Here is a 118,649-nt window from a genome sequence, read left to right on the forward strand (position 1 = left end):
AAGATTTTGTAATAGAAGATGAACATTCTAGAGGTATTTCTGTCCAATACTTTTATAATTTACGTATGTTTCTGCATGACTTTGAGCTAAGAATGCCCTTAAAAATCTCTGCTTTTACCTTGTGATCAAGTTCAGAAGAGGATTTAACATAGCATGCATAGGGGTAGGCAAACCTATATGTGAACTTATCAACATTCCCTAAGTAAAGTCTCAATGATTCCAAAAGGAAGAAGCGGAAGTGCCTACTGAGTGTTGTGACTGGAGCTCTGGAAAGCTCCAAATTTGCAATGTGGCCCACAGTGGAGAGAAGCGGGTAACTTAGCCAAGAGCAAATTGGAGTTGTGGGTCTTCCCCTGACCAGGGTGGGGGAAAAAGACCGGCAAGCAATTGGAAGAAAGACAAAGGTGGTACTGAAATGCAAATTTCTACAGATCCGGGAAAGGACTGGCCTCAGACTGGCAACCTGTGCCCGGAATTATTCCGCTGTGTCCCTTCAGCACACTCTAATCCAATGGGTGGTGTGTATGTCACTCCAGATTCACTAGCCAATTAGGACATCCAGACGGATCTGCCACCCAAAAGAGAAGGCGGGCTCTTCCGGGTGCGATCTTGCAAGTTCCTCTTTTAAATTTAGCTAGCAGTCTTGAATGTTTCTGCTTGATGTGTTCTGTGTGCCGCTCCTGGGTGCGGGGAGCTCAGGCAAGCCCAGAAGTTCCGACACGTTAAGTGCAGGGCAGTCTCCCACAAAGGGAGGAGCAGGCGGCTGAGCCCAGGGGGCTCTGTGGTAAACAGCAGCCTGACAGAAGCTGTTACTTGTGAGGTTCCCCTGTGGTCCTTCTCTCTCCCTGGGCCCGGCTGTGGGCTCGGAATAATCTCACTAGGGTGGCTGCATCTACACAAAGCATTTGGGGAAAGGGCTTCTGTGTAGAAATACCCTTGGCAGGATGCCAAACTTGGAGAGCCCTTGTTTCTATAGTTTCTTCTGTAAGTTTTGGCCTTAGCATTTAGGCATTTTATAGCTAGGTATAAGTCCCATTTCGAGTTAATTTTGTGGAGCCTGTAAAAGGCATCTCGTGTGTCGGATAGCACTCAAATATTAAGCTGTGATGTAGAAGAGTAAAATTGATGTAAAGGATCGACTAATGCTTGTAGTGGCGGCAAGTCGAATGTAGGTGAGGGAGGACTGCCCCTAAAACTCCACACAGGTATGTGCTATGCTAAAAAGGCCGATTGGAGAATAGGATGCTAGAATACATGTGGTAGTTTACCGGGATTGTCCAGACATTTGTCCACAAACCATAAGGTAGGAGACAACTCTGCTTTACAATCATGAATTAGCCCCATCCTGACTTCAAAGAGCAGGTCTCTAACAAGTGGCTCCAAGGGGCAATATAGGGCCACAACCAACTTTAAGGCCTGGTGTGCCATAAAGGTCTGGTTTTCTTCTTGAGAAAAGCATCGTTTTGTCACATGGGCAAGACTACAGCTGGTGATAACTCTTTGAAAAGGAAAAACACTGTTTGGTGAGGACTGGCCTGGTCAAGCAAGGCATAGAACAGCTCCTTCTAGGTCTCCAGAGCCAATGCCAACCTGGGGCTCAGGCTTGGGAGCTTCCCCTAAGGCCCTGAAGTGCTGGGAATAAAATAGAGCTCCTTCTCTAAAGCAAGGACGGTGCTTGGGAGAGCGGGTGGAGGTCTGGGGCCAGGGCCTTCGGGGATGGCTTGCTTCAGACCCTGAGATCCCACCACATGCGGCTATGGTTATCAGTCCCGAGTCCAGTGTGGGCTTGGTCAGGAACGTTTTTGAGAGATTCTCTCTTCCTGTTTTTCCAGCTTTCTTTTATTAGCTCCTTCCTGTGGTTTTCTCACTGTATAGTAGTTTGTGCTGACTTCATAGAAGTCTCCTATCTTGTTCCATTTTCCCCCTGTAAGAAGTATACAAGATGCTGTTCTCCAGAAGCCTGTGTGGCATAGACAGCCTATCCAAGACACCCCCATCACAATTTTGATACTTTCTTCTATTTATTTATTTATTTATTTATTTATCCAGGCAGGGTTTCTCTGTGTAGCCCTGGCTGTCCTGGAACAAACTCTGTAGATCAGGCTGGCCTTGAACTCAGAAATCTGTCTACCTCTGCCTCTGCCTCCCAAGTACTCAGATTAAAGGCGTTTGCCACCACTGCTTTCTTCTACTTTTCCAACCTTCTCATCTTCCGGCACCTCAAACTCAGGACCCCATCACCAAAGAGTGGCCTGCTGTTTCAATGCACTGGTATACTTAAAAATAATTCTGGTTATATCTTTTCTGTGTAAATCTCCCATCTGTGGGACTTGCAGTCTCCAGTCCATATTTAAATTGTTTAACCTGGGGCCTGAACCTAAGAGAGACTTACATGAGACAGCATATGTGGAATGTAAAATCTGTTCTTGGCTGTCTCTTCTCTAAGCATTAGCCAGAGCTGAATGCATGCTGTCATTAAAGAGATTTTTCTTAATTAATCTTGTAATCACTTAGGAGCGATTTCTTCTGGGGAAGGTGCAAAAATTCTAGGAGAGCTGCATCTTCTTCCCTGTACTAGAACTGTTTCTAAGAGAAGCTATGTTGACTCAGGCACCTTTGATCCCAGTCTCATGCTCCCCGGGCAATAACCTTGTTTTCCTATGGATGAAAATTCTTAAAATATTGAGATAAAGGATTGTACCACACCAGTGTTTTAAAATTCCTCATTTGAGTCATGTAATGAACTGTTCACTTCAGTAACAGGTGAAGGGTTTTGCCTGTGGAGCATGCCTTCTGCCTTCAGACCAGAGTAGGAGGAGCAGCTTACTGTGTATGCTCTTAGACGAAACAGGATAGCCAATAGCTAGACCACAGACTAAAGTTCAAAGGAGTCAGCTGCGGGCATCACCGTTATGAAGAAGGACTTAATTCACACAGGGTGAATGTCTTTGTAATTTTCCAGCATGTATTAATTTATGCATATTGGTTGTGGTGGCTATTCCTGGTAGTCAACTTGACTATACCTGGAATGAACTGCAATCCAGAAATTGAGGGCACACCTGTGATCCAGATCTTGCGGCTTCTGACTTGGATGTTGACATGGGATGACACAAGCTTTTTTGTGTGTGTGACGGGGAGAGTGGTTCGAGACAGGATTTCTCTGTAGCCCTGGCTGTCCTGGAACTCACTCTGTAGACCAGACTGGCTTGGAACTCAGAAATCCATCTGCCTCTGCCTTCCAAATGCTGGGATTAAAGGCATGTGCCACCACTGCAAGGCTGACACAAGCTTTTGATCCAGATCTTGTTTTGTTTTGTTTTGTTTTTTGAGACAGAGTTTCTCTGTGTAGCCCTGACTGTCCTGGAACTCACTTTGTAGACCAGGCTGGTCTCGAACTCAGAAATCTGCCTGCCTCTGCCTCCTGAGTGCTGGGATTAAAGGCGTGTGCCACCACTGCCCGGCTTGATCCCGATCTTGAGATTTAGGGACCATGCAAAGCTTGGATCCAGACAAGGTCATACACACCTTTAGTCCCAGGAGACAGAGGGAAACGATCTCTGAGTTCAAGACCAGCCAGGGTTACAGCAAGTTTCAAATCTGGGCAAAGTGGTACACACCTATAATCTGGGTCACACCTTCTGCTGGAGGCCTACATAAGGACTATGGAAGAAGGAAGGCCTCCTCCTCCTCTTCCTCCTCCTCCTCCTCCTTCTCGGCCCCCTTCTCTTTTTCCTCCTCTTCTTCCTCCTTGTTCTTCTCTGCTTTGACTTATTTGCCAGCACATCTGTTGGATTCTACTTCTTCAGTATTCCAGCTGATAATGAAGACCAGCTGAAACACCTACCCTCTTGGGACTGAACAACTACTAGATTTTTGGACTTCCCATTCACAGTTGCTCATTGTTGGGTTAGTTGGAGTGCAGACTATAAACCGTTCTAGTAAATTCCTTTAATATATAGAGACAGACATTCCATAAGTTCTGTGATTCTAGAGAACCCTGACTAATACACATGTGAATAAAAACAGACCCTATGGGTGGCTGTACAAGTTGACTAGGTTAGCTGGAACAAATTAATATTGAATTTCCATTTAAGATACTTATAAAGATATGTGGAGTCCTCATTGGCACAGTTAATTCAGCTCAGAGATTCTATACACTTGCCATTGCCTGTGCATCAGGTTAGAGTTCTCAGCAGCTATCATTGCACATCAGGACAAGGTCAAACACTATCTTGCTAATGTCATTCAATATGTCATTCACGGCGCAGCCACGGGTATGCCAATACTTCTTTGATGGATGGCCTCATTGTGGGGTCTATTGTCATTAATCTCATCATTAGGTCTCAAAGCTCTGGAGACAGGCGATATGGAATCCACCAGCTCTGGGATAGTATCATGTACTTTATGTTGGAGTGCGTTGTCCCTTGAAAGGGAAGGTGGCCGATAGTATAATACCATTCCAAGACTCCATATGTCGCTTGGAAGGCCACCATATTGTGTGTCATTGAACACTTCAGGAGCACAATATTGTGCTGTGCCACAAAATCCCTTGAATTTCTCCCCAGAGGCCAGTCTTTTGCTTATGCCAAAATCAGTGAGTTTTACATGGCCATCCCAATCCAATAGGATGTTCTCAGCCTTGATGTCTTGGTGGGCAATATTCTGACTGTGGATATAGTTGACAGCCAAAGAGAGTTCTGAAAACATGGTACATGCCTCTTCCTCATCTAGAGGCCGACGCTTTTTGATGTATTTCAGCAGGGATCCCCGGGATGCATATTCCATCACCAGGTAGGTTTTGTGCCTGGTTTGAAAAACTTGTAGAAGCTGTAATATATGACGGTGGTGTAGAGACTTCATGATTTGAATTTCAGAAATAACCAGGAAGTCTGAGATTTTTGCCCCTTTTCAACATCTTGATGGCTACTAGGGTATGGGTCATAAAGTGGAGAGCCAATTTGACTCGTGCAAAGGACCCTTTACCTAGGGTACCCAAGATGTAGTAATCCTGTGCCAGGGTGTCCCCTTCATGGAAACTGGCCTCGAGCTCCCTCGACATTATGGCACTTCTCTTCTCTTGGTCAGAGTCACCAGGAGCTATAGCAAGTAAAGATGGCAAAAATTTAGAATTACTTCTAAGAAAGCTTACTGCTAGAGATTCTGAGATTAAAAGTTAGAGATACCTCCAAAGAAAAGTCTGGCTATGCCTCAAGGCCGCAAAGAAACCAGAACAAAGCATAGACAAACACAGTGGATGGAAAGAATGAAGAAGGCTCAGAGCTGAAAGAAAGCAAGGGCAATGGAAGACAACAGTTTAGCCAGGAGAACAAGGATCCCCATTTCAAAGGATAACACATTGACAAGCTTACCCAAGACATCTGTTATGAAGGGAAAGCAGTGAGTTAACACTTGAATATCAGGATAGCTTTACCCAGAAATGCATGGGATGCAACCTGCCCAGAAGAAAAACCCAGTATATACACAGGATGGGGGCAAAACATTGCACTGCACCATGAATAAGAATGAAAATTGATCAGTTTTTCTGGAAATGGATGTACTTTGAGATCTCTGTGTTGTTACACAGAATAACATAGCCCAACAGAGACAAACGCCACCATTTTTTTTCTCATATGCAGGATCTGGGTGGTTTAAGGCTGGGCTAAGGGATAGGAGAGCTTTGAGGGGACTGGAGCATAAGAGGCAGAATGAGATAGAGAGTAACAGAAAGAGACAAAGTCAAAAGAGAAATCAGGAAGAGAAATATAAATGTTGGCCAGTCATGGACTCCACTCAGGCTTCTTCCCATATTCACCTCAGTCCTCCGAAGGCGATGCAGTCAAATCTCTGAGGTTAGGCTACCCTGGTCTACAGAGAAAGTTCCAGGATGGCCAATGCTATGCAAAGAAACCCAGTCTCCAAAGGTCAAGAAAAGCAAACTTAATTAAAGAAGGAAAGAGAAAGAAGGGAAGAAAAAAGGAAAGAAGGAAGGATGGAAGGAATGAGAAAGGAAAGAATGAAGGAAGGAGAAAGGAAAGAAGGAAGGAGGGAGGGAGGGAAAGAAGGAAGGAAGGAAGGAAGGAAGGAAAGAAAGAAAGAAAATGGATGGATATTACTCCACAAAGAAAAATGGAAAACCTAAACAAACAAAAACTAAGAAGTCAAAGCTATAAACAAAGCCCCCAAATGAATAAAGTCACATAAACAGAAAACCAAACCTCTGAGCTCACGGAAAGGAAACAGCAGGAAAGAACACACTTGTGGAAGTGTAGCAGATGTTCAATGTCAAAATCCAAGCAATCAGGAATGTACGAATCGAACCACCAACCACCAAGTCCTGCAGTTCACTACCAAAGAGCTCTCTGCACAGAAGGACACAAAACATCCCAGACAGTGCATTATATGATCAGCTGTCAGTGATTCCTCACAATGGCTCTCAGTGACATCACAGCATTAGAGACAACTCAGAGCTGGCACAACCCACAGTGGCTTTTCTCACTTCTTAGTCCAAAGGGGCTCTGTCTGTTACTGTTCATTTCACTGAGAGCAACACCGTGACAAGAGGCACCTGAAGGGAGGGAGAATCTTATGTGGCTCATGCTATGAGGGGTTTGCTGAAAATGTCAGGGTTCCTCCTCTGGGGTTTTAGTCTCATGCCAAAAAGAATGTTTCAGATGGTGTGGAGACAAGATAAAATGGATTTGGAGGGACATCTAGACGTTTCTAGAGGGAAAAGAGCAAGAAATATGCTCATCATGCTCATGGGCTCTCTCTCTCTCTCCCCTCCCTTCCCCTCCCCTCCCCTCCCCTCCCCCCCCTTTCTGTGTAGGTTTGCATGTTTGAGTGTGTGTTTCCAAAGAGATATGTAAAAGTACAGCAAACTTTTGAGATTTGGGAGCATGGAAACATCCAGGAGAGGAGGGGCACTCTGTTCCAAGAACAAGCAGTTATACTGAATTTCTTCGTGGGCAGAGATTTCTAAGGGTGGACACTTCCAAGGTGAGGATTGGTGGAATTTCATGTCCTGATCTTACAGAGGTCAGACATTGGTGGTTTTTCTCTTCAGGAATTGGTGGATTTTCTTGATCAGTTATTAGTCTTTTTTGTTTGTTTGTTTTTTGGTGTTTTTGTTTGTTTCACACTGTTTTTTCTACATATGGTCCATTGGTCAGGATGGGGAGTCATTTCAGGCCACAGGTTGCTTTGGCTTAGGTTCTATGCCACAGTCATGGAGCTCTTCAGGAAGTGTGGAAAGGACATTTTGCCCCCATGGCAGACCCTGTGTTGGTACTTCCTGTTGATGGCAGGCAGAGTCTGAAGAGGAAATGCCATTGCCATGGCATTTTCTGCTGAGGTATTTCACAGTGGTCACAGGCTGAGGTAGAAAAGTTTGTCCCAGTGGCTTTGGCAACTTCTGCAGCTTTACCTCAAGTTGTAACCTCACAGGATGAAGGCAGGGGCTGATAACAACTGCACACCTCTCAGGGACTTCAATCTGAGCACAGTGTAATAAAGCCAAAACTGACAACAGTCAAATCCCTAAGAAAAGTACAAACTCCTGGAAATAAAAGGAGAACATGACTGAATAATTATTGTGTCAATGAAGAAAATAAAGATTTTCAAAATGTGAAATAACAAAATTCCAACATAACAGAACCAGTGGGACATACTGAAAGTTGTCCTATAAGGGAAATAGATACCTGTGAGTGCTAATATTAAAAAAAAATCAGAAAAACAATTGCTTTAATTTAATGATCAATCTCAAAAATTTGAAAAAAAATTCAAACTTAGTTGTTCAAAATCATAAAAAAAATCAATAAAAGAGAAAAAAGAGTACAACACAAAAGACCAACAAACTTTCGAACTGGTTCTTTCTTCCACAGACCACCCATATTGGGTATGGGGGTCCCTGAGATGAAGGTCCTTGAAGGCTAGGTGGGTAAGGATTCGGCAGTGACAAACAGAAACAAACACAGAGGCAGTTTGAATCTGAGTATATTTTGCAACTCTCAAGCAAGGGCTTTTATACATTTAAAAAAAAAACCAAATATTACAACTTTTAGAAAATGTGTTCAGTGAAGCAATCATGAATACCATCATTATCATTTGGCACAGTAAAGCAAAAAATCATACAAGCATTTCAAGTCTGAAAAGATGTGTTCAGTGAATCACAAATAGAACAGGTAACATCATTATTATTTGGCACAATAGAAATCATCCAAGTATTACAACTCTGAAAGGATGTATATAGTGGGTCAGTCATCCAAGGCTAGTGATATATTTCCAAGAGCAGGTTAACAAATCTTTATGGTAAATTATTATTTAACATCTAGTGCCTGTTTATTAATAATCTTTAATGCATAAATTTAAACTATTTTAATTCTTTTAATTTAAGGCTTTCTTTACCATATACCAAAGCCCACCTCTGATGACACATGTGCAGCCATATGAAATTTTGTTGAGAAAATTTTTATCCATCATAATGCTATTATGTAATGTTTTAAGTGATTTATGAATAAAGCGCCAGTTTCCCTGGTGATAAGGTCATGGTTAGTGACCCCATCTCCAGGAATGGTTTCTTACCCATTATTCTTGCTTTAGATCTTGGCCTAGGCTACCAGGAAACTGTCATCAATGAGAAAAGGAATAACAGAAAACAAAACAGATAAATTGTAATAAGAACTATGGCTCAATATTTTGTTCCAGGCAAGAGTTTCACAACTGGTTCCAGGAGGCCTCCTTCTTTGGAAGTTTTTGCTTCAGTCTGTGGAACTTGTCACACAGATTCTACTGGAGTTGATGTGGCATCTTTCATAATATATATAGGAATAATGGAGCCTTGACCCAACTACCCTATTAAAAAAAGAGGGCCTAAATTAAAGGAATAAATGTGAACAGAGAAATGTTACAATAGCTACCCAAAAATTCAGAACTTTTAAGAGAATCCTTTTAAAACATGTACTCCATTAATCTTGAAATTTAAGAAAGGATGCATAATTATACCACCATAATTATATGAATAAGACAACAACTGAGACAGCCCCATAACATGTGAGATAGAGACAAATGATCCAGAAAAAGAAAGGAGGTGCAAGAGGAGGAAGAGGAAGAAGAATAGGAGGAGGAGGAAAGAAAAAAAGAAAGGAAAGAAATTAAGAAAGAAGAGAAGATACAATACTAAAAAATGCTCAGTAACATACTTGCAAACATAATACAGACATGTATCACAAAGATGGTCCATCACATTGGGTTGAACCACCTGAATGTAAGGATGGTTAAATACATGCAAGTTTGTAATGTAATAAGTCACATTAGTAAACTTAATTATAAAATCAGATCATTTAAGTACATGCAAAATAAGCGTTTGATAAATTCATTATGTCCTCATGATAAAAGTCTTAGGAGAATGGAGAACCACAGGGACCATACTTCAGCCCAGTAAAAAGATATATATGAGAAACCAACAGCCAACATCGTCTGAAATGGAGAAAAGATTGAATTAATCCCTCTGAAGTTAGTAATGAGCCCGGGATGTCCAGTACTCCCAATCATTGTCAATAGAACTTGCTATCTTCACCATTCTCAAAGTTCAGCTGAGGCAATAAGCAACAGAAGGAAATTAAAGGCATACAATCAGGAAAGAAGATATCCAACTATCCCTATTTACAGTGGACATGGTGCTAGACATTAGAGATCCCCAGATTTTGACCAGAAAACTTCTAGAAATGACAAATTTAGCAATGTGGCAGCATACATATTCAATATGCACAAATCATTAGCTTTTCTATACATCAACACCAAATGAGAGAGAGAGAGAGAGAGAGAGAGAGAGAGAGATCATGGGCACACTCCACTTTACCACAGACTCAAAGAAAATAAAATGCATGGGAATGAACAACAAGGAAGTGATGGGAATCTACAATGGAAGCTTTAAACCTCTGAAGGAAGAGATAAAGACATTGCAATGATCCTGGATTGGTCAAATGATGATTATACCAAATGAATGAATATTATACCAAAACTTTTTATAGATTCAATTCAATCTCAATCAAAATCCTCATGTCATCCTTCATGGAAATAGAAAAAAAACTGAACCTAACCTTCATATGGAACCTCAAAAGGTCTCAGAGTGCCAATACAATCAGAAGGAAAGAGGGAAATGTTGCAGGGAATACCAATTCAGATCTTAAGATGTATTACAGAGCCATAATAGTAGGATCAATATGGCCCTAATGTATAAAAGAGCAAATAAATAAAATGAAAGATGCACACATGACTGCATGCTGTGTGTTAATTCCACCAGAAAACACAAATGTTCTTTTAATTTAATTTTTTATTTAATATTTCATTTTACTTACTCATTTTACATACCACTTGCTGCTCCCCTACTGGCCACTCCCTCACATCTCCCTTCTCCATCTCCCTTTCCTTTCTGAGCCCATGGGGACCACCTCTGGTTATAATCCCACCCTGGCACATCAAGTCTTTGTGAGGCTAAGTGCATCCTCTCCTACCAAGTCTGAGAAAGGCAGCACAGAGAGACAAACATGTCCCACACATAGGCAACAGCTTTTAAGGTAGCTCCTGCTCTAGTTGTTTGGGACCCACATGAAGACCAAGCTGCATATTTGTTATATATGTATGGGGAGGCCTAGGTCTACCCCTGTCTGTTCTTTAGTTGGTGGTTCAGTCTCTGAGAGCCCCAAGGGTCCAGATTGGTACCCGGTTGGTCTTCCTGTAGAGTTCCCATCCCCTTAGGGCCCACAATACTTCTTCCTATTCTTCATTAAGAGTCCTTGAGCTCCATCCACATTTTGGCTGTGGGTGTCTGAATCTGTCTGAGTCAGCTGATGGGTGGAACCTCTCAGAGGACAGCAAAGCTAGATTCGTGTCTGCAAGCATAACAGCGTATCATTAATAGTGTCAGGGATTGGTGCTTGCCCTTGGGATGAGACTCAAATGGGGCCAGGTATTAGCTGGCCATTCCCTTACTCTCTGCTCCATTCCCTACGTCTGCATTTCTTATAGATAGGATCAATTTTTGGTTGATAATTTCAGGGTGGGTTGGTGTCCCTATGGCTCCTCTGGTCTTCCTGCTTTGCTACAGGAGGTGGCCTCTTCAGGTTCCATATTCCTAATGCTTTGAGTCACAGCTAAGGACATCCCCATTGATTCTTGGGGGGGGGGGCTCCCTTATCCCAGGTCTCTGGCTCTTCCTGGAGATATCAGAAGCAGATTTCCATTTATTCTAATGGTCATTTGGACATGCCTCTTGTCCCTCCCCACACCTGATCCTGAATGGAACATTCCTCTCCCTATTTCTCTCCCACATAGTTCCCATTTTCCTCCCTCCATCTGCCTATTATCAGTATTTTATTCCTCCTTCTAAGTGAAATTCAAGCATCCTTGCTTGTACTTTCCTTCACATTAGCTTCTTTGGGTTTGTGGAATGTAGCATGGGTTTCACGCTACAGATTGGTAGATTCCTCTATTGGTAATATCTGTTGTTTATTGCTATTATTCACTTATAAGTGAGTATATACCATGCAAACATGTAAAACATTTTCTTTATACATCCTTCACTTGAGGGTTATCTAGGTTGTTCCCAGTTTTCTGGCTATTATATATAAAGCTGTTATGAAGAGAATTGACCAAGTGTCTTGTGGGATGGGGAGCATCTTTCGTGTATATGCCCAGGAGTGGCATAGCTGGGTCTTGAGGTAGACTTATTCCAAGTTTTCTGAGAAACTGCCAAATTGATTTCCAAAGTGCTTGTACAAGTTTGTAATCCCACCAGGAATGGAGGAGTGTTCCCCTTGTTCCACATCCTCACCAGCATGTTCTACCACTTGAGTTTTTGATCTTAGCTATTCTTAGCAGTGTAAGAGCTGTTGAAATTAGCATTTTCCTGATGACTAAGGACTTTGAACATTTCTTTAAGTGCACCTCAGCCATTTGAGATTCCCATGTTGAGAAATCTTTGTTTAGTTTTGTGCCCCATTTTAAAATTGGGTTAATTTGGATTGTTGCTATTTAACTTCTTGAGTTCTACATCTCTGTCAGATATACGGTTGGTGAAGGTCCTTTCCCAATCTGTAGGCTACTGCTTTGTCCTGTTGACAGTGGTTCCTTTGCCTTACAGAAGCTTTGAGGTTTCATGAGGTCCCATTAATCAACTGTTGATCTTAGAACCTGAGCCATTGGTATTCTGTTCAGGAAGTTTTCTTCTGTCAGAATGAGTTTAAGGCTATTCTCCACTTTCTGTTCTATTAGGTCTTATGAAGATGATAGAGGCCTTTACTGAGGAAATGAATAATCCCTTAAAGAAATACAGGAAAACAGAACAAAACAGGTAGTGGTCTTTAAAGAGGAAGCAAACCCCTCAAAGTTATACCAGAAAGTATAATCAATCAGGTAAAGGAGAAAAATGAAACTGTACAAGACCTTAAAAGTGGAAATAGAAGCAATAAAGAGAATACACTGAGGGAATTCCAGAGACAAAAACCCTAGGGAAGAAAACAGGAACAAAAGATGCCAGCATCATCAACAGAATACAGGAGATGAAAGAGGGAATCTGAGGTGCAGAAGATACGATGTAAGAAACTGATACATAGTCAAAAAAAGATCTCATATACTTCTTTTAGTATTCTTAACACCAAGGATATTGTTGCCTCCATGAATTTTAACCTCATATTTACCAAAGGAACACCTGGGGAAAATGGAGTTTGAGCGCTCACCACAATAAGGGCTCACATCCTGGGTGTATCACTAATAGCCAATACTGGCTGATTTGTTGGATGACCCAGTACTGGCACAAAAACAGACATGTAGACCAAGCAACAAAATCTAAGACCCAAAAAAGAGCAAATATAACTCCATCCTTTTAATATTTGACAAAGAGGCCACTCTCTCTAAATGTGTACTGAAGAGTATCTCTGTTCAGCACCGTGTGCACATTACACTTACAGAGAAGAAGGTGCAATATTACACTAAGGGGCTTGGAATTCTAACAGTGGGTTTATCTTTGCACTCCATTCTGAGCTACTGAGTTAGCAACAGAACAATTTTATAAGGGTAAAGCAAATCACAGGTCTCTGAGGCTCTCTAAGATGGCGGAGAATACTCTTCCAAAACCCTCAGAACTCTTACTTGGTTTCTGAGCCAGAAAACAAACCAACTGTTCTTGAAAGCATTCTATCATATACTGGCAATACAGAAGTGACAACTATTCATCTTTTGATGTGAACAAGCACAGGGACTTCTGAAGAGAAATGATTTATGTGTGTTCTTTTGTGATTGGGTTACCTCACTTAGGACCATATCCTCCAGATCCATCCATTTGCATAAGAATTTCATAAATTCATTGTTTTTAATAGCTGCATAGTACTCTATTGTGTAAATGTATCACATTTTCTGTATCCATTCCTCTGCTGAGGGACATCTGGGTTATTCCAGCTTCTGGCTATTATAAATAAGGCTGCTATGAACATAGTGGAGCATGTGTCCTTATTAAAAGTTGGACACATGGGTATATGCCCAGGAGTGGTATTGCTGGATCTTCTGGTGGTAGTATGTCCAGTTTTCTGAGGAACCGCCTAACTGATTTCCAGAGTGGTTGTACCAGCTTGCAATTCCATCAGCAATGGAGGAGTGTTCCTCTTTCTCCACATACTTGCCAGCATCTGCTGTCACCTGAGTTTTTGATCTTAGCCATTCTGACTGGTGTGAGGTATTCCACAGGTATTCTCAGGGTTGTTTTGAATTGCATTTCCCTGATGATTAAGGATGTTGAACATGTTTTTAGGTGCTTCACAGCCATTCGGTATTCCTCAGTTGAGAATTCTTTGTTTAGCTCTGTGCCTCATTTTTTAATAGGGTTATTTGGTTTTCTGGAGTCCAACTTCTTGTGTTTTTTATGTGTATTGGATATTAGACCCCTATCGGATGTAGGATTGGTGAAGATCTTTTCCCAATCTGTTGGTTGCCTTTATGTCTTATTGATAGTGTCCTTTGCCTTACAAAAGCTTTGGAATTTTATGAGATCCCATTTGTCAATTCTTTATCTTACTGCATAAGTCATTGGTGTTCTGTTCAGGAATTATCCCCTGTGCCCACCATATCTTGAGGCTCTTCCCCACGTTCTCCTCTATATAGTTTCAGTGTCTCTGGTTTTATGTGGAGTTCCCTGACCCACTTTGACATGAGCTTTGTACAAGGAGATAAGAATGGATCAATTCTCATTCTTCTACATGCTAACTGCCAGTTGTGCCAGCACCATTTCTTGAAAATGCTGTCTTCTTTCCACTGGATGTTTATATCTCCTTTCTCAAAGATTAAGTGACCATACCTGTGTGGGTTCATTTTTGGGTCTTCAATCCTATTCTATTGATCTATTTGTCTGTCGCCGTTCCAGTACCATGCAGTTTTTTTTTTTCACAATTGCTCTGTAGTACAGCTTGAGGTCAGGCATGGTGATTCCACCAGAGGTTATTTTATTGTTGAGAATAGTTTTTGCTATTCTAGGTTTTATGTTATTCCAGGTGAATTTGCAAATTGCTCTTTCTAACTCTGTGAAGGTTTGAGATGGAATTTTGATGGGGATTGCATTGAATCCGTAGATTGATTTCGGCATGATAGCCATTTTTACTATATTAATCCTGAGCAAGGGAGATCTTTCCATCTTCTGAGAACTTCTTTGATTTCCTTCTTCAGAGACTTGAAGTTCTTATCATACGGATCTTTCACTTTCTTAGTTAAGAGTCACATCAAGGTATTTTATATTATTTGTGATTATTGTGAAGGGTGTTGTTTCCCTAATTTCTTTCTCAGCCTGTTTATCCTTTGTGTAGAGGAAGGCCATTGATTTGTTTGAGTTAATTTTATATCCAGCTAATTTGCTGAAGTTGTTTATCAGTTTTAGTTCTCTGGTGGAATTTTTGGGGTCACTTATATATACTATCATATCATGTGCATATAGTGATAGTTTGACTTCTTCCTTTCTAATTTGTATTACTTTGATCTCCTCTTCTTCTCTAATTGCTCCGGCTAGGATTTCAAGTACTATATTGAATAGTGAGGGAGAAAGTGGGCTGCCTTGTCTAGTCCCTCATTTTAGTGGGATTGCTTCAAGTTTCTCTCTATTTTGTTTGATGTTGGCTACTGATTTGCTGTATATTGCTTTTTTAATGTTTAGGTATAGACCTGGAATTCCTTATCATTCCAAGACTTTTATCATGAACGGGTGTTGGATTTTGTCAAATGCTTTTTCAGCATCTAATGAGAAGATCATGTGGGGGTTTTTTGTTTTGTTTTTTTCTTGTTTTTGTCTTTGAGTGTGTTATAAAGTGGATTACATTGGTGGATTTCCATATATTGAAACATCCCTGCATCCCTGGTATGAAGCCTACTTGATCATGATGGATGATCATTTTGATGCGTTCTTGGATTCAGTTGGCAAGAATTTTATTGAGTATTTTTGCATGGATATTCATAAGGGAAATTGGTCTGAAGTTCTCTTTCTTTGTTGGTTCTTTGTGTGGTTTAGGTTTCAGAGTAATTATGGCTTCATAGAATGAATTGGCATTCATTTCTATTTTGTTTCTATTTTGTGGCATAGTTTGAACAATATTGCAATTAGGTTCTCTTTGAAGGTCTTATAGAACTCTGCACTAAACTCATCTTGTCCTTGGCTTTTTTTTGGGTAGGATACTATTAATTACTTTCTATTTCTGAAGGGGATATGGGGCTGTTTAGATTGTTAATCTGATCCTGATTTAACTCTGGTATCTGGTGTCTATCTAGAAAATTGTCCATTTTATCCAGGTCTTCCAGTTTTGTTGAGTATAGGCTTTTGTAGTAGGATCTGATTATTTTTTTTTGGATTTCCTTGGGTTCTGTTGTTATGTCTTCCTTTTCATTTCTGATTTTGTTAATTAGGATACTGTCCCTGTGCCCTCTAGTTACTCTGGCTAAGAGTTTATCTATATTGTTGATTTTCTCAAAGAACCAGCTCCTGGTTTGGTTGATTCTTTGTATAGTTCTTTTTGTTTCTTCTTGGTTGATTTCAGCCCTGAGTTTGACTATTTCCTGCAGTCCACTCTTCTTGGGTGATTTTGCTTCCTTTTCTTCTAGAGCTTTTAGGTGTGCTGTGAAGTTGTTAGTGTATGTTCTCTCCAGTTTCTTTGTGGAGGCCCTCAGAGCTATGAGTTTTCCTCTAAGGCCTGCTTTCTTTGTGTCCCATAAGTTTGGTTATGTTGTGGCTTCATTTTCATTAAACTCTAAAAAGTCTTTCCTTTCTTTCTTTCTTTCCTTCTTTCTTCCTTGACCAAGTTATCATTCAGTAGAGTGTTGATTAGTTTCAACGTGTATGTGGACTTTTTATTATTTATGTTGTTATTGAAGATCAGCTTTAGTCCGTGGTGATCTGGCAGGATGCATGGGATTATTTCAATATTTTTGTATCTGTTGAGGTCTGTTTGGTGACCGGTTATATGGTCAGTTTTGGAGAAGGTACCCTGAGGTGCTGTGAAGAAGTTATATCCTTTTGTTTTAGGATAAAATGTTCTATAATATCTGTTAAATACATTTGTTCCATAACTACTGTTAATTTCACTGTGTCTATGTTTAGTTTCTGTGTCCAGGATCTGTACATTGATGAGTGTGGGGTGCTGAAGTTTCCCACTATTATTGTGTGAGGTGCAATGTGTGCTTTGAGTTTTACTAAAGTTTTTTTAATGAATGTGGATGCCCTTGCATTTGGAGCATAGATGTTCAGAATAGAGAGTTCATCTTGGTAGATTTTACCTTTGATGAGTATGAAATGTCCCTCCTTATCTTTTTAGATAACTTTAGGTTGAAAGTCGATTTTATTAGATATTAGAATGGCTACTCCAGCTTGTTTCTTGGGACCATTTGCTTGGAAAATTGTTTTCCACACTTGTACTCTGAGGTAGAGTCTGTCTTTGTCACTGAGGTGGGTTTTCTGTATACAGAAAAATGTTGGGTCCTGTTTACATAACCAGTTTGTTAGTCTATGTCTTCTTATTGGGGAATTGAGCCCATTGATATTAATAGTTATTAAGGAAAAGTCATTGTTTTTTCCTTTTATTTTTGTTGTTAAAGTTGGAATTCTGTTCATGTGGCTATCTTCTTTTAGGTTTGTTGAAAGATTACTTTCTTGCTTTTTCTAGAGCATAGTTTTCCTCCTTGTGTTGGAGTTTTCCCTTTATTATCCTTTGAAGGGCTTGATTTGTGGAAAGATATTGTGTAAATTTGGTTTTGTCATGGAATATCTTGGTTTCTCCATCTATGGTAACTGAGAGTTTTGCTGGATATAATAGTCTGGGCTGGCATTTGTGTTCTCTTAGGGTCTGTATGACATCTGCCCAGGATCTTCTGGCTTTTATAGTTTCTGGGGAGAAGTCAGGTATAATTCTGATAGGTCTGCCTTTATATGTTACTTGACCTTTTTCCCTTACTGAGTTTAATATTCTTTCTTTGTTTTGTGCATTTGGTGTTTTGATTATTATGTGACAGAAGACATTTCTTTTCTGGTCCAAACTATTTGGAGTTCTATAAACTTCTTGTATGTCTATAGGCATCTCTTTCTTTAAGTTTTCTTCTATAATGTTGTTGAAGATATTTACTGACCCTTTAAGTTGGAAATCTTTCTTCTTGTCTATACCTATTATCCTTACGTTTGGTCTTCTCACTGTGTCCTGGATTTCCTCGATGTTTTGGGTTAGGATCCTTTCCACTTCTCATTTTCTTTGACTGTTGTGTCAGTGTTCTCTATGGTATCTTCTGCACCTGAGATCCTCTCTTCTATTTCTTGTATTCTGTTGGTGATGCTTGCATCTATGGTTCCTGACTTTCTTCCTAGGTTTTCTATCTCTAGAGTTGTCTCCCTTTGTGATTTCTCTTTTGTCTCTACTTCCATTTTAGATCCTGAATGGTTTTGTTCAACTCTTTCACCTGTTTGGATATATTTTCTTATAATTCTTTAAGGGATTTTTTGGTTTCCTTTTTAAGGGCTTCTACCTGTTTACCTGTGTTTTTCCTCTATTTCTTTAAGTGAGTTATTTATGTCTTTCTTATAGTTTTCCATCATCATCATGAGAAGTGATTTTAGATCCATATCTTGCTTTTCTGGTGTGATGGTGAATCCAGGACTTGCTATGGTGGGAGAGTTGGGTTCTGATGATGCCAAGTAACCTTGGTTTCTGTTGCTTCTCTTCTTAGGCTTGCCTCCCGCCATCAGATTATCTCAAGTGCTCCCTTATCTTTTGGAGACACAACACAGATTTCTATTCACACCAGATAGGGAGACTAGGACAGAACAAAGTGCAGAGCAGCAGAGTTGAACTTGGTAAACTATACATTTCATTGGGGTTACTTAGAGAATTATGGGTGAGAGGTTACTTACAGAAGCAGAAATGACTCGAAGACAGAGGCATCAGCAAAGTCCACCCAACACAAGTGACATCTCACAAAAGCTGGGAAATGGGAGCATACTTACAGGCTACAGATTCCTCCACAAATTGGAGAGTTTTGGGGGGTAGCTCAGTTGGTTGGAGCACGTCCTTTTCAAGTGACTCAATTGGTCTGTATATCTTCTAGGCACTTTGGCTGCTTTCTGCTTCTTCTTGGCAGTTAGTCTGGTCTGAAAGTCTCCTTTGCAGCTGGCTTTGTCTGAGAATCTTCATTGTAGCTCTGCTTCCCTAAAGAAACTCTCAGCAGCCACTATTGTTTACTCTTGAGAGGGTGCCCTAGTGTATCTGGTCAGTTTCAGGGACTTCCTGGAGCTACTTTGAACTGTGTAACTTCTGGATAAGGAGCTTCCCTGTAGGATGTAAGGTATTGGTCTCCTAGAGCACTCCACCCTGATCCTGCAGCTCTTACATTCTTTCTACCACCTCTTCTGTAATGGTCCCTGAGGCCTTGCAAGGGGTGACTTCCATATCTGTTGTATCTAAGAATTAGGGATGCCTTATGTATCTTACATGTGTTGAGTCTGAAAATTAGGCCACAGAACCACAACAGTCACTTGATCACATGAGCTTCAATGGTGCTCATGAGTTGATGCTGACATCTTCTATGATCTATGACATAAAACCAAGTTGTTTATAAGGAAATTTGACAGGCACACATAATACCATCTAATAAAACAAAAGAAGTCTAGGGGTCTGCAACCCTATAGGTGGAACAACAATATGAACTAACCAGTACCTCCAGAGCTCATGTCTCTAGCTACATATGTAGCAGAAGATGGCCTAGTCAGCCATCATTGGGAAGAGAGGCCCCTTGGTATTGCAAACTTTATATGCCCCAGTACAGGGGAACGCCAGGGCCAAGAAGTGGGAGTGGGCGGGTAGGAGAGTGGGGGGTGGGGAAGGGTATGGGGGACTTTTGGGATAGCGTTTTAAATGTAAATGAAGAACATACCTAATAAAATATATTTAAAAAAAATAGAAGTTGCTTCCCCATTGTGACCACCCCATCTAGAGGTTTTTGTTCAAGCCAGATATGAACTCCCTCCTGTGGAGTGGGCCTTAAATCCAATCAGAAAGCTATTAGTCTTACCCATAACAGCCTCACTACTACTGAATGAGGGGAACATTCTTCTCATTTCTGTCTGGAATGTCAGTGTGTTAGCAATCAGGGTCCATAGGTAAGCAGGAATGTGGGTGACAGTTCTTTACCAGCAACCTTCATGGTATCCTCTGACACTATGATACAGTCCAGCAAGGTGGGAGCTTCTAGTTCTGTTCCAGCTTAATTGAAGCAAGTCCTATATGGTGAAGGTCAGGCCAAAGCACCGTCTTCAGCAAGCAGCAAGCACAGTCTTACTTTCTAGTTCTGGCATACAACCAGCAAGTATAGCAATAGAATTTATGGTTTGTGGGGGCTCTAGGGTTTCCACAGCCATCAACTCTCAGGTAGGCAGCCCATCCATGCAGTGGGGTTTTCATTTAGTTACCATGAGCCTTCTGGAAGTATCACTGTTCACACAAGTAGGCTCCCTTTTGTACCTTTTCCTTTCAATTATGCCCCTGGTAGGACTCTGAAGTAGGCAGAAGTACCATTGTACCTGGGTGTCTCTCTAATGGCTTGTCAAATCTGCAAAACACTCGAAGCTGAGCATTGTGTTATCCATGTAACAAAACTTTTATCAGAGACTGGACAGTACACAGCAATGTCCTAAAGCACCACCCCATAACAAATGGTGGGATTACAAAGATGATGCAATTGAAGCACTCAAAAAGTCTGTTTCATCTGTTTTATGCAAGTGTCAGGTGATCCCAGATGTTCACAATTAAGAAGATACTAAAGTTGAACATAAGCAATATCAAACACAGCATGGAATGAATTCATCTGTTTGTATCAATATCAATTCCTCCACAGTTCAAGGTGGGTACAAAACATGGAGAAAATCTAACTTAATTAGCTTAAACAATTCTCAGTCGTTTTCTTTGAGTTGTTATGTTCTTGTATCTTGGAGCTCCTGGATGGAGTCTTCATACATTTCTCTATCCATGACCAACTCGCTGGATCTGAGTTGATGTGAATAGACCTACTTGGGACCAAAGGGACACATGGCCTTGCTCTTGCCTGATGCACCTGCTAGATCCCTAGGCCTGGAGAGTGCAGGGTTGTCACTGTAGCTGTTGCTATAGCTTGAGCTTCACCATTCAACAAATTTGATTGAGAGTCTATAGCATGAACTTTTTCTAAAAAGAAATATACTTAGTCTTCAGGAATATTCACCTACCTACCTCTAGCTTGATCATCTTCACCTGAATTCTTTTATCACAGATGCCCTCTGCCAACCATTCCTCATGCTTTAAAGCCTTCCAGAAGCCCTTTAGCACAAAATTTGGATTTTCAGCAATGTTTTTCTTAGGAACTCTGGCTAACATAAAGCATTCCAGGTTTATCTCTAAGTAACTCAGACAGACCTCTTCCTCTGCTTTACCATACTCTTAGTTCGTCGGTGGCCAGGGGGTGGGGGTGGGGCTTTCTCACTTTACAGATACTGTTTCCTTGATGGTCACTCTGACCTGCAAAAGCCTTTTCTACAATATAAAGTTCTTACCCCCACCAAACTGCTCCTCACGGTTCTTAAAGTTCTTTACTGACCTGGATATTTGCTGGGTCAAACTTTGCTTAGCTCTTCACGTGAATGTTCTTTTATCTGTCCTCGTGAACTGGGGTTCAAATATAGTGTCTCTTATTCTAAGTTCCCTCAGAACTCAGATCTCCTGTTCCTGCTTCGCTGGTCTTCCAGCCCCTGCCATTTAGGGGGCCTTCAGATGGAGTTAGCCATGTGTTACTATTGGCTGTGATATGCCAATCTATTAGGCATGTACTTCCCTCAGACAGTCTCGGGTCATGCATTCTGACCCTTAATGAAGGATGGGAAGTTGTGTTTCTCAGTTTTCCTCCTTTCACAGCTGTCAGACTGATTCCATTTGATTTCTTTCTTGTCCCAAAGCCCCATGAGCTAGATTGCACCAGGCTCTTTTATTGCTAATTTAAAAGCTTTCCCTAATTCCTGAAGTTTAAGTGCTGAATATTTCCTGATAACCCTAGGTTCTTGTAAGAGGCCAACAGTAAGGCCCTTCCTGCTTTTTTTATTACAGATTTTTCTCTCCTTTCCCACCAAAGTTTGGACTTGAAGGGCATATTCTATTTCTCTTATCACCTTTATCTCAACTGTTCTTTTCCTCATTTTGTTGGCCAAACCAGAGGTTTAGATGAGGAGGATGCTAGCCATATCTCCCTTTTCCTATTTCAGTACATTCTTTAAACAAATGACCCTCACGATCATATCTGGTGGATGTGATATGGTGTTTCTTATACTAAATAAGTTTTCCTAGAGGTGTCCAGTTCCACACACAGTATGAAGTTTTTCCACTAACACCCTGAATCTTATAGTTGCCCTATATATATTTTGGCTACTCCACAACTTCCATTTGAATTGATGGAGAACCCAAAAGTTAAATGGCAGATTTTCTTCAGAATTCTATTTATCTGAGTCACATCTACAAAATGGTATAGGACCTAACTAATTAGTTATGTATATTGGAAGACACAGAGTCCCAAAATCATGTAAGTACTAGGAAACGTGAATGTGCCTTCATCAAGGAAACACCAGCCATTTCCTCAGAAGAAATCCCGAGAGAAGATCTACAAAATAGCATTAGAAATATTTTTAATCGCGTACCAAATCCAAGAATAAAAGCTTCTTTAAAGCAATGAAAATATGGCCATGGGTCGGATGCAGCAGGTTAGGTAGTGTGGTTGCGGTGGTGGAATTTGCTGAGCATTTCCTAGACCTCAGTAGGCATATCGGTGGCTTTTCCCAAGGTTGCCAAGACCCGGCAGCGAGAACACAAGAGAACGAAGCCAGCCTGGCTTTTGAAAACACCTGGGTTCTGGAAAAAAAGAAAGATTACAAACTTCGAGCAAATGACCATCATAAAAAACAAGATTTCTTCACAATTCTCTGGAAGAAGGCTCTTGAAAAAATTTCAGAAGAATTCTACATTAAAGTGACTCCGGCCAAAATCCAGGATGGAGTTCGTATTTTTAAAGAGAGCAAGGAAGAAGTAACAGCTGAGCAGCTAAGCTGATGAGAACTCAGAACATCAAGTACATAGAGAGGAAAAGGATTGCAGAAGCAAAGAAAATTGAAAGACTGAAATCAGAGCGCCATCTGCTGGATTTCCAGGGAGAAGCAGCAGAATAAGCACCCCCTTCCCTTCCCCTCTTCATCTCAAATGCTGGGATTAAAGGCCTGTCCCACCACCACCCAGCTGAAAATGTAACTTTTAAAGATAAAAAAAAGTTATATGTAAGAGAACTCAAGGCTCATTCTAGATTCCCTCCAGTGGCTTCCCAGAAGACAGGTAACTAGTGAGCAAGAGTGGACACTGATAACCTCATCAAATTACAAATGACACCACATCAGAGTCCCTTCCGCCTGGATGGAAAGGACTCCTTCAGGTACTTCTAACCACTTGTTCTGCAAAACTTCAAGAGCTAAATCTTAGATTTATATTTCTCAACTCAAACTTTTACCCACTTCTGAGGACACACTCAAATGGACTCCAGGAGAGCTGAGTAAATCTCATCTTCTATCACAGTGGTGAGTGAACACCATACACACAGAACTCAAACCATCCTCACAATATTTATACCTCTCTCTTCCCATACCTCTAAAACCCTTTTAGATTTATATATATATTTTTAAATTGTCTAAGTTACCTGGAGTTTTCCTTCGTGTGTTTCCTAAATGATAAGAAATCTAAAGGTGCTCACTGCATCAGAGGCCACAGAAAAATGAAACGGGAGAACTGATTTCATAGAGTTGTCCTCTGATCACTACACGTACACCGTGGCACTTGCACCCCACCACACAAGTCACCCTGTCTTGCACAAATCATACATATATACACCCATTAAATTTAAATAACAGTAATCTTAATTTTAGTGAAACTACATATGAGGAAGATATTATCTCTCACCATGCTTTTGTTGTAGTTACTTGCTTATCTACATGTTTTTCCTTAAACTAACTCTCCAACCTTAAATAATGAAAAAAAAAATAGGGCTGGAAAGATGGCTCTGCTGTTACGAGCATTTGTCGCTCCTGCAGAGTACCTAGGCCCAATTCCCAGCACCCACATGGCAGTTGACAACTATAACTCTAGTTACAGGGGCCCTGGTGCCCCTTTGTGACCTCCCCACACAACAGAAAATACAAGTAAATATTTTAAAAATAGAGGCTGGTGAGATGGCTCAGTGGGTAAGAGCACCCGACTGCTCTTCCAAAGGTCTGGAGTTCAAATCCCAGCAACCACATGGTGGCTCACAACCATCTGTAATGAGATCTGACGCCCTCTTCTGGAGTGTCTGAAGACAGCTACAGTGTATTTACATATAATAAATAAATAAATAAATATTTTAAAAAATATATTTTAAAAATATTATCCAAAGGGGATAAAGAGGTGGCTCAATGGTTAAGATCACTGACTGCTCTTCCAGAGGTCCTGAGTTCAATTCCCAGCAACCACATAGTAGCTCACAACCATCTGTAATAGGATCTGGTGCCCCCTTCTGGTGTGTCTGAAGAGAGCGATGTTTGCAGTTACGTAGAATAAATAAATAAATAGAAAAAAATTATAATTTTTAAAGTTATTCAAGACTGTCAACACTTTCATAAAATAATTCTCTTATTTTCAGTATAACATTCAGTTTTTAAATTGACAAGGGCACTGGGCGTGGTGGCGCACACCTTTAATCCCAGCACTTGGGAGGCAGAGGCAGGCAGATTTCTGAGTTCGAGGCCAGCCTGGTCTACAAAGTGAGTTCCAGGACAGCCAAGGCTACACAGAGAAACCCTGTCTCGAAAAACCAAAAAAAAAAAAAAAAAAATTGACAAGGGCTTATTTTATATCTTCCAAGTGGAACTCCATTTGGGAAGGTAACTATATTTGAAATGCAAATTCTTAGACCCCCTAAACGATAAAACTTCTTCCTACTAATAAAGAAGAAAAAAAGTAAATGAGTCCAACCTAGGGTTACTATGCTGCTCTTACTGTTAAATATGATAAGGTACAGCTTGTCACAACCATCCATAGCTGCAGCCACGGTGTTTATGAGTTGGAGGCAGGGGGATCAAGAGTGCAAGAGAAGTCTCTGGATAGCAAGTTTGAAGCCTGCCTGGACTCCAGGAGATCTTTTCTCAAAAACCAGATAAGGGCTAGAGAGATGGCTTAATGGTTATGAACACTGGCTGCTCTTTGAGAAGACCTGGGTTCCAACCCCTCCACACACATGGCAACTCACAACCTATCTGCAGCTCCAGTCTCAGGGGATCTGACACCCTCTTTTGGACTTCGTGGAAGTCTGCATGTAATGATACACAAACATACATGTAGCCCAAACACCTATCTACATAGAATAAAATGTAAATGATAAACCAAACAATAAAAAAAAATTGCCAGCAAAATGGCTGGGTGGATTAGGACACAGACTTAAGGTTCACTCGTGCTTATTAAATATCAAGGGAAAGCAGAACTCACTGTTTTGCTTTCAGTGTTGTGTAGAGAATTATGAAAAGACTAAATACCACCTTTACATAAAAGGTACCACTACTGCTGAATAAAACTGAATAGTAATTCCATACATATTATTTATTTTTCATATATTTCTTTAGTAAAACATTCGTGTCACATTGAGGAGGACAAAGTTATACATATGCTGTAATCCGCACACCTAAAGTCCTGACAGGCTGTGACAAAAGATTGGGCACAAATAGTTCTTCCTCTACCGTCAGTCAGCTGACACAGGGGAGAGTCTTGCGGAAAGGGGTTTGGGGTAGAAATCCAGTCGGTTACTAGAACTAGGTACATGCTAACTTGCTTTTTTTTTTTTTTTTTTTTTTTTTGTCTTTTTGTTGTTGTTTTGGTTTTTTGTTTGTTTTGTTTTGTTTTTCGAGACAAGGTTTCTCTGTGTAGCTCTGGCTGTCCTGGAACTCACTTTGTAGACCAGGCTGGCCTCGAACTCAGAAATCCACTACCTCTGCCTCCCGAGTGCTGGGATTAAAGGAATGCGCCACCATGCCTGTCTTGCTAACTTGCTTGAACCTTCAGCTTCCTTATCCCTTAGTTTCCGTTTGCCTGCATGTCTGCCTGCCTCACAGGATGGCTGGTATGAGAAACCAAAAGAATTACAGAAAGGGACTTTCAACATACGCTTAGGGGTTGGGCCTTGGCTCTGTCGCAGGTAGAGATGCCTGGAACCACAATTTGCACGCGCGTGTGTCTCGTCGGTCAATGGAATCCTTGACCCGGATGTACTACTGTACATCTCCGCAAACCCCGCCCAGAAGCAGTGGTTAGTAACCGGAAAGTCTCACGTTTAGCGGGCGTCCCGGAAGCGGAAGCAAGTCCGTTTCTTTTCTCCGTCCCTTACGTTCGTCCTGCGTTGTACCTGTTGTGCCAGGGCGGTTCGCTGAAGCGGTTCGGAGCGTGAAGAAGAGTGGAACCCTGAGTTCCCGGAGCATCAGCAGCCATGGCGGATGTGACTGCCCGCAGTTTGCAGTACGAGTACAAGGCGGTGCGTGTGGTCTCGAAGGACCGGTGCAGACAGGGGAGGTCGTGGACAGCCACGGACACTTGAGCGGGAGATCAGAGCTGGGTGAAGGATGGATTAAAACACGAAGGAAAAACCCCGTGGAATTTGGGGCGCTTGAGAATTTAGGAGTTGGGTTTTCCCCAGCCCCCTCAGCGCTAAACTCGCACCTTCTTCTCTTTACCCGCAATGTGCCCAACATTTTACCCAAATGTGGGCTGTTGTGGATGCTCTTAGGAGCGCTGGTCGTTCACCTTCTCAGACAGCAATAGTGCTCGCGCATCGTGTAATGCTATGTTATTTCTTCTTAAGAGCATGATTTTTTTTTTATTCCACTGTTTTCCCATCATCTGCTGTCACTGTAATAACAGGATTCAAAACTATACATATCAAAGTTTTGATAAAGTATGATCTTTTCAGAACTCAAATCTTGTGCTCCAAGCTGACCGCTCTCTCATTGACCGGACCCGCCGGGATGAACCGACGGGAGAGGTTCTGTCCCTGGTTGGGAAGTTGGAGGGAACCCGAATGGGAGATAAGGCTCAACGGACCAAACCACAGATGCAGGAAGAAAGACGGGCCAAGTAAGTACTAAGGGGATGCTGGATGCTATTTTTCCATCTAATGTAAAGCCCATCTTTAGCATTAGAGCAGTAGTTTTACTCAAGTTTATATGGAAGATGAGTGGTGTGTGCACAACAACCAAGGTTTAGAGCTTCTTTGGATTTAGGTGTAATGAAGTGGAACAAAATCTATTGATACCTTTTACTGACTCGTTTCTGATTCATAGATGTTAATTTTCTTCCGGTTATCTTTTTAAAAGATCTGTTTTATTTTTAATTACGTGCATGTGTATGTTCGTGTGGGTTTGTGCACACGTATGCAGATGCCTGTGTGGAGGCCAGAGAGGGTTTGAGAGTCCCTGGAGCTAGAGTTACAGGAGGTTTTGAGTTACCCAGTGTGGGGCTAAGAACTGAACTTGGGTCCTCTTGGAAAGCAGTACTGGGGTGAACAACTCGACTCTTCTCTCCAGCCCCATCCCCGACTGTTTTCAGGACTTGAGTTAATCTCCTCTCTGTAATTCACCTCCACCATGTTGTTACAAGCTTCTCTCCCCAACCCTTCTCTCCTTTTGTTGCCCAGCACTTCCTGATGATTTCTGTTGTCTTTTCATGTTGGTGGGTTCATTTCAAAAGTTAAATACTACTTACTTTATTTTGCCTGCCTTGCTTTTCTTTTCTCTTCTTCTCTTTTCTTTTCTCTTCTTTTCTTTCTTCAGAACAGAGTATCTTGCTCTGTAGACCAGGCTGGCCTTAAACTCAGAGATCCACCAGCCTCTGTTTCCTGAGCACTGGGATTGGAATTAAAAGTCCTGTGCCACCACCTCCCGGAAAATTGTGTTTTCTTTCCCCTCCGTCCCTCTCTCTCTCCCCTTTTAAAAAATATTTATTTTATGTATATGAGTACACTATAGCTCATCTTCAGACTGTAGCTGCCTTCAGACATGAAGAAGGCACCTCAGAAGAGGTCATCGAATCCCATTACAGATGGTTGTGAGCTACCACGTGTTTGCTAAGAGTTGAGCTCAGGACCTCTGGAAGAACAGTTAGTGCTCTTAACCGCTGGGCCATCTCTCCAGCCCTCTCCTCTCTCTTACTATGGAGTCTTAACAATCCCCAGGCCCTGTTTGATTTGAGTGCTTATGTTTTAGAAGAGCTTAATTATTGTTCCTTGGTCCTTCAGTTTTCAGAGTCTGACGTCTTTTCTAGTTGTTTATTGGGAGTCATTAAGAGTAAATTCCACTGGAGCCTAGTTTCTCTCACTCCTAAAAAGTGATGGATGCATCTAAGGTTAAAAAAAAAGTCTAAATCATATTATAAAATCTCATATGGATATAAAAAGATGTACATTTTAAGATAATGGAGACTGTATCTCATTGTAACAGCATATCAGAAGATGGCACATTTTCTTTCTATAAATCTGTCCCATAAAGAAGTGCTTCTTCAAATCACTAAGGTCTGGTAGGAGTTAATCATTTTGATTCATGTTCCTGCCTTCACATATTAGACGTATAGAAAGGGTAAGCTTGGCTTAGGAATGGCCAGTTCTTCCATTCAGCATCATGTTGTATGTCCTTTAGGAGGAGAAAACGTGATGAGGACCGGCATGACATGAACAAGATGAAAGGCTACACGCTGCTGTCTGAGGGCATTGATGAGATGGTGGGCATCATCTACAAGCCTAAGACGAAGGAGACCCGAGAGACCTACGAGGTGCTGCTCAGCTTCATCCAGGCTGCGCTGGGAGATCAGGTGAGCCAGTCTTACCTCTGGATTTTCCCAGTAGGATGGGGAGGGCAGTACCATTCGAGCAGAGAAGTAGTGAACATGTTCCAGGTCAGAGGCAGGCTGCTGAGTGCCTCTTTCACCTAGAGACATGTGGCAAGCTGTTGTGCAAGTTGTCTTCTGCTTCTGAAGACCACCTATGCCCCCACGCCCAAGCGCTCGGGCTGTCTCCAGGAGCTCACTAGTTTTAAGCACATGAGGCAACACTGTGTTAAGTCCTCAACAGCTCCCTCTAGGCTTGAAGGTTGCTTTTGTTTGTTGGTGTGAGATGAGGTCTCCTGCAGCTCAAGCTGACATCATACTCACTATGTATTTAAGCATGACCTTGAACTTTGGTTTTGTTGCTGCTTCCCATGTGCTAGGATTGCAGACTTGTGCCACTGTGTCCTGTTAACGAGTGTTCAAAGCCCAGGATGCTGCATATTTTCTTGTTTGCTTTGTATGTATATACACCATATAGCCCCAGTACCCTTAGCAAAAGAGGTTTCAGATCTCCTGGAATTTGAGTTGTGATTTTTCTTTTGAGCCATCATGTGGGTGCTGTGAATTGAACCCAAGAGCAAAAGCAACGCAGTCCTAACTTGTGAGCCACATCTCCAGCTTGTGTAGTTTTGAAGATGCATGCTTCTTTACTTTATATTGTCACAAAGCTGGTCAGTGCCCTTCTACATATTATTGTTGTACGTTGTTTGTATTCTCAGCCTCGAGATATTCTTTGTGGAGCAGCTGATGAAGTCCTGGCTGTGCTGAAGAATGAAAAGCTTCGAGACAAGGAGAGAAGACGGGAGATTGACCTGCTGCTGGGTCAGACAGATGATACCAGATACCATGTGCTGGTAAACCTGGGCAAGAAGATCACAGACTACGGTGGCGACAAGGAGATACAGAATATGGGTACCTGAGCTCTTTGTGTCCAGACCATGTTTTGTGGTTGTTGGCCTTTCTGTTGAATACTCAGCATCTTTGTTAAAATTTTAGAATAGCATTGTTTCCATAGCTTATGTTGTGTTGCTTAAAGAGAATGGTGATCTGCAGGCCTTTTGGCACAGGCTTATCCCAACAAGTCAGCCTGGTTTGCATAGCAAGTTCCAGCTGCAGGGTTCCTAAGCAAAACCCACCTAAGAAGAATAAAGTGGAGAGTTATCTCTTGATGTTTGGTTGTGAGCCTTATCCTTTAGTAGCTGAACTATCTCTGCCACCCTGGCAGCCATTTTTAAATTGAGACCTATTGTGTAGACAGTGAGAGAGAGCAGGGAGGGCTTAGGAGCTGAAGAAGCAGAGCAGGGTAGAATCCAGGTTGGCAGGCTTGAGAGGCCTTGGTGCTTGTTTTCGTGTTGGTTAAGTCTGTGTGTTCTGGCCTGAGAGTAAGCAAGCCAGGCAGCTGAGGAAATGGGCTTGAGTGTCTCCACACTAACCACTGCCCTCTCTTTGTAATCCCACATCTCCTCAGATGACAACATTGATGAGACTTATGGTGTGAACGTGCAGTTTGAGTCTGATGAGGAGGTGAGTGGCTTTAAATGGATCCCTTCTGTTGTGTGATGTTACCAAGGTAGTGGGAGCTCTTCTCATAAACTGAAATTCCTAGCTAAATGCGTTTTACAGTGTTTTGTGGTATACTTACAAATTTTGTGTCATTCTGCTTAAGAAGTTATTGTGGTTCACGTTAGGTTCTTTTAGAAGCTAATCTAAACTAGTAGGTGTACACTGACAGTTTATAATAAACCAGATAGACCAATGAAAGTAGGAAGGAGGACTGAGAAATGCCATCCTGTGGGCACAGTGCAGTTATTGCAATCATGAACTCAAGCAGCTGCACTTACTTACTGTGGGCCTGTCCAAGACTGGCCCTGTCAACACCCAGTCAGAGATTGGGGAGGAGTCTTCTCCCTGCTACCTAACTATTGGTTATTGATAGATTATGGAAAGGGGGTCATTATCTTCAGTCCTGTAACCACTTCTAAGCCTTCTGGTCTCTGATGGTTAAATTCAGTGGGTCACAAATAACACAAGGAGGCATGAGTGTGAGAAACAGATGTGTAGGGAAGAGGAGGCTCCGTGAGGTGTGGGGAGCTGCAGTAAGAGAGCTTGGTATGGGGGCTGGCGAGATGGCTCTGTGGTTAAGAGCGCCGACTGCTCTTCCGAAGGTCCAGAGTTCAAATCCCAGCAACCACATGGTGGCTCACAACCATCTGTAACTAAATGTGATGCCCTCTTCTGGAGTGTCTGAAGACAGCTACAGTGTACTTAAATATAATAAATAAATAAATCTTTAAAAAAAAAGAGAGAGAGAGCTTGGTATGCATTGTGTGCGTGCATGAAATTGTCAGAACCCATTTAATCAATAAAGAAAAAAGATAAAGCACATCTTCAGTGACGTTGTGTCCTGCTGGAGTGTTTTAACCATAGTATAGTAATTCACGGCTTTCGAGTTGTGGGCTAATTGCTAGTTTAAGAATGCATATTCACCTAAGAGTATGGATGTAATTGTACTTGGCTATTTAGCTGTTGTAGCAGCTCCTGGGGTTAAAGCTTGCCACTTCTAGATTATAACTAAATATGAATAGTGGGACAATTGAAAAAGGAAAGTTGAACCAGGAATGGTAACACAGTGCCTACATTCCCAACAGTCAAGAGGTTGAGGCCAGCTAGGCTACATAGTGAAATTCTCTACATGTCTCTTAAGTCATTTTTTTTTCAGATTTATTTATTTTATGTATGAGAACACTGTAGCTGTACAGATGGTTGTGAGCCTTTGTGTGGTTGCTGGGAATTGAATTTAGGACCTTTGCTCTCTCCTGCTCAAAGATTTATTTATTATTGTAAATAAGTACACTGTAGCTGTCTTCAGACACACCAGAAGAGGGCATCAGATCTCATTATGGATGGTTGTGAGCCACTGTGTGGTTGCTGGGATTTGAACTCGGGACCTTCAAAGGAGCCGTCAGTTCTTTTAACAGCTGAGCCATCTCTCCAGCCTGTCATTTTTAAAGTTGGTTACTTTAGAGTTTTCAGTGAGTGAGTTTGTGTTCTGAAAAAGAAAGTACCAGTCCTGAAATGTCCTGGAAGATAAGATGTTACTGGAGTCAGGGTGAGCACTGAACTGAGAGCCAAGGAATCTTGAGTTTGAGCCTGTATCTTAGGCAGGTCATTTTGCCTCGGTTTCTGTTTTAGTAAAACAAAATGCTACTTCCTACAGAATAGTTAATTGGTAGAGTTTTTCTTTTCTCTTCCTTTCTTTCCTTCCTTTCTTTTTTTCTTTCTTTTTTTTTCCAGACAGGGTTTTCTTTTGTGTAGCCTTGGCAGTCCTGGACTAGCTCATTAGATCAGGGCTGGCCTCAAACTTACTGAGTTCCACCTGCCTCTGCCTCCTGAGTGCTGGAATTAAAGGCATGTGCCATCACTGCCCAGCTGTTAATTTGTAGTTTTAATTAGGAACAACCTGATACAGATTTCCTTGCTCGTAGCAATTTATTTAACAGATGTTAATTATTGAACATGATGTTTAAGTCCACAGTCCACAGTTGAGATTATGCAAACTAAGCATGATGTCTACATTTCTGGCTCACAATCTACTTTCCTGTGTATTCGTCTTCATAGCTCCTCCATTAGCCAGTAGTCTTAGTTTGATATTATCTGTGTTTCAGAAGGAGCATATGATCCCAGTGTTTGATATTTGCAGCTAAGGTGAGAAGCAGAAAAGAGGATAGATACATCTAATAAACCCATTCCAAATGGTCATTCCATTGATATTCCTGGAATATGGTTGATACACTATTGGCTTTACCCCAAAGCCGTTGTTCTAAGTATGGAGCTTACTTAGAGTGATAGAAAGCAGGACCTGTATGACACAGGGCCAGTTCTACATCTGTGTTGAGATTGTATTACAGGTAACATTGTCTCCATAGGAAGGTGATGAAGATGTGTATGGGGAAGTCCGAGAAGAAGCTTCTGATGATGACATGGAAGGGGACGAAGCTGTTGTGCGCTGCACCCTCTCTGCTAATGTAAGTACAGTTTGTTTTAGTGTAGGCCAGCTTGCTTCTAAGTGAAGGACTTCCTCTTACTAAGACACTCACTGAGCCGTGGTTGGTTTTTCTGGGTGGTGGCTACTGTGGATTGAACCCAGCTTCAGGCATGCTAGGCCAGTGCTCCACCACTGAGCTAGTGTCATCGTTCTCAGCTTTTGGGGTTTGGAGTTTTGTTGTTGTCCAGGCAGGCTTCAAACTTTTGATGTCTTCCTCATCCTTCCTCTTGAATGCTGGAATTATGGCATGGACCACTGTGCCTGCCTTCCAGACTTCCTTTTGATGGGTATTTGGGTTGTTTTTAAAATTTGATACATAGATAACATTGTAATGACAAGAGTATTTGAGTGTTTTGTTTGTCTTTTAAGGTAGGGTTTCCTTGTGTAACCCTGGCTGTCCTGGAACTTGATCAGTAGACCAGGCTGGCCTTGAATTCAGAGACCCGCCTGCCTCTGCCTCCCAGGTGGTGGAATTAAGGCATGCACCACCATTGCCCTTCTGAGTATTTTATTTTTGTTTGTTTGTTGTTCTGGGGTTGAACTTACTGTCTTGTGCATGGTGAATGCTCTAGCACTGAGTTATAGAGCAGTATTTAAAGAGACTAAAAACATTTTTATTTTGAGAAAGGGCCTCACAAAGTTGTCTGAGCTGGACTTAAACTTACGCTATAGCTCATGCAAGTCTTGGAGCTTTGTCAACTCAGCTTTCTAAGTAGTGGGGTAAATTTACAGACCTGTGCCAGTGGTGTTTTGTGTGTGTGTGTGTGTGTGTGTGTGTGTGTGTGTGTTTCTGACATAAAACTTGCTGGGCAGCTCAGACTGGCCATGAATTTGGAATCTCCTGCATCAGCCTTCTTAGTGCTGGGATTGCAGGTGTTCCACCAACCTCAGTTTGAGCCTTATTAAACAGTCAGTATTTTGATTTTCTTAGGACATTAGTCAGTTGTTTCTCTTCCCAAAGACACATGTTAATGAAATCTTAGTCTGGTGTGCTCCTGAATGCAGTGTAATAGAGCTGCTGCTTTCTGGAAAGGCCTCAGCAGGTAGCCTATGGGATGGTAGGTAACTTGGGTGGAGCATGATGAAGAGACCTAGTGAGCCACATGCCTGATTTCCTTCTTAGCTTGTAGCCTCAGGCGAACTGATGAGTTCTAAGAAGAAGGATTTGCACCCTCGGGATATCGATGCCTTCTGGCTGCAGCGACAGCTCAGTCGTTTCTATGATGATGCCATTGTGTCACAGAAGAAGGCAGATGAGGTGTTGGAGATTTTGAAGGTATGGATAAAATAGTACTTGTATTCCATGTGTCTTGTCAGAAAGGGTCAGTGTTTGGAAGGCAGCTATGCTTACTGCAGTGCCGACAGTGCAGGGACAGTGTTTGAGGTTGCAGATGGCTGTACTCATACAGTCTTATTTTCTCTCTCCAGACAGCAAGTGATGACCGAGAATGTGAGAACCAACTGGTTTTGCTCCTTGGTTTCAACACGTTTGACTTCATTAAAGTGTTGCGGCAGCACAGGATGATGAGTGAGTAGACTATGCACTTTTCTTGCTGTGTGTGTGCGCACGCGCAAGAGTCTGCTGGATTGTGTTGGCTTCAGTATCTAATTACCTTCTGTTTGCTCAGGAATAAAAGGAGGTTTTATTTCACTGTCTGCAACTTTCTCTCCCTATTGTGTTTGGCAGTTTTATACTGTACCTTGTTGGCCAGTGCTCAGAGTGAACCTGAAAAGGAGAGGATCGTGGGAAAGATGGAAGCTGATCCAGAGCTCTCCAAGTTCCTCTATCAGCTCCATGAGACTGAGAAGGAGGACCTGATCAGAGTAAGGACTGTTTTGTCTGTCCGTCTTGTTCCTTGTTCAGTGTTTGAGGTAATGAACCATATCTCTGCGTTCTCTGGAGTTGCTCAGGGTGCAAGTTAGAGTCAGCACACTCATTTCTGTGGTTGAGATCCTGTTTTCATCCCCAGTGCCATGGGGAACCTGTTTACTACAACCTGGGAAAAGAGCATGTCTGCTTAATGTAGAACACCATTCCTCCCTGCCTTTGGTGGTTAATTGTTGACAGTCTGCTTCTGACGTTCCTCTTTAGAACACTGCATCACCACTGTGTTTGCTACCTCTGACTGATTTATTTACTTATTTTTATAGTCTCTGGCAGGTCTCAAAATAAAGTGATGTCTTTGGTTTGGGGATACATGATTTAGCACCATGATTGAAGCCCAATCCAGAAGGGACTGCACGGGACAAGCACTCAGGCGAACAATGTACATGATTGTGCTTTTTCTTCTCCCCTGCTGCAGGAAGAAAGGTCCCGGAGAGAGAGAGTCCGTCAGTCCCGAATGGACACAGATCTGGAAACCATGGATTTGGACCAGGGTGGAGAGGTGAGTGCCGGGCTGTCCGCAGGCTGTTGTGGCTGGAAAGCTCACCTGCTAAGCCTGTTTGTGCTTTGCCTGTTTCCAGGCTCTGGCTCCAAGGCAGGTTCTGGATTTGGAGGACCTTGTTTTTACCCAAGGAAGCCACTTCATGGCCAATAAGCGCTGCCAGCTTCCTGACGGGTCCTTCCGACGCCAGCGTAAAGGCTATGAAGAGGTGCATGTGCCTGCTTTGAAGCCCAAGCCCTTTGGCTCAGAAGAAGTGAGTGAATCGCCTTTTCCGTTCTCTGTGTCTGTCTTCCAGTTTGGCGGTTAGCCATTAACTAAAATGTCACCTAGTCTCAAAGATAATTTATTCTAGGAGTGGAAACTATTCCAGAGTTTTCCCATTCCAAGACCAGGAAGCAATAGTGATCTCTCTGTACAGGTTTAGAGTAGAGAATTATGAATGGCGATTGCCAGGGAATGAAATCATGGGGAAATCAAAGTGAAATCATAGTGATCTTGTAAAAATGGGCAGCCTGCTGAAGGATCCAGGAGCATAAAGTGTGGGATGTTTCTTCCTTTAGCAATTGCTCCCGGTGGAGAAGCTGCCAAAGTATGCCCAGGCAGGATTTGAGGGCTTCAAAACGCTGAACCGGATCCAGAGTAAGCTCTACCGTGCTGCCCTGGAGACTGATGAGAACCTGCTGCTGTGTGCTCCCACTGTAAGTACTGATCTGCCTCCTTTTCTTCCTGAAATGTTTTGGTAGCAAATTAAATACTAATCCTTAACTAGGACTTATTCTTTGCAATTGAGTCAGGGTCTCTCTATGTAGCCTTAGACCTGACTTACAATATAGACCAGGCTGCCTGTAAACTCATAGAGATCTGCCTGCCTCTGCCTCCCAAGTGCTGTGATTAAAGGTATAGCATGCCACCTCTGGCTATTCTCTGTTCTGTGATGGACAACCCACTGGGGCAGTGTTACTTGGGGCAGTCCCAGGGTCAGTTCTGTTTTGGTGGTAGCCCATAGCAGATGAAGAGGCTTTGTCTCTGCCCCCGTCTAGGGTGCGGGCAAGACCAACGTGGCCCTGATGTGTATGCTCCGAGAGATAGGGAAACACATCAACATGGACGGCACAATCAATGTGGATGACTTCAAGATCATCTACATAGCTCCCATGCGGTCCCTGGTCCAGGAGATGGTGGGCAGTTTTGGAAAGGTAAGTCGTATAACTTCTCCAGAAGATACTAACTGCAGCTGGTCATGTGCTAGGGAGGGGCCTATGCATTACTGCTTCTTTTGTTAGGGAAACTCTAGATATTTTTTGCCATTTCCAAGGTAGAATTTGACCCAAGTAATTTCTGAGGCAAAATTGTCTTGACCTGACTTACATGGACACCATCTTTGTTGTATTTTCTTAATGGACTCACTGCATCTTACAATATTTATGTGGAATGAATATGGTTTATAGCTTGTGGGTTTTTACCCCAGTTCCACTTTCCTGCTTCATGAAGGGCTTCCATAGATCCTTTGCCTCTACCCGAGTGGGATTTAAGTAACATTTGTTCATCTTTCCTGACTCACCAGATACTTAACTTCTCCTTGTCCACAGCACAGAAATGGCTGCCAGGCCCTTCAGGCACCGTCTACCATTCTTAGACGTTAGGCAGGCTCCCTGCCACTGAGCTGCATCTCCAGCCCCATCACTCAGTATTGCTGATGATGATTTCTTTCCCCAGCGCCTGGCCACATATGGCATCACTGTTGCTGAGCTGACTGGGGATCACCAGCTATGCAAGGAGGAAATCAGTGCCACACAGATTATCGTCTGCACCCCTGAGAAGTGGGACATCATCACACGCAAGGGCGGGGAGCGCACCTACACCCAGCTGGTGCGACTCATTGTCTTGGTGAGTGGGAGAGAGTGGGAAGGAAAAAACAACTGTGTCAAGGAGTGTTTGGCACTCTAGTTGGTGGCATGAACTTGGGAGAGTGGGGCCTAAATACGAGTCAGACTAAAGTCCCATGCACTAGCCAGCTTTATTCATTCAGACAATTTATACTCTGAGGGTTAACAAGAAGCACATGACTAAGGTGTTCAGTTGCAAGGACAAGGCCACACATGGCCAAACATGTTTTTCTAGAGAGGCATATGAATAACAATAGTGATATAAACTCACTTCTATACCCCACACCTGGGAGGAGCATGGAAACATGTTCCAGGAGTGACGATCATAAGACTCTGGTCATTTTTTTCTTGGAGTTTTCTCACAAGCACCCAAAATCCACACATGACTATTCTTGGACTGTGTTAGGACCAGGGAGCATTGGATTGCCTGTGTTTACTGGTTCTGTTCTTTTTTTGTTCCTTTTTTTTCCCCTATCCTTCTCCCTCTTGTTCCAGCCCCACTTGTTCTGGCTCCGCTTGCTCCAGCCCATAGGATTTTTATTTGTTTCTCATTATGGATGACTGTGAGCCACCATGTGGTTGCTGGGATTTAAACTCATGATCTCCGGAAGAGCAGTCAGTGCTCTTAACTGCTGAGCCATCTCAGCAGCCCCTAGTTCTGTTTCTTTTTTTTTTTTTTTTTTTTTTTAAGATTTATTTATTATATGTAAGTATACTGTAGCTGTCTTCAGACACACCAGAAAAGGGAGTCAGATCTCATTACAGATGGTTGTGAGCCACCATTGAACTCAGGACCTTTGGAAGAGCAGTCGGGTGCTCTTACCTGCTGAGCCATCTCACCAGCCCCCTAGTTCTGTTTCTTAATGCCTTTCTTTTCTTTTCTTTTCTTTTCTTTTCTTTTCTTTTCTTTTCTTTTTGGTTTTGATTTTCTATTTTGAGACAGAGTTTCTTTGTATAACCATGACTGTTGTGGAATTCTCTTTGTAGACCAGGCTGGCCTTGAACTCACAGAGATCCACCTGCCTCTGCCTCCTGAGTGCTGGGATTAAAAAGTGTGTGCCACCATGCCTAGCTTTCCTTAAGGCTCTTCTACGTGCATTTTCTTCATAAGAGTCACTGTGAGCTTTGCTGTTGCCATTAAAACCATAATCTGTATGTAACGGAAGCCTCTTAGACATGCATGCTGTTTGCCACATGCCCCATTGCTTTCTATATCTGATTTTTTTTTTTTTTTAATTTGGCTTTTGGGAAAGACTCTCTATGTAGTCCTGGTTATCTTGGAACTTGTTCTATAGAATATGAAATATTTTGAATCAAATGAAAACACACAAAAATAATTTTGTCCTCCAAGACGATAGAAATGTTTCTTTATAAAATAATCCATTGTCACAAAGGATAAGTAAGGAATTGGGACTTTGCATTCCCTTTACATAGAAGTATCTACAGGGAGTGGACTTTGAGCCTGACGGTTGAATCTGTTTTGTTGTTTTTGCTTTTTGTAATTAATTGCATGTGTTTATTTTCTGTGATGTTGCATGGTGTGTGTGTGTGTGTGTGTGTGTGTGTGTGTGTGTAGGTCAGAGGAAAACTTGTGGATGTCAGTTCCCCTTCCACCATGCGTGTCCTCTATGAATCAAGCTCAAGCCGTCAGGGTTGGCAGCCAAGTCCCTTTACTCTTTGAGCAGTCTCCCTGGCCTCCAGCTTGATTCTTTAAGCTGTCTAAGAAAGCAGGAAAGTAGTTCATAGTCTGTGTTCAAAGTGGAAGTTGGCAAAACTATAGCTATAAGTTTTTCTTTTAATGAACACAGTTATATAGATTGGTTTATGCACTTCTTATAGCTATTATTGTCCTGCTGTGGCTGTGGCAGAACTGAGTTGTTTTTTTGTTTTTTTAAGATTTATTTATTATCATAAGTACGCTGTAGCTGTCTTCAGATGTACCAGAAAAGGGTATCATCAGATCTCAGTATGGGTGGTTGTGAGCCACCATGTGGTTGCTGAGATTTGAACTCAGTACCTTTGGAAGAGCAGACAGTGGTCTTAACTGCTGAGCCATCTTGACAGCCCAGAACTGAGTATTTTTTAACAAGGGTTACATGGCTCACTAGCCTACAGTATTGCGTGTGTGGTACCAGATGTTCAGCCCTTGAAGAAAAGGTTGCTCACCTCTTTTTTAGAGCCTTGCTCTCTGACAGCCGCTCCTACGGGTGCTGAGTCCCTGGCCTGCCCACAGTATCCGCAGTTCTCCCAGTGCTTACTGTATCTCAGAAGCACTGCTGTTGGCGGTGTAAACTTACTGTGCGTAAAGCCCACAAGGGAAGGCTTCTTTGCTCTAACCTGGTCAGAACCGTCATGTATTTGTAAGGAGATTTGTGGTATCATCAAAGGACTCACTCACAAGTGTTAAACAGTCCACACTCAGTGTATATTTCTACTAAAAGCTGTCTTTGTTCTTTAGGATTCCTTGGCTTAAGGGTCCCTCTCTTGTCTTTACTCGGCATGTTAAGACTGTATACTTGTACAGTTTGCATCTTTCTGTTCTTTAGGATGAGATCCATCTTCTACATGATGACAGAGGTCCTGTCTTAGAAGCTTTGGTGGCCAGGGCCATCCGAAACATTGAGATGACCCAAGAAGATGTCCGACTCATTGGTCTCAGTGCTACCCTCCCCAACTATGAAGATGTGGCCACCTTTCTGCGAGTCGACCCTGCTAAGGGCCTCTTCTACTTTGATAACAGGTATAAAAAGAAACTGGAAACTTGTTACCCAGGCAGTCTTCCTGTTCCCTACTCTTCTCTAAGGAGCATACTATTGAGTTTTAGGGTTCCTGTGTGTATTTTAGAAAGCATTGTTTCTAGGTCAATGGAAAGTAACTTCTCTCACAGTGTTCTCTGCCAGAAATCTCATTTGTATAACTGTTGAACTTCTAGCTTCCGCCCCGTGCCTCTGGAACAAACATATGTGGGCATCACAGAGAAAAAAGCTATCAAACGTTTCCAGATCATGAATGAAATAGTCTATGAGAAAATCATGGAACATGCTGGAAAAAATCAGGTTTGTGGATGGTTCTTGAACCTTTTCCTTTTTTTTTTTTGGTTTTTCGAGACAGGGTTTCTCTGTGTAGCCCTGGCTGTCCTGGAACTCACTCTCTCACTCTGTAGACCAGGCTGGCCTTGAACTCAGAAATCCACCTGCCTCTGCCTCTCAAGTGCTGGGATTAAAGGTGTGCTCCACCACGCCCAGCTCCTTTTCCATTTTTAACTTAAACTAATAGACAAGGTAATAGCATGACTCACCAGTGATCAGAAATAATATGAGTTACTATATTACTACAGCTGCTTTAAAAGATGGTCAGGGTCTGGAGAGATGGCTCAGTGGTTAAGAGCACTGACTGCTCTTCCAAAGGTCCTGAGTTCAAATCCCAGCAAACCACATGGTGGCTCATAACCATCCATAATGAGATCTGATGCCCTCTTGTGGTGTGTCTGAAGACAGCTACAGTGTACTTACATATAGTAAATAAATAAATAAATAAATAAACAAACCTTAAAAAAAAGAAGAAGAAGAAAATGGTCAGGAGCTAGGAGAGTCAGCACATGCCTCTAATACCATAGCTTAGGTTGCTGAGGCAGGAGGACCTCAAGCCAGCTGGAGGCCAGTTTGGATTATACAATGGTACCCCCCTACCCCTATTCCCCTCATGGTCCCACTCCCCTCCCCCCCAAAAAAAATCCAAAAAATGACTGGGGACTTGGAATGGAACTCAGTGGTAGAACATATACATAGCATGTTGACCCCGGTTCATTGCATTTTCCATCACTGCATAAATGGGAGATGGAATACTGTCAACAATCACTCATAAACTGGCCAGTTTATGGGGTAGATAGATGGCTCAGTGGTTAAGAGCATTGTCTACTCACAAAGGACAATTGAAGCTCAGACCAGTCTATCAACTCTAGATCTGACCTCTCCTAGCCTCTGTGAACATCAGGCATATATATGTTGTATGGACATATGCGCATATAAAACATTCATTTCATAAAGTAAATAAAAATTAACAATAACTAAATAAACTTATAACTTAGAAGAATTGGATCATTTCCTGAAAACAACTATCACTATAGCCTAGATGAAAGATAATTTGAATAGTCCTGTGATCGTAAATGATAACTTCATAGTTGATACTATCCTCCCCCAAATTGGTGGAACTAGAAAAACCAGTCTGTCTATAAGATAGCAAAACTGTAGCTGAAAATTATTAGAACCTAGTGAAATCAGGCCAGTGAGATGGCTCTGCAGGTAACGGCGCTTGCCCCCAAGACTGGTGACCTGAGTTTGATCCCCAGAACATAATTGGTGATGGAGAGAGTTGATCACTACTCTGACACACAAAATAATTTTTTTAAGATTTATTTATTATATGTAAGTAAACTGTAGCTGTCTTCAGACACACCAGAAGAGGGCATCTGATCTCATTACAGATGGTTGTGAGCCACCATGTGGTTACTGGGATTTGAACTCAGGACCTCCAGAAGAGCAGTCAATGCTCTTAACCAGAAAAAGAAATGCATAGCTTCTTACTGCCTGCCTTAGTTAATACTGCTAACTAGTAGTAGTGTGCCACTACTGCCCGACATATAATTTCATTCGTTCGTTTGTTCACTTATTTATTTGTTTTCTTTCTCTTTTTTTTTGAATGTTACTTTGATAACAGTTTTTAGTTAGCAGTATTAAATAAGGTAGGCAGTAAGAAGCTATGCATTTTTTTTTTCTGATAAAAAGCACAGGAGTTTATATGACAGGGTAGGACTTCAGGACACTAGATCTCAGGAGGACTGTTTCATATAATGTGGAACTAGTTTCAAACTATTTAAATATTTTTATAAATAATGTAATAGTTTTGGTATTATTTTGAAAATACACCTTTATTTAGCTTAGACTTGCTAAGGCTCTGACCATATTCTTGATTGAGGTCTTTGAATCTCAATACACTGTGTATTTAGATTTATTGTTCAATGTAGAATTCTAGGGTTAGTTTAGTTTCTTAGCTGTGAGACTGTGCCACTATCCTTGGTACATTCCTTCCCCTGTGTGTCCTGGGCTGGGCTTAAACTCTGTGTAGCCCTACTCATAGCCTGGAATTTAGCTGTGACCTTGAGTGCAGAATTAGAGCTGGAGTTACCATGCCCAGCTTCCCTTTGGTACTGTCAGCCCTGTTAGACTTCTTTCCAAACTAGCATGTATTTTTGCCATAGACACTTTTCTAACCCATCGCTTCTGTTTCTAGTGGAGCAGCTTCTGCTTCCTGTAGCTGGTGCCCTGGTGCTCTGAGAGCAGCTGCTGAAGGTGCACCTTTTAGCTCTTGCATGATTCTTCTTAGGTGCTCGTGTTTGTCCATTCTCGAAAAGAAACTGGGAAGACAGCAAGGGCAATCCGTGACATGTGTCTGGAGAAGGACACTTTGGGTCTGTTTCTTCGCGAGGGTTCTGCCTCCACTGAAGTCCTTCGTACAGAAGCAGAGCAGTGCAAGGTAAGAAGGGACCATCTGCTTCTCTGGTGACTGGTTCCATATTGGGTAGAGTCCTTTGGGACCATATGTACTGAGTGCTTCTGTTCAGGCAGGTTAAAAGTCATTTTCTTGGGGCTAGGGAAATGACTCAGCAGATAAAGGTGCCTGTCGCCAATCCTAATGGCCTGAGTTCAATCTCTGGGACTCACATAGTAGAAGAAGAGAACTGACTTTCATACACATGCCACACACAGGCATATATACAAACCTAAGAATATAAGTGTGTTAAAAGGGACTGTGTGGTTATGGGACTTCCTTTTGGCCTTGGAGGAGTCCTAGCAGGAGGCCGGCCTCACTCTGTTTCTGTTCACAGAACTTGGAGCTGAAGGATCTTTTGCCCTATGGCTTTGCTATTCATCATGCAGGCATGACTAGAGTTGACCGAACACTTGTAGAAGATCTTTTTGCTGACAAGCATATTCAGGTGAGGAGGGGCAAACCTAGTAGAAACAGACTTGTCTGTAGCTCTGCCCTGAGAGACTTGTCTGTAGCTCTGCCCTGAGAGACTTGTCTGTAGCTCTGCCCTGAGTGTTATCTCTAACCTTTTGTTAAAAAGAGAGTCATTTATATGTATTTGTGTGTGTGTGTGTGTGTGTGTGTGTGTGTGTGTGTGTGTGTGTGTGAGACTTGAACGAGTTTATGTGCACCACATGCATGCAGATGCTCTCAGAGGCCAGAGGAGGGCACCAGATCCCTTGGAACTGAAGTTACATATTCTTGTGAGCATATGTGGGTTCTGGGACCTGAAGCCTAGTCCTCTGCAAAAGTAGTACATGTTCCAGCCACTGAGCCGGTCTCCGTCTCTAAACATTTTGAGATCTGGACCAGCTAGCCTAGCCCAGGCTGGAAGGTTGTGATAGTTATGCTCACTCTCCCCACACTTCATACACTGCATAAGAGAGGATGGATGCTTCATAGAACTCTACAGTGTAATTCACAGTGTCAGGACCACATTCTTTCCCTCTTCCAGGTTGGTAGATTTTGAATGTTTTATAACTGAGTTGATAAATACAAGTTTAAACTTCTGACCTATGTCTCTGGAACCTTGGTATGTTAATTCTCAAATATGTAAGAGACTGAAGAAATGCTTTCCTTTTTGCTCCAGTGTCACATTGAGTACTGAAATATACATCCACTCCTGCCTCCGGTTAAGCTCAGGCACCAGACAAGCGAAGGATATGGCCCTGCTATGGTGGGGTCTGTTGTCCTTATTATCCTTCTTTACAAACTCTGCAGGTTTTAGTTTCCACCGCAACTCTGGCGTGGGGTGTAAATCTTCCTGCACATACAGTCATCATTAAAGGTACCCAAGTGTACAGTCCAGAGAAGGGGCGTTGGACAGAGCTGGGAGCACTGGATATCCTGCAGGTACAGAGCCTCTGAGATGATTCTCAATGGGATGAACTCCTGGGCCTGGGGTCCAAGGATGCTGCAAAGATGGCAGATCAAGACCAAGTTCTAAAGTGTGTAACTTGTTGAGTCAAAAGCGTTGCCATAACATTTTCTTTTATTGCTTCTGCCTTAGATGCTGGGCCGTGCTGGACGGCCGCAGTATGACACCAAGGGTGAAGGCATCCTCATCACATCCCATGGGGAGCTCCAGTACTACCTCTCCCTCCTCAACCAGCAGCTGCCTATCGAGAGCCAGATGGTCTCCAAGCTGCCTGACATGCTCAATGCGGAAATTGTTCTGGGCAATGTCCAGAATGCAAAGGTAGGGAAAGCTTTGTCTTCAGAGCTTCACACTTTTCCTCAATGACTCAGGTGACTTAGAGTGACATAACTCCTGTGAGGATGTTTGGGTCCAGCAGTGTCTCAAGCTTTGGACCACAGCTCATGCAGGGCAAGCTTCGTGGGTTTGTGGTATATAGTTCCTTTTATGTTTAAGATACTTGAAAGGGTTTTTTAAATTGAAATACTGAAAACATTCAGAATACATTGTAATGTGGGTCCTTGTGCTTAAGAATTAAGTGTCCAAGTGGTGGCACATGCCTTTAATTCCAGCACTTGGGAGGCAGAGGCAGGCAGATTTCTGAGTTTGAGGACAATCAGGGCTACACAGAGAAACCCTGTCTCGGGAGAAAAAAAAAAAAGAATTAGTGTCCAAGCTATCTGTGGTGCTTCTGTTTGGACTTGAGCAGGTCGTCATGCTAAACACCATGAGCTGTCTTGCAGGATGCAGTGAACTGGCTGGGCTATGCCTACCTATACATCCGAATGCTCCGGTCCCCTACCCTCTATGGCATTTCTCATGATGACCTCAAGGGAGATCCCTTGCTGGACCAGCGCCGACTCGATCTTGTTCACACTGCTGCCTTGATGCTGGACAAGAACAATCTGGTCAAGTACGACAAGAAGACAGGCAACTTCCAGGTGATTAGCGTGTGATTTTTGAGAAAATTTTAGCAAATGTTTAGGTCCTTGATTTATGTATTGCCCATCTAATTACCTATGTCTAGTTAGATTAAACAGTGCCCTGTGAGCTATGAACTTAACTTTCAAATGTTTATTTTCTTTTATTTTTTTATTTTTTTCGAGACAGAGTTTCTCTGTGTAGCCCTGGCTGTCCTGGAACTCACTCTGTAGGCCACGTTGGCCTCGAACTCAGAAATCTGCCTGCCTCTGCCTCCCCTCAAGTGCTGGGATTAAAGGCGTGCGCCACCGCACCTTTCTTTTAAATTTTTATTACTTTATGTGTATGAGTGTTTTGTTTGCATGTTTGTCTGTGTAGCACATGTCCCCATGGAAGCTAGAGTGCCTGGTCCCCATAGAGGCCAGAATTGGGTAGTGGCTCCCTGGGACTGGAGATGCTCCTGAGCCACCATATGGGTGCTGGGAATGGAACCCCAGGTCAACTGGATGAGCAACCTCCTCTCACTGAACCGTCTCTCCAGTCCTTAGGTTTGAAAAGTTTTAAGTTTCAGAAATCAGGTTGAGCTAAGGCATATGTTTGCTTTCATAGTATCACTTCTGCATTGGTCAGTTTGTTGTATCATCTTTCTTATTGTGCCGAGTTGCTTGAATCGAGCAGCAGTTGTCCTCGTAGGACAGTCACTTGATGTTAGAAGCTGGGGGCTGATCTCTTACTGAGTCTTCTTTCTTTCTAGGTGACAGAACTTGGCCGGATAGCAAGTCACTACTATATCACCAATGATACTGTGCAGACCTACAACCAGCTGCTGAAGCCTACTCTGAGTGAGATTGAGCTTTTCCGAGTGTTCTCCTTGTCCTCAGAGTTCAAGAACATCACTGTAAGAGAGGTGAGCCTGTGAGCCTGGCAGGCCAGGAGTTTAGGACCCTTGCCAGGCTGCTGGATTCTTTTTTCCTTCATCCTTGCCCTGTGGATTTTCTAAGACCTGTCTTTCCTTGAGACAGGAGGAGAAGCTGGAGCTGCAGAAGTTGCTGGAGAGAGTGCCCATCCCTGTAAAGGAGAGCATTGAGGAACCCAGCGCTAAGGTAAGCACGTCTTCACTTTGAGATGAATCTTGAACTTGGTTTCACAAATGGTAACTTGTACAATTCTTTCTCCTCTTGGGGAGTGTTAGAGGTTGACCTGTTATGTGCTGTACGACTGGTCGGACCCCTGCTTCCCAATTGTCCTACTCTGCTTCTTTCTCACATATATTTTATATGGAATAATAACCATTTCATGTGTAAATCAGGAACCATGGAAGGTTCTGTCTGGAACATGTTCCCAGAGCAGAAGTGCAGATAATTTCTTTGAGCAGTCGGTCAGTGACCAGCCTCCGCTAGCTCCTTTGCTTCTTTGCAGATCAACGTGCTTCTCCAAGCCTTCATCTCACAGCTGAAACTCGAAGGCTTTGCGCTGATGGCTGACATGGTGTATGTGACCCAGGTGAGGAGTTGCACTGAGTGATGAGCAGAGTCTAAATAGTTCCTGGGTTCTCTGTACTGTGTTCCTCAAAGCAAGGTGGCCAGATACTGCTGGTGGGCCAGCTGCCTGCTGCCACTTTAATTCACCACTCTATTGTGCTGATATTGAGCGTGCAGGAAGGGCGGGCTTTATAAAGTGCTAAGAGGCTCTGTAGGTCCTTGTAGAGAGAGATCCACAGGGCATGTCACCTTCTCCAGGAAAAGTGACTTCCCACCATAGCTTCATGGTCATAAAACATGACAAAATATTTTATTAATTTCTCTGTCTTAACCTAAAAAGGTAGGAGGCAGAAAAACTCTTGTTTCTGAATTGGTATGAGTGATCTCCTCAGATCTCGAGCTCATCAAATTGTGGTAGATAAGACTTCACAACTGGAATACTTGTCTTTCCCTAGTCGGCTGGCCGGTTGATGCGTGCAATCTTCGAAATTGTCCTGAACCGAGGTTGGGCACAGCTTACAGATAAGACCCTGAATCTCTGCAAGATGATTGACAAGCGCATGTAAGGGCTCAGTGAGCTAGAGGCTGGTTGCTGTGAATTTGGGCCTTAGTGCATTTGATGTTCAGTCCTGGTGGCTGAGATATGGCATGAACCTAGGTGAAAGCTGGGAAGTGGGAAGCCCCTGTAGAGGGTAGGGCTGGGGGGGCAACAGCTGGATTGGCTTTCTGGTCTTTCTGCTGTCAGTTTCAGACATCTTCCTCTAATGTAGGGTCTGTGTAGTTATTCCAGACTGTTGGAAGCAGTGATGAAAAACGTGGGGAAGGCAGTTTATTTACAGTGCTACAAAAGAGGTGACCCAGCTCTGTCTCCTTTCTGAATAGGTGGCAGTCCATGTGTCCTCTTCGCCAGTTCCGAAAACTTCCTGAGGAAGTAGTGAAGAAGATTGAGAAGAAAAACTTCCCCTTTGAGCGGCTGTATGACTTGAATCATAATGAGATAGGTGCGTGAAGGTCTTGTCCTGTCCTGCAGCCCAGTCACCTTTCTCTGTCAGCCTCCTCCTTCCTGTTCCTAGACCCTGGGCACTAGTTCTCATGTTTATATCTTACTATTGTGTAAGGCCACTCTTACACTCAGGACTTTGAACTGTTAGTATTGCACTGAGGCTAAAGTGGGGAGCCTATGCACTGGCTAGAATCTGCTCCTTTCCACAGTCGCCTTGGGCCCTGTTTGCAGATTTGCTAGGCTGGCTGGGCCCAGCCCCAATACTCTTCTTCCTCATAGGTGAACTTATTCGAATGCCGAAGATGGGGAAGACCATCCACAAGTATGTCCATCTTTTCCCCAAGTTGGAGTTGTCAGTGCACCTGCAGCCTATTACACGCTCTACGCTGAAAGTAGAGCTGACTATCACACCAGATTTCCAGTGGGATGAAAAGGCAAGGCTTGATGGTCAGATGGGTGGAGTTGGAGTGCCTGAGTCTCCCTCACTGGCTCGTCAGGATTTCTTTCAACCATGCTTGGGTTGGCAGGTCCATGGTTCGTCAGAGGCATTTTGGATTCTGGTGGAGGATGTGGACAGTGAGGTGATTCTGCACCATGAATATTTTCTGCTGAAGGCCAAGTATGCCCAGGATGAGCACCTCATCACGTTCTTTGTTCCAGTCTTTGAACCACTACCTCCTCAGTACTTCATTCGAGTAGTGTCTGATCGCTGGCTCTGTGAGTATCTCCTCTCTGTGTCTCCTAGGAACATACCTTCTAAAGATGGGAGAGGGCTTTTTGCTTTGTTGTAGCATTGTCTCTTTTGAAAGAGTGATACAGACACAAGCTAAGGTCTCCACTGTTCACAGATGAGCTGTGGAGGTCTGCTGGAGGGTTGCTTCCTAGCCTTCCGTTTCTTTCCTGACAGCTTGTGAGACGCAGCTACCTGTCTCCTTCCGGCATCTGATCCTACCAGAGAAGTACCCACCTCCAACCGAACTGTTGGACCTGCAGCCATTGCCTGTGTCTGCTCTGAGAAACAGTGCTTTTGAGAGCCTTTACCAAGATAAATTTCCTTTCTTCAATCCCATCCAGACTCAAGGTAGATGTCAGAGTCTTTTCTTTTTGGTTCCCATGCTTGCCTTTCCTTTTCTAACTGAGACAGGGTTTCTCTATGTACTAGTGCTGGCTATGCTGGAACTCATTCTGTAGCCCAGGCTGGCCTTCAGCTCAACAGAGATCCACCTGCCTCTGTCTCCCAAGTGATGGGATTAATATTGTGCCCCTTCTCCGCCCATACCTGCCATCCATGCCTACCTTTTTTGTTTTTTTCATGCCTACCTTTTTAAGGTTACCTAGTGATAAGTGTGTAGTGCGGCCGGCACTTTGGTGCTCTGCATACCTGCCTGAGGAGGGTGAGAAGAGTAAGGTCTTTCCATGTTGAGTTTTCTTACTCCTGCTCCAGGTGCTAATGCGTGTTCCTGATGCTTTGGTGTTCATCCAGAGTATGACTTTGACTGGGACCTCACTCCATCATTGTACATGATGACTGTTCACAGAGCAAGCCCTGTGCCCAAGTACTTGGCTGAGCACAGGACCAGTGTTTTCTCTCTTCTTCCATCAATCCTTTAAAAGGGTTACTACTTAGCGCCACAGTTAATTTACATTTCATGATGAGGAAGCTGTGGCCTAGACAGGAGCCCTAATTAAAGCAACTCGTAAATAGCTCGGCTTGCTGTCAGGGCTCCCCTTCAGTGTTTGATTATTTGTAGAGACTGCAGGAGACTTGCTGATGGGGCAGAGAAAGGTGTCTTGTTGTGTTTGTACTGTGGCACCGTCCTTGAGAGACAAAGATGCTGGGGTTTTTTTGCTTCTTTCTTTCTATAAATCTCTTAAGACACCTGAGCTTGATCTCGGAGTCTTTCCTTTCCTGCTTTGTAGGAGAAAGTATTGTGAGACACAGACAGCTGGACCAGCGTTTCAGGCTTCTCTGTATACTGCATAGCTGATTGACTTTGTGGCTCATAATCTTGACGAATGATCTGTTTTACTCCCCCTACCCGCACCCCCCCATGTTTACTTTACACCTTTTGGTTTCCAGTATTTAATACCGTGTACAACAGTGATGATAACGTGTTTGTGGGGGCCCCCACGGGCAGCGGGAAGACTATCTGCGCGGAGTTTGCCATCCTTCGGATGCTGCTGCAGAATTCTGAGGGACGCTGTGTCTACATTACCCCTATGGAGGCTCTGGCAGAGCAGGTATGTAATATGCTGTGGGACTGACTGTAAATTTCCCAGAAACCATTCCATAGGTGACCCCAGGAGGAGGTTTTCTCATTTCTGACAACTGCATTATCATTTCTTTTTTGTTTGTTTTCAAGTCAGGGTTTCTCTATGGAACTCTGGCTGTCCTGGAACTTACTCTGTAGACTAGGCTGACCTCAAATTCGAGAGATCTGCCTGCCTCTGCCTCTTGAGTGCTGGGATTAAAGGTGTACACTACTGCCACCACCAAGCACATTATTGTTTCTTAGAGAAAAGCTTTCCTGTCATTTAAAGGCTATTGTAGTTCAAACAATATCATTAATATAGTATGGTGGTACATGATTGTCATCTCAGATGCTTAGTAGGCTGAGGCAAGAGGTTTACTTGAACCCATAAAAAGTTTGAGGTTGGCCTGGGCCCCCCATCTCAAAACAAAAAGTAGAGCATAAGGTATGAGAGTGGCAGCTGTCTGTTGTGTCTCTGTTTCCTCCTAGCAAGTGAGAGGTGAACATGTGATCGACTGTTCTTATGTCTCCCTCCCCTGCCTGTCAGGTATACATGGACTGGTATGAGAAGTTTCAGGACAGGCTCAACAAGAAGGTAGTGCTGCTGACGGGGGAGACCAGCACAGATCTGAAGCTCCTGGGCAAAGGCAACATCATCATCAGTACCCCTGAGAAGTGGGACATCCTCTCTCGGAGGTGGAAGCAGCGCAAGAACGTCCAGAACATTAACCTCTTTGTGGTGGATGAGGTCCACCTTATTGGGGGCGAGAATGGGGTATGCTTGGCTTTGTAGCACAGAGAAGGACTGGGCCGCACCCAGTTTGTGTTGGGCCTGAAACTAGGGACTAGGGTCTTCACAAAGATTTCAGCCTATTGCCTTATTTCAAAAGAGTGATCTGAGTTTATATATTATGTTGCTTAGTGAAGGTGTCTCTTTGAGGCAGGGGAACTATAATTGGGACTGCCAGAGGTGGTTCACTAAGGGAAGCTCAGGTAGAGGGTGGGAGCCTGGGCCTGAAGTGACTCTTTCTCTTCTTCCCAGCCTGTCTTGGAAGTGATCTGCTCCCGGATGCGCTACATCTCCTCCCAGATTGAGCGGCCCATTCGCATTGTGGCACTTAGCTCCTCACTCTCCAATGCCAAGGATGTGGCTCACTGGCTGGGCTGCAGTGCCACCTCCACCTTCAACTTCCATCCTAATGTGCGCCCTGTACCTTTGGAACTGCACATCCAGGTAGGACAGCCTTCATTCCTCCATGGCCTCAGGGATCCCTAGGTACCCAGGTCTAGTAACCTCAGTGTCTTTTTCCTTTGTCTCCAGGGCTTCAACATCAGTCACACACAGACTCGCCTGCTCTCTATGGCCAAGCCTGTGTACCATGCTATCACCAAACACTCACCCAAGAAGCCTGTCATCGTTTTTGTCCCATCTCGTAAGCAGACCCGCCTCACTGCAATAGACATCCTCACTACCTGTGCAGCAGACATCCAGCGGCAGAGGTAGGGTGTGCTCTAGTTTCTGGGATGAGTGGGTGCTTGAAGATCATGTTAAGTGAAGTCCTGGGTAAGGGCAGGGACTAAGTCTGGGGTCTCCCACAGACTGCAATGCCTCTGACTTGTGCTTGTTCTTGTTCTGCCCAGGTTCCTGCACTGCACCGAGAAGGACCTGATCCCTTACCTGGAGAAGCTCAGTGACAGCACACTCAAAGAGACCCTGTTAAATGGGGTGGGCTACCTGCATGAAGGCCTGAGCCCCATGGAGAGGCGCCTGGTAGAGCAGCTCTTCAGCTCCGGTAAGAAAACCTCATCACCCAAAGCTCTCATGGCTGTGGCTGTCAAACGAGGATGTGGGTGTCCTCTCTTTCTTTCTAAAGATTTATTTATTTATTTTATGTAAGCACACTGTAGCTGTCTTCAGACGCCCCAGAAGAGGGCATCAGATCTCATTATGGATGGTTGTGAGCCACCATGTGGTTGCTGGGATTTGAACTCGAGACCTTCGGAAGAGCAGTCAGCACTCTTAACCACTGAGCCATCTCGCCAGCCCCCTTTTTTTTTTAAACAATTTTTTATTAGAATTTTCTTCATTTACAATTCATGCTATCCCAAAACTCCCTTATACCCTCTCCCCACCCTGCTCCCCTACCCACCCAATCCCGCTTCCTGGCCCTGGTATTCCCCTGTACTGGGTCATATAATCTTTGCAATACCAAGGATCTCTCCTCCCAATGATGGCCGACTAGGCCATCTTCTGCTACATATGCAGCTAGAGACACGAGCTCAGGGGATACTGGTTAGTTCATATTGTTGTCCCACCTATAGGGTTACAGACCCCTTTAGCTCCTGTGGATGTCATTTCAATAAGGAATAGAACTTATTAATGCCAGCAGACTAATGTATGTCTTAATTCATTAGATTCCTCTAAAATACTTTTGTTGTCATTGGAACAGATATTTCTCCCAGCTAGATTAGAAAACAGGCACAAAAGCTGGTCTCATTTCAGAACATGGTTTTGTGGAGTTGGGCCGTTGGCCAGTAGACCTAAGTTCTGTGTAGATACCAGACTGGAGGGGTTAGAACTTAAGAGATGGCTGTGGATTTGTGATTCTCTCCTGGCTGGTTGCCTCTTGCCTGCTACCTTTGTTGACCTGTGGCATTTTATGTGTTTTTCACTATTCTGGCACTTGTGGCAGAGCCTTGGTGTAGCCAACTCTGCCAGAGTCACTGTTACTCTGACTCTGAATCAACCTGGTTTGGATTTGTTCAGGGTAAGTTTGACTTTGCTGCCATGGCCTGAACCAGCCACATTTGGTTTGGTGTTAGCTTTCATCATCAGAGGGCCAATCCACCATGCAGTGAAGGTTTTGCTTTCCCTGGATTTTGAGTTTTCTTGAATTGCTTTGTTTCTTCTAGGATAGTCTCAGAGCAAAAGGCACCAATAGTGCGGTGCTACCTTTCACAGTACTTCATTATGGTCAGACCTTGTTCCTACACAGCCTCAGTCTGATATTTGAAATGTAGCACAAGGTTGGCCACTGCCTGCCAATGAAGCAGATACTTTGTGGGAACCCTGCCCTCAATCTTCCTCTCCCTTACGCTGCTCAGGGGCTATCCAGGTGGTGGTAGCTTCTCGGAGTCTCTGCTGGGGCATGAATGTTGCTGCTCATCTAGTGATCATCATGGATACTCAGTACTACAATGGCAAGATCCATGCGTGAGTATAGTTGCTGTGGGCATTAACAGATCTCCCTCCTAAAGTGGATGTAAATGTGCAAGTGCAGGTATAGAAAACTAAACATGGGCCAGAGCTCCAGATCCCGGGACCTGCTCTTACATCTCTCTCAGCAGTTTGGAGAGATAAGACCTTATATATAAATGGGAAGAAAGGAGGTTGTTGCTAACCCACTCCCATATTAGGAAAAGTGGGTTGGTCAAGTTCTCATCTTCGTCATGACAAGAAGTATAAGATCAGGCCGGGCAGTAGTGATGCATGTCTTTAATATCAGCACTTGGGAGGCAGAGGCAGGTGGATTTCTGAGTTTAAGGCCAGCCTGGTCTACAGAGTGAGTTCCAGGACAGCCAGGGCTACACAGAGAAACCCTGTCTCGAAAAAACAAACAAACAAACAAACAAACAAACAAAAAACCCAAAGTATAATAAGCTCAGTGTTTCTCAGAACCTGAGTAATTTAACTTTATTGTTTTCTCCAAAATGTAGATTATTTTGAAATTAATTTTGTGAGTTTAAAATGTCTGATCTGGTTTTTGCTTTAGATTTTAGATTACTTTTTAACCTGAGAAACACACAGACCTTAAGTTTGACTTCAAGTTTGACCCTTTAATAGATGTTATTTTGCTTCTGGCCCTTAGATGGGTTTGTGGCTTTGGTTCAAGTTCCTTGAGTAATACATTCCTGACTCTTTCACTCTGAAACTAAAATAATGTGTGGGTAAGCAAGTGAAATGAATTGCTAAGCACACAGGTTTCTGTCCAGTTTTGCTGTAGTTTGACCTTATCTCCCTGCCTTTGCATCTTCCGTCCCTGTGTCTGAAGGCAGGCAGGCCTCCTGACTTGTTTCTTCATTTGTTTCTTCTGCCACCAGCTATGTGGATTACCCCATCTATGATGTGCTTCAGATGGTGGGCCATGCCAACCGGCCCCTGCAGGATGATGAGGGGCGCTGTGTCATCATGTGTCAGGGCTCTAAAAAGGTCAGTTATAGGAAACTTTGATCTTTTAACAGATTCTTGAGTCCCTTTATTTTAAAATAAACTTTTCACTCCTTTCTGCCAGTTACTTTTATAATAAGCTGGAGCCACAGAGAATTTTGCTCGTTTCTGCCGCTGGTGGTGATTCCATGATATCACCCATGTCTTCCCACCTGTTGTCTTTTTTCATGCACTGCTTATTGCTCTATCTATGTGACTTGGCGTGGCCCGTTCCTGCTTTGTATTATATGATACTGTTTTCTAAATGTTTCTTCTGTTTGGCTATTCTGTCTATTATACAAAGGCCATTCATTCCCTGATGGATTGCCCTTGACCCTTTATTACCACGTTGCTATTTATTCTTTTTAATGCCTTCCCTCACCCATTCCACAGGATTTTTTCAAAAAATTTTTGTATGAGCCATTGCCAGTAGAGTCTCACCTGGACCACTGTATGCATGACCACTTCAATGCTGAGATTGTCACCAAGACCATTGAGAACAAGCAGGATGCTGTGGACTACCTCACCTGGACCTTTCTGTATCGCAGAATGACACAGAACCCCAATTACTACAACCTGCAGGGTCAGTGAACTGAAGAGCACACACTGCCCTCCAGGGTTTTCATAGCCCTAGCGAGGCAGTGTCCTGAGACTTCCCTCTTATATCTCCACAGGGATATCCCATCGTCATCTGTCTGACCACCTGTCAGAGCTGGTGGAGCAGACCCTCAGTGACCTGGAGCAGTCCAAATGCATCAGTATTGAGGACGAGATGGATGTGGCCCCTCTGAACCTGGGCATGATTGCTGCCTACTATTACATAAACTACACCACCATTGGTGAGGACCAGTGGCACATGGCTTCTGGAGCCTGTTGGGATGAGATGTGCTAGCCAGCATTTGTCAGAGAGACGATAGTGCAGGACGGCAGTGCAGCCCAGGCAGTTGATCCTTGTTATTGTTATTCTGCTCCTCACAGTGCCCTTCCCCCACGTTGGCTCTTCTCACATTCCCTTATTTTCTTTTCTTTTCTTTTTTTTTTTTTTTTTTTTTTGAGACAGGGTTTCTCTGTGTAGCCCTGGCTGTCCTGTTGCTCACTCTGTAGACCAGGCTGGCCTCGAACTCAGAAATCCGCCTGCCTCTGCCTCCCAAGTGCTGGGATTAAAGGTGTGCACCAACACACCCGCTTTTTTTTTTTTTTTTTTTTTTTAAGATTTATTTATTTTTATTTATATGAGTACACTGTTGCTGTCTTCAGACACACCAGAAGAGGGTATCAGATGGTTGTTGAGCCATCATGTGGTTGCCGGGAATTGAACTCAGGACCTCTAGAAGAGCAGTCGGTGCTCTTAACCGCTGAGCCATCTCTCCAACCCATTCCCTAATTTTCTTTCAGAGCTCTTCAGCATGTCTCTGAATGCTAAAACCAAGGTTCGAGGACTTATTGAGATCATTTCCAATGCAGCAGAGTATGAGAACATTCCAATCAGGCATCATGAAGACAACCTCCTGCGCCAGGTGAGGGCATCGGCTTTAGTAGACCATTCAGGAGTGAAAATTTGTCTCATTAGCACATGGCTTCCTGTCACCAATATCCTCATACATTTCTCATACCACTCTCAACCTCATACATCCTTCCGACACTATAGTTCTCCATCCTTCCTCAGAGTCTGGCTGGACCACACGGTGTATTTGGCCTGAGTGGATCTCAGGTAGGGTACTCCGTTTATCACGAGCTCTTTTTCTTTCACGTTCTAGTTGGCTCAGAAGGTCCCCCACAAGCTGAATAACCCCAAGTTCAATGATCCACATGTGAAGACCAATCTGCTGCTGCAGGCTCACCTGTCCCGCATGCAGCTAAGTGCTGAACTACAGTCAGACACAGAGGAGATCCTTAGTAAGGTAGTGTGACGGGTTTGGAGGTTCACTGGCCGGTGGGTGCTCAGAAGGCTGGGCTCCCAGCCCACCTGCTCTTATACCCCGTCTTCATGCAGGCAATCCGGCTAATTCAGGCCTGTGTGGATGTACTCTCCAGCAATGGGTGGCTTAGTCCTGCTCTGGCAGCCATGGAACTGGCCCAGATGGTCACCCAAGCCATGTGGTCTAAGGACTCTTACCTGAAGCAGCTGCCACACTTCACCTCAGAGCATATCAAACGTTGCACAGATAAGGTGAGCTAAGTGCTGGGTGATGCGCTTCAGAACATTGCTCCTAATCTGCAGGTGGAATGTGGGCAGCAAATATTAGCAGGAGAAACTGGTTGGAGTTCCAGCTGAATCGAAATGCTGAGAGATGCCAGAAGTGGTCTGCATTCTTTCCAAAGCTGTTTTTAGATGACTGGCAGTGTGGGAAGTCAGATGAGCAGTTCTTTGGAGCTGGTGTTGCTTGCTTGTGGCCTGTATGCTCTGCTCTCCTGACCTGCATACCCACTGTAGGGAGTGGAGAGTGTTTTTGACATCATGGAGATGGAGGATGAAGAACGGAATGCATTGCTTCAGTTGACTGACAGCCAGATTGCAGATGTGGCCCGCTTCTGTAACCGCTACCCGAATATTGAACTGTCCTATGAAGTGGTGGATAAAGACAGCATCCGCAGGTGAGCAGCCAGTGTCCCAAGTCCTGCCCTGGGGTCTCTGCCCACAGCCACAGTGCTCACATACTGCTTTGTTTTCAGTGGCGGACCAGTTGTGGTGCTAGTGCAACTGGAGCGAGAGGAGGAAGTCACGGGCCCAGTTATTGCACCTCTCTTCCCACAGGTATGGTATGTCCTGGGAGCTGGCTTTGCCATGAGTCCATTTGAGGCCTTGTTGACTGCCTAGGTTTTGGGCACGGGATACATTTCGCATGAAGGGAGGGTAGTTTAGGGGTAGTGAATTCATAAGACTGAGTTTTAATCTTGGAACCATGGATTATATTTCTTTATTGTTTTGAAACACTTTAGATAGCTGGTTGTTAACATCAGGCAATGTTAATATCTCTCTGACTTTTAAGATACATTTATCTACAAATGGCTCCAGGACTCTTTTAAACTTTTGTAGTCTTTTTCTCAACTATATTTCACTCTGGTTCTAGTTGCAATTGAATTTTAAAATGAACAGAAGGAAATCTCATCTTTATGTGGGAGAATTGAAAGTTGGATGCAAATGTTAGATGCACTTCATGTCCTTCTATAGACAAGCTATTCAAGTTCCTAAGGAAAGTACCACTGAGGCACATGGGCTCTTCTGTGGCCAACAAAGAGGGCTTTTCTAGAGTGACAATGTCAGAAGAGGCCCCACAAGCTCGTTTGTATTCTCAGTGTTGCAGGTTCATCTCCATGTTAAGATTTCAGCTAGCTTGCCTTGTACATGAGTTTCTTAAGAACTTGAAGCTTATATGCTCCGAGGCTAAATCTCTAACAATGCGTCTTAGATTCAGTGACAAGCATTAAATTAAAAGGTGCACTGGGTTATAACTGGAAAAAATCAGTCTATGTATTTGAAGACTAAGCCCTTTGGGGACATCTTTAGACTGCTTAAAAACTCTTAAGGTGGGCTGGCGAGATGGTTCAGTGGTTAGGAACACTGGCTGTTGTTCTTCCAGGGATTCTGAGTTCAATTTCCAGCAACCACATGGTAGCTCATAACCATCTTCTGCATGTAGGTGTACATGCAGACAGAGCACTCCCACATCAAAAACAAAAAACCTCTTCAAGTGTTCCGGCAACTTTTAGAGTTTTAATCTGAGTTCTGTTACTCTATTTCATAGCCACTCTCACACTTGCCTGTGGCCATCAAGTTTTACATGCTCAAGTTGTTGGTTTTGGTCCTTGTAGAAACGTGAAGAGGGCTGGTGGGTTGTGATTGGAGACGCCAAGTCCAACAGCCTCATCTCCATCAAGAGGCTGACCCTGCAGCAGAAAGCCAAGGTGAGTGTATGCAATTGCCCTGCACCTATCCCTGGGGCTGCATAGGGCTGCTTCCTCCCAGGTCCCCACTAACCTGATTTCTGCCTGTTCTCTCTAGGTGAAGCTAGACTTTGTGGCCCCAGCCACAGGTGGCCACAACTATACCCTGTACTTCATGAGTGACGCATACATGGGCTGTGACCAGGAGTATAAGTTCAGTGTGGATGTGAAAGAAGCTGAGACAGACAGTGATTCAGATTGAGTCTGAGGCACTGAACCTGAAAACAGGAATGTGGACTAGGTCTGTCAGGCTGAGGTCTGGCCATTCAGGCCGCTGCTGTCCCCAGTCCACATCCAGTTACTGTCCCACTTTGGACCTTAGTTCAAGGTCTGGGTCTTGTATTTTCAAGTGTCATGTCAAGCATGAACTGTACAATATTTGGAGGCATGGTTTTCTAGTTCCTTGAGTCAGACATTCTAATAAATAATTTGAAAAAACTATATGTCCTTAACAGTGATACTAAATTTTCTTTAATCAAAGGTCATGGCCAAAAAAAAAAAAAAAAACCCTTTTTGGCACTGACCTTTTCTATGGAGTACATAAAGAACAAACTTGCCCTCTGATTGGGTTAGTCTGAAGGACAAAACAATGGTACATAGCTTCTCTTCAAAGTTACTCTCATAGCAGGAGCTGACTCCCATCTTGGCCAGAGAACAAAAGGTAGAGGCTCCTCTTGATCTATGTTGTAAAATTCTGTAGCCTTCCCTCCCAGGAGGCAGCACTGGGGTGGTTAATATACACCAGGTAGATTCGACTTTTGTCTCCTTATCACAATCTCAGACATGGTATTTCAATGTCTGCTTTCTGTTCTCTGGGACACCATGAACAACATGAATAATGCTGAAAGGTGATTCATTTTCCCCTCGGCCAGCCGTTTTAAAATGATCTCAATACCCCACTCCCCCTTCAGAAAACTAAAAGCACAGCCCCCAAAGCTTTTATTACCTAGGTTATATTCATTGATACTTGTTACATTAAAAATTAAGGCAGTTTGTTTTTTAAAAAAAAAAACTTCATTAACATATTTTAAGAAAAATAAATCCTGGGAGAAGAGTAGCATGGTACAGTGTTATAATCACTTTACGTCTAGCTTAAGAGAAGCCAGTTAGCGTGTCTGCTCAGTCTGTTGTATGGTTGAGCTGAGCATGTCAACTTCAGGTTGGGAAAGAAGAGTTTCCAAATCACTGTGGCTGTCCTTAGATACTACTGTATGGTACTGTATGTGGAAGTTTCCTAAAGGCAGTGTAGGCTCCTCAGCTGTACCCATGCATCCTGTACTGTTAAAACCACTGCCCCATCTTAGAGTCACAAAATGATTTTGTAATGCCAGTGTATTGGTCATTTCAACAGTGACCCACAAAATTCCACAGACCTCAAAATATCCATGCATTTGCTAGTTTCAATACCATTAAAGTTTGTTGAAACACAAGTTTTCAGAAATTCTAATTTTGTCTTTTAAACATTTACCATCAGCAGTGAACACTATCAGTGAAAGGTTCAGTATGTTCATTTTTCAGGAACACAGCTAAATATACAAGCCTAAATGCTAATCTTCTAGTTCTGACTTTAAAAATACATGCCATGAATAGCTAACTTGGCTAGTAGCAACTGTCCAACTGTTTTTCCTCAAGACTATCTTCATTTCAGAGGGGCTAGGTGGAACTTTCTCATTTGTCAGTATCAGAAATGGTCTCAATGTCAATTTTAAGTCATGTTTGTTGTCTTGAGTGAAGCTGGCTCCATTCTCACTATGAAGAAGATAAAGAAGACAGATAGAGACTTAACTGGTGCCATTCCTTGATCATGATACAGTGTTGACCTTCCCAGGAATCTACAGACCACTAGTCAACGCTATGTCTCCACTGTCTGCAAAAATCTAAGGTCACAGTTGTACAGTGTAAAAAGTTAAGTGAAGGCTCCAGTTTTGGAGACAACTCACACCCAAACCTGTAAGCATTTCTCACTGTCTAATCGCATTCTTCTAAAAGGCTAATTAGACACCTTAACTATTCTTGGCCCTGAAAAACACCAAAGATTTGATTTTTGGTTTTTCTATGGTCACTGTCTCCTTAGCTGTCTTGGAACTCACTTTGTAGATGTTTTGTGTCCCTCACTGAAAACCTCCTCTTTATAGGAGTTCATTTCTTTTCATATCCTCAGAAGCCCACAGCATAATGTCTCAAGAGGCATATGAGGGTTTCTAAGGAAAAGCAGAGGTGTCCTTTTACTATGAACAAACTTACATTTTTGGGGGGAAATTCCTCTAGTTTTGAATGTCTTTGTTTTTTGAGAAAAGGGTCTCATCCCAGGCTGGCTTCAAACTTACTATGCAGCAAAGTATAGCCCGTCTTTGCCGATTGAGTGCTAGGAAAACACTACAGCTAGCTTGCATGTTTTAAATGCAAGAACTACTCTAGAATTGGGACAGTGGAGCTTATTCCCAATAGTCAAGTTATAAGAAATGATAAATGACCTTACTTATAAAACAGGAAGTGGAGCACAGATGGATTATTTCTATAAAGATCACAATTTCAAAAGCTCTTATTCATATATATTGATTATAAATATATTTTACCCCCAAAATGTAACACCATGCCCTAAATCAAGCAAAACTTTAATACAATATACTGCTGTTCTGTGGCTCTCTCCAATGGCTTCCTCAAGGAAGGGAAACAGTGAATAGTCCTGAGCAAAATGAAGGTCAAGGATGCTTCAGGTCTTCTTGACGACTAGAAGTCTTAGGACGTTTTCTGTGGGAATCAAGACTCCCAAGTCAAGCTATAGCTCAGAGACCTGCAGGCTGGTGATACTCCCAGAAGGCTACCTCCCCATCATCACTACAAGAGGCCAGGAGCCCTGGCTCCTTGGGATTCCAAGCCACACAGTTGACATCCTGGGAATGGGCCTGACGAAGATGGGCTGTCAGAGAGAAGGTGGGCTGCTGTGGGTCTGAGCCTGGGTCTTCCTCAAACACTCGGATGGCATCATCTCCACAAGCTGTAGCCAAGGCCCCTGTCAGCTGACACCTGAGAGAGAAACATACATGTCAGGGGGTAGCCGATGACTCCTGCCTCTCCAACCTGGCAAATTACAGGTGTTCAACAGTCCCTGGCCTAGTTTCTTCCTAAACCTCAGGCCTCAGCTAAGTGTCTTAGAAAAGCTTTCCTAACTAAGATCCACCACATCTACAAAGGCTCTTCCTCCTACTCCCACCTGTTTACTCCAGCTATAGATGAGATTGAGTCATTTTCCCTGCCGGCACATGCAGTCAGTTGGCTATGTCACGGCATCCTTAAACCTCTTCTCTTTCTTTTTCTTTCTTTCTTCCTTTTCCTTTTTTTTTTTAAAGATCTATTTAATTTATGAGTGTTCTATCTGCATGGACACCTGTATGTCAGAAGAGGGCATCAGAATTCATTATAGATGGTTGTGAGCCACCATGTGGTTGCTGGGAGTTAAACTCAGGACATCTGGAAGAATAGCCAGTGCTCTTAACCACTGAGCAATCTTTCTAATCTCCCTTAACCTCCTTTTAATACTAACAAGTTTTCTCATAACTTAATCCTCTTTTTAAAGTCAAGAACTTTAAGCACTAACAATTCCCCCATTGCCCATCACTGTATAAAACTTTTGAACCTGAAATGTTCATTTCATCTTAGTAAATTATAAAAGCAGCAAAAAATCCATTTGTCTAGCAATGAATGTTTGAGTTTGTTTTTTAAGGAAGATTTTTGTTATGTAAGGTTTGTTTGTATTTTTTATGCATAGGTGTTTTTGCCTAGATGTATTTCTGTGTACCATGTATATATAGTGCTCACTGAGGCTAAAAGGTTGTCACATCCCTTGAAACCAGAGTTACAGATGACTGCTAGGTGCCATGTGGGTGCTGGGAATAGAACCCAGGTCCTCTGGAAGAGTAGACAGTGCTCTTAACTGCTAAGGCATATATCTCCAGCTTCAAGTAAGTTTAATTTTAAATACCAAAAGGGCTGGAGAGATGGCTCAGCAGTTAAGAGCACTGACTGTTCTTCTAGAGGTCCTAAGTTCAATTCCCAGCAACCACATGGTGGCTCACAACCATCTGTAATGGAATCTGATGCCCTCTTCTGGTGTGTCTGAAGAGAGCAACTGTGTACTTACATACATAAAATAAATTAATCTTTAAAAACCTACCCTCCCCCACCAAAAAAACCCTCCTTAGCTCAAAGTAAATTTCAGTTTTAGCACAGAAAATGTCATAAACTTTGCTTTTACTTAGTAGGGGTGTGTGTGGGTGTGTGTATGTGTGTGTGTGTGTGTGGTAATTTTCCTTGACGTCAAAATACTCGAGTCCATTTTCTTTGTCTTGTTGTTTTTGTTTTTTTTGAGACAGAGTTTCTCTGTGTATCCCTGGCTGTCCTGGAACTTGATCTCTAGACCAGGCTGGCTTCAAACTTACAGAGATCTGCCAGCCTCTGCCTCTGCCACCCATTGAGTTCATTTTCATGGGATAGATATTCCCAATGTTAAATAAAGCTTGAATATGCAACAGATTTTTTTTCATGGTTTGGAATTATTTCTAAGATCCAAGACTTGGGTCCAGAGTCACCTCTAACGTCCTCTATTCTAAGAATGGGCCACCTTTCCTAGTTTCGGTAAGTTAGTTATCAAGCCACAAACTCCCTAGTCACAAATGCACATATTCAATGATCATCTCAGGATGATCCAAAGGTAGGTGAATCCTAAAGGCTGGTGCTGCCAAAGCCTGGGATCTTATTCCAGACACAGTCAACATCCTGCTCCTACAACCCCAGGCCAGACAGTTACAAGCCAGCATGGGAGGTTTAATATGGAGAAATGCAGAGCAGCACAGGCCGTGCCATCTCTAAAATCCCTGCTACGGGGATGGGATCAAGTCTTACCAAGCAACGTCGTAAATGGTCCTGGTGTGGAAGCCCGACAAAGTGCAGATACATTTCCAGCTGGGGTCAGAGCCACTGCATGCCACCCCTGTGTAACAGACTTTTCTTAAACCCAAGACATCCTATGTCCTGAGTAGTTGTACTATTACAAAGGAGATCCTAACGTGCCCTTCCTCATCCCCTTGCCAATCAGAGTCCTTGTACCAACTGTGTTCCCACGCTGCTTATCTGCCTTACACACGGGAACCTTCCAAAAAGAAAGTATCTGTTCTACCTTAGGCCAGACCTCACCAACTAAGCTGCAGGCCACCCACTAGCCGACCCACCCCATCGACTTCACTCCTCCCTTCCAATCCTGTCTTCACACTCTTCACATTCAGTTTGGATATTCCCACCATCAGCCAGCTCATCAACTCACGCTGCTGGGTGTTTGTTTTTTGAGTCAGGGTCTCATTATGTAGCCCTGGAACTCGGGCTGGCCTTCAACTCACAGAGATTCAGCTGCCTTACTCTCCAAATACAGAGATTAAAGGCATGCACCACCATGGTCAGCTTTTTTGATTTTTTTTTAGAGACAGGGTTTCTTTGCCAGCCCACCCTGTCCTAGAACATGATGTAAACCAGGCTGGCCTCAAGTAGCCACCTGCCTCTTGTCCCGCAAAGCTATCCCTGGTTCTTTCAGTGCTTCTCTTGGGACTGACAAACTGAATCCAATCTGTGATTCATGGCAGACTGCATCTTTTAGATCATATATCTGGCAAACTAAAAACCTCTACGAAAAGGAGTTTCCTTTAACTCCCAGACCCTCACCTTGTTCATTGCCCGGTAGATACTGGCGCCAGATGCGTACAGTTCGGTCATCACTGCAAGATGCCAGCCGCTGGCCGCTGGGATCAAAGGCTATGCTCCAAACAGTGGACTCATGACCTTCGAGGGTGGCACAGCAGACCCAGTCATCCCCTTCTTCCTGGTATAGCTTCACTGTGTCATCATAGCTAGCAGAAGCTAAAAGCTGAAAGAGAAAGGAGACCCAGCAACTATCTATATGGTCCAGGAGGTGCCTGTGGTTTGAATATGCTGGGCTCGGGGAGTGGCACTATTAGGAGGTGTGGCCTTGTTGGAGGAAATACGTCACTTTGTGGGTAGACTTTGAGACCCTCTCCTAGCAGCCTGGATCAAGATGCAGAACTCTCAGCTCCCTCTCCAGCACCATGTCTGCCTGCATGCTGTCATGCTTCCTGCTACGATGAAAGTGGACTAAACCTCTGAATCTGTAAGCCAGACTCAGTTATATGTTTCCCTTTATAAGAGTTGTCTTGGTCATGGTGTCTCTTCACAGCAATCAAACCCAAACTAAGATACAATGGTTCCCATATCAAACCCTGTCAGAGCAGGACAGTCCCAGCGATCCCTCTAAGAACAAGAGTGGTTCTGAAGAGTGGAGGCAGGCTGGGCACAAACCTCCACAGCAGGTTCTTTCCCACCCTGTCTCACTCTTACCTCCTGGCTCGGGTGCCAAACCACGTGCTTAACGTCCTGCGTATGAGAGCTGAGGACACTGACACACTCATACTCATCCTCTTCATCAACTGTGGGAGGAACAAATTAGACCCAGAGGTGACCAGTCAGGGACAAAGCTGAAAGCCAGCGAGCTGGTTTCCTGCTGTACCCAGAGGCACCTAGACTCACCTTCCCAGACCCACACGCTCTTATCTCTGCTGCAGGTAGCCAAGAGGTTGCCAGATGGGGCCCAAGCCACTGACTTGACCTCATTTTCATGGCCCTCAAGAGTGGTCACACACTGGAAAGGGAAAGGATATTGAGTTAATGGCAGCTAAGAGTCCTAAGCCCTAGTAAAATATCTAAGAGAGCAGTTTTGTTGTTGTTTGAGAAAGGGTTTCATTCTATAGCAGGATGACCTTGGTGGACTTACAGCAATCATCCTGCTTCAGTGTCCCAAATGCTGGCATTACAGTCATGAACTACCATACTCAGCTACTATTTCTATAGTGTAGAAATTAAGTTAAGGCTGTAACTAATATGACCAAGCCCTGGGGTGCAAACAGGTAATAAACTGCTCCCATCCAACCTGTTTACCTCAAAGTCATCCTGGTTCTTCTTCCAAATACAAGTGGTGGCATCAAAGCTGGCAGATGCCAGGTAATTTCCACACGGGGACCAGGCCACTTTCCTAACGGTGCGCTGATGGCCTTCAGAAAGGACAGACTTGCAAATCCAGCTGTCACCTGCAAGCAGAGAACAGGCTAGGCTTTGGAGCGCCATCGATGCCATTCACTAAGTAGTACTTTAAGTGGGACCCTGTTGCTGGGACAAAGTCAGTCACCATTATTACTACGATGCAACCGATCAAGATTCTGAAACTGTTAAACTGCTCTTCAGGCGACTTTCCTCATTTTTCTACCTCAGCAAATATCCCAGTTCCCGCAGCAAATATCCCAGTTCCCGCAACAATTCCAGCCTCTGTTGACGCTGGCACACTCCTTCCCCGACACTTTTCAGAGTAGTGTTTTCCTCGGCACCAGGGCCACAAAGCCAAGCCAGGCCTTACCCTCGGTGCCCCAGATGCGAATTTTACGGTCGCCTCCGCAGGAAGCCAACAGGGTCCCCGAGGGGTTCCAGGCCAGGAACCAGCAGCGGGAATCCGGGTGCGCCGGGACGCGGCTCTGCAGTACCAGAGAATCTTTCATGGCGACTGTTTTAGGGTAAGGAGAGCACACCGAGAGAAGCAACGCGCCAAACGCGCTGGGCACTATAGAACCTTGAGACCGTCAGATGTACAGCTTCTGCAAAATATGTCGCCCTAGGAATTGACGTGCCCGCTGTTGACGCCGCGTGACCTTCTGGGACTTGTAGTCACTCCCCTCATCCTCCGTAACTGGAAGCCTCGCGGGACAGTCCGGAACTACCAGTACCCTGATGCCCTGCGCAAGAACAAGCGGCGCGCGCACACAGTGACGCGCACGGAGGGCAGGGCGGAGGGCCGGAGAAGAAGGAGGCGGGGGTGGGGTGGGGTTGGAGGAAGCCGGAAGTGCATCGGCCAGGGTCCGTCTGGGCGTTGCGGGTTTGGGGCCTGGGATCGTTTGGCCCGGGCAGCTAAGAAGCCTGTGACCGGGCGGAGCGGCGCCATCCCAGCCCTGAGGCCTGCTGACCGGTGAGGAGCAGGGACTAGAGTAGGGAGGGTTACTGAGGCTTAGGTCGCACCCCAAAGTGCGGATTCCCGATCTCGGCGGCCCAGCTGCATCCTCCGCCCCTCAGCACCCCTCTGTCTGATAACCCTGGTCCAAGTCTCCTCCGGTCCCCTTGCCAGTAGCCGATCCCCTCCCCCGGCCCCCCAGTACCTCCGCCCGTTCATCCTGGCATGTCTACAGCCAATGTAGTCCCCTGCCATCTCCGAGCCCTGATCCAGCACCCCTCATCCAGAGCCCTCGGTCCCCGCCCCCCGAATTCCCGCAGTCCTTTGGTCTGTGCTCAGCCCTGGGTCCCACCCCGCAGTCTCTGGTGCGGGCCCTGACAGCTCCGGGCCAGCCGCCCATTGCGTTGCTCTCCACCTGGGTACAGACAGGCTCTGCGCGCCCCGCTGAGGTCGGCGGCCACCACCAACGACCGCAGAGCTACAGCGGGCAGCCCCGGGCATGTATGCCCCTGGAGGTGCCGGGCTGCCGGGAGGGCGCCGGCGGAGAAGCCCGGGAAGCAGCGCTCTTCCCAAGCAGCCGGAGCGGAGCCTGGCCTCGGCCCTGCCTGGCGCCCTGTCCATCACAGCGCTGTGCACTGCCCTCGCGGAGCCCGCTTGGTTGCACATCCATGGAGGCACCTGTTCCCGCCAGGAGCTGGGGGTCTCGGACGTGCTGGGCTATGTAAACCCGGATCTGCTAAAAGGTGAGAGCGCTGAGCTCCTGCTCTCTTGGCTTGAGGGGCGGTGCAGAACAGATATGAGGCTGGCTGAAGTATAGATAGCCAGAGGCAGTCATTTGTCAAAGGAAACAGCCCCATTCTTGCTTGGTGTTCATGCCCACCAGGTGGCTCTGTTTGGGGGTCTAGCCTCTCATTAATTTTGATGTTATTCAGCCAAGCACCTACTCCTCACCGTCATGCTAATCCAAACTGCTGCTATTTTAGGTTTCTGCCAGAGGTAGGTAGAAGAAAAAAGGGTGTTTGTCAGGTATTACAATTAGCCTCCCCTTTCTAACGGACATGTGAGATGCAGAATAGTCGTTTGGGGCAGCTCGATCGATGGAGAAATCAGAACTGTTAATGTGACCAATTGTAAAAGACATTTTAGTATTCTATGATAATTGGATTTACAATAGAGGGGACTTGTGGCATCCCAGGTCATCAGATATCAGTTCTATTAACACCTTCAACAGTTGAAACTTGGTTTTCCATGCCTTTACAGGTATGCCATATTAAGACGGTTGCTTTATTCATCAACAGATTTCCCAGACTAGCAGGCAGAAGAAAGCATCTGGTCTGTTTATTGGATGAGATAGGAGTCTAGGGCTTAGAGGAGGGCCTGACTCAGGAGCCTCCTAGCTCCTCCTCGGTTTCTAGGAGTGAGGAGAAAGGCTGTGCAGTATGAAAGCAGAAATGTCCTTCCTGATTTTAAACATAAAAGTGGTCAGTGGGACCCAATGGTCACATCTTGTTGCCTTCAAGTCCTTTGAACTAGTCTCAAAAGTCCTCACCTTTCTTCTTTGACACTCTTTAGTTCTAGTATGTTCCTATTAGATATGTGCAAGGTGTCTCATGAATGGCTCAGGCCCTAGGATTTGGTGAAAAGGTCAGCGCCCCCCTCTGCATTGAAATAAAAACCCTGCTGTAGGTCTATGCTGAGAAGCCCTATCCTGTCACCTGGTGGTGTCTTTGGAGGTGAGTTCTTGAACAACTTGCTTCTCTTTGCATATTTGCACATTCAAGACTTTAGGATGGTTTTTTATAGAAAACAGGATGAAAGCTTCTGGTTGAGATATTTTTTACCCTCTTCCTGAGTTTGTCTCTTTAAGACCAAGATTGGGGCTGGTGAGATGGCTCAGTGGGTAAGAGCACCCGACTGCTCTTCCGAAGGTCCGAAGTTCAAATCCCAGCAACCACATCGTGGCTCACAACCATCCGTAATGAGATCTGACTCCCTCTTCTGGAGGGTCTGAAGACAGTTACAGCGTACTTACATGTAATCAATAAATAAATAAACCTTAAAAAAAAAAAAGACCAAGATTATAGGCTGGCTAGAGGTGTTCTTTAGCATATACCTGATGGCGCAAAGGCTGTGGAGTTTGAATCTGGATGCCTTTCCATTTCTTTGTGCTCACCTTCATTCAGGCCTTGTGGCTTTGATACCATGGTGTTTCTGTTTCAGGAGCTGAGTGTCACCACAAACTGGGAAAGAGTTTATGATGCTTGTCCTTTGCGGGTCATCCCTGGGATGGGAGGGTCATAGCATTCAAGAGGTGGAGAGAGGCAGTCTGATTTCATCCTTGTGTCAGAGATCCAGGAAGAAAAGGGAAGCGAGCTCTCCAGGCTTGCCCTGCAGAGCGGCATCGCTGACACTGCCTCCTATCAGTTGATGCCAGAATCCTTAAATGTTTATCTTTTGTTTTTCTTCATCTGTTGTAAAGAAGGATATCATGACACCCTGTGTGTACATTGCCATCAGAGGCATGTTAAAAGAAAGTCAGTTCTTGTGCAAGTCTCTGTTTGTTCACAGATATATTTGCCCTAAGAAATTATCCAGACCTTCTCAAACGTTGCCTTAACCATTCCATTGCATTTGCTACATTTGCTACATGTTTCGATCTCTTAGCCTGTGTGCGTTTGCCTTCTCTGCCCACTTCCTTGGCCATGGAAGCCAGGATCACTTGGCTCCTGCTATAAATAGGAGCATTGGCAGTGGGGCCTTGTGAGCCACTGCAGAAGGCAAGGAATCTGGTGTCTTGGAGCTTCGGTCTTCTGCTCTCTACCTCTGTGTTTTGGGTGTCTAGTAGACTTTCAGGCATGTGGTATCCTATGTGACTGTTGATTTTTAGGCCGACCAGATAATCTACTCTGAGAGTCTGGAATAGTCCAGTTCCAGAAAGGAGTAGTAGAGCTGTGCTGGGCAAATATGGTGTTTATTGATCCTTGCAGAGAGACTCTTCCTGCCAGGACTCTGCAGGTAACAGAGTGAGGTGGGCTAGAAGGCTCCAATGCGAGCAGTACCAGGCATAGAGCTAAGCACACTTCACATTTGCCTTAATTTCTTATTCACAAATGCTCATGTTTAAGTAAACCTATTCAGAGACACAGCCTATCCAAGTTGTGACTCTGACGTCCACACTCTTATGTGCCCTCTGAGATTCTTTTCCTTTCTGTTAGAACTATGTTCAATTTACCATTTACTGTTCATTGGTTTTTGTTTTGTGTGTGTGTGGGGGGGGGAGTGTTTGTTTTGTTTTTGTTTTGTTTTTGTTTTGTTTTGTTTTTTGCCAGTAAAGAAAAGCTTTTATTAGGGCTGAGGAAATGCACACACACAACAAGGCACACAAAGAAAAAGACCCTTTTCAAAGCACAAAGGAGGTTTGGGAAGCTGAAGCTGCTCCTGTTAGTTTTTATCACAAGCCCAGGCAGAGCTGTGTTTTTTAGCTCCACACTATCTCTCAAGTTTCAACCTGGTGAACCTGAGGCAGAACCACTCACTCTTGCCATGTGACCAGATCCGTGAAGGCTTTAGGAAAAGCCAGCTCAACAGATTCTTTTCTGAATCTTCTCACACAGCTTCTCTGGGCTTAGGTCCAGAGAAAGCTTAGAAACACCCAGACGTTTGGTGTCAGGAACAGAGACCCTGAAAGCCCTCTCTGACTCTCTAGTGTGGCCAGCAAAGGGCAGCCCCACTACCAGCTTCGGAAGCACTTTTGGAGAATGAGGAAGCTTGGGATTTAATGTCAAGTGACTCAAGGCTGACAACAGCCACTGGAGAACCAAGGATCTTCCAGGGAGGGCCTGTGCACCTGATGGGTGGTGACAGATACTGTTGCCACCACCAGGCCCTTGGGGGCTGTCCTCAGGTGGCTTGGCCAACACCATTGACATCTGTAAGATGTCATCTGGACACTAGAGCAAGCTGTTAGTGGTCCATGTCAGGTTTGGCTTAAAGCCAAGAGTTGCAGTGAGGGGGTGCCAAGCTGGGAGAAGGTGCTCAGAGGGCCTGGGACAGTGGCAATTCCTCTAGCCCACTTGAACCCCTTTGTGGAAGGAGGAAAGGAAGAACAGTAGGAAGCTGGTCTGAAACCACCTTAGCTTTACTGCCTTCAGCACACATGGGTCAGGAGGAGGTCAGACACTGACAGGTAGACAGGAAGAGACAGAGCATTCAAAACAAATCCAGCCCTGTGACTCACCAATGACCTTGGCCAAAGTCAGTTCCTTAGGATCTTATTACATAGCAGCTGCCTTCTGCGACGACTAGAAGGGGTAGTCAAGCAGTGTTTACCAAAATAAACAGGCCAGAACACAACTGGAGGGAAGACACAACATACTGTGAAATGTAGTGTACCAAACTACTGGTTAAACTTAAAGTCAAGCCCCAGCCCCACACAGTCTTTCTGTCTTCCACAAGAAGTCGAGTGTATCTACCTACCTGGCATTGGGGACTTTTGTGTCTCTGTCCAGATATACTCAGATGCCCTTGGTGCTGCAGAGGTTTAACACCATATGAAGCCAGTTTTGTCTTAAGTCCCTGTATGATCCCTCAGTGATTCACACTTTCCATGCCTTTTTGTTGCTGTTGCTGCTCCTGCTGCTGCTAGAGTGGGTTTGAGTCCTTACACTACTTTTTTCATGAGCTCAGCAGCTGCTGTCTTGGACAGCATTCATACTAGTCCATCTGACCCTTTTTTTTTCCAATATACCTCCTTAGAGTTTGATTGATTATTTCCATCAAGGAAATAAGAAAAGCTGCCAGTGAGTGCTTAGCGGTTTCCAAGCAGCACAGTGCAGTGTCTGCGGGTCGCTGTGTGATCTGGAGGAAGTAAGTCATCTAACCTTCTGGAGCCTCTGACTCCTCATTTGAGCTGTATGATGCAGTGTCTGGGGGTCACTGTGTGACCTGAAGGAAGTCATTTAATCTTCTGAAGCCTCTGACGCTTTATTTGAAGAATCACATGATGATTTCCAGGGTGGCAGTCAGGCTTAGCAAAAATAATGCTTGACCATCTGTGTGCACAGGCTCCTGGACCTTCAGCCATGTTTGCATCTGGGAAGGGCAGACGAAGGGGAGTCTTTCTTGAAGCTCTATCAATGTGCATATCTTGTTTATTACAATAAAAGTGTTTTAAAATTGAAAAGCACACCAGGCGGTAGTGGCACACACCTTTGATCCCAGCACTTGGGAGGCAGAGGCAGGCGGATTTCTGAGTTCAAGGCCAGCCTGGTCTACAAAGTGAGCCCCAGGACAGCCAGGGCTACACAGAGAAACCCTGTCTTGAAAATACAAAAATAAAGAATAAAAATTGAAAAGCACATAGGTGTGAATACATATTTTTAACGATAATAAAAAGAATATCCTGTGTTCAGCCATCATCAAAAACCAGTCTTTAAAAGGTACTCTGCCCCCTTCTTTACACAGTGCTTGGTAAAAGTGAGTAATGCAAGTGAACTGCTGCAAAGTGGCCTGTGATGTCAGCCCTTATACCCTGCCTCTGGCAGGGATTTTTGGTGGTACTAGAATACTTAGGTTTTGCCACAGCATTCCCACATGCCATGCAGACCCCCAAAAGAACTGATCAGTTTTCAATAATGTTCAAATCAGAACCAGGAATCAGCCCTTCATTTTTCAAGCCTTCCTTCCTAGGCCCCTTTAGAATTTCCCTGAGTCTGAAGTAGGCAGTGCTAGATACAGTGATAGTTGATGCTGGCTTCTGGCAGAACTCATGGACAGGCAAGCTCCATGGCAGTAGGTAATCACCCAAGCTGGATGGTTGGTCCCAAACACATGCTCGGCAGTTAAGATCATGACCGATAGCTCTGAAGGCAGCCAGATGGAGCCATCTGAGTCTTGTCTGGGTCTAGCCAGCATCTACCTGGAAAATTTGAGTCTGAGGCTGTAAACATATCAGTCACAAAATGCTTGGCATCTCCCGCTGCCCAAGATCCCATGATAGGCTGCATCTACTGGATTGAATCTTTTTTTTGTTGGCAGTGGGTCTACCACTTAGCTCCTTGGACTTTCTTCCATCTGTCTACATTCTTGTGGTGTTTGGGAACCAAGTACATGAGTGCAGCAGCACCTCAGTGATCAGGATGTATGTGTACTAGAAATTGAAAATTGTTACCTTCAGATTCAGAATTTGACATTAAAGCTCAAGAAAGGAGTCTGTAGCCTATAAGTTTGATCAGCTCAAAGGAAAACACTTGGCAATAAAACACACCCTGCCTTTGGCTCCTTTTTCTATCAGCCTTATTCTCTTCTATGCTTCGGAGGCCATCACAGTTTGCATACCTTCAAAGGAGACTGACAGTATTATTTAACTGAAAAAAATTTAGAAAGTTATTTAAATACTGTAAGGAGATACAAGTTGTTCTGTTTTGGTGCATGTTTGTCACCCTGGGGACTCCTGAATGTTGTCTCTCCTGTTTTAGCATTTTTCCTTGGTTTCCTCCCCTTTTTGGTAGCATATACGTGCTGTCGTTTCTGGGTCTTCCAGGGCCTTGTGGTATGACTTCCTAGCTTTTCCACGGCTGACTTGCATTTCAGCTGTCTAGTACTAACCAAGTCTTCTCTCCCTCTTTTGTGGGGGCGCTTCTAGAAGTGGGGATTGAGACAGGGTCTTGTGAAGCTCAGGCTGGCCTCAGATTTGTGAGTAAAAGAAACTGGCCTTGAACTCCAGAACCTCCTGGCAACACCTCCCAAGTGCTGTGATGACGAGGGTGAGCCAGTGGCCAGCTCAGCAGTATGGACTCACATCCTTGTTAGTCTTCACCACTGTCTAGTTCCAGAACCTTTTCATGATCCCAAGCTGAAAACCCACAGCTAACACACTGCTTCCCTTTCTCCAGCTCCTGGCAGCCTTCAGCTCTCTGTGTCAATGACTCTGACTTCTTGGCATCTCATGAACATAATCATATAATCTTTGGCCTTCTGTGTTTGACTTAGCTTACTTCACTACCTTAGTATCTCCAAGTTTCAATGTCTGTTTTGGAATGAAAAAGGAAGGAAAGAGTGAATAAGTGGAGGATGAGCAGTTACAGAGGATGAGCAGTGGAGGATGAAACAGCTCTCTCTGGCTGTTTCAGCTCAGAAATCACCGTCTGGCCTAAAGCATCCTTTAGCAAAACAGCTTAATGTGCCAGTTTAATTGTCAGGATCTTGAAAAACATGGCTTTAAGCTAGGTCTGGTGGCACACGCCTGTACTTCAGGCGGCTGAGGCAAAGTTTGAAGCCAGCCTGAGCTGCACAATGAGACTATCTCAAAAGCAAAAGGGGTGTGGGAGTGGGCACTGTCAGTCTGGAAAGAGTCGGGCATACAGGAAGTCCATTGGTTGGTGCCATAAAGTTATGTGTGATGGTGCATGCCTGTAATTCTAGCCCCTCAGAGGTTGAGACAGGAAGGTCACAAGTTCAAGGTCATCTCCTATCCCTGCTTAGCAAGGTTGAGGTCAGCCTTGGATACATGAGATCCTGCCTCACAATGGCTCAGTGGTTAAAGAGTGCCGACTGCTCTTCCAAAGGTCCTGAGTTCAAATCTCAGCAACCACATGGTGGCTCACAACCATCCGTAACGAAATCTGATGCTCTCTTCTGGAGTGTCTGAAGACAGCTACAGTGTACTTATATAATATAAACAAACAAACAAATAGAAATTAAAATCAAAGAGCATGACAATGCAACATAACAGTCAGCCTAGACTAACTAATCTTGTTGGAAATGGACTTGAGGTGTACAGATAACTCCAGTTTGCAGCAGGGTGTCAGGAGCACATACTATGCACTCCAGGGCTTCTGTCTCCCAGAGACCCCAGGGGGATGGGAACCAAAATCCTTTCAGGTACATTGCTTGCCTCAGGGTGTTTTTTGGGATGAAGCCACCATTCTCTGTCCACAGATTTCTGCATGAACCCCCAGACAGTGCTGCTCCTGAGGGTCATCGCTGCTTTCTGCTTCCTGGGCATCCTGTGTAGTCTCTCTGCATTCCTTTTGGATGTCTTTGGGCCCAAGCATCCAGCTCTGAAGATTACTCGTCGGTATGCCTTTGCTCACATCCTCACTGGTAAGCCCAGGGTCTACTCACAAGGGAGAGGACCTGCCCTGAAGCAGGGTGGTACATGGGACTGTTTCTCTGTGGAAAGCTTGTTTGATAAGCTTTAGCTTTTCAGGGCCTGGGGTGCCTTAGTGTTAGTGTCTATCATTTGTGAGTAACTTGCCCAGTATTAGAGGGAATGTTAGAACTCCACAGGAATCTCATGACTCTAAAAATGACGATTTAAGTTGATAGGCATTCAGGGCTTGATGTAATCATGGAAGGAGTTGGGCTGTCTGCCTGGAGTATGCCAGCAGAGTGTGCCTGGTGTGCATCGTCAGCTTCTCCCCACTCCTTGCCAGGCCTCTTCCTCTGCTGTGTCTAGCCACTTTCCTCAGCCAGGCCTGGGCCTATGTGTTGATTTGGCTTTTGATAGTGATTGACTTTCAGTCCTGGCTCAATTTCTAAAACTTCACGATCTTGTCTGTTCCTTCTTAGTGCCCAGAACCATCCAGGAGCTTTATCTAGTTGTATTCTTTCTTCTTTTTCTTTCTTGGGGTCATGGGGTGGTGCTGGAGACTGAACCCAGGGCCTTGTGTATGTTAAGCAAGCTGTCTACCATTGAACAGTAATTCTTAAGATAGACGCTATCTACTCAGTATGGATCAGAGAACTGTCCATGGCAAGAGTCATATAGCTAAGAAAGCTCTTAGGGTCTTGGCTGGGCAAATCCTTTGAGACCTGGTGAGAGGTTATAATTAGCTCCTTAAGCATCCTATCTGCTGACCCTCATCTGTGCTGTCTCTCTGTCTCCCAGTCCTACAGTGTGCTACCGTCATTGGCTTTTCCTATTGGGCTTCTGAGCTCATCCTGGCCCAGCAGCAACAGCATAAGAAGTACCACGGCTCCCAAGTCTATGTCACCTTTGCTGTTAGCTTCTACTTGGTGGCAGGAGCTGGTGGAGCCTCAATCCTGGCTACTGCAGCCAACCTCCTGCGCCACTACCCAACAGAGGAAGAAGAACAAGCACTGGAGCTACTATCTGAGATGGAGGAGAATGACCCCTACCCAGCAGAGTATGAGGTCATCAACCAATTCCAGCCACCCCCTGCCTATACACCCTAATGCCAGCCGGGGCTCTCTTCCTCAGCAGCCCATCCCCCAGTGCCACAGCTCCTCTTACACCCAGAGGAGCCACTTCCCCCAGCAGGTCTCATTGGTAGGACCCTGACCATCTTCACCAAATCTTCCCCAGGAGACACTCTGCCTTTAGGTTTGTCCATGTGTCCCTGCTCTGCAGAGCCGGGACTCTGATTTCATATAATGTACTCTTTCCCCTCCCAGTACCCTCTGCTCCTTTCCTATTCACTAGCTCCTTCCAACCAGGGATGGTCAGATAAGTTTCCTCTCTCTGTGGGCCATGTCTTTGGGACTGGGACTTTCCTTGGGTTGCTGCTGGTAGTGGTCAGTCCCTGAGAGAGGTACCAACAGAGCACAAGGGGAAGGGACTATGCCATGCAAGTTCACTTTGCCAGGCCCAGCATTTGTGCCACTTGTGTATCTCTGGGCTGACCCTCATTCCTTCTAGAGTGCCCAGGCCCAGTTGTCCACGTTGTGGATTCTCTGCACTTTAGTCTCCAGGCACTCCTCATACATGATCTGGTTTTCTGGAGAGAAGGAATCACTGCTGGGGAGCAATGCAACTGTTCTCCTGCCCTGCCCTGGCTTCCTGTGGTTAGAACCAGGCAAGGAAGCAGAACCAGACAAGAGACTGCTCCTATCAAGGACCCCAGTGAAGGGGACTGAGTGCCCTAGCCTCTTCACCGTTTAATGTGAGTGGTTTTGAAAGAAAAAAAACAAAACCAAGCAATAGCAGCCATACTCTTTCTAAAATAGGGATAAGGCTGTTGTTGTTCAGAAATGTAGCCCATCCCTTATGGCTCTGCAATATTTTGGACCATAGCACCCTCTGAGCCTATAGTCACGCCTTCCCAGTTTCCAACAGTATGCAGGCTTTCTGTCCTGGCTCCTTCTTCCAGGCAGCTGTGACTCCCTGGGGCCTTTCTGTGGAACTAGGGCCACATGGCCCCCACGGGGCTGAGAACTATGGCCTGCTGGCTGGCCAGCGTGGTGCTCCTCAGAACTATGGCACTGAGATGTAACCTGGCCTCAGTTCAGGGACAGGGGCCAAGCAGGGCAGGACCCTCCACTCTCCACATAGGTACTCCACCCAGAGGCCCACCAGGTTGGTGTCAGGGCCCTGTCAGATGTGCAGGCCTGGCTGTAGCCTTCAGAGTCAATGTGGCCCTAGACTGTGACTTGGGGCTACAGCTTGCTGCATGCCCCTCTTCCGTTTTGGAATGTATGCTGGTCTTGTGGTGTGCTACTGGGCTGTTACTCTAGGTATTCTGTTTGCCTTGGGTCCAGTTTTTTTTTTTTTTTGAGGGGGGGGGGTGTTGGGTTTTTTTTTCCCTGGTGATCTGGGGCACAAGGTAGGTAAGACCTGAGAGGCCTGCAGCATGGATCCAGGTAGGCAAGCTGTTCTTGTTCCGTTATGAGCATCTCTGGAGTAATAGTCTAGTGTTAGCTGAAGGGAAGATGAATTCCAATCTCTGCCCTCCCATAAGACAACAAACATTTTGAACAAGAATGGAGAATGAATACAGTTGTTGACCTGTGACTACAAGAAGACTGTCAACTCGCCATTCTTTGGCCAGAAAGAATGGTGAATATGTGGACAAATGCCTATGCAGATGAAGACCAAGCGTGCCCACAAGAAGGCATCTGCTTGGAGTTCCCTGCTGCAATGCCAAAGTGTGCCCCAGTATGACTCTCCCATTTTCCCAGACCCCTCTCGGAGGCAAGAAAGGCTGCCAGGTGATGCCTGAGCACAAAGTCAAGGAGCTAAATTAAGGCTACCTTTCTGTGAAGTTCTGAGCTCATCATTGGCAGGTTGCTGAAGTGTGTAGCCAGCTCTCTCTAACATGGCACCTGAGGGAGCAGGCCAGAAGATCAGGCACCAAACATGCATGCCAAAGTGAATGAGGACTTGATCCTGCGGACCGTTCCTTGTGATTTGGAACCCACTTTTTACTAGCTTCCTGTTCCTGGGCCTTTCTTCCTCCTCTCCCTGCCATTCTGACACTGATAGTTTGTCATATAAAGGTCCCTGGTTGTGTTTCCCCCCCAAGGGGAAAAATTAAAATGCAAAACAAAAACCAGGAACTACAAATGAGAACGCAAATGCCAGTGGCTGCCTGTCATTTCTGTTACAATTCTCCAGATGTTTGTTTTCTTCCTCCCAGAGAAGCAGAAGGCATTCACTGACGAAGCTTGTAATATGAAACAAAGTGAGGAGGGACTTGGCATGCGCCTGCACCACGCACATTTGGATCCTTGGGAGCCTCCCACTCCTGGCACCTTTCACAGAGGAAGTTCTCAAAGCCCACAGCTAGATATAGTAGGTTGCTCTGCCCAAAATCTCAACTACAGACCTTGAGCCGCCTCTCTCTGCATGTCCTGATTAGCTGCAGAAGAGCTGTTTCAGACCTCTGCTGGTACTTACTGGGAGAAGCCTGAAAATAAAAATGAGCAAGACCTGCAGAGTCGCTCTTCCAGGCAGTTGATGGGTGATACCTTGATGGCTACCCACAGTCTTAGTTCATTCATTCTCAACCCATACACTGGACCCCAAGTGTGTGAAAGCATTTAGGGCTGTCTTTGGGAAATATTCCATTCCTAGCAGGATGCATGTCTTTCCTGGAAACTGATAATCTTCTCAATACATGTTCGTTCACACACTTATATGAAGGGTCCATTGGATTATGCACAAAATGAAATTATGAGCCCCATGAAAGAAATAGAGTGCCTGACAGGACCTCTCTCCTAGGATTCTTTCCTTAGCTCAGGAGATGGACTCAGCCACAAGGAAACAGTGAAATGAGTAGTCTCCTGGACACTTTGGGAAATCCTGTGCTAGAAATGGGAGGCTGGATCTAACCAGAAAAATTACCAACGTCTTCCAGGTGGGAAGCTGATGGAGCTGGGTTGGTGTGCGAGAGCATTTCAGGGAGGGGCTGTTCCCTCTGAGGGAATGGCAGTAGTGGTCAGGTTGTAGTGTGAAGTGGGACGCTGAAGGCCTATCTGATGTTTCTCAAAGCAATGGGAAGCCATAGGAGGGTGCTTAAAAAAAGGGATCCAGTTTTATGGTGATGTGGAGGGGCTATTGATATTAAGTAAAGTACCTGAAAGTGTGAGAATTGGGGGGACAGGTATACATCATGTGGAGGACCCTCAGGCCTGGTAGGAGGAGAGAATGATCACTGCCAGGTGCTGGGGTAGAGAGCCCAGGAACATCCTTGTCATATGCACTAGAAGATGGGATCAACCTTGTAGCTCAAGTGTGCCTCAAAAGAGAGCTATGTTGGGTAAGGACAGCAGAGAGAGGCCTCTGAAAACACAAAGTGGCTGTTGTATCTGGGGGAAAGGTCATTCTCTCTAGATGACTCCAAAATCTCCAGCTGGTTTCTTACTCAGAGGTACCTGGGCCAGGACAGTATGGAATACAAGGTTCTGTGGGGAGAAAAAAAAGAACTAATAAACTTTATAGCCTTTGTTTTCAAATAGCCTGTAGTCTTCCTGTGCCTTTCTTGTGGGAGTACCATTGTAACTAGCTCAGGCAGGACATACAGAGAAGATGACTCCAATCTGGGTGAATCTGCTTGAAATGAGACAAACTCTTTGGGGATGTCAGTTCCTTATGAGATGTGGGGAAATGCTTGACTTCAATCCTGGAATAGGGGCTCTTTCTTCAGAAGAGATTCAGAGTGGACTGGCTTGTCCGTTATACTGAGTGGGAAAACCCAAGCCTGGTGAGGTGCCTTTTCCAAAGATGCTGAAGGGGAGGTAGAGGCCATCTCTGCCCAATCATGTGTCTGAGGGGTTAGTTAATAAAAGAACTTCCAAAGAGGCTGTTTCCGGTCTACTCTTTACATGGCTCTCTCAGAGTGCAGGACCTGTAGGTGTCTTCATTTGAACTATCTTGTCCTGACTATCCCTAAAAAATGGCAACCCGCTTCCTAAGAGAACACCTTGTGGCGAGGTAGACCATGTACCCCATATGTTTGTCTGTTTTGCTGCCTTCTTGGAGATGGCATCTCTAACTGAACTATTTTTGTTGGGGTTTTCTTTTGTAAAAACCTCAGGGTGGTGGGTAGCCTTTTGTGTGAACCATATGGATGCCCCTTATTCTTCCCATAATTCTTCCCCTTACAGTCTAACATAAGGGCAAAGAAAATATTTGCACATGGATACATACATATTTCTATTTGGTTGACAGACTTAAGTGTTAATTTCACTAGGCCAGAAGGTCATACTTTGGGGGTTTTTTTGGTTTTTGGTTTTTTTGAGACAGGGTTTCTCTGTATAGATAGCCCTGGATGTCCTGGAACTCACTCTATAGATCAGGCTGGCCTCGAACTCAGAAATCCACCTGCCTCTGCCTCCCGAGTGCTGGGATTAAAGGTGTGTGCCACCATGGCCCGGCCTCTTTGGTTCATTTTTGATGCAGGGTTTCGATGTGTAACAGCCCTGGCTATCCTGGAACTCAGTAAGTAGACCAAGTAGGTTTTGAATTCAGAAATCTCCCTGCCTTTACCTCTTGAGTGCTGTGAATGAAAGGCATGCACCACCACCACCTGGCTTTTTGGGAAGGGTTCCATATATTTTTCTGTTCTGTTGTTTATTACTATTTTTGAAAGCATTTCATGTAGTCCAGGTAGGCATCCTACTGGCTATAGAAGGGATGACCATAAACTCCTGATCCACCTGCCTCCACTTCTGAGTGCTGGGATTATAGGCTATTTAAGTGGGCGGCACTGAGATCAAATCCAGGACTTTGTGCATGCTAGGCAAGCATTCTACCAACTGAGCTATGTTCTCCACCTTTTTTTTTTTCTTTTTTTTTTTTTTTTTTTTTCCTGTAGATAGGATGTTGCTAGTAAACTCTGGCTAGAAGTCACTTTATAGATCAGACTGACTTCAAACTTACTGAGATTCACCCACCTAAGCCTACCCATGTTTGACTCTTATTTTTTGTTAATATTAACATCAGCAAATACTTGAACCCAAAGTTTTTTGTGGAGGATACTAAAATATTAACACATAGGCTAGGTATATAGCTGGTAGAATGCTTGCCTTTGCATGGACAAAGCCTTAGGTTTGAGTTACAGTGCCACAAAGATGTTAACCCATTCAGTTCTTGCCCTGAAGGCTTAGACCAGCATCCAGGAAAGGGGAAACCTGATGAGATTGAAACCTGACAGTCAAGGAAAGCTCAACCCAGTATAGTGAATCAGCCCTGTGACCCCAGCACTCAGAAAGGAGGCTGAGGCAGGAGGATTGCTGTAAGTTTGAAAGCAGCCTGGGCTATATAGGTTTCCAATACAATCTAGGCTATAGGGTGAGGCAATCTCAAAAGAGAAAAGATAAATAAAAAGGGAAGGCTTCTTGAAGGAAAGGGCACTTCAAGTTGGGAAGAATGACTAAGCTTGGTGAGAGATAACAGGCTGGACCACAGCTGAAGCCACTGTGTAGGTGCTGAAACTGAACTCTGGTCCTCTGCTCTGAGAGAACAGCAAGTGCTGTTAACACTGAGCTATCCCTCTAGTCCTCTCTTTTTTCTACTTAACAGGGAGAGAGGACTGGAGAGATGGCTCAGCAGTTAAGAGCACTGGCTGCTCTTTCAGAGGTCCTGAGTTCAATTCCCAGAGACCACATGGTGGCTTACAACCACCTATAAGGGGATCTGATACCCTTTTCTGGCCTGCAGATGTATATGAAGCAGAACACTCATACATTAAATACATATATTTTAAAAAAAGGCGGGGGAGAGAAGGAGGTGAGTAAAGGTAGCCATTATTCCATATATCCTCTTTACAATGTACTTTAAAATGTATTTAGGAGTGTTATGTGTCAGGCTGGAGAGATGGCTCGGAGGCTAAGAGCATTGACTGCTCTTCCAGAGGTTCTGTATTCAACTCCCAACAACCACACGGTGGCCCACAACAATCTAATGCATTCAGTTCCCTCTTCTGGTATATCTAAAGGCAGCTACACTGTACTCATATACATAAAATGAACAAATATATCTTTAAAAAAAATTTTTAAAAAAGAGTGTATGTGTCTGTGTGCAAGTAGCTGCCATGTGAGTGCAGGTACCCTTAGAGGCCTGAAGTCATATCCCCTGGAGCTGGAATTACTGGAGGTTTGCCATAGACCCTCTGGGTCCCTTTGCGTGGAAGAGTCTCTGAGGCAGGTGGGCAAGGCGTTGGCAAGTGACAGACAGACCAACATGTGAGATTGTGTAGAATCTGAATGTAATGTCACAAAGTGAACACCAGTCTTATATAGTACAGAAAATACAAAGGGTAGCAGGCAAGGTACATTGAAGTTACCAGGTACAAAACAAAGGAATGACTTCAAAAGGATTTACAGAAACCAGGTAGATGTTTACAGTAAAGATAAAGCAGTCCTGCCTATGGTCAGCTTAGAGACAGGTAAGGATTTCACACTCTAGTGCTATACCTTTGAACCTTGTGAAGGCTAGCACCAGGAGGTTCTGCTCTTGGAAGACCTCATGAATAATGTAATATTACAACCCCCCTAATTCCTAGGCCTTGCTAAATTCTTATATGAGTGTAACTTTTAAGTAACTAGGAATCTCCATTTGTCAGAAGAATTTACCAACTTGCTTCTAATATGCAATGTAGCCTGTACTGAAGATTTCTATCTCAGTGGGATTCTCTGGCTCTTTCTTGGTAGTCCCTTGTTTGAGTGAGATTTGCTACTGTCCTTAGTAGACCAGCTCTGAGTTGTAATGCTTAATTAGTTACTGAATAGGTTAACTTCCTTACTGCATTCTTATAGGATTCTAAGCTCTCAGGCTTCTGGGACCTTGGAACACTGGGGAGATTTAACTATAACAGAATTTTTCCATACACCAGACTAACTCAGGAATAGGGTATGAGTATATGGGTAAATGAGAACGCCAAAGCTCCAGGAGGTGAGTTTCCTTGAAATTCTTTTCCTCGTGAGTGCTTTCAGACTTTCAGCCTGTCAAGCAGACTTGACCGTAGGGCGTGGCAGAGGTTAAGAGTGGCCTGATATGAGTGCTGGGAACTGAGGGGAACTGAACCTGGATCCTCTGTAAGAACATCTGTAGCTGGTCTTTGCTAGTTTGTGGGTTCTTCTTTTTCCCACCCTTTATCCCCACAGGTTTCACTCCCTAAAACTAGATAGGAGAGAAAACAAGGATGGGGGGAAAGGAAAGAGGAAGAGATCCCTGAATCTAATTTCTTTCTTTTCATTTCTTCTTTGACCACAGCTACTACCAAACAACAAGCCTTCCTAAATGACCAACAACCACCCACCACATTTCTCAAGGCTCTCCAATTTATGTACTAGCTGAAAAGTTCCCAGGATTCCAAATGTCACACAGTTGCAGAAATCTGCAGCTGGCAAGACCATGCTTCTGGTAGAGCATAGGTCAGCTGCCGTGGGCAATCTGAAGCAGCCTTACATCCCACACCTGGGTTACAATGGAAGAACCTTCTTAGACTAATTTTGTATTTTTTAAAGAAACCAAAATCCCAAAATTCTCAGAAATGTCACTACAAACATCAAGTGCTCTTAACCTCTGGGCCATCTCTGCTGCCCTCGATGTACGTTAGTTTCCATAATCTCATTTGAGCCTCACAACCCACGAACACAAGTAGGGCTGCATCACTAGCTGTGTTTACACCTTAATTGCAGTGCTTTAGAGAAGGGATATAAAATAAAGGGTGGAAGAAGATCCTCCACAGAACCACTGTCCATTCACCATGCAGACAGTAAACCAACATGGACACTGCCATACCTGGCAAGCACTATGTTTAAGGTAGGAGCTTATGGCTCCTTCCATGTGCCCCTTTGCTCCTGCTAGCTGGCCCAGATCTCAGAAATGGAGTGGATTATCAGTTACTTAGGTCATAATCTAATTGCAGCAATGGTTCCAAATGTGGTTTGGTTGTTGGAGCAAGTCAGTGCATCCCCTAATCAATGTGTGGTTAGCGATATGATTTGCCCTCCACAGCTTCTAGTCAAGACCATCAAGAACTGTTTATTCATGATCCTCCTGCCTCTACCTCCTGGTTCAGAGGTTAAGAGCACTGACTGCTGTCCCAAGGGACGTGGGTTCAATTCCCAGTACCCACGTGGCAGCTCATAACTGTCTGTAGGACATTCTAGGGGATTATACTCCCACACAGAAATAATGTAGGCAAAACACACAAAAATGAAAAAAAAAAAGGGGGGGGGGCTGGTGAGATGGCTCAGCAGGTAAGAGCATTGACTGCTCTTCCAGAGGTCCTGAGTTCAAATCCCAGAAACCACATGGTGGCTCACAACTACCTATAACGAGATCTGACACCCTCTTCTGGTGTGTCTGAAGACAGCTATAGTGTACTTAGGTATAATAATAAATATTTTTTTAAAAAAAGAACAGTTTGCTCCTTGCAACTGTCAGAACTGAAAGGTTCATTCTCAACTCTTTTCAACCCCTGTACCTGTCACAGCCTTATCTCCAAGATACCTTGTTCTTTTCTGTCCCACACTGGTCTATCACACTGGTAACAGGCTGATTGGAATTAGCAACCATTCCAGCTACCTTGATGAGAAACATGTGCTGAAAGGGGAACTTCCTCCACAAGACTTCTAGGGTCCTACTGGTCCAGGGCAGTGGCTCTCAACCTTCCGAGTGCTGTGACCCTTTTAATGCAGTTCCTCAGGCTGTGGTGATCCCCAACCATAAAATTACTTTTGTTGCTACTTCATAACTGTAACTTTGCTACTGTTGTGAATTGTAATGTAAGTCTCTGTGTTTTCCTATGGTCTTAGTGAGCTCTGTGAAAGGGCCATTTGACACACAGGTTGAGAACCACTGGTCGTAGAGTGTAGCAAGCTATCCCTTTCTTTCACATTTTTATTATTTTTGTGTGAGGGTGGTACACGCACCATATGAAGTTAGAGGATAACTTTCAGGAGTCAGTTTTCTCCTTTCACCTTTTGGGTCCTGGGCATTGAATTCATGTCACTGGGCTTGGTAGGAGGTGTCCATAGCCAACAAGCCATCTGTTTTGTTTTGTTTGTTTTGTTTTTCAAGGGTTTCTGTGTAACCCTGGCTGTCCTGGAACTTGCTTTGTCGACCAGGCTGGCCTCAAACTTACATAGATTCACCTGCCTCTGCCTTCCAGGTTTTGGGACTAAAGTGCACTTTTGGACAACATCTGGCCTCTCCAAGTCATCCTGATGGCCTAATCTACCCCTTTCAAGGTGAAGGACAGGTTACTGTGGTCCACTCCTACCACTAAAAAAGAGGCACACTGCCTAGTAAGTTTGGATTTGGAGATAGCATACACTTCATTGGATTCTTTGATTCATTTTCTTTTTTTTTTTTTTTTTTTTTTTTTTTTAAAGATTTATTTATTTATTATATGTAAGTACACTGTAGCTGTCTTTAGACACTCCAGAAGAGGGCATCAGATCTTGTTACAGATGGTTGTGAGCCACCATGTGGTTGCTGGGATTTGAACTCCAGACCTTCAGAAGAGCAGTCGGGTGCTCTTACCCACTGAGCCATCTCACCAGCCCCTGATTCATTTTCTGAACACTCAACAAGTTATGGTTCTGAGTAGGTCCCCAAACAGAAGGTGGCATTCTCAAAAGTCTGCCTGCCCAGCAAGCCACCTGGTCACTACTATTTCATATGCATGTGTGTTTTACCTGCAGGTATGTATGTGTACCGTGTGCATGCCTGCTCCCCAAGGAAGCCAGAGGAGGGTGTCAGATCCCCTGGATAGGGGTGACAGGTGTGAGCTACCATGTGGGTGCTGGGAACTGAACCTGGAAGAGCAGCCTGTGCTTTTATTTGCTGAGCCCCTCTCCAGCCTCTCACTTTGTGACTGTTTAATTTTGTGTGTCTGTATGAGAATATGCCACATGTATACGAGTGCCCCAGAAACCATCAGATGGCATTAGATCTCCTGGAGCTGGAGTTACAGGTTGTAAGCCGCCTAATATGGTGAAAATGAACTCTGGAAGACCAGCAAGCATTCTTTTTTTTTGGGAGGGGGGAGTGTTTGTTTCTGTTTTTTGGTTTTTTCAAGACAGGGTTTCTCTGTATAGTCCTGGCTGTCCTGGAACTCACGCTGTAGACCAGGCTGGCCTTGAACTCAGAAATCCGCCTGCCTCTGCCTCCCACGTGCTGGGATTAAAGGTGTGCGCCACCATCACCTGGCAAATTATCCAGTCTTAATGAAGCCCTCGATGCTATGTTCTAGAGGTAAATACACTCATGATTTGCTAGTTGCAGTTTCTGTGTTCTGACCTCAACTGTAAAAATCTTGACTCCTCATAACACTCTATTTTCCTAGAAAACATCAAAGCTGATGATGTGGGAGGTTTTCAGAGAAGACAACTATGTCCTTCCAGAAGACAATTCCTACATCCTGCTTTATAAGGCAGATAGCATCCCCAAACCATTCACAGGTTTGGGGTTGGCACAGACCTCACTGGCTCGGGAAGCAGTTAGCAGTGAAGTACAACCCTCTCATTGCTCAAGAGGCCGGTACTATTTCCTATTGCTTACACATTTCTCTCAAGAAGAAATAAACACATTATCAATCTCTACTCTAAATTCTGCCTGGATGGAGCAGGAGAAGCCTAAATTTCAGTCACCAGAAATTATCCTTCCCTTTGAACCTTTGGAGAAAAATTTGTTTTAGTACAAATATCTAAGATGGCACACAATAGTGAGGGTATCCGTAAAATTCTAAATCCTCTGTAAGGAAGTTTCTTGCTGACAGGCAGGGAGAGACTGCTGCCTCCCACTGGCAGCAGAGTAGACTAGAAAGGTCCTTCTAGGCAGCTTAGAGAGTAGACTTTGTTCACTGTCCCATTCAATTCTCAGCTTCTAGGCGGTGCTCTCCAAACGCTTTGCTTTGCATCTTTTGCAGCAGGGTCTCCCTGTATCCCAGAATGGCCGAGGACAGGAAGCAGTCCTCCTGAGTGCTGGGGTTGGTTACAGGCAGGAGCCACCACACCAGACCTCTCTGATATTTTAAAGCTCGTTCTGTGTGAAAAGGCATGAGTGGGCACTGCAGGAATGTGCCCAGCTCCAGATGGAATGGCAAGTCTCTCCAGTATAATTATGCACAAGTCCCCCTCCCCAGCCCCAGTTTCCTTGTTTGAAGAAACTGCTTTGGGAGCTGTCTGCAGGTTCTCCTTGTTAGAAACGCTTAGGGTCAAAAAGAAAAAGACTGCCACTCCAATTGAAGTGTCTAGACAAGGCAACCTAGGAAGTGCACTTGGTTTTTCTTCTAACTCAGATGGTAGCTGTGTCTTTTCCCATCGGCTGAGGGCCAAGCTCACGATCTTGCTTTGTACACCAGACTGTCCTCATACTCACAGAGAGCCAATCTGCCTTTGCCTCTGGAGTGCTGGTTAGGTTTGTGCCACCATGCCCTGCTAAGATTCTTAAGTTAAAAAAAAAAAAAAGAAAGAAAGAATTTACTGTAAAGCTTCTTGTGTTAATAGCAAACATGGGAAGAGTAAGACCACTGACCCAAATCAGCATGGTTAAATTAATTCATGTATGAGGGCTGCCTCCCTCTAAGGTGGGGTTCCAGAGATCAGCCTTGGATGTGAGGAAGACAAGGCTTTTATAGGTCAGTGGTAGGGAGTTTCCAAACGGGGGATTTGGTGGGTAAAATGGGCCGGGTCACAGAGGCACACTGTAAGCATAACAAGTTAGTTTTACAAGGGTCCCTAAAACAAAGGCACGGTTGCAAGGTAGGCCTAACAAGGTAGTCATAGGTGGTTGTATAGCCTTTTGAAATAGAGGTAGGGTTGCAAGATGGTTATACACAACTTTTAAAAAACAAAGAAATGACTACGATTCTAGGAAGAGACAGTACAGAACTATTTGTGGTTAAGGTTATAGGTGGGGCATAGCTCAATCCTTGAGAAACAGGTTTAATCATAAAAAGGAGTGAACTGGCTTGTCTTTACTATCTGTAAGATGACTTTTAAGACTAAAATGGAGGCAGACTGATTCTTCACTTAAGGGGCAGCTATTATTTCCATCTTATAACTGGACAGAGAATTTTTATTTATTTATTTATTTATTTATTTGAGACACACTGTTGCTCAGGCTGGCAATTTTATTTATTTATTTATTTATTTATTTATTTATTTATTTGAGACACACTGTTGCTCAGGCTGGCAATTTTATTTATTTATTTATTTATTTATTTATTTGAGACACACTGTTGCTCAGGCTGGCAATGCTCCTGCCTCAGCCTCTGGAGTGCTGGGATTACAGACATGAGCCACCAGGCCCTGGCTTAGAATACTGATGTATCCTGAGACTCCATGTAGTAACCATTAGGTTACATACACGTGGCCAGACAGGTTTTGGGAAACCTGGTTACTCTCCTACCTTGTTGCCTCCTCCGAGTCAGAGACTGCTCAGGCCTAACGCATTTTCAGAGAGCAACGGGTCACCCGCCCTCGAGTTCTCTGCAAGGTGTTCTTCGGCCCTAAGGATGGACCACCCGTACTCTCTCGGAGCCGGAACCCAGAACCGCGTCCCTGCCGCAGATACTTAGGAGGGCTCGGGGAATCAGGGCAAGGGGGACCAAGGAAGCTGCCCCTGGGCTGTGATAGGTGCGGGGTCACGTAGGGCGTGCACCGCCCCTCCCGGGACTGTAGAGAACAGGGAAACAGGCCGGGCCTCTCAGGACAACGGAACGCCACCGCACCTGACCGTGCCTCTCCTCCGGACCGGGTGAGACGTCCCTAAATGGCTGCACCGCCGGGTCCGAGGGTCACTCTCCAGGCGCCCTTGACAGGCCCTCCCGCCACGCCACCTAGCTTGCTACCAGGCAGCCCGGAGCAAGGGCGGAGGAGCACTTTGGCTTAGCCAATGAGCGCCCAGGGTTCTGAGATGCGCCCAATCAGAGTGCGGGCAGGACAAACAGGTTAGGTTGCGCGCACTCGGCGCGAGAGGCGGACACAGGCGCACGGGACCGCTTCTGCTGTGGCCTGGGACGGCCACCGCTTTGCTTCCCGCGCCCTGGCCGCGGGGGCCCCGCGAGTTCCCGCCGTACACACAGACGGGCGGGCTGTCGGGACCGAGAGGGCCTCGTGCAACGGCGCTCTCCTCGGAAGCCACGCTACCTCAGCCGCTTCTGCAAAAAGGCATGAGGGACGGCTCCTGGCTTCTGGAGCGTGAGGTGGCCTCGGGGTCAACCCGTTAAGGGGACTGCGCGGACGGCCCGGCCTGCCTTCCCCCAGCCCTTCCTCTCCGGGGCCCCGCGGCAGGCGCGGGAATCCACAGAGGCCGACATGTTCCCGAGGAGGCCACCGGCCACCCTGGCCGCCTGGCTGGCGGGCGCGCGGGGCGGGGGCCTGCTGTCCGCGCTGGCCAATCAGTGCCGCTTCGTGACGGGCCTGCGCGTGCGGCGAGCGCAGCAGATCGCGCAGCTCTACGGCCGCCTGTATTCCGAGAGCTCGCGCTGCGCCCTGCTCGGACGCTTCTGGCGCCGGCTGCGAGGCCGCCCCGGCCATGCCTCTGTTTTGATGGCGGCGCTCTCCGGTGTTTTCGTATGGGACGAGGAGAGAATCCAGGAGGAGGAGTTGCAGAGGTGAGCCTCTTGGCTGCAGTTGGCGTCCCTGTTCCGTAGAGAAGGGTGGGCCTGGGCGGGAGGTTGGTGGGCACCTTGGGGCTTGAGCTGTTGACAGTGCCCAGTTTGCCCAGTGGTCTTTTGAGTACGATGCAATAGATTGAACCCATTTTAGCACCCCGTGTTACTGCCCCCATGCCTGTTAAATCCACTTGTCAGGTTAAAAATAACCACAAGAGAGACGACTTCGAATGGGTAGTATGACACTAAAGAAAATACTCCAAAACCAAATTAGATATCTGAGGTATACAGGTGATTTTTCGGGTAATCAGTGTACCCAGAAAAGTGCAAATTCAAAATAGGGCTTAAAATAAGCCCAAGGGTGTGTGTGTGTGTGTGTGTGTGTGTGTGTGTGTGTGTGTGTGATGTAGCATGCCATTTATAAAATGACTGCGATCCAGATGGAACTCGGGCTTTGCGCGGACAGCCCACTGTCATTGTGACTTGTGTCTTGGCACATTCAAGAAGCTGGGAGGGATTTTGTCTGTTTGCACAAAGCAATGGCCTGGATATTCTAACCAGTAAGAGTTAGGTTAGGTTTTTTTTGTTTGTTTGTTTTGTTTTTACTGTTTTAGAACTCTTCGAATACTGTACCATTATGTTTTGTCTGTGGAAAAGCCCATTGGCATTGATTTATTTTTGTTAACCTGTAGTTCTGAGACTTTATAACTTTTAGATAGATAATCTTTAAAGGAAAGTGCTTTTACATTACATTTCTATATTCCTTTTAAACAGTCTCAAATTGTGCTCCTTACCCCTCCACCTAACACCCTCCATTCTAAACCGTAGTTTCAGTAACCAACACCAGCTTCTTCTAGATATTTCTTAAGGAGAGAACCTGTTTTACTTTTTTTTGTTTTTGATCTTAACGTTACAAATGAGAGCAGAGCTGAGCATGGTGGCTCATACCTTAAACCTACCTACCTCATACCTTTGGGAAGTAGAAGGAGGCAGAGTTCAAGGCCAGCCCGGTCTACAAAGAGAGTTTCAGGACTACACAGAGAAATCCTGTATTGAAAAACAAACAACGCCTGGCAGTGGTACCAAAAACAAACAAACAAACAAACAAACAAAAAACAACAAAAAAAGTCTTCTTTTTTTTCTGCGGCCATACTACCCTCAACACCCTCGACCTTGTTAAAAGCCATTTTTCTTTCTTTTTTTTTTTTTAAAGTTTTATTTATTATTATATGTAAGTACACTGTAGCTGTCTTCAGACACACCAGAAGAGGGAGTCAGATCTTGTTAGGGATGGTTGTGAGCCACCATGTGTTGCTGGGATTTGAACTCTGGACCTTCAGAAGAGCAGTCGGGTGCTCTTACCCACTGAGCCATCTCACCAGCCCCGCCATTTTTCTTACTAGGAAGATAGTCCCAATTATTTTTTCTAGCATGAGACTAGTTTTCAAATCAGTATTGCACAATTTGAAACTTACCATATGGATATTAATAGCAAATAGGTCACAATATAAACATTACTCTATTCTCAGTTTTTTTGTTTGTTTGTTTGTTTTTGTTTTTTCGAGACAGGGTTTCTCTGTGTAGCCCTGGCTGTCCTGGAACTCACACTGTAGACCAGGCTGGCCTCGAACTCAGAAATCCACCTGCCTCTGCCTCCCAGGTGCTGGGATTAAAGGCATGCGCCACCACTTCCAGCAAAAGAAGACTTTTTAAAACAACATTTTAAAGTCATAATCACAGGCAGTCCTGTGTACGCAAACGTTAAAGCATGAAAGCTGTTTGGTAATTTTTCCCCCCCCCCAGAGCTGAGGACCGAACCCAGGGCCTTGTGCTTGCTAGGCAAGCGCTCTACCACTGGGCTAAATCCCCAACCCCTGTTTGGTAATTCATAGTGTTCTTTTCTGTTCAGTATTTTGTGCTCCCTCTCCCCTCAGATTTTTTGAGGTAGGACCTGTCCATTATTTGCCCAGGTTAGCCTTGAACTTATAGTTCTCCTGCCTTGGCCTCCTCAGTGCTGGGATTTCAGTTGTGTACCACTACACTGTAGTTTCTTGTTGGAGAGGAAGCTAGGATGCAGGTGTGTGCAGTCAAGCTGGAACTGCAGAGTATGTTCTTCTCAAGGGCTTCGCATTCCATGTAGTGAGAAGATTATAGTTTTGCTTTCTAGCCTTTTGGTGCTTAAGAACATTTCACAGGCTGGGTGTGGTGGCGCTTGCCTTTAACCAAACACTCAGGAGGCAGAGGCAGGAAGATCGCTGAGTTTGAGCCAACCTGGTCTACATAGTAAGATCTTGGAAAGCCAGAACTACATAGAGAGACTAGGTCTCCAAAGAAAAGAGTGTATGAATGTACATCTTATCAAGTACAATCTAACTAATCTTATTTAACCTTACAAAATAATTTTGAATCATTGGTGCCTTAGCTATAGAAATAATTTTGTTAGTCTTCCCCACCCCTCTGCAAGTCAGGTTCTTACTCTATAGCCTAGGCTGGCTGGAAACTCATTATATAACCTACACTAGCCTCAAACTAGGACCACTCCCTCTGGCAAGAGAAATTAGATCTTTCTCATTTTATATTTTTATTATATTTATTTATTTATTCATGTGGTAAGTGTTGCTTTTGAACACTACAACCTTTGTGTGGCGATCAAAGAACAATTTGTAGTTGTTTCTTCTGGCATGTGGAAACCTGGGATCAAACTCAGGCCCTCAGACTTAGAGGCAAATGTGTGGTGGTTCTCTCCCCCTCCCCTCAACATCTCTCAATACCTGTCTAGAATTTTTATCCAGTTGGCTTCTTTTTGTTTGTTTGTTTGTTTTTGTTTTTTTCGAGACAGGGTTTCTCTGAGTAGCCCTGGCTGTCCTGGAACTTACTCTGTAGACCAGGCTGGCCTCGAACTCAGAAATCCTCCTGCCTCTGCCTCCCAAGTGCTGGGATCAAAGGCGCCCAGCCCAGTTGGCTTCTTAAGCAAAATAATTTTGCTGACTATTATTGGTGCTAGCTGGTGTTCTGTGACACTGGGAAAAATCCCATGGAAAAGTACAGCTCTGTGTGTGTGTGTGTGTGTGTGTGTGTGTGTGTGTGTGTGTGTGTGTATGTGTGTATGTGTGTAAGTTACAGAAACAAAAAGAGGAAGGATGTTAGGAAATATGAAAATATAGGGGGAAATGTTCCATTGACCTCATTTTTTTAAAAAGTTAAGTTTACTGCTCAGAAAGTTTGAGGAATTCTACTTAATGAGAAATTAGTTCTAGTAAATTTTCACAAAGAAAATTGGCCATTTCCCTTTTTCAGTTTTTTTTTGGGGGGGTGCATTTAGAATACATTAAACTTTTCAGTGTATTTTTTAGCTAGTGAAAAATCTATCTGGCTTAAAGGAACTTAATGGCCACAGTCAGTTTGGTGTCTCCTACAGACAAAGCCTTAGATTATCGAAACAACATAAATGGACCTTGAGATTTGTTGGATTTGTTTTTGTTATTTTACCATTAACTAACTGCTCCAAAAATGCCATGAACTAGTTTATGTCTTATTTCAAGATATGTCTCATATCAGTAGTAGCTGAAAAAACTCTAATCTTATTTTTGTTTGTTTGTTTGTTTGGCTTTTGCTTTTGTTCTTAAATTTTATTTAACTTTATTCTGAGGCAAAGTCTCACTATGTAGCTCTGGCTGTCCTGGAATTCACTATGTAGACTAGGGTGGTCTGGAAATCAGAGAAAGATCCACCTTCCTCTGACTCCTAAGGCATGGGATTAAAGGCATGCTCCACTATGCCCAGCCAAAATTCCCTAATTTGGACAGTAGTGTGGAATTGGAGGAGCTTTGGTTAGGTGAAGCAGTTGTTGTTTGCGCCGCTTGCTGGGGTGGCCTTACCAGGATTATTTGGAAGCCTGGATCACATTCTGTGGTAAGTGCAGCACCCTGGCTGAGTCCCATGTTGGCATGCTTACCCTGTTTTCATTGTGTGTCTTCAGTTTCTTCAGTACATGCCTCTCTCAGATACTGTTTTGGAGAAAGGAAAGCATCTCTGTCTCCCCTTCATCCTTGTACTAATCTAATCAGCTCATTTTGTTACTATTTCAGGAATAATCTCTTTTGCCCTTTTCTCTTTTATTAAGTCTTCTTACATGGGAAGATTTAGACACTTATCCTGTCTCAACAAGATTAGATACCATAGGAGAGAGGCGTTTCCTTTCTCCACATGCTGTCTATGATATTGTTTATGCTCTTGTGTGCTTTGTCAGTCTTATTACCATTTAGAAGTTGAAATCTTTCAGGGGTAGCAATGGCCAAGTCCTCCTCCATCATTTGTATTGTGCTTTTCCAATAGTACATGTGTGTGGGGTGCTGTAACTGGCTTTGAACTTACTATGTGGGTAAACCTTGTACTACCCCTAGAGTACCTGCATGCTAGACAAGCACTCTTACTTAATTGAGCTGCATCACTAGCCTGAGCCCCTGGTGTTAGTAAGACATTTAACTAGGGGAAACAGATTTCTGCTTCTTGTCATATTCAGGAATGGTGCTTGTTATTTAAGAATGCATTACTAATGCCCAGCTGTGATGGCACATGCCTTTAATCCCAGCACTTGGGAAACAGCACTTAGGCAGATCTCTTGAGTAATGAGGCCAGCCTGGTCTACAGAGTGAGTTATAGGACAGTCAAGGCTACACAGAGAAACCTGTTTCAAAAAAAAGAAAAGAAAAGAAAGAAAATGAGTGCTTTTCTAAAGCCATTTGCACATGCCTTTTAAATCCCAAAATTCTGGAAACACTGGCAGGTAAAAGATCTCTGTAAGATAGATGCCAGCCTGGCAGTCTGGTCTACATTGCAAGTTCTTTCTATAGAGAGACCCAGTCTCAAAAAGGGGATGGCGGTGGGGGAAGAATGCTTTAATTAGTCCTGTACAGGGCCCTTGCTTGTTGCTAAGTCATGCCTGGAGTTCTTCTCTGGGGAATTGGTGCTGTGATTGTGCTTTTGTTTCTTCTGCAAGATCTAATTGCCTACCATTAATAAAATATTGCCCATATTTCTTTTCTTGGGCCGTTATAGGGCTAGCATTGAATTCTGTTTTATAGTTTCCAATTTAAAACTTTCAAAAATGATAAAACTTTTGTTTGTTTTTTGAGACAAGGTACAGGGTTTCTCTGTGTAGCTCTGGCTACACATGTAAGCAAACACCACCGCCCAGCTTGATGAAACTATTTTTATCAGAACGTCTGTACTGGTCAAGGTTCTTGAGTACAAATGCTAAAATGATCTTTGTTAACTCAAACTAAAAGGAATTAACTGGATGCGTCCTTGTTAGCTGACTGTTCAGATCATTGACAAGAAAGCTATAGAGTACAGGCTGGCCAAGAGAACAGTCAAGGCTTGCTATAGGGATAATCTTCATATAGCAGCCTTGTGGGCATTTTCACTTACATTTGTTACTCTAGACTCCTTCCCTGTGAGCAGTCTGTAAACCTTCTGGGCCTTTGCCCCTCCTAGCTAGGAGTTCTAAACGTACCTAAATTAGTTGTGCTCAAATAGGAGAGGTAGAGTATGAGCTTGCACCCTCCTATTTGGATTCCCCGTAAATAGGGAGGGGATTTCAGGCAGTCGGAATGACAAATATCTGCCAAATTAAATATTTTTTGCCTAAATCTAAAGTTTAAAATCTAGTAACTTTGAATTCTAGAAGTAATAGGAACCTTCAAGAAAAGAGGTCTTGCTGAATGGTGGTGGCAACACACCTTTATTTCCAGCATTAGGGAGGCAGAAGCAGGAGTATTGTTGAGTTCAAGGCCAGCCTGAGCTACATAGTGAGTTCCAGAACAGCCAGAACTACAGAAAGAGATCCTGTCTCAAAAAACAAGGCGGGGAGGAGAGGAGGCAGAGGTAGGTGTGTGTCTTCCCTTTACAGGTAAAATGTAAAATGAATCTCAAATCACACAATTAATGTGTACCAGAGTCAGGACTACAACAAACCTCTCTAGGACTGCTAAACTGCTTGAAAATTTAGTCTTGGAATGCCAATAATTTGCTTTTATTCCCCACCTCACTCCCCCCTTTTGAAAAAGCAGTATTTTGTGTATCTTTGGTTGGCCTGGAACTTTAGTCTAAAATGACCTAGATCATTATAATCCTCCTGCCTCATTTTTTTTAATGTTAAGATTACTGGCATATGCCATTGCTCCTGGTATGTTATTGGCTTTCTGGTATATTAATATAATAATTTTAATTACTGATGTCTGCTTCTATATTTTTATTCAGCTTATTCATTAAACATTTCTTGACTATTTACTACTTACCAGGAGTTGGAACCGTAGCTAAAAGAGATTCATAGTTTAGCAAAGGAGGCAGATGTAAAGATACATTTTTCTTTTTTAAAGATTTATTTATTTATTATTATATCTAAGTATACTGTAACTGTCTTCAGATGCACCAGAAGAGGGTCTCTGATCTCATTACAGATGGTTGTGAGCTACCATATGGTTTCTGGGATTTGAACTCAGGACCTTCGGAAGAGCAGTCAGTGCTCTTAACCACTGAGCCATCTCTCTGGCCCTGTAAAGATACATTATTACAGCATACTATGATTTATCTCTGTAGAGAATAAAATAAAATTTATATAATTAACTTTGTAGAAGTTACTCTTATTTTAGTATGTCAGTAATTGTGGTTTTCCTTGGTCTTTTGTTATACAACACTGAGGATTAAATCCAGGGCTTATAAATACTACACAAACACTATATTTATTACCAGGTACATCCTTAGACTCTGGATTCTTTTTTTTTTTTTTTTTTTTTTTTTTTTAAGACAGGATCTCACTAATTCAAGCTGGCCTCAAACTCTCCATCCTTCTCACTACCACCTAAATGCTATGGCAGGTCAGGCATGTGTGTGTTCGTGGCTACACCCAGGGCTGGCCTCACTTTTGAGTTGTATCCTTTTATGTATGTGCAGCCTACTCAACCAGCAGGTTTTCTTTTCTGTTTACTATTTAAAGTTATTTATAAAATACAAGCCATGTTTTGTTTTATTTATTTTCTTTGACAATTTCATTCATGTATATAGTAGTGTATCTTTTTTTTTTTTTTTTTTTTTTTTTTAGACAGGGTTTCTTTGTACAGCCCTGGCTGTCCTGGAACTCACTCTGTAGACCAGGCTGGCCTCAAACTCAGAAATCCGCCTGCCTCCCAAGTGCTGGGATTAAAGGCGTGCACCACCATTGTCCGACTACAGTAGTGTATCTTGATCATATCTATTTATCTATTCCTAACTCTACCATCCTATTCTGTCTAGAACCTCAGAGAATGCCACTTGTACCTTCATGTTCTCTTTTCCTTCATAATCCACATAGAATAGTAGGTGCTGCTTTAATGTGCATGGTTGTGGCATCATAGCAACTCCAGGAAACAATGACTCTCCTTCCTCCAGCAAGCATAGACTGTCAATAACTCCTCAGTTAGGGGTGGGGCTTCATGAGCTCCTACATTATCCATGCTGGAATGTTGCCTGGCTTGATCTTGTACAGGTTACCACAGCTGTTGTGAGTTCATGAGTACAGTAGCCACATCATGTTGAAAACAGTGTTTCTTAACTTCCTTGAGCCTTGTGTTAGAAATAAGTCAAGGATGGCAGAGAAAGAGACTACCACTGAACTGAACTGTCTCAGCAAGGCAAAAGTTTTCTCTTCTAGAAGATGCACTGCTCATCAAAGCATAAGAGCAGGCAGCTGGGACAGAAAGTATGCTTGGTTTTTATAGTTTTAACACAAATTAGCAACTGTATCTTTTCCGCATTCATTGATTGGGGTCACCACACCTCACTCTTTTGAGAGAGAGAGAGAGAGAGAGAGAGAGAGAGAGAGAGAGAGAGAGAGTGTGTGTGTGTGTGTGTGTGTGTTTGTTTGTCCAGAATGGGAAAGGGTTTTAGTGAACCAAGGAGAAAGGAATTACTACTCTGATAGGGATGGTGGGGTCACTGATCCAGGCTATTAGGTTCTTGAAATGCAGCAGGAACCCTTGTGTACTGGGTGGAGAAGAACCAAGATCTTTGCATATAGGTGGGGAAGATGAGAAAAGACTAGTGATAGAGATGTCTCAGTTAAGGCTAAGCACTCAAGTTGTTTCTCTCAGCACTTTGAGTCTCTACATTATATGCTGCCTACTGGGAAAAATATTTCTCTGACCATGAAAGAGAGAGTACCACTCTGTGGGTATAAACATAAATATTGATCATTTAGCAAAATAGTAGTAGTTGATTCCCCCTAGGGCCTATGACCTCCCCAGCTTGGGGCCTTTGACCAGTTTTGTAGTAACACATTTAAAAAAAAAATACATGTTTCAGATATAAAAGGTTTAAAGAATAAGAGATATTAAATATAATGTAACTTGTTGGGCTTTTCTATGTCTACCCCAGTTACTGAATGCTGTCACGGAAGCTTATTTATGCATTAACGCCTAGGCCCTCAAGTGAGCCTCATTCCCAACTAGCTCATAGTTATTTCATTTATGCTAACCTAAGTTCTGCCACATGGCTGGTTACCTCTCTTCTGTTTCATATATCCAGTCTTCCCACCCCTGGCCCCTGACTCTTTCCCAGCGTTTCTCTTTCTCTGCTGAGTATTCCACTGTCTATTCTACCTTTTGCTATAGGCCATTGACTTTTTTTTTTATTTTATGTGTATAAATACATTGTAGCTGTCTTCAGACACACCAGAAGAGGACATCCGATCACTTTACAGATGGTTGTGAGCCACCATGTGGTTTGCTAGGTATCGAACTCAGGACCTCTGGAAGATAGTCAGTGAACCATCTCTCCAGCCCCAGGCTATTGGCTTTTTATTTTAGCCAATCAGAAGATGCCTTAGGCAGGCAAGAAAGGACGGAGACATATTTTCACAACAGTGCAAATAAACATTTTCCTACAATATAATATTATATTTAAGAAATGAAAGCAGGCATAGATGCCTTTGGAAGGCTGCAGTGGGAGGATCAAGAGTTTGAGGCCAGCCTAATGAAACCCTGTCTTAAAAAAAACCAAGCAACACCATCAACAACCCTCCCCCCACACACACAAAAACTACAATGGAAATTCCTCTGTACTTTTTTGTGAAATTTTCTTACCTCCATGGATATGTCCATAATTCCAGTTTGTTGGTTATTATACCAATATATGTCTATACTTACTGATTACCAAGTAATATATAACCATACTATGTAGTATCACATTTTAGGAATTTTATAGCCCTTTGGGCAAAAGTACCAAAACACTAAATCCAGCAGCATACAAAGGAGATTCTGTGCCATGAACAAAATTAATTTAATATGCTACATTAAATGAGTAAAATACAGGAGTTCAGATATAACTCACTTGGTAGAGGGAGCATGCAAAAAACCATCACCGTATAACCAGGTATGATGGCACAGTCCTGTAAACCCCAATATTCTGGAAGTGGAGATATGATGTTTATTTTTGTTTTGTTTTCAAGACAAGGTTTTTCTGTGTAGCCCCTGACTGTCCAGGAACTCACTGGAGACCAGGCTGGCATTGAACTCAGAGATCTAGTTGCCTTTTCCTCCACTTTCCAAGTGCTGGGATTAAAGATCTTCACCACCTAGAGCCAGGCATGGTAGCGCATGTCTTTAATCCCAGCACTTGAGAGGCAGAGGCAGGCGGATTTCTGAGTTTGAGGCCAGCCTGGTCTACAAAGTGACCCTGTCTCTAAAAACCAAAAAAAAAAAAAAAAAAAAGGAAAAAAAGAAAAAAAAAAAAAAACACTTCACCATCACCACCACCACCCAGCTGGAAGATAAATTTAAGGCCACCTTAGATGCACATTGAGGCTAGGCTGAGCTACATGATACTATCTTAAAGAAAAAGAAGGGTCTGGAGAGATGGCTCAGTGGTTAAGAGCACATGCCTCTCTTAGAGGTCCAGTATTCAGTTTCCAGCATCTACTTTGGGCACCTCACAAACCTTGAAACTTGCTCCAGGAGATCTAGGCCTCTGTGAAAACTGCACGTGCGCGCACGCGCGCGCGCACACACACACACACACACACACACACAGACAAGGTCTCCACTATGTAGTGGTCTTAAACTCAGAGGTCTGTCTGACTCTCTAGAGTACTGGGGGAAAATTAAAAAAAAAAAAAAAAACTTAGAGAGGTAGCATTTGTTTAATTCTAACCTCATTTCATAATTTAACAAAAAAGCATAGGGAGTGGAGAATGATTTGGAGGTTAATACCACTGTTGATATTCCAGAAGATCTGGGTTCAAGTCCCAGCACCCACATGATGGCTAACAACCATCTATAACTCCCATTCCAGGGAATCCAGTGCCACCTTTTAGCCTCTGAGGGTGCCAGGCACTCAAGTGGTACACAGATAAAAGTATAAACAAAAGCACCCCCATATATTACCTTTACAAAAAAAATTACACTCAACTGATTGGGAATTGAAGGGAAATTCCTTAAATTTATAAAGGGTATCTAAAAATAGCTTACAACCTACTGAGAAAATGAAACTTCCTCTAATGTCAGCAGCAAAACAAGCCACTGCTCTCGGTCCCTCTTTGAGCAGTGTTCTAGAGTTTATAGCAGGGAAATTGGCAAAGAGAGAGATGAAAGGTACCCAGACTGGACAGGAATAAGTAAAACTACAGCAAATATTGTTTTTTTTAATTACTTGTGTTTATTCTTTTTTAAGATTTACTTATTTCATGTATGTTGAGTACATTGTTGCTGTCTTCAGATACACCAGAAGAGGGCATTGGATCCCCATTACAGAATGTTGTGAGCCACTATGTGGTTGCTGGGAATTGAACTCAGGACCTCTAGAAGAGCAGTCAGTGCTCTTAACTGCAGAGCCATCTCTCCAGCCCTGTGTTATCAGTTTAAGTACTTAGGAATTTCTGAAAAATCATTAAATGTTGAAAACTATTAGCACTAATAAGATTGCAGGTTGAACAAATCAGTAAACAATGAGTAATCTGAAAGTGAACAGAATTTCATTTACAACATCAAAGAGAATAAAAATTTTAATTTAAGAACGAAGCACAAGACTTTTTAGAACTCTGAAACACATTGAGGCTGGGCATGGTGGTGTACACCTTTAATCACAGCACTTGGGAAATAGAGGCAGAAAGATCTAAATTCAGGGCTAGCCTGGTTTACATAGAGTTTAAGGCTAGCCTGTGAGCACAATATACCTTGTCTCAAAAACAAAACATTATTGAGTGTTTAAAAAGCAAATGGGGCCAGAGATTTAGTGCCTCTAACAGCATGGGCTTGATCCCCAGACACAACATTTTTAAAAAGCTAGATGTGTCCATACCTATAGTCCCCAAATTCCTACTGGCAGTTGGGAGGCAGAGTAGGAGAACTTGCTGAAAGCTCAGGAGAGATAACTAGCCTGGTACCTTACCTCAGGAACAGGGTGGAGGGAGAAAACTGATTTCTGAAAGTTGTCCTCTTACTTCTACACATGCGGTGACATATGCATACCTGTAAGATCAATCTAAAGAGACAAATGCAGTGGGACACCTGTAACCCCTTGGGAAGCTGAGGCAAAGGGATTACTAGAACCCAGGATTAGGAGTTCAAGGCCAGCAGGCAGCATAGTAAGACATTGTCTTAAAACAAAAACAAGAAAGCTGGCCGGTGGTGGCACTTAATTTTAATCCCAGCAGGAGACAGGCAGATCTCTTGAGTTCAGCCTGGTCTACTGAGCAAGTTTCAGGACAGTCAGAGAGGGCTACACAGAAAAACCCTGTTTCAGAAACCAAACCAAACCAAACAAACAAAAAGTAGTTTGAGAGTTCCTCAAAAAAGTAAATGAAGGGACTGGGAATGTAACTCAGCTGGTAAGAGTGCTTGCCTAGTGTGTATGAAGCCTTAGTGTGTATCTCTAGTCCCCTTGGTAGGGGGGTAAGCATAAAGCTACCATTGTTACCATAAGCTAGCGGATTTATTCTTAGGACTCTACCCAAGGAAGTGAAAGCACATCTACATAGAAACTGTTATTATTCATGGTAGCCCCAAAGTGGAAACAGCACAGATGCCTGGCTTTCTGCTAAACAAAAGGCGATATATGTGTATATGATGGAATGTTGTTCAGCTATGAAAAGAATAAAATCCAACATGGATGAAATTTAGAAATATGCTAGGTGAAGGGAGCCAGATGAAGGGGACATATGTATAATTCCATTTTTGTTGGCTTGTTTCACTTTTTTGAGACAAGGTCTCGATATATAACTCTGGCTGTCCTCAAGCTCCCTATGTAGACCAGGCTGGCCTTATAAAGATCTACCTACCTCTATCTCCCTTGCCACCATACCAAGCCACAATTCCATTTATTTGAAATGTTGGAAAAAAAAGACAGACTTGTGGCTGGCAGGGATGGGGAGTGAGGGAACTGCCTGAAAGTATATACTCAACTTTTCAAGTAATCTAAAAAGTACTGAATTATATACTGCAAAGGGTAAGTCTTATGCTATGTAGATTATATTTCAATTGGAAAACAGGGAAGAAAAATAATACATACAGAAGACAGTCCACTAAAAAGGAGAGTAGAAAGTCTTACCTAGTAGAGTATGCTATAATCCCAGTACTCAGACGGCTGAGGCAAGAAGATGGAGGTGTACTACAAGGTCAGCTGGCCTACATAGTGAGATCCTGTGTCACAGGAAGGATGGGATTGTCAAGGGACACATCTTCAAACCTTGGTGGCTAATATTTGAAGATGGCTCCGCTTCCCAGTCTTCCTTGATACATGTTATCTGTCTCACTTTGCTGCCCATAGCATGATTTCTAGTTTCTGACCTGCTTTAAGTCCTCTTACTCCTGGACTTGAAATGCAGTTAGGTGACAGGATTAAGGATCCTACTCATGTATACTATGTGCATGGAAAATAAAAATACCCAAATAAATATTTTTTTTAATTTTGTAAGTTATTTCAGGCTATGTGCTAGGTCTTGAACACTTTTAAAGGTGTTTTTCACAGCTAACTTTAGGAAAGTACTATTATTTTGTACATTTTATAGATTTAGAAATGGTGACTGGTTAATTATTCTAATTACAAGTGTTAGGTTAGTGTTCAAGCTTAACAATTCAATTTTTATTCACTGAGGCAGCATGCTATTTCCAGCCACACCTGTCTTTTTGCAGGTCTTTGGATACTTCATTTCATGGACACCATGCTTATTTCTGTCTTTCCAGGTCCATTAATGAGATGAAACGGTTGGAAGAAATGTCAAATATATTTCAGAGCTCTGGAGTTGAGAATTACCCTCCCGAACCAAAGTCCCCAGCAGGAGGGAATGAAAAGTCAAAAGACAAGGAAGAACCCTGGGAAATGGTGATGGACAAGAAACACTTCAAGCTGTGGCGCCGCCCAATTACAGGCACCCACCTTTACCAGTACCGAGGTGAGCCCTGCCCTGCTGCCTTTGACAGGTGTCCATGGTGCCCACACACAGTGCTTTGTTCCTTTAGCTTCCTAAACGATTCAATCCTGGCCCTACTGAAGAAAATTGGCCAAATTTTGTTTGTTTTCCTCTCCCAGACGGCAAGCTTTTCACACTCTTCCTTGGTACATGTCGTCCCTGCCTTGCTCTGCTGCTTCCTAGCTCTCCCTACCCCTCTTGTCGTTCTAGTTTTTGGAACATACACAGATGTGACTCCCCGACAGTTCTTCAATGTTCAGGTGAGTTCATTTTCTCTCCAGGTTTGGAATTTTTTGGCTCCATGAATGTCTGTTGTAATCTCAGTGCTTGGAAGGTGAGGCAGGAGACTTGCTGTGAGTTAGAGGCAAGCCTGGGTTGTATAACAAATACAAGACTAGTCAGAAATACATAGCAAGTTAAAACAAATTAAATGAATTAAAAACAATATGTTTGGGTGTGATGGCACATACCTTTAATTCTAGCACTTAGGAAGCAGAGGCAGGTGGATGAATCTCTATGAATTTGAGGCCTGCCTGGGCTATACATCTAGTGCCAGGACAGCAGAGCTATATAGAGTGACTCTGTCCCAAAAACAATAAAAGTGAAACAAAAGTGAGAGGAGAAGGTGAGATCTCCCAAAGTGCCACATAGAACTTTCTTTCCTGATACTTCCATTTTCTTTTTTTGTTTGTTTGTTTGTTTGTTTTGTTTTGTTGAGACAGGGTTTCTCTGTGTAGCCCTGGCTGTCCTGGAACTCACTTTGTAGACCAGGCTGGCCTCGAACTCAGAAATCCACCTCCCTTTGCCTCCCAAGTGCTGGGATTAAAGGCATGTGCCACCACCGCCTGGGATACTTCCATTTTCAAATTTTAATTTTTTAATTTTAAAAATTAGTATACAGCTGAATGTGGTGGCGTGCACCTTTAATCCTGATACTTGGTTTATGGGAGCTCCAGGACATCCAGGACTATAGAAAGAGACCCTGTCTGAAACTAAATACAAAATAAGTATACAAAGTATTAGGCTTTATGGCCTTTTTCAGACATAATTTGGTTTTGCTGGTCTTCCTCCCCCTGTTGCCTTCTTCCTTCTCCCCGTCCTCTCCATGTGTATCTCCTCCATCAGTAACCCTGGCCAACTTCCCTATCACGTGTGTTCTATTGTTCTCCCCTCTGATCACTACCTTTTCTTTATTCCTGGACTACTCTCTGGTTTTATGACTTATGTCTGTGCTCACACCTTCATATATAAGATATGCATATGAGAATGTGACATTGTCTTTCTGAGTCTGTTACCTTGCTTAATGTAATTTCCAGATGTATCATCTTCCTTAATGTTTTATAATTTCATTCTTCTTTTGGCTGAATAAAATTCCATTGTATACAAGTACCACATGTTTACTATCCATTCATTTGGTGTAATTTCCTTCCTTTTGTGACTGGTGCCGCAGTAATCAGCTATAGTGAGATATAGAGTGTACAGGTTATATGCCCAGGAGTATGGCTGGGTCATATGGTAGTTCTGTTTTTAATTTTTCTGATAAATCTCCATACTGATTTTCATAATCTACTAACACCAGTGTGTAATGTGTAAGTGTTCCTCTTTCCCCTGCCGTCAATTTTTGTGATTTTGCCAAGCTCTCAATAACTAGTCTGCTGATTATAATACCCACTAAAGCCAAGCCTGTTGGAATAGACCTGTGTAGCAGTGAGTTCAGCTACGCTGCTTTGGTTCCCAGTGGGTTGTGTGCTTCCAGCCAGGAGCTATCTGGATTCAAGAATGGAACTATCGGGCTGGAGAGGTGGCTCAGCGGTTAAGAGCACTGGCTGCTCTTTCAGAGGGCCTGAGTTCAATTCCCAGCAACTATCTGTAATGGGATCCCATGTCCTCTTCTCGTGTGCCTGAAGACAATGATGGTGTACTCAAATAATATACATATAATAAATAAATAAATCTTTAAAAACAAAAAAGAATGGAACTATCTCCCCCCTTTCCCCCCTTTCCCCCTTTCTCATCCGCCAGTTCATTTTAAAATGCCTTGGCTACCTTAAAGGCTAGGCACTCCTAAACCTTCCCCTGCTACCCCAGGTCCGATTATGGAAGTGGCCAGTGGCCGCCCACCCGAATCTCACATGGCTGGTTGGTTTTCTCTCATACAGCTCCTACAGCCCGTCCTTCTCTCCCGAGTCATGCCAGTTCTCTGTCTTCTCTTTCCCAGTTCCTAGCCCTCACAAATCCAAAGATCCCACACCATCTCCCTTTGCCCAGCCATTGGCTGCTGGCATCTTTATTGATCAATCAAAAACCAACTGGGGACAAGGACCTTCAGCGTTTGGACACTCAGATTTCCAATTAAAGCATTAGAACCAATCCCCAACAGGCCTGTAATCTCAGCTCTTTCGGAGGCTGAAGCCTTCCTGGTATGTAGTGAATTTAAGACCAGCCTGATCAACTTAGTGAGACTGTCTTAAGTAAAAACAAGACCAGGGAAATGGAACATTTGCATAGTATGTACAGGGTGTGCTGGGTTGAATCTGCAGAATTGTAACAATGGTGTACCCACTAAGGATATACAAGGCACTTTGACCTGGGCTCTGGTTTTGTCAGTGCTGTTTGGTTTTTATGCATACGATGTCTGTATTTGGTTCCTTGATATGAAAGAAAATAAGAAATTCTCCTTTTTTTTTTTTGTGGTTTTTAGAGCTTTATTGTAGAAAGGCAGGGGGAAGGAGAGAAGGTAGAAAGAGAGAGGCCAGCCATGGCCACATGGAGATAGGGGTGAGGGGAGAGAGAGAGGGAGGACTAGACAGGAGAGTAGGAAAGGTGAAAGCTTAAAGAGCGAGAAATGCTTCTTGAATTTCTTTTTCTGTTGAAAATAATTTAGAATTATCATATCTTTACATGTTATCTGACGTATTTTCTCCGGACATTTCCTTTTCTTCTTTTTAAGTTTAATCGTTTCTAAGAGGGTGCGGGTCCGTGCCTGAAGGCCAGGGAACAACTCTGTAGAGTTGCTTTTCTCCCACCTTTCTGTGGGTTCTATGTATTGAATTCAGGTTGTTAGGCTTACATAGTCAGGCACTATTTTAGTTTCATTCTGTTGCTGTGACTGACCAAAAGCAATTTAGGAAGAGTTTATTTTAGTTTATAGGTATAGTTAGTAACTGAGAGAAGTTGGGACAGGAACTTGAAACAAAAACTATGGAAGAGACTGCTTATTTTCTCTTTTCCAGGCTCATCTTTTCTTCTCTTTTCTCTTCTTTTCTTTTCTCATGCATATTGCTAGATAAAAGCCAATATGAAAGGTGACATACTATATGATTTTAGATCATTCTAGACACTTGTCAAAACCAGCACAATGTCTAGCACACTCACTGAACTCTATACCATAGTCAATGATATATCAGTACTGGGTAGGCAGTGGTATAGGCGTGTAATCCCAACACTTAGGATCACCAATCACCACAAGTTATAGCTAGCCTTGTCCACCTAGTAAATTTCAGGCCAGCTGTAGTTACTCCATGGTAAAGCCTTAACTAATTTTTTTTTTTTTGTTTTTTTGTTTTTCGAGACAGGGTTTCTCTGTATAGCCCTGGCTGTCCTGGAACTCACTTTGTAGACCAGGCTGGCCTCGAACTCAGAAATCCACCTGCCTCTGCCTCCCAAGTGTTGGGATTAAAGGCATGCGCCACCACTGCCTGGCTTACTTTTCGCTTTCCACACAAAAAAAAAAAAAAAAAAAAAAAAAAAAAAAAAAAAATTAGTGAAAAAAAGTACAGAAAAATAAACCCATTAAAATAAAATCAGATAGCTAAGCATTTAAAAAGTCCAACACAAGGCCATCAGGAGATGCCAGAGATGCTAAGGTTCAGCAGGGTGTTAGCAGATAGTTGCTGATTTGTATGTAGACTCTTAACTGTCCTGGTAGAGAGGAGGGGAGACTTTTGAAGACTGATGTCCAGTCTTTTTAGTTTTAAGCTATTATAGGGAATACAGAATGTTCCTTTTTACTTCTTCCATTCTCTTCAGATCAGAATAAAACCTTGACATTGTCTAAGGTGCCATATTTGGGAGTGCAGTTGTTATAGTTCTTTGCACAGTTTCTCTCTTTTAAATTTTCTCATGATCTTCTTACTTTTTTGAACACATTAGGACAAAGCATATTATCTTCCATTCCTGGGATGGGAAAACATAGGCTGCTATCAGGAAAGATAAATCAACTTCTGGAAAGTGTCTGGAACCCTGGTCTAATTGGTATAAAATTGCAGGCAAACCCAGTCTGTCCTGTCTGCAGGAGCTGTGTACCATGGACATAGCCTGCTTTTTCATATAGTCTAGGACCACCTTTATAATGGGACTTTCTCCAGCCCACCAGTGGTATAAATAATAACGAGAATTTTATTACAGTTTAAAACTTAGACTTTTTGCTAGGGCAGTTTTTCAGCTAGCTCTATCTTTCTCTCCGCTGTGGTTCACATCTGTTCCCTCCATGTACATTTTCAAATCTCCCACGATTGCTTTCTTTTCCCAGTATATACCACCTCTCTCTGTCTCTCCCCTTCCCAAGTCCCACCCCCTACTTCCTGCCCAGCCATTGGCCATTAGCTCTTTATTACAGCTAGTCAGTGCAGCAAACCTCTGATACAATTCTAGATTGCCTCTAGGCAGAGAGGACTGTCTGACCTTCAAGTATCTGAGTAGGAGACTGGTGATGTACCATAGAAATGACAGTACCAATTTCCTGCCAGCATTTAGCTCTCTTTGGTACAGAATTAACCATTGAAAATACAGAGACATACCTTCATAGAGTATAAAAAAGGTTACCCCAACACTTTTCCATGGAATGGTACTGTCCATAGTGGATAGTGGTCTGGATCCACCTGTATTAATTAATAATCAAGACTGTTCTGGGGCTGGAGAGATGGCTCAGCGGTTAAGAGCGTCAACTGCTCTTCCAAAGGTCCTGAGTTCAAATCCCAGCAACTACATGGTGTTTCACAACCATCTGTAATGAAATCTGATGCCCTCTTCTGGAGTGTCTGAACACAGCTACAGTGTACTTACATATAATAAATATTTAAAAAAACAAACAAACAAAAAACTGTCCTCCTTAGACGGGCTCACACTCCAGACTTATCTGGACATCCTTTTCTCAGGTGACTCCAGGTTGTCAATAGGTGGCAAACATTTTTTACCCACTGAGACATCTCATCACCCACATTCCACAGACATTTTTAATTAATTAATTTTTTTTACTTTGCATCCCAATTGCAGCTTCCTATTTTTCCCAGTCCTTCCCTAAACTTTTTTTAATAATTAATTTAATTTTATGCTCATTGTATGAGGGTGTCAGATCCCCCATGGAACTGGAGTTACAAACAGATGTGAGCTGCCATTTGGGTGTTGGGAATTGAACCTGGGTCCTCTAGAAGAGCAGCCATTGCACTTAGCCACTAAGCCCTCTCTCCAGTATCTCCATAGACATTTCTATTGCATAGTTTTTGTGTATGTGCATGTATGTACACACATGATAATGAGAACTGAACATAGACAAAACTTGCTAGACAAGTAATTTAACCACTGAGCTGTACCTTCAGTCTTTTGGCGTCTTTTGTTTTGTTTTGTTTTTGAGACAGGTCTCCCTATGTAAGTTCAGCCTTGAACTTTTGATCCTTGTCTCTGCTTCTTGAATTGCTGATATTTACAGGTATGTGTGCCACCAGTGTCTTGTTGCATTTTTAAGACTTCTTTGAAGGGGGCTGAAGGAAGTGGCTGAGTGATTGAGATCACTGTTTGCTCTTCTGGGGAACCCAGGTTCCCAGCACCCACATGGCAGCTCACAGCTGTCTATAATTCCAGTCTTAGGGAGTCCAACATCATCTGGCCTCCATGGGCATCAGGCAAGCATGCAGGCAAAACACCATGCACATGAAAGTTATAAAAAAAGATTCCCTTGAGGGACTGGGGGAATCATTCAGTGGGTAAGGCTGCTTGCTGATCAAGCTTGAGTTCAGATCCCTGTATCACCCATGTAGAAACTGTGTGGCAGCATATGTCTGTAAGTAATCCTAGCACTGGTTAGGTGGGGCCTAGATGAATCCCCAGGGATTGCTGGCCAGCCAGTCTAGTCAAACCAGTATGCCTCAGGTTCAGTGAGAGAGCCTGTCTTAATAAAGTGGAGAGCGATAGAAGACATCCAGCATTGACTTCTGGCCTATACATGCACAGGTGTGTACATGAACATTTACACTCATACACACAGACACAGAAACCCCCTCAATACAAGTGAGAATCTTACAGTATGTGCGAACCATCTAATAAACAGTCATGCTCTCACAGGTTGGTACTGTTAAGTTAAATTACTATTTCTCCATAATGTGTCTAAGTCAGAGATCAACCTTCCAGAGAGAGAAACTTCTGCATCTTTGTTTTGGATCTTCTCTTTTGCAGCTGGATACAGAGTACAGGAAAAAATGGGATGCCCTTGTGATCAAGCTAGAGGTGATTGAGAGAGATGCTGTTAGTGGTTCTGAGGTTCTTCATTGGGTAACCCATTTTCCTGTGAGTATTTTTACTTTAGTTTTATTCTTGCCAAGTCTGTGCACAACACTAATCTTGCCTCGCTTCCTTTTTTAGTATCCAATGTACTCTCGTGATTATGTTTATGTTCGGCGGTATAGTGTGGATCAGGAAAACAATGTGATGGTCTTGGTGTCACGGTATGTATAACTGCTGGAGTACTTGTTAAGTTCCACTAGCTGTGCCTAACCCGTTTGTACCTTGGCTCTTGCCCTTATGAGTGCCCTGCAGACTTCCTAGCAGCCAGTGCCCATCCATTCCTACTCAGGGAATTACCCGTGAACCACCAGGGAGACTTTGCAGGGTGGGAGTGGGTATTAAGGGTAGAACCTAGAGCCTTAATGCTAAGCAAGCATGGTACTGCTGAGTTATTGCCCTAAACAAGTGATTCTCAACCTTTTTAATGCTGTAACCCTTTAATATAGTTCCTCATGTTGTGACCCTTAACCATAAAATTATTTTGTTGTTACTTCTTAATTGTAATTTTGCTACTATTATCAATTGTAATATAAATATCTGTGTTTTCCAGTGGTCTTAGATGACCCCTGTGAAAGGATCATTTGACTTCTTCCCATTTTAAAAGGGGTTGAGACCACAGCACCTGTCTCAGTCAGGGTTTCTATTCCTGCACAAACATCATGACCAAGAAGCAAGTTGGGGAGGAAAGGGTTTATTCAGCTTACACTTCCATACTGCTGTTCATCACCAAGGAAGTCAGGACTGGAACTCAAGCAGGTCAGAAAGCAGGAGCTGATGCAGAGGCCATGGAGGGATGTTCTTTACTGGCTTGCTTCTCCTGGCTTGCTCAGCCTGCTCTCTTATAAAACCAAGACTGCCAGCCCAGAGATGGTTCCACCCTCAAGGGGCCTTTCCCCCTTGATCACTAATTGAGAATGCCTTACAGCTGGATCTCGTGGAGGCATCTCCCAACTGAAGCTCCTTTCTCTGTGATAACTCCAGCTGTGTCAAGTTGACACACAAAATCAGCCAGTACAGCACCTAAACCTAAGTTTTAAATAATTGTTTTGAATTTCTTAATATTGGTAGAACTAGAAATACAGCCTGTGAGCCAGACATTACAATATCAAAGAAACTCATATTTCATGAATACAACCTGGGTTGTATTCATTCATTTCATTAACTGCTTGGTTTTGAGACAGGGTTCTACAGTTGTGCCTACTCCCCAGCCCCACTCATCCTCACTTTACCATTGATTAGTGCCAGAATAACCATTCCCCTCTCCCTTACAGTGCGGTGGAACACCCCAGTGTGCCAGAGTCTCCAGAGTTTGTCAGGGTCAGATCTTACGAATCCCAAATGGTTATCCGTCCTCACAAGTCGTTTGATGAGGTGAGTTTTACCTCGTGAGAGATGAATGTTGAAGCTTTGAAATTTTTTCAAGGAATGCCTTTGTCTGAACTGGTGAGAGGTGACTTGCCAGAATGTATGCATTCGTCAGCTGGAACTTGTAAGGTATATTGAGGGCCCTGGTCTCACTTCTTGATTGTTTCAGGAGTGGCTGAAAAATGTATGGTATGTGGGCTGGAGAGACGGCTCAGTGATTCAGAGCACTGCGCTAGGCAGTGATGGCACACACCATTAATCCCAGAGCATACAAGTCAAATCCTCAGACATAAAATAAGAAACTGGGATGGAGGTATGCATTAGAATGAGCTGGCACTTGTTTGATACATTGTGAGCCTTAGTCTCACTTCCTGCTTGTTTCAAAGATGTCTAGAAAATGTAAGTCCTTAAAAATAAATATTTAAATAAATAAATCTTTAAAGTAAATAATTTCTGAATTTTATAGAATTCTAAAGGTCACAAATGACTTTATTGTTGTTTTCTGTTTTTTGAGACAGTCTCATTACATAGCCCAGGCCAAGCTGCCTTGACTTGCTGTGTAGTCCAAGCTGACATCAAACCCACAGGCCTCCTGCCTTAGGCTCCTGAGTGTTACAAATGTTCATGGATACATTCATTTCTCTCTGCTCCTGACTGGATGTAGTGTAACCAACACTCCCAGGCTCCTGTCTATGGATGTAGTGTAACCAACACTCCCAGGCTCCTGTCTATGGATGTAGTGTAACCAACACTCCCAGGCTCCTGTCTTTGGATGTAGTGTAACCAACACTCTCAGGCTCCTGTCTTTGGATGTAGTGTAACCAACACTCTCAGGCTCCTGTCTATGGATGTAGTGTAACCAACACTCTCAGGCTCCTGTCTATGGATGTAGTGTAACCAACACTCCCAGGCTCCTGTCTATGGATGTAGTGTAACCAACACTCTCAGGCTCCTGTCTATGGGGAATGATATAATTAAACATCAAGAGACTAGTGAGAATGAAATAGTTTTAAATATACCAGTCTGCCAAAAGGAATGCCAGTGTAGAGAAGAGAAGATGGTGTGCTGATTTGATTGAATGTTTTTTAAGTTCCTGAATCACAAGAAATTCCTGCCCTCTTATCCAGTAGTCTGAGATTTGGTCCCTTCCCATATTCCCCATCCTGTTGGGTTAGGATGCAGAATCTTAGCCAGTGAATAATTTGGGGCTTTTTTCTGATCATGGGATCTTATCACTTGGGAAGTGGCAGGCAACCTGTAACTTCCCAATTCTCAGTTCTGAAACAAACAGGTAGCAGCTAGAGGTAAGAAAGGCCCACGATGTCCTGCTTATTTAGACTGAACTCTGAGCAGATCTCATACTGAAAACAGACCATAATTATATTTTACAATTTCCATCTCTTTTACTTATGGTCTTTTTAGATTTGCTTTAATTTTTGCTGTTGTTGTTAATTTTCCACTTTGGGATTTTGAGATGATTGATTTTTAAATTAAATTAACTGTGTATGAGCATTTTGCCTGCTTGTATATTTGTATGTTGTGCCCTTGGAGACTAGAAGAGTGTGTCAGATTCTTTAGAATTAGAATTGTAAATAGTTAGGATCCACCATGAGTGCTAGGAATTGAACCCCTGTCTTCGATAGAGCAGAAAGTGCTCTTATCTGCTGAGCCATCTCTCTAGTCCCACAGATGGAATAACTTAAAAGTTTTATTTGCAGGAGCTCGTTTTGTCATGTAAACAGCCTTTGTGGTTGTTCTGGTCATATTCCTAAAGTGTGGCTTTTACCTCTTTGTGCATATTTCTACAGTGCTCAGCATGAATTTCTACTAGGGTATCATTCACTTATTCCCTAAGTACTGGGAATTGAACTCAAAGCCTCCTATTTGAGGCAAAGGATCTACCATTGAGGTACAATACCAGTCAGGGCACTTTATCTTCATAATCAGAAGCTCCGGAGGACAAGGACTGGAGCCGACATGTTGGCTATGTAGCACCTAGCAAAGTGCCAGACACGGCAGGCATTCAAATGTATGCTAAGAAATGAACAGCAACTTAACAGTACATTTTGAGCAGGATGAGGAGGTGGGTTGCTGTTAAGATGATCAGTCCAGAGTCTTCATGCCTCTGCTTTTGAAGTATGGCTAGAGCATTTGTTCTTTATTCTCTTCATATAGAACACAACTGTTTCAGGCTTCTCTTATGGGCATTATTCTGTTTGCTTTGTAACCTAGTCTCCTCCCTCTGCCTGCCAGGTGCTGGGACTACAGATATGTGCCACCATACCCAGCAGTATCAGGGCACTTTAACCACCTCAATAATCCTGAGTCCTTTTGGTGTTAGGTATGAGAGGGCTGAGCCAAAAAACAGTAGGTGTAGTGTGCTGGGCGTGGTGGTGCACGCCTTTAATCCCAGCACTCGGGAGGCAGAGGCAGGTGAATTTCTGAGTTTGAGGACAGCCTGGTCTACAGAGTGAGTTCCAGGACAGACAGGGCTACACAGAGAAACCCTGTCTTGAAAAACAAACAAACAAACAAACAAACAAAAAAACCCCCAACAGTAGGTGTATAGGCCTGGTGGTTAGATTTTTCTTACGTCTGTCTAAACTGGCCATCTATAAAATGGAAGAGGGTGGTACACTGCAGAGCTGCAAGGACCTAAGAGAGCTCCGCTGCACAGTGTTCTCTAAACAGTTATTATTAGCACTAAGAGCAGAAGGGCAAGATGAGATCTTTAAGTTGTAAACATTGGGGAACTGTATTGGGTCCTCAGGGCTACCCCATGTTTGAAGATTTGCTGGAGCAAATATTGTAGTCCTAGCTAAAATTTAGGACAGTGACATTAGTAAGGACACGTGGCCAGATTATAAAAGAAAAAAGACGCAGAATAATCTTGAGTCCACCTGAGGCTTCCTTCTCTAACACCAAAATACAACAATGTGTGTTTAATGTTTTGGCTAGAAAACTTTTAGAGACTTAATGCCAAAGTTTTCACTAGAAAATCTCCATTTAACATGTAAGTTTTGGATGCCCGTGAAAAAAAAACTTATCCTCCAAAGAGGCTGCATGATAGTTCTCATGATTTGGCCACAGGAAACTTCCCTATTAGTTTAGTCTTTTACTGGGATCAAGATAGTAGCCTGCCTTTCTATGAAGAACAGTGTTTGTGCTTTTCATGTATAGAGGATACTGTGTTTCTTCTGGTTGCTGTGGTCCTTATCTTTGCTACTTTTCTTTTCCAGAATGGCTTTGACTACTTACTGACATACAGTGACAATCCACAGACAGTGTTCCCTCGATACTGTGTCAGTTGGATGGTTTCTAGTGGTAAGTATGGGTGTGTATAGCTTGAATCTGAGCTGAACAAACTTGTTTTGTTTTGTTTTTTTGTTTGTTTTGTTTGTTTTTGCCTTAATGGCAACAGGAGGGTTGATACTTTTTGTAGTCATGTTGGGAGAAATTTGAAAAAAATCTTCCTATTTCATTCTAGCTCCTGAGTGGGATTTGAAGGTGTAAGAAAAACAGGGGTTCTAGAAAGAAATTTTTTTTTAAACCCAGAGGAGAGTTTTTAAAACTCAGCTTGATGCCTTACATATAGATGGTGTACATTGATGTATTTTTTTTGTTCAGTGTTGTTAAATGTCTAGGTTGGTAATGCACACCTGTAATCTCAGTAGTGGGCACAGGAGCTGAGACAGGAGGATCAAGGCCTACGTGACAAAAGTGATAAAACCAAAATTTTTTGTTGTTGTTGTTTTTGATTTCCGAGACAGGGTTTCTCTGTGTAGCCCTGGCTGTCCTGGAACTCTGTAGACCAGGCTGGCCTCGAACTCAGAAATCCACCTTCCTCTGCCTCCGGAGTGCTGGGATTAAAGGCGTGCGCCACCATGCCCGGCAAAACCAAAATATTTAAGGCATAAGATCTGGCCAAGAAAACTTGGCTGTAGGCAGTTACTTAGGGGAAGAAAGGGCTACTACCTAACATAAGCTGCATATCGTAGCCACAGTCACACCCACTTCTAGCACTTTGTTTAGAAAGTGTTCTCTTGTGAGTTTCATTGTTCTTGTTTGGATTTTCCTTTTGTTTTTTAGTTTTGCATAATACAGGCTGGCTTTATTCTCTTGATCCTTCTACTTGAACCCCCCAAGTTACTGGTGTAAGATGCATGCATGACTCCTCATACACTTTACTTTCTTCTGGGGCTCTGAGTAGTTCCTTATCCCTCCGCAGGAGAATGGGAAGTTAGGTGTTTATTGTTTGCCTACCTATTCTTTAGGCTTTGGTTTTGAGCCTCTCACTGGCCTTTTTGGCAGCTGTCCTAGTTTGTTTTCTGTTACTCTAATGAACACATGACCAAAAAAAAATCAACTTGTTGGAAAAAGTTTATTTCATCTTAGAGCTTTTGTCCATCATCATGAAAGGAAGTCAGGGCAGGAACCTGGTGGCAGCAACTGAAGTGGAGGCCATAGAGGATCACTACTTACTGGCTTGCTCTCCACAGTTTGCTCTGCCTGCTATTTTGTGCAGGCTAGGACCACCTGACTAAGTGTGGTACTACACATTGTGGGTGGGCACCCTTTTATCAGTCATTAATCAAGATAATGCCCTTACATACTTTTCTAGAGGACAGGTTTTTTTTTTTTGAGGTAGGATTTCTTTATGTAATTTTGGCTGTCTTGGAACTCATTCTGTAGACCAGGTTGCCCTGCCTGTCCATGCCCATCCAACTTGTAGAGACTAGTCTTATAGAGGCATTTTCTCACCCGGGGTTACCTCCTCCCAGATGATGCTAGCTTGGGTCAGGCTGACAAAAAAAAAACTAACCAGTACAACAGCTTGACTAGATTCTGCTGTGTCCCAATAGGCATGCCAGATTTCTTGGAGAAGCTGCACATGGCCACTCTGAAAGCCAAGAACATGGAGATCAAAGTGAAAGACTACATCTCGGCTAAGCCTCTGGAAATGAGCAGTGAGGCCAAGGCCACTGCTCCATCCCCTGAGCGGAAGAATGAGGGTAGCTGTGGCCCTGCTCGGATTGAGTATGCTTAAAGGCCTTTGGGATAAGGAAAGACAGGCACTTCCAGCCCTGCCTTGCTCCTTCAGCTCTGCTGCAGGACAGGGACAAGTCACACATGTTAGAAGACATCTGCTGTAACTGTCAGTGCAAGAGGATTTAGAACTGGAGTTAGATTTCATCTGGAGCCCTATTGCTCTTTACCAAACAGAGGAGCATGACATTGTGGAGTTGTCATGTTCTCAGGCCAGCAGTTGTGAAATCCAGTATCGTGCTTACCTACTCTGGAACAACCTCTCATGTTAGGCCAGAAGGAGATGACTCCTATCCGCCTCCTACGAGAAGCTTCCTTGCTGACATTCCAAATGCCACTGTTGGTTATGCAATGCTCTGGATATCCTTCAGTTCTGTAGGTCACTTGGAGAGTGGTTGGCCCCTGGTTCTCACTAAGTGGTTTTTTGGAGTGCTCTTGGTAACAGTCCTGTGGTGGTGTGAACAATTCTGGCTGAGCTAAGTGCCTTGTCCTCACCTTGCTTTATCTTTAAAGACATGAAGTTTGTACCAAGGGATCCTTCCCCCTGCAGACTACCATGACATTGACTCATCTGGTGGAGGCAGCTTTCATCTTAACTGGCCTTTCTGTTTTCATGGGCTGTGCTCACTGTGTCATGGCCTCTGCCGTAGCCTTAGCCCATTTGCTGGGAGCACCAGAGACAAACTCCTCTAGACGGTAGCTTCCTAAATGATGTCATCAGTGTTTTGATAGGATCAGTGGAAGTGTGCACAAAACATCTTACTTAAAAATAGATTTCTTTTTAACCCTTGTAGCAAATGGAGTTAGGTGGTTGAGCACAACTCTTCCCTTAGTCTTGTTTGTTTTGGCACTATTTTCCCACTGCAGATTGACTGCGCTGTCCTGGAAGGATAAAGGTGGTAGATGGTGGTTGTGCCATTTCCTCAGAGTTTTCAAAACTGTAAGCTGACATATGGGCCAACAGATGGAGTCTTGCCCAATACCAGTATGGTAGGGATGGGGCTTTTGTGACCTCTTGGTCTTGTAAAGCATTTCTCTCCAGAGCTGACATAGAAGTAATAGACACAGTTTGGATAAGATCACAACCAGATGCTAGGTGCCTGGCCTTGCTGGTTTCTTTATGGTGAATAGGGATCAAGTTTCACATCCTTCTCTCTCTTTTCCTGGAATTAATAGAGCTGACATTTTCTTTTCTTGCTTGCTACCTACCCTGTTGTGGTGTTAAAAGAGACTAAACCCAAGGTGAACATAATCTTTAACCTTCTGTTGCCTATTCAGTTCTGTGCCAAGGAAACAGCTAACTCCCCAGTGTTTCTGTCTTTTCGGTTGTTGGCAGAGCAGAGAGTGGCATTGAGAAGCCCCAGTGTCTCTCAGTGAGCATTTTTCCCTTCTTCCCAGGACCTGACAGGAAAAGAAAAAATCTTTATTTGACTTTAACATCTGTAGCTGACTGCCTGTGAATCTGTGAGCAAGTGTAAGCATGTATGTGTGCGTGTGTGTGCTGGGGCTCAGGGACTGAGCAGTTACGTTTACCCTTTGTTTTGTGATTTGACTCTGTACAGTTAACTTGTGTCATCATAATGAGTTTGCTCTTAACTGTGACATTTTTATCAAAGGTGTGAATAAATGCATAAAGATTGGTACAGAAGAGTGTTCATTTCTGGCCACATGGTGGGAAACTGTGCTCCTTGTCATCCTGATCACAGACTTGGCATGGGTCGTCCGTCAGTGGGCCTTGTTCTTTCTTGGCAGACAATGGGTGACACAAAGATGACATCTTGCATAGACTGTGACCCCTAAGTGGCTAGCTTGGGAGCTAACGGTAAAATGCCTGTCTCTACTCAAGTATCTTGATCTGCTAACTCATAGCTAGAATAAGAAAAAGGTTTAGTTAAGGGAATCTATGTCAGATCTTCTATAGACAGGCTTCGTAGAAGATGTTTTCTTAGGATTTTATTGCTGTGAAGAGACATCATGACCAAGGCAACTCTTATAAAGGCAAACATTTAATTGGGGGTAGCTTACAGTTTCAGAGATTTAATCTATTATCATCATGGTGAGAAGCATGGCAATGTGTAGGCAGATATGTGAAGTTGGAGATGAGAGTTCTTGATCCAAAGGCAGCCAGGAGGAGACTGGATTCCACATTGGGAAGACCTTGAGTATAGGAGACCTCAAAGCCCCACCCACCCTCCCATCCAACGGTAACACACTAATTCCAACAAGACCACACCTCCTAATAGTGCTACTCCCTGTGGGCCAAGCATTCAAACACATAAGTCTGTGGGGGCCAAACCTATTCAAACCACCACATTCCACTCCCCTGGCCCCCACAGGCTTGTAGTCATAACATAATGCAAAATGCATTTAGTCTAACTTCAAAAGCCCCCATAGCCTATCACAGTCTCAACAATGATTAAAAATCCAGAATCTTCTGAGATTCATGCAGTCATGTAACTGTAATCCCCTATAAAATAGAAATAACAAAGCAGATCACATACTTTCAACATATGGCACAGGATATATGTTACCATTCCAAAACACCATAGAAAGGAAATATTGGACCAAAGAAACACCAAAAGCTAGCTGGGCAAACCTCAAACTCTGCATCACTGTGTCTGATGTCAATATACTTTTCAGATCTCCAGTTCCTTTCAGCTTGGTTGATTGCAGCACAATTCTTTCTCTTTGGCTGGTTCCACTCCCTGTTAGCAGCTTTCCTCGGCAGGTATTACACAGCTCTGGCACCTCTAACATCTTAGGGTCTCTAAGGCAACTTCTTCAATTTCACAGCTTCTGGAATCCCCACATGATCTTCTGGGCTCCTCCAGAGGGCTTGTATCACTTCTCCAGCTCTGTCCTCTGTAGCACTCTAGGCCCTGGCTGACCACTGTTGCTCTTGGTGGTTCTTCAATAATGGGCAGTAATATGGAAGTATAAACAGAATTAACCCTCTGCTCTCCAACTTGCTTTTGGTAATTTTTTTTTTAACCATAGCAATAGTAACCCTAGCCAGACGTGTGTACTTGTGCATGTGTGTATGTCCGTCCATCCTCAAATTGAAGGGCCATGGGATAAGAATCCAGAGATGACTCCATAGACCACAAGCACTCAGCTGTAATTCAAATGATGATGGCTGGGAGTTACGTGTTAGTGTGAGCTTTTTACTTTGAAACTTTTAATATATGTCTAAGGGTTGAAAGAATGTTTAGAATTACTATGTGTCCCATGGGATGTAGCTCAGTGGCAGAGTGCTTGTCCAGCACGAATGAAGCCTTGGGTGTGATCCTCAGTTTTGTACAGTACTAATTCCAGGTTACAGGTGGGTCAGAAGTTCAAGGTCACCCTTGGCTGCATGGTAAGTCAAAGGCCTGCCTGGGATACAGGACACTTTGTTATGTTACTCATTGTGACAAAATAGAAAAAGCATTTGAGACCAGAAGAGGGCTCATTCTGCCTTACAGCTCCACCGGATACATTTTGCCAAGACAAGGAAGGCATGATGGCAGGAACAGGAGGCTTGCTGCCCTGGCTGCCTCCCAGTCAGAGCACACAGTGAATGGGAACTGGGGCTGGCTTTTTAAACCTCAAGGCCCTCCCTCAATGACTCACTTCCTCCAATGGGTTTTTGCCCCCCTAAAGATACCACAGCCTTCCCAAACAGCACCACCAACTGGAACCAAGTGTTCAGACACTGCTGAGGGGGACTGACACATTCAAACTACACCAGACCTCAGAAACCTTGCATCACTCCTCCCGAGGCTGAGAAGCTGATG

General features: G+C 43.8%; 5 protein-coding genes across 13 annotated transcripts; 3 read left to right on the plus strand and 2 right to left on the minus strand.

The window, feature by feature from the left end:
* Positions 1-3,866: 3,866 nt before the first annotated feature.
* Positions 3,867-25,863, minus strand: 1810024B03Rik (RIKEN cDNA 1810024B03 gene). Of its 3 annotated transcripts, none has more exons than XM_006499778.3 (2): positions 6,256-6,762; positions 3,867-5,097 (listed from the first exon to the last, which is right to left on the minus strand). In XM_006499778.3, the coding sequence occupies exon 2, from the start codon at positions 4,858-4,860 to the stop codon at positions 4,258-4,260; it is 603 nt and encodes a 200-aa protein (XP_006499841.1). In that variant the 5' UTR covers positions 4,861-5,097; positions 6,256-6,762; the 3' UTR covers positions 3,867-4,257. The 3 variants fall into 3 exon arrangements, with proteins under 3 accessions (XP_006499841.1, XP_006499840.1, NP_941032.1); XM_006499777.3 differs by having other exon boundaries at positions 6,216-6,762; NM_198630.2 differs by lacking the exon at positions 6,256-6,762 and adding an exon at positions 25,758-25,863 and having other exon boundaries at positions 3,938-5,097.
* Positions 25,864-25,968: 105 nt separating this feature from the next.
* On the plus strand, positions 25,969-58,036 carry Snrnp200 (small nuclear ribonucleoprotein 200 (U5)). The gene is made up of 45 exons (NM_177214.5): positions 25,969-26,121; positions 26,557-26,720; positions 28,277-28,448; positions 29,183-29,375; positions 29,932-29,987; positions 32,390-32,488; positions 33,632-33,784; positions 33,937-34,036; positions 34,196-34,332; positions 34,812-34,895; positions 34,975-35,148; positions 35,456-35,593; positions 35,936-36,091; positions 36,612-36,782; positions 39,328-39,521; positions 39,714-39,837; positions 42,164-42,313; positions 42,666-42,776; positions 43,589-43,720; positions 43,878-44,066; positions 44,528-44,725; positions 45,460-45,612; positions 45,728-45,808; positions 46,125-46,208; positions 46,642-46,748; positions 47,069-47,187; positions 47,469-47,623; positions 47,717-47,906; positions 48,097-48,270; positions 49,270-49,430; positions 49,989-50,216; positions 50,484-50,675; positions 50,763-50,941; positions 51,083-51,234; positions 52,547-52,655; positions 53,543-53,651; positions 54,042-54,231; positions 54,323-54,487; positions 55,044-55,165; positions 55,406-55,549; positions 55,642-55,818; positions 56,083-56,243; positions 56,322-56,403; positions 57,462-57,554; positions 57,652-58,036. Exons 1-45 carry the CDS (start codon positions 26,077-26,079, stop codon positions 57,793-57,795), a joined length of 6,411 nt encoding a protein of 2,136 aa, NP_796188.2. The 5' UTR covers positions 25,969-26,076; the 3' UTR covers positions 57,796-58,036.
* A 484-nt stretch (positions 58,037-58,520) lies between these two features.
* On the minus strand, positions 58,521-65,399 carry Ciao1 (cytosolic iron-sulfur protein assembly 1). The gene is made up of 7 exons (NM_025296.4): positions 65,065-65,399; positions 64,593-64,741; positions 64,185-64,296; positions 63,996-64,084; positions 63,306-63,507; positions 62,496-62,583; positions 58,521-60,620 (listed from the first exon to the last, which is right to left on the minus strand). The coding sequence occupies exons 1-7, from the start codon at positions 65,201-65,203 to the stop codon at positions 60,380-60,382; spliced, it is 1,020 nt and encodes a 339-aa protein (NP_079572.2). The 5' UTR covers positions 65,204-65,399; the 3' UTR covers positions 58,521-60,379.
* Positions 65,400-65,486: 87 nt separating this feature from the next.
* On the plus strand, positions 65,487-78,691 carry Tmem127 (transmembrane protein 127). 3 transcript variants are annotated; one of them, NM_175145.4, is made up of 4 exons: positions 65,531-65,667; positions 66,075-66,392; positions 73,588-73,752; positions 74,540-78,691. In NM_175145.4, the coding sequence occupies exons 2-4, from the start codon at positions 66,149-66,151 to the stop codon at positions 74,845-74,847; spliced, it is 717 nt and encodes a 238-aa protein (NP_780354.1). In that variant the 5' UTR covers positions 65,531-65,667; positions 66,075-66,148; the 3' UTR covers positions 74,848-78,691. The 3 variants fall into 3 exon arrangements, with proteins under 3 accessions (XP_030107911.1, NP_780354.1, NP_001349633.1); XM_030252051.1 differs by having other exon boundaries at positions 65,487-66,392; positions 74,540-78,690; NM_001362704.1 differs by lacking the exon at positions 66,075-66,392.
* Positions 78,692-87,784: 9,093 nt separating this feature from the next.
* On the plus strand, positions 87,785-116,518 carry Stard7 (START domain containing 7). Of its 5 annotated transcripts, none has more exons than XR_003953754.1 (8): positions 87,785-88,463; positions 101,678-101,886; positions 102,024-102,164; positions 108,355-108,465; positions 108,541-108,623; positions 109,734-109,833; positions 113,067-113,151; positions 114,690-116,518. XR_003953754.1 is itself a non-coding variant. In NM_139308.2 (8 exons), exons 1-8 carry the CDS (start codon positions 88,165-88,167, stop codon positions 114,872-114,874), a joined length of 1,122 nt encoding a protein of 373 aa, NP_647469.2. In that variant the 5' UTR covers positions 87,812-88,164; the 3' UTR covers positions 114,875-116,517. The 5 variants fall into 5 exon arrangements, 2 of the variants coding, with proteins under 2 accessions (NP_647469.2, NP_001349613.1); XR_003953755.1 differs by having other exon boundaries at positions 102,115-107,611; NM_139308.2 differs by having other exon boundaries at positions 87,812-88,463; positions 102,115-102,164; positions 114,690-116,517.
* Positions 116,519-118,649: the final 2,131 nt, after the last annotated feature.

This window comes from Mus musculus, chromosome 2 (assembly GCF_000001635.26).
Source record: "Mus musculus strain C57BL/6J chromosome 2, GRCm38.p6 C57BL/6J".
NCBI classification, from domain to species: Eukaryota; Metazoa; Chordata; class Mammalia; order Rodentia; family Muridae; genus Mus; species Mus musculus.

Excerpts from the sequence above, each read along its gene's own strand:
- 1810024B03Rik (XM_006499778.3), bottom strand. The coding sequence starts at position 4,860 with ATGAAGTCTCTACACCACCGTCATATATTACAGCTTCTACAAGTTTTT.
- Snrnp200 (NM_177214.5), top strand. The coding sequence starts at position 26,077 with ATGGCGGATGTGACTGCCCGCAGTTTGCAGTACGAGTACAAGGCG. Across the intron at positions 47,907-48,096 it reads AGTGTCTGATCGCTGGCTCT|CTTGTGAGACGCAGCTACCT; the intron begins GTGAGTATCTCC and ends CTTTCCTGACAG. Across the intron at positions 55,550-55,641 it reads CAGAGGAGATCCTTAGTAAG|GCAATCCGGCTAATTCAGGC; the intron begins GTAGTGTGACGG and ends GTCTTCATGCAG.
- Ciao1 (NM_025296.4), bottom strand. The coding sequence starts at position 65,203 with ATGAAAGATTCTCTGGTACTGCAGAGCCGCGTCCCGGCGCACCCGGAT. Across the intron at positions 64,297-64,592 it reads AGAACCAGGATGACTTTGAG|TGTGTGACCACTCTTGAGGG; the intron begins GTAAACAGGTTG and ends TTCCCTTTCCAG. Across the intron at positions 63,508-63,995 it reads TTTGGCACCCGAGCCAGGAG|CTTTTAGCTTCTGCTAGCTA; the intron begins GTAAGAGTGAGA and ends TTTCTCTTTCAG.
- Tmem127 (XM_030252051.1), top strand. The coding sequence starts at position 66,149 with ATGTATGCCCCTGGAGGTGCCGGGCTGCCGGGAGGGCGCCGGCGGAGA. Across the intron at positions 66,393-73,587 it reads AAACCCGGATCTGCTAAAAG|ATTTCTGCATGAACCCCCAG; the intron begins GTGAGAGCGCTG and ends CTCTGTCCACAG. Across the intron at positions 73,753-74,539 it reads CTTTGCTCACATCCTCACTG|TCCTACAGTGTGCTACCGTC; the intron begins GTAAGCCCAGGG and ends TCTGTCTCCCAG.
- Stard7 (NM_139308.2), top strand. The coding sequence starts at position 88,165 with ATGTTCCCGAGGAGGCCACCGGCCACCCTGGCCGCCTGGCTGGCGGGC. Across the intron at positions 88,464-101,677 it reads CAGGAGGAGGAGTTGCAGAG|GTCCATTAATGAGATGAAAC; the intron begins GTGAGCCTCTTG and ends CTGTCTTTCCAG. Across the intron at positions 101,887-102,114 it reads CCACCTTTACCAGTACCGAG|TTTTTGGAACATACACAGAT; the intron begins GTGAGCCCTGCC and ends TTGTCGTTCTAG.